Source organism: Dermacentor albipictus, chromosome 8 (genome assembly GCF_038994185.2).
Source record: "Dermacentor albipictus isolate Rhodes 1998 colony chromosome 8, USDA_Dalb.pri_finalv2, whole genome shotgun sequence".
Classification (NCBI taxonomy): Eukaryota; Metazoa; Arthropoda; class Arachnida; order Ixodida; family Ixodidae; genus Dermacentor; species Dermacentor albipictus.
In genome coordinates, this window is record NC_091828.1 from 97,227,020 (window position 1) to 97,362,384 (window position 135,365).

A 135,365-nucleotide genomic window follows, 5' to 3' on the forward strand; every position below is an offset into this window, starting at 1 on the left:
TACCCTACACTGGGGATAGGGAAAATGGGAGTGAAAGATTAAAAGAAGAAGAGAACGTCCACCGGGGATATCGTTCGGTCACTGAGTCCGGATCACAGGCGGTGACTCAATCCGGTAGCTTTCAAATATCGCAGCCTGTAGTCCTGAGAAATACAAAGGAAATGCTCATGGCATATAGGCCCTCACGCAGCATAATAGTCACGCGGTAATTTCTGGCTACCGAGCGTGCGGAAATTACGTGTACGGGAGAGTCTTGCGGAGAGCGGGTGGCGAGGGTAAATGGCGACGAAGGCGCTACTAAGAGCTGTGCTTCGAATGACACAATGCCTTGAAAAGTGCCGGCAATGCGAAAACACCCGTTACTTAGATTTAGGTGCACGGTAAAGATCCCCAGGCGATCCAAATTGTTCCGGACTCCACAACTACGGCGTGCCTCATAATCATATCGTGGTTTTGGCACGCAAAACCTCATAATTTAATTTCTTTACGACGAAGCTGTTTGTGGCTAGGCTTCCGTTAAATATTCATGTGTTCGAGCAAGAACTATCATCATCAGCAATGGCTCGTGCCACTGCTCGTACGTTCGTCGTCGTCTTCTGCAACAGTCGGCTCCGTTGCCGCTCATCATGCCAGCGTTCCCATACTGCCCCTTCCTCTTCGTAGGCGCTGACGGCACTAGCCCACTGCGCCAGTCAGTGCGGTGATTCCGGTTTCAAATTCTTTGCCTTAATATATCGCGAAATGAAAACACGAATGTATATAACGAATGTGTATAACGAGAATGTATAACACGAATGAACGCGAATGTATAAAAGAATTAATGTGTGCGCTTACCTTTCGACACGATGACCACCGATCAAGACAATAAATGTGTTCGTACCTTTGTTCAAAATTCTGTGTCACCTCTTCGTCGTGTGCTACACAGCTTCGCTGGTCATCCACCTTCACACAGTGAAATGATTCGTGGTTTTTTTTAAAGTGCCGGCAAACATATGTAGGACCTGCTTCCCAAGAGTCAACGCGCAGGTAGGCTTGCGGTCATTGCGGCGACGAGGAGACTATACAACACGCACTTTGCCACTGTCCTCCATACAGAGCAAGCCGGCCGTCACTAGCGGCCGTGTTGGCACCCCTTGACGACAGGCCACTTTCAAAACAAACAGGCTTGGAATGCCGACATGAACTCTCGTCGCACCGAAAGTCGGTCAAGAGCTTTGTTGACCTTTTTTACGTGGCAGTGGCCTATTAGAAAGACTATAATGATCCCATCACCTTTTTTCACGTTTTTCTTTTTGTCCCCGCTCTTCAGTCCAGTCCTTCAGCCCAGTCCCAGCCCACATGTCCCAGTCCCAGTCTCACTCCATCAGCCCAGTCCCACATGACAGTGATCCATTGACATGGGTCACTGTCGATGTGGGACTGGGCTGTTCGAAGAAATTCTTTGACGCCACCTTGGGAGCACTGGGTTTGTGCCATTCGGTCTGTGCTGGTCTCCAATGAACAGCTTTGGTGCCAGTTTGGGGCACTGTGTGTGTGCCAGTAATTGTGTGCTGCTCTTCGACGGACGCCTTTGACACCAACTTGGGCAGCTAGGCGTGAGCCGCTGGGAACGTGCTGCTCTACAACGACGAAATAAGATCCCTCAAACTTATCCAATGCTGAGCACAATCGAGCCCACGTAACAAGGGTTCCTGAAGGAAAGCAGCCCGACGCATCAGCAGGCTGCGTCCCAAATGTGCTGGGAATAGGCCGTTTTTAAATGAGCGCCTAGCTAGCTTTCACGGCTACGTTTTAGTGAGCTGCGCCAAGGATCCGCTGTTTATTGAACCTCTCTCCCAACTTGGTCACAATAGATCATAGAGTTTCTCACTACATTACCTAGAGGGAAATCTGGCGCTGCTGCGCTGTGGTATGCATGGGAATACCGGTATATTGTGGATTCGGATTGGCATCGTTCTCGTAGAGACAGGACACCCTGAAGACGCGCTTGGCAAGTACCGTTCCGTCTGTCACAATGATTCATTTTCTACTAGAACAGCAGGTGAAAAGCTGTTTTAGCTTTATTATTACGCGAAAACATATTTTGTTTAACTATGAGCACTTGTTATTGTGTGTACGACTAGATGTTACGTAAAACGTATCAGCGGGCCGCTAAATTTGGAGGACAGACGATAAGGTTCGCGCTCTCTTTGAAACAGTTAGTCGTCTGTTCTTGCTTTTCTTCGCTTGGTCATGCATCGTGGGTGAGTAAAGATGTAATATGCGTGAATGGAAACATTTTATGAAGATTTTACTTTGAGAACGCGTTATTTGCGTAGCCATATCCACGTTTTAGACGAAGCCTCTTACAACACCAGCCAGCACGAGCCTCGCAGACACATATCCCGTCATTCCCATGACGGCACGGTGCCCCCTTAAGAAACTCCCATAGACGGTGGCGCCGGATTACCCTCTAGGTGTTATAGTGAGAAACTCTATGCAATAGATGGATGGACGGATGGATGGATGTTATGAGCGTCCCCTTTGGAACGGGGCGGTGGATTGCGCCATCAAGCTCTCTATGTGCCACTGAGTGGGCGCAAGCGAGAGAAGGAACTCTCCGCAGCGTTCGCACATGTTCGCATGCACCGGCGCTCCATGTACGCTTTTCGTCTCGCAGGCCACGTGTGAATCTCTCTGCAGTTAACCAGATGGCGCAGCGTATCAAATAACAAAAAAATAAGAAGAGAAAAGCGCGAGAGAGGAGACCGGCTGTCGCACGACGCATTTCTCAGCGTTCGCGCGCGCCGGCGCCGTGCATCTCTGAGGCCACGCTAGGTCGGCGCCGAGTGTTCTTGGGGAAGTTTAGGGAGAGTGTTATTATGGCGAGGTGCTCACGTCTTCGCATTACGTGTGCCCGCGTAGGATCGTTCCCCACCTGCGGCAACTTGTTTTTTCATCCACTTTTATATAGTTCCATTAATTTATCATTTGTTTAATTCACTTAGTAAGTGCAAGTAATATACCATTTGTTGTCCTTGGGGTCTTTCACTCTTAAAACGGTTACACCCACTGTGTATTTGTCCCACAACGATAATCGTCATCTGCCTTGCTTGCGTTTCCGTTCTTGAAAATTCGGCGCTCGCTACTTTCCTGTCGAGAATGTTGTACGTGTCACACTGATAACGCGCAAGCCGTTCGTGACTGGCCAAGACAGACGACGATTATCGTTGTGAGACGAGATAAGCCCCAAAGGATGTAACTTTTTTTAAGAGTGTTGCTTGTTGGCTTCTTATGATATGATAAATAAAAAAATCGTGCCTCTAGTTTATCCCGCTTTTTTCTCGTTCATGACCTGTAGATCAGTGATTTGAATGCCGCGCGATTTGCGTGCAACGGTATCTACAGAGAGAGAGAGATAGAGAGAGGAAAAAAGAGAGGCAGAACGACGACATTTTCTATAGGATTTGAGTATAGTGTCAAACTTAATTTTTTTGTAATTCATTTGCAATTAATTTTTATTACATTTTGTTGCACTTTAGCATGTACTTACCATAAGTCCGTTAGTGTTGTGAAGTGATCCAAGTCAAGCCAAGTAAGGAGAGCATGGCGCGCGTAAAGAGTACTTCGCGCTCTTAGCTGCAGACGGGTCTGATTGCCGAATTATATCGCTATTGGGCTGTAACAACATCTGTTTTAATCTAAAATGCCCATGGCTGTTGACGGCAAACTGACCGAGGTCAAGTACACGAGGCCAGAGTGCGCTTTCTGTGACCTCAGCGACCGATTTACGCTGCCCGATCGCACGTTCAACCGGCAGTATGCCGCCTTCTACTGCGCCCGTTACCAAGCCGTGCGTTCCTTTCTGGAAGACCGAGCCAAGGAAAAATGGGGTACGCGGCATGTTTGTTGGCCTCCCTTGCTTCTTCTGATGATGCTGGTCTAAACTATGGAGTACCTGGATAGTGCTGGCTGATGCTAGAGCTGTGCGGCTCCCGCAATGAAGACTGTTAATTAGAATAACATACCGCACACCAATGAAAATAAAGGTAGCGTACCTGTCGTTTGACGGTGCAGTTTCGCATCAAAAAGCAGACATCATGAATTTCATTACGAAGATCGTAGCCGTTGCTTTTAACACGGATTCAGTTCGTCGTTGACACAACGGCGTTGTCGCCCCTTGCACAGCGTACATGTGTTACTGCTTAGCCAACGGCTCAAAATGTGGTCTTGTTATGCACGCAGGCAAGCTGGACGTTCCACTCGCAACACTGTGCGACCTCGTCGAGGACAAGAGGTCAGTCGTCGTAGGCACACTGTTCAAGATCATGGAACTCCAGCCGAGCATCTTGAAGGAAATCAGCGAGGAGGTGAGCACGATTGTCCGCATCAACTCGGGCTGCTTGCCATATTCCGCCCCTGATCCCACCTCATGTCGAGACTGCGCATTCTCTGCCCTCCAGAATATGCTAGAAGGTGCTGTATAGATAAGACAATGGAAAGCTGCTTCATTTTCCCCTTGGCTGAAACCGGAATTCGTGCAAGTTTCACTTGCTTTTCTTCTCTGAAGGGCGTTGCAATTGTTACAGCAATATAAGACTTGCTTTATGATTGTTCATGATTGAGAACGTACAAATGTAAGCATGTTGTACAGTATGATCCACTATGAAAGGAAACATAAAGCTGGTAATAAGTGCGTTATAACCACGTTTCTTTTACTACCTCATGAAAAAGGGATTGACGCAATGTATGAGGCAAACATCCACACATAAAAGATTATCTACTGGGCTGCGTCATGTATCCCAGCTATAATTGGTGGCTGGCTGAATATTAATTAGGTGTTCCCTTTAAGAGAGTACCATACTGAACATTGGAGAAAAAAAAATGTACAAGATAATGTTCATTAGGAGCATAAATGGTGTTAACATTGGAGCAGCAACGATGAGGAATGCACTTCTGACACATTCTTTGTGTAGCATCGGTGCAGCTATTTCACGTTGCATCAAAAGCTCTGCTGCTCATGGTTGAAGTTTTCAAAAAGCACAGTTTACGTGCATTTTAATTTATGTGCATTTACTGGTAACCAAATAAAGCTTATTACGATTTTTCAGTTGCGTCAAGTGTAAGGCGAAATTCATTATTAAAAAAAAGGTAAACAGTGTCCCGGACTGATTTCTCAGCCCAATTTTTCATGAGAACCAATATATCGACTGCAGTTACGTAATACTTCCTTCGTAAATAAACATCACCAATATTTTTGTCTGTCTGTGGCCCAGATCATTCTTGTGGTAACTATAGAGCAGAATGCGTGTTAACAGCGTCTCTACAGAATGCACTTTCCAAATTTCTTAAATAAACAGTCCGCATCTTCTAATAAAACAAGTTTTAGTATTTTTCACCAAATGCTAGTATTTTCTGGCTTTGACTGCATTATTTTTCAACTACTAAGATTGGCAGGTCTGGTGGAAGTCCGATTGTCTGTTTTAAGAGACAGTTTCAGGCAGTCCCCCCCCCGTTTTCCTGGTATCCCAGTGTAAGATGGTTTCCACATATATCTTTTTTTTAATTACTTTTTTGAAGTTCAAAAGGAATGCATGCATTCTCACCTGATACCTTTCTGATGACTTCATTCCTAACGCCCTTCGAATTTTTTTCATTTAATTTGTTCTGTGATCTGCGTTCGTGCTAATCTAGGCTATTTAATTGCCTTCTGCAGCACCACATTGCGCCGCAGCCTCAACGCAGCCACTTCACAGACAACGCGGACTCGCTCGTCCTCGAAGACGACAAGCAGCGGCTAGCTCTTTCCGGGGACATTGATGTTCACACTCATGTAACAGGTTGGAACAGTTTTCTTATTCATTGCCGCTCTCTGGGGACATGCTCGTGGACGCATTTGCTTGGATTGGGCGGCGGACTTTAAAGAAACTGACCCAGAACATGCCAAACATGCCGGTTCTCATCGGACCTTTCAGGATAAATCGCATTGGCCTCAGTCGCATGTTGGGATCAAGACCACCTGTGAAAGAGAAAGGTCTGTGGCACTTCCCAACTGTGGCGACCTCGTTCCTAAGACGGTGGAATGCAAGACCATGCATGTACTTTGCTTTGGATGCATGTTGGAGAACATCAAATGGTCGAAATTAGTTTGAATCCCCTCCTCCATCCTTGTAGGGTCTGTGACAGCCCATTTGTTGCCTGGGAATGTTGAAGGGACTCTAAGGAGACACATTCAATAAACATTCTTTAAAACCATATTTTCCCTAATTTCATTGCAATAAAATAATTACCCAAGAGAAAATGAGGGCCAAAGTTCAAATTTTTTTTTGTGCATAAATTCAGTGTGATGTCACGGATTTCAAGTTACTTTTTTTTTCTCTTTCTTTTTTCTTTGTATTTGGGCCGTTTTGACTAAACAAATGTAAAACTTCCTAAGTTCACTCTGGCATTTTTTTAGAATGCAACATAGTCCATCTTTAACCAATAAAAAAAGTTACCTGGGTTCGAGCAGACGCCGTCAAAATCTACGACGCAACGGTGAGATGGTGCGGGACCTTCAAGGCACTGTCACCGCCCATTCTTAGTTCTTGCATCTTTTCTTGCCACCGAGCCTCTTTGTGGCTTTTTTCGGCATTGCACAATGATAATTGCTAATGCTAATGTAATTACTGATGTATGTATGTACTAGTACATTAATTACTAATGGGGATTACAGAGCAAACGGGGGTAGCCGGTATTCTGGTTTGCTTTAAGAGGACGAAAGTCAGCTGAGCAGGTCACATAATGCATAGGGCAGATCACCCGTGGTCCAGTACATTTGAATATTGGGTGCCAAGAGAAGAGACAAAGTTGAGGATGGAAGAGGACTAGGTGGTACGATAAAATTGGGAACTTTGCTGGCACAGGATGGGGTCAGATGGCGCAAGACGGGGTCAGTTGGAGTTTGCTGGTAGAGGCTTTCATCCTGAGTGGACGTAAACAGGCTGGCGATGGTGAATTACTAATGAAGCATAAAATATTTCGCTCTTTTATGCTCCTCTAAACCTATAATTTTGATTTGACGCTGTTGCACTGTTTACCGGCGCGTGGTAAGTTCTTCAGCACAATAGGCTTAGGGATGAGCTCCTCTCTGGTGCACCTTTCTGCAGGTGTTCCCATAGCTCTGCTGGGTCGAGTGAGAACAGATGGTCGCTTCGCCGTGGAGGACTTCTGCTACGCCGACCCGCCGGAGCAAATCAAGAGGCCCCTCCTCGAGGCTGACATGTACGTCTGCGCCTTTTGAAGTGTCGTGCTTTTTCCAAGGAGGCGTGTGTGTTACGCTACACTGCATACTGCATGGTTGCTGCTTTGGAAGAAAGCAAATGCATAACTCCCAAAGAATTAACAACAAATGCACAGACTCATTGCTGCAGTGCCTGCGGAACACATGGCTGCATGCATTTATCTGGTGCCACTTTTGTTCATGTTTTTTAACTGTTTTGCCTTGACAACAAATCACCTCAATGCAAAGAAAATATTCACTGTTTTCTGTTACCATTGGCAGATTGGGCATCGTCGCACATAATGTCCACAGGCTTCTATACTACATAAGTAGCAGCCAGCATAGTCATATTCTTATACCCCAGTCACATGGGGCACATTCGACCAGGATCTAATTTCTCAGTGGCAGTTGTTTGCTTTGCGCAGGCTTTGGAAGAGAGCCTATTGTGAATGAGAAATTCGATCCTGATTGGGTTCAGTTGTGATTGAAAGTGCCCCATTTGACTGGGGTGTTACTGACACTTTTCATTGCAGAGGCCATGTATTGCTTCGTTCCAACCAGCGAATTGTTAACTTGGCAGTGCACCAGAGAAACGCAGTAGAAAAACACTACAGTGCACACTGCGGTGTCTTTCACGTTCTTATGTCTGTGACTGGTGCACCACAGTGTTTCTCAAGTCTCACTACCAACAGTCGAGTCAATTGACTTTCGTAAATTGTGTTCGATGTGCAATGCTGTCAACATTTTTTACCCTCTTCTGTTCTAAAAAGCAGGGCCAGTATTTCAAAAACCAATTTGTGAGAACCATTGTCCAGTGGCCATCGCTAATAAACATGCACAGTCTTTGTCTACATTGTTTGTCTACTACGTTGTCTGCGGTTGCCATGCTTACTACAGTCTGTTTAAAGGAGTTCCTGTGGTGTGCCATCATCCAGAGGTCTGGAGTGTCAGGAATGCCACGGGAATTTAAGCACACTGCCAAACAACACGTATAGAAAAAGCACAGGGTAGCCTGCGTACTTTTTACAAAGGCAGTCCAGCATCAATATTGGCTGACACCTGGTCTTGCGAGAAGTTCTGGCGTCAGAATTTTTTTGTGAATGCGGGCCCACATGCAAGACTGCATTGGAAAGAACAGTGAAATGAGAAGCCCTCCTTATAATAAGCTCACTTGGGCTTGTTCTTTCCTCTAAGTAATTTGTGAAATTTCTCAGTAGGTTGTTGTAAGTTCTTTCCATGAAAAAGGGGGGTTGCTTGCATTCAAGCTTGCAATCTTTTCCCTCCAAATTTGTGTTTTATCACAGATTTTTAGTCAGAGTTCCTCAGACTCCTGTACTGGAGCATCCATTTGAACCTGCTCCTCGAGTCGGAATTCAGGTGCACGGCACAAAAACCACTGCACTTGTTGCTTAGCACAAAGTACATAGTGTAGTATTGAAAAAAATAGTTAACTGACTGATGACTGTGTTTCATCAACGTTTAAAATTAACTCAACCACCTTTCGTAATATTTGTGTGGTTGTAATGAGTGTTCCAGTAAAGTATATTAATTAATATATAATAAAGAGTGGTTATTAGACATCAAGAAACAATTTTTTTTTCTCAGCACACCGTTCGTGGCATTAGGAAAAACGTGTTAATTACCAATCACATATGTATAGTACATACTAGATGTTTAAGCGCATTGCCCCTTTTTTGCTGTTGAAAGTCCAGTAGGAGTTGGTATTGAAGAACGCTCGTGCACTTACATTTAGGTGCGTATTGAAAAACTATGGGTAGTCAGTACGAATCCAAAACCCTGCACTAGAAGGCATCATTCATAGCTTGCAGTGCAGATATGGGTTGTTATAACCCATCAGTCATCATCATCACCATCATAACCCGCCTATCGTATGCCCACTGCAGAAAAAACACCTCTTCCAGCAAACTCCACTTACCTTCTCTTGCGCCACGCGACGCCATCTTATGCCTGAAAATGCTCCAATTCTGTCACATCGCCCAATTGCCTGCTGTCCTCGAAAGAGCTTCTCTTCTCGTCTCACCCATTCTGTAACTGCGATGGACCGCCGGTTATCTGCCCTACATATTACATGGCCTGCCCAGCTCCATTTCTAACTCCTAACATCAACTAGAATATCAGCTACACCCAGTTTGCTCTTTTTTCTAAACTTTCGTCATTGTGTCTCTTAATCAGCCTATATTAAAATCCACTGCAGGACGAAAGCCCCCTTCCAGCAAACTCCAATTAGTGCCTCTTCTCTGAATTGGCCAACTCCACCCCGTGTATCCAGATATCCTTGGAACCTTTCCTGTTAGTAGTACTTGTGTTGGTCTTCTGTGATCTGCTCCACACATTATAAGTGGCTTGCCCACTTACACTTCTTCCTCTTTAAGAGATACAAAAGAGAACATTAATTTGAGCTGTATGAGTAAAACAGCCTTCTGCAATGCCAAAAAAAGGTCACTGTTGCATTGAGAAGAGTATTGGTCGGCAGGCTGAGAATTAGCACCGTGCATTTTACGCCATCTTTCCTCTCCTGATTTAGACTGCTGTTAATGCCACACACTGTGCTGTTAATACCATATCAGTGTGGTTACAACATAACAATCGCAACCTTGAGCGAGACGATCAGTGCTGTTGTGCAGGCACGTCAAGCGAGTGGTCTTCGAAGTCGCGCCGTGAATCATCATCAAATCTGTGAAATGCTTTGCCCTGGTCGATTGTGTTGTTGTTCGTGCCACGGAGGATGCCGCCGTTCTCGCTGACAGTGACAGAGACATAAGCACTCGCCCTTTAACTTTATTGTGGGTGTCCTTAAATTTTTCTGTGAGACTGGAAGTCCCCCACCCCCTCACGTTATACTTGTGGTCACGTTATACTGTATTACTTTTCATTACATGTTTTTCGTTACATTTTTTGTTTTCCTGTGGCTTCTAAGCACAAAGTCGCAGGTTCAAATGCCGGCTGGCACCGCATTCCGATGGAACCAAAATGGACAAGAACACTCCTGTCCTTAGATTTAAGTGCACAATAAAAAACTTCACGTGGTCCAAGATAATCTGGAGGCTTCCATTATGGTGTCTCTCATAGTCCATACGTTGCTGCGGGACAAGTCGTAGTCTGTGTCCGTTTCGTGTTTACCTGTCCCCCCCCCCCTCTGCATGCCACCTTAGCAGCTCGGCTCTATGTTACACATCTATGTCTTACATACTAGCCCTTGTCAAAGCACTTCTGAAGATAATTAGATTTTAATTTGATTTGACATAGTTTGGTACACCAGCTAAATGCACCCGTCATTCAATCACCTTCCTCGTAGGTTCGTGCTCTTGATCTCGGGAGTGGGCCTGACCGAGAAAGCAGACAGCCTGCTGCCCTTTCAGCTGCTCATAGATTACGTGTCCGGCTTCCTCGGCTGCGATGCTGACCAGGAAAAGGCATCGCGTGTCGTCCGCGTCATCCTGGCTGGCAACAGCCTGCGGCAGAAGGGCTCGAGCAAGGACATGGCTCGGGTATGGAGGCGCTGCCTCATAGATCATCACCATAATCATCATTTGCTGAGCCCTTAAAGGTTCCTTTCGAGGTGTTACATAAGAGGCATGGGTGTAAAAAAGAGGTGCATCGAAACGTCGTTCCATGAACTTGTGGAACAATTAGACATCTCATAAGACGCAGAATAACATGGGGGATATAATATAGAATATTAATTTCTGAAATGAACTTTTCGTAGCTGCTTGAACTTCAGGGGGTTACGTTTGTTAGCAGTGTGATCTGGTAGCATGTTCCATTCTTCAGTCGCTAGTGGTAAGATTGTGGGTTGCCTCCTTATTGTTCATTGTCACTTGAATTGTTCATATTGCGGCCTGATGTGTTAGCTTTAACTTTGCTTTGTTATCGCTGCTGTCGCAGTGTCTGACAACTGTATTTTTCAAAGTTTGGGTCCTTGCAATACCTCTGCATGTCAGTGCAACCAGTGTGTTCTGGAAGCTGTGCTGTTATCGCCCTATCTTGGTGGGTCTTCAGCTCGAGGCTTCCAGCTCCTTGTCAAAAATTCAATGGGGAAGGGCTTAGGTGGTTCATCAGGAAGTTTCCGCATCATGTATAAATAGCGGCAGGAGTAAGAACATCTTCAGTTCTGATTCGCCAACAGCTACTGTACTTGTCCCGATCACTACTGCCGTGTTAGTCTCTTCCTTTGTGGTCATAAGTTCACCCAGTGAAGTGCTTGTCTTTATTCACTTAATTAGCTTTCCTGTAGCCCTGTGTGACAACATTAAAGTAAACAAAGATATAACGCCGACCCTTGTGACGGGTGAAAGTTTGATTGATTCTAAATTATTTTATTGAGCCAAAGAACCATAAAAGAGACCGCAATCATTTGCGTTTTGCCCTTTGGCGGTGTTGCTGGGGCTAAATGATATCCTAGAGCAGCGCTTCTCTGATAAAGTACAAGAAGTTGTCCAGTGTTTTCTTTCACATCGGTGGTGGTCTCGTGGAGTAGATCACGGAAGGAATATGGTTGTTGCTTCATAGGGAGATCCTCAGTTAACCCGCGGGCGAATATCACTGAGGCCCATGCACTCTCACGTAAGATGCTGCAGGTTTGCTTGTTCTAATGGGACTGAACACTGAGGGCACGTTTTGTCGGTTGTAGTCAAAAGGGTCAGAAAACATTTCGGCTTTCATGCGGAAGCCTTGTTCTCAACAGTGTTCGAAAATACTTGAAGACACAGCTTCAGACCGGCTTTAGAACTTTGGCTGCACAAAAATAATCCAAATACGAAAAAGAAAAATGGGCCAGAAACAATTGCTCAGCACTGCATTCTGCTGCTGAGTGCAAAGTCCTGGGTTTGATTCCCGACTGCAGTGGCCACATTCTTAAGGGGGTGGAATGCAAGAGCACTTGTGTGCTCAAGTACAGGAGCGCACTTAAGAAGCCAAAATGATCTAAAATGATCTGGAGGCCTCTGCCACAGCATCCCCCATAAGCCATTGGGCAGTTTCAAAATGTTAAACCTCTTAATTTGAATTTTCTTTTCTCTGCTTCGTATAGCACTGGCACAACGCACGCAAAAATGCACTCTTATCTCTTCCTCGAGGCACATGAAAGAAAAAAAAAAAAAGAATCCTCACTCTCATTTCAAGAGCTCAGTTTTGATATTGAGCAGGGAAACAGGTGGTTTACTTATGCATGGGTCAGCATCTGACGGTCATTACCCCAGGGTTGTCATTTCCTCGTGTCATTTCTTGGCTGGCGTTTGCTTTGCATTGGGTTCTAGCATGCAGTTGGCATTGACTGGCTCAGTTTGCCGTACTTGTATGCTGCACGCGGGGTCACCTAAGCCCCATCGCTTGGTATTCTCTTCCTATGTCCAGGCCAAGTTTTCCGTTCGCAAGGAGTCGTCCGCGGATGCCAGCGTGGCAAAGCTCCTGGACACCCTCTTGGAGCAGCTTTCGGTAAGGACTTTGCGGTGCTGTAGACTGATGTTGCTTCTCCTTCTCGTAACACGTTCCTTGCAGCCATGGGTCACGGTCGGGTCTCCGCAGTTATTCCCCCTGTGCAGCTGTGCAGGATCTTTTGCTGTGCGCAAGCGATGACCTTGCTAGAAATCAAGAGAGTGGAGAAAATTCTTGTTGATTCTGATTTGATGTGTCGCGGCACTACCTCTCTTCAACTTGAGGAAGTTGTCAAGGGGCATGGCTCCTTGACGACTCACCGGTGGGTCGCAACGTATCAGAGGAATATGACAAATGACCCATCGGTGGGTCATCATGCGCAGGAATCAGGAATTCGAAATGCAGCCATAGCAAACTGTTAAGGCGCAACATTAATGAAACTTTACTTTGTCTAAATTGGTTATAGATGAGTTGTACTAGTGAAGCTAATCTTCTTATAAGCTGCCTTTAAATAGCAGCAGCTAAGCACGCAATGCAAGCACCTGGTGGTTAGCGGATATGATGTAGCACATTGCTTCGAAATTTTCCAAAGCCCCGCAGTTAGTGCATAGCTTTGCAAGTCACACAGAAAAGAGCTGCTAGACCTGAATCATGTGTCACTTCCGGCAAGTGGTAATGGCAGCATATTTTCTTCTTCTTTCTTTTTTTACTTATCAGAAATGTCTATATTTACTCAATTTTCTGACGCATCCACGCGTTTTTCAAACATAAAATATTGCACGAAGGCTCCTCCATGCGCTTTAGCAATCACGAGCATGTGTCCCAGCGATATCGTCCTGTTGTCTTGCACCGACTGCCTGAGCGCACTTGATTAATTAAAGAGATGACGCTTGTGTAAGCACCCTATGCTTAGCACCAACTGGAAAAGAGATTACATACCTTGACATTGCATGGTAAAGTTGGCTTGCAGAAGGTTGCGCATATTTTTTATATTTTTGTCCCATTGTTAAGCATTTCTCCTGCTTAGTTTTATCATGCTACATGTTCTCGCAACACTTTGCCCTTGCTTTCACATTCTTCATTGTTATATTCCTATTTATCTTCTCTCATCGCAACAAATCATTCGCTTGTTATTCAGTAATTCTGCTGTTTGTTCATTCCTTGTGTCTATCTTCGTTTCTGGCACCTCTTGTTGATTTTGTCAAAGTCCACGTTGAACCGATTTGCCCAGCATCGCACGTGTTTAGTCATGGGAATCAGAATATTAGTCCCAAGGATCTTGCCACAAGCGTGCTGTGCACCGTTCTGACCTCTTGCCGCCTCGTAGCGTTCCGTGGAAGTGGACGTCATGCCCGGCCTGTCGGATCCTGCTGCCAGCCTGCTTCCCCAGCAGCCCATGCACCCCTGCCTCTTTCCTGGTGCTTCACAGCGAGCCTCACTGCGATGTGTCACCAACCCTTACCAATTCGAGTTGGACGGCCTGAGGTGAGTGTGTCTGTCCGCCGCTCACACTGGTCACATGTTGCAAACATTTTGAAAGAGTATTGGCACATATTTTCGAAGTCGTCAAAAATTTTGCAGCAACGATCGACAATGATTGTACTGCATATAAGCAAATAGGCAAACAGTTCTGTAGAGCTGTTTGCTTCATTAAAGCAGTGATTCGCTACAAGGCATGTATTTGTTGCAGTTTGACCTTTCATTGCATAATTCTGTAGGGAACAGAGCCAACAACCGGAGCATCTGTAGACATAGTATAGGTGGCTGTACATATAAGCCGATTCATCATGTGCTTGTTGTCTCTAGCAGCGGGAGCGTAGGCATGGAAAGCGACTGCCATCGTTCTCTCCTGCATCCGCTAGGAGAGGGCGATGAAAGAGGAGGAGGGTGTTCCTTACCGGGTGTTCCATCTTAGCATCTAAACCTTAAGATGACCCAAAGCTGTCATGCAAATACACGTGCGTCTCAAAGATGTGTAATAGTGGGCGTTCAGCAACAAATGAGCCCTGCAACTTGCTTACGCGAGGGCATGCGCCCTTTTCGTCGACAGTGAAAGTCTAGCCACCCCTGACCACTGATCACCGCGGAAATGAACAAGAGCCAAAGAAAGCTGTTTGCTTTAAAATCCTACCAACTGTTTTTTATACGTAGGATCATACTTAACTGGAATGAAGAATAGGGAAACAGTTATAAGTCATATTAATTTGATACTAAATTTGGTCTCGAACCGTGAGACCTGGCGTCATCAATGTTATCATGGCGTCGTGGCACTGAGCTAAGTTCGCTGACATCTCATAGCAGTGAGGCTTGGTGTGAAGACGTTGCTCACTAAATAGATACACAAGAGTGCTGCACATGGTTCCTCCTAGATGCACTCATGTGCAGCGACCCCGGCAATCACACAAATGAAGCATGCCAACGTGTTGTGACACTCAAGCGGTATTGTGACATCATGGTGCATTCACCACTTGGGTAGAGAAACCGAAGCTGATTTGTAAGAAGAAACCTGCTGCAGTGGCTTAAAGGCTATGATGTTGCGCTGCTAACCATGAGGTCGCAGGATCGAATCCCAGTTGTGGCGGCCACACTTCGATGGGGGCAAAATGCAAAAACGGCCGTGTCCCGTGCACAGGGGCACGTTAAAGATCCCCTGGGGGTCAAATTAATTCGGAGTCCCCCCCACTACAGCGTGCCTTATAATCAAATCGTGGTTTGGGCACCTAAAACTGCGGAATTCCATTCGATTTGTAAGAAGTACTATAATGAAATAATTACAGCTACGTGATGGCTTCCCAGTATTCTTTGTAAGCTTTACGAGGCCTGCGCATCCGTTTAACATGAAAAGAATTTTCAAGGCAGAAATTTTATGTCAGTACTACTTTAAATGAATCAATACTTCGAGCTTAGCCAGTAACGTAATGGATGAAGAGAAAAGGGCAAGTCCAGTCGTAGACAGCGTACATGTTGGATTGTTTGCAGGCTAGTTACCTTTGAGTCACGCTGTACGTCCTGAAGTGTGAAAGGATGTTCACCCCCCTCATCAACTTAAACTCTGATATCTCGAAATAGCAGTCAAGACAAAATTTGTAGTGGACACAAATAGGATAATGATAATGATTTGGGGTAACCATGTCGCCTTTGTTAGTGGAGGAAAAGCATGCCAAGTTTACCTTAATCTAACACATTAAGATTTCGTTTTGCAGAATATGCTTCGAAGAAATGCGTTTTAAGGAAAAAATATGGTTTGCAATCAGCAGGAGTGCGGAGCATTGGCTGCATCAGCTTGTTGAGCAACGCATGTAGTGTACACGGAGATGCCAATTTTTTAAAAGTTCGAGTACTAAAAGAGTAATGGCATAACGTTTTTTACTTCTCAATTTCTTTCCCATCAAGTAGTGCTCAGAACCTTCTAAACCTGTGGAAGTATAGTGGCAAGTAACAGAGCACCATAAATAATTAACCACATTACGTCTCTCTATGACCCAGTTTTGCTTTTGGGGCCTATGGGGTGAATGCATCATAAGGTTATGGTAGTGGCTGGGGCTCCGTTTTTGTGGTCGCTGGGGCTACGACACGCGAGTGCACTGACAAGAACCGTTAACAGCACATTCTTTTTTTGCGTGTGTGTGATGAATGTTGTCATATCTAGCCTTACTGCTACGCAATTTCAGCACGTTTTGCCATGTGCTATGACATCATGATAATGTAAGTGACATTAAATCCGGTGTTTAAGTGCCAGGATAAGATACAGTTGACTTCCATTAAATTTGACCCTGACAGGACTGTCAATACTGATCTAATTATCCGGCGAGTCTAATTAAACGAGATGTAAAAAAAAACATAGGAACGCACCCCTAGTTCATTTGGTACATAGTACTTGCCCAATTTTAAACACACCCCCTGAACAGATGTGCACCCCCTTTATATGTTCCCAAAACAAAAAAATAACGTAGGAAAATGACATTAAATCTCCTAAACTAGCAGAAATCTAATGCATGCCCAATTTTTTTTACAGATAAAAGGGGGGGGGGGCAATGGTATGTATTTTACAATAGCGGTTGGTTTCCTAAGTTAGCTTCGCCGCAGTACAGCCACGTTATGCGGCAAAGCATACAACGTGGTGAAGGCTGGTTTAGTTTCATATCCGATTGCACTGCACAGGAGACCCAATTTCAGCCCAATTTTCGTGGGGGAAATAAAGCATGTTAACATCGTTTTAATATTGTAATTGGACATTGGGAGCTACCGTTGAAAATTTTGGCATTAAATGCCTTTCTAGGGCAGGCCGAAAATAGGCGTTTTCGACGACAGATTTTTATGGTGAATCCACTGTCCCCTAAGTTCCGGCAAGACATGCTGCCTACTAAAGGGGTCGCTATCGGGGCCACCTTAAGGTGAGGCACATGCATGCTGACTGGTCAAGTTCAGTCAAGTTATCTGGCGAACATCAATTTAGGGTCGAAATAACGTAAGTTCTGTTCTATTGAACTCCACGGCTGCCAGCCGGGACTCTCGGATGGGATTGAATTAACAAAAAAATTAAATTATGCGGTGTCAAATTAACGTATAACAACTGTATTTTATATGTTTCCGACACTTAGTATGTATAAAGTGTAATCTTTTCATGTACGAGAAGCATGTGGTGGAGTTCCTGTATCTTTGAAAACAGGTGTCAGTGCTCCTCTTAAAGGACACTAAATAGAAGATTACATTGAGCTGTGTTAGCACATTATCCTTTGACAATTCCCGAAAAGTCAATCTTACCATAAGTGGCTTAGTAAGACAGAAAACACAAACAAAATGAACGGCTGGCAACATGACCTTAATGTTACTACACCAGTTCATCGCGTATTTTGACTGCGTCTGCTCCAGCGCGGTTAATTTTTTTCCGGTAAAGGTGCACTACATTGTACTCCAAAAGTGCCAGATATTCTCACCCTAGCAAGTTTCATGAACATTTACGGAGACACAGGGGACCCAAATACAAAATGATACTTTGAAATCCCCAACACCTCGCCGACACATCGGCGTTGGTGATTCGGCACGAAATTTTAGGAAATGAGACTTTGACCTTCATTTTCTGATCTCGTAACCAACTTAATACAGCAAAATTAACAAACGTAAAGTTTTGAAACAGTACTCTATCACTCTAAACCGATTTTGTGCTTCTCTTTAGTATCTTTTTAAGCTAGGAGACGATGAGACCTCTGTTCCTTACAGAATCCTGGGAACGTCGGGACAGAATGTGACAGATATCCAACGCTATAGCAAGCTCACCTGTCCCTTGGAGATCATGGAGAAGACAATGCAATGGCGCCATCTGGCGCCGACATGTCCGGACACGCTGTGTATGAGATTTGTCAAGTGTTCCTCCTTGTATTTTTTTTTTTTCTTAGCTCTTTTTTTGCACTCAAGGGAGTACTTGCCTAATCCACACCTCTTGAACAGTGTTTTCTCAAATTTTTCATCTAGTAATTGAGGAATACAAGTGAGTAGGCCTTACTTAATGGGTAGTTTTACCTCAAGACCAATTACAATTTGCCTACTCAAATACATGTGAAATGTAGGAATCTTCTTATTAGACAACCTCTAGACCGGCTTTAATAAAATTTGTTGCATTTAAGACTGTAAGCAGAATTCTACTGACTTAGGGATCCAGAATTTCTCATTAGGGCCCTTATAGGCCTTACAAAAAAGTTTACAAAAATCCGTAATTTTAGAAATGAACTAAGCAGCGAGCTTACAAATCTGCAATTCTGTACCAGAAATGGATATCGCAGTTCTGTAAACTGTATGCACTTAAGCATCTAAAGCAGACAAGTTCAATCTATGGTTTGTATGTGAAAGTGTTAGTGTTTACGAGAGTCTTTGCAGAATTGGCACTCGCAGTTATGTTGTATATTGCAGAGGAGATTCATTCTGTCCACTTTAGATTTCTTGGCAGATGTACTTTAAATAATTGTGAAATATTTTTTTTTTATTTCAAAATTACGGAGTTGTGAACTTGATGCTTCAGATTTTCTTAATTTTGTTACCTTCAATACTTACAGCCTAAATAAAAAGTCCACTCCCTACTGTCACCGTATTTTTTTTTTATCTTTCAAATGCAACAAAACAAACCTTGCCAAATTCGATGTTGTGAAGGCCAAGTAAGATAGTTTCTCAGTTTTGTCGGAGTAGCAGGCCAATTATGTCTAGTGTTCAGAACTGTCAGCATTTTCACCATCTATCAGTGATGAATAATCAAAGTGACATGTTCCCTTTTGGGTGTGCAATATTAATTCATGAATGCAGACATTTTTGGGGGCGGATTGCTAAGAAGATGGCATTACAAAACAAAAACCAGAAATTCGCATACAATCTACACTTTTCAATACGCTTGGGCGTCTCTGTCGAAGAACAGGCATCATGATCATGTATTCTAAACTTACTAAATGAATCGTTGTTGTGCCTAAGAAATTAGCAGCACAAAGTACCCAATTTATTGCATATTGCAGGCTTCCTAAGCATTGATAAATTCTTGCAGTTTATCTGACCTCCAACACAAACAGAAAAATATTGCTATGTCTGCAATGTCTTGGATACTGTGTAAAGCTTTCACGGCTTGGCTTGGCTTTCTATGTTAATGTTATGCCTAGTGCTCGCATTACAGAAAGTACAGACTCTAGAAAGTATTTACTGATTTCAAACTGTTTGCCTTTAGAATTGCACATGCTTGTATTTTTATCTTTGGACTTCCTTATTTACACAGCGTGCTACCCATTTACGGATCAAGACCCGTTCATTCTCGATTCGTGCCCGCATGTTTACTTCGTGGGCAACCAAAAGAAGTTTGCGACGAAGCTCTACAAAAGTAAGGAACTCTTTGTTGCATACTAGGTCAGAGTTCACTACAGTTACGATTACCCGTTTCTTGACTGGCTAGAGAGAAAACAATATATTTAGGGTCCTTTGCTTTCAGGTAAAACTCAGTGCCCGAATTGTGTAAATCGCATTGAATCTAGTTTCGCCTCGAAGTGTGCCCCTTTTCCAAATAATAGTCATATATACGGGTGTTAAGAAAATTGACAAATGTGGCCCTCCTTTCATGAGCAGCAGGTTAAAGTACATTGTAATTACACTAATTTTAATATTTACATATGGCTATGCCTTGTTTTCGCTTAACACTCAAGGAATAACGGGCACAAATAAAAACATTGTGCGCAGCTCTGCTATCGCAAACACCAGAGACCAGCAGAGCTGGGGGAAGGTCAATAAAGTAGTGCCGAACCATACACAAAACATACGATTGCTGGCAATACATCGCTACGGTATCCGCCAGAGGCGTCTACTACGGTATCCGCGATTCGCATGGTCAACGCCATAGTAGACGCTGCGGTTGTCTCCACTCTGTATGGAGCGGCGGGCGAGGAGGACATCAAGGCACCCTGGCAGCTGCCGGAGAAGAATGCCCTTCCTTCCTCACCTGACCAACCCCCCCCCCCCCCTGCCTCTTGCGCCACAGGAGAGGACATGCACCCAGGCCGCGTTCTTCACTCGTGTATGCACCGCTCCTTCTCCCCTGCTAGGCTCCACCCACCCATGCCGCGTTGCTAGGCTGCGCGATGCTATTCTTATACTGTGCTTTCACTCTCTCTCAGCTCTCTCCCCCAGCTCAGCGAAGCTGCGGACGTCACGAGAAACCCAGCGAGGTTCTAACAGCTCCACTGTAAAAATCACCGCCCAAGCACTCTGTACAGATGGTTAACCAGCTAAGCTGAAATGTGCAGCCATGGTGTTAATCATTGGGTTAATCCTTGCAGTTCATTAAACAGTGGCTTGGTAGGCTGTCGGATCCTCGGTACGCAGTTGCTGCTTGCGCTCGGCTGCATGAGCGTGTTCTTGTACTCAGGCTGCAGCATTGGCACGGTGTAGACAAGCTCGTTCCCACTTCTGCTCACAGTGTTGCTAATGGGAAGCTGCCTGCTCCCCAAGAGTACGTATATCGCGTGGCCTTCCCATTTCAGAGCCGGAGAGAAACTGCTGCATGCACGCTCAGCTGCGACGGAGAGCAACTACTGGCCCAGCCAATCGCACGCCTTTCTTTCTTTTTTCACATGTGGATGGAGTTGCGCCGGAGGAGTTTTCGGCGTACAGGCGGTAGATGGACGAATCGGCTAGCCATGTACAGCTTCGCATTAATATGTTTTATTCACTGCTTACTGAAGTTGAGTGAACAAAAAGGGTGATGCTTCTGTAGTGCCATGGTTAACTCAGTGTGACCATGGCGCATTGCATCATCCTTCCCACACGTCACACATACAAAGGGTGGTGATGTCGTAGGAAGCTAAATAATGGAACGATTACATTGCTGTGCATTGCAAACAGTAGCTGTGACATTGAGAAGGTGCTTACCCAGCTACATTACCGTTCAAAGAAGGGTAATTCCATTAATTGTGTTGCAAGCGCGTATGTTGGGGACCAGCAAAACAGCATCACAACAGGCTAGCGTGAAAAGCCCGACAGGTCTAGGGTGGACACAGAAATGCTTCTAATGCATACAACAATGTACGTCAATAAGGCCCTGTAATAGTATGAGGAAAAGCGACACACCTCCTGTGATGCATGCCCGTATGCACTACTTTTCAAATTTTTTTCCTTTGTTAGAAAAGTGCAAAAAAACTAAGTAAGGAAGGGATCGCCAAGCCCTACCCTATTTGTTGTTCTTGTTAACGTGGTTTCTCTTAAATGTATCAGTGATACCTCACAAAGAAGGTTTGTCGAGGTGAGCTTGTAGCGTGATTTGCGAGCAGCTCTACTTGCCATTGCAGGTTCCTGAGAGTGAGTTCACTCGTTTAAGGAACATTTGTGTTCTAAAAGAGGCCATTGCTCACGGTAATCGTTTGTAAATGTTACGCAAAAATCTTCGACCTTTTTAGCTGCCAGACAATGAAACACCCGATTTCTCCCACATTTTCTGGTGCCAGACGGTGAAACCCCCCATTTCTCCCCAGTTTCCCCTCTTTGAACATAACGCCCAGCTAATACCCCCACCCTCCCTGAATTTCAAAAACTGTACCTGAAGACCAAGGACCCTAAATGTATTTAAATGATGGCTTGAGTCCTATGTCGGGAAGCAAGTAAAGGGGAAAAAAAAGATAGGCTAAAGTTGGACACACTACGTAAAGGCCACATGCAAAGCTCTATATAGTGAGTTAAGAGCTTTCTTAAAAGCACACTAAACAGGAAAAAATAATTTGAGCTGTATTGATAAATTACCTTTCGCTATTGCCAAAAAAAAAAAAAGGCCATTCTTACCGCATGCAAGGACTTTGAATTTCCCAACCAGTTTGTGGATTCAGTGTGTAGAGGCTCCTGCCCACGGAAGCAAAAACAGTGTGCGCTTGCTCTCTGGCCTCCTCATTCCAAGACATAGTTCCCAAGAGACTCCGTCAGTGAAGAAAATTCATCTCCGCCTTGGTGTTGCAGAAATGGGAGAGGGTATTCTATTTGTTCAGTCCTAGCATTCCTTACATTCAGTCCTAGTTCAGTCCGTGCCTGCTGCATAATATATTTACTTATTGTATGAGAGTGCGTAACTTTTAGTTAGCCTACAACTTTGTTGTCTCGGTTTAGGTAAAGCGATTCGCGATTTTCCAGTCCCACCAAGTTTGCGTCTCTTTGAAACTGTGCGCAGTACAGCAGTATTACACTAGTCTCCTTCGACAAACGTGCAGCACTTTACGTGCATCTGCCGAGCTGCTGGTTCCTTGTTCCGTTACTGTAAAGGCCGAGCCACACGTGACACACCTCCACCTCCACAGGTGGTGTGCGACCAATCGTACGCGTCAAAGCGCAGTATGAGCCTGCATATCTGTTTCAAACAGGTACAGGGCTCTGGCTGCCTTGGTTTCCACGCGCCTCACCACTGTAAGATCCAGAGAGATGGCCCACCTAAAATCAAGGGAAAAATCTAGTGAAAATATGACGTGGGCTGACTCTCAGCTTGCAGTAAAAAAAATGTTGAAAATGTATGAGAGCAAAAGAATGAACGTGCGTTTATGTGCACTGGATTCATTTATTGTGAAAAGCCGTCGAATCAACAGTCGCTGTCACTTTCCAACAAAAGGTCGCCGACCTCCTAATGCACGGTGTTCGATGTGGTTAGCAGGGCAGCGGAAGGGGTGATTGCTGAGGCAAGCCGCTCATGAAGCTTTCCGTCTTCTGATCCATCGAGCGCAGCTGATATACCGCACCGCTTCAAGGAACGGGCGCCAACTTCCTCGCCCACTGCTACCCAAGCCTTGGAAACGAAGTTGACAACATCTTGTTGCGATGGCTTCTTGAGATTCTAGATTCTCCTTATACGTCACTGCCCCAGCTCAAACGAAGCTTGCCCAGGTCTCCCAAAGGCTGTCCTTGAATGGTTTCATCTAACTCACATCAGCTGGCTGCAATATCCGTGTGCAGCCACCGGGAATGAGCACAACCTTGGTGTCCTTTGACACGAGGGCCTTGCGGGTGGCGTTGGTCTTGTGGATTGGGGCCTGGTCCAGGACCGGCACGCGCTGCAGATCATCTCCGTTCGGGCCTCAAATTCGTTGCACCCACTCCAGGAGCACATCGTATGTCATCCAACGCTAGCTAACCTCATTTCCGCAGACGTTATCACCAAAAAGGAGGATGCTATTGTGAGGAGTGGGTTAGCTATCAGTGTTCTCGAAAAACTAGAAAATCGTGCCATAAAGCGGGGTGGGTTACCTTTCGCGGGTGGGGCATCTCTCGGGATTTTACAGTAAGCAGCTACGGCATGGCATAGTCAGCACTCAAAGAGGCACATTTCTGTCGTGCAGGAATGTGCTTCTTTGTCTACTTCTTGCGCCGATCTCACGGCCCTAAAAGCAAAACAATGGCGTCTATCAAAATTTTGGAATTTTGAAGCACTGTCATTAACAAAATACGAAGCGCGATGTCTGTCAAAGCATCCATCAGTTAGCTATGACTTGAAGTGGGCACGCACTGCTGCATGTCCTTTATAGATGCAAAGAGCCATTCCTTGTGAAGCACAGCAAATGTAAGGCACATGTTGGTAAATATACGTGGGGCCTGGGCTTAATGCAATGGCACGCCAGATAACTGGAAGCAGACATTTTGTTGTTGAAATGATGTAGATGAGAGATTTCTTTGCAAAACAAACTCCACGAGAACTCAGTATTTCACCTTCTCTGGAAAAGAAAAAAAAAATTATTCTGCGTGTGTAGGTCATACTCGTAAAATATCTGTATTCAGTTCAAAAATTTCATTTTTCCGTTACGTCTACTAAGTATCTTTTTAACACTGACTTTATGGGCGTGTTCTAATCGCAGCACTGAAGTGATTCATACAACAGTAAGCTGTGCAAGTTGGCATGGTTTCATTGTAAACAATGAACACACAAACACTTGATCTGCATGTTTATACACAGGATTTTTTTTACAGTGAAATCATTCAGTACTCAAAGCATAACCTTTTACAATAAGCACTGTCCCTTGCATCAGTTTTTAAAAGTACTGATCATCTGCCATGAAATGCACTGTTCTTTCAATTGATATGTTTGCGCTCTGTGGCAAAATGGCACATGGCACATTTTGAAGCCTGTACATCTTGAAACTTGAGCATGGTTTCTAGCAAACTGTTATGCTTTTGACTACTGGCTGACTTGAAATGTACGATTAAAGCATGCCCACCAATGCGATTAATTAGTAAAATCTTGTTAATAATCGCGTTGGCGATTACCATGCTAGTTCTATGTCCACCACTGCTGTGAAGCTCGTTCAGCAAATGTTGTCAATTTGTCCTCAACTCCTCTTTCCTTAAAGGACCCCTCACCAGGGTCTGGCCATTTTGAGCTGACAAGCGCAGTGCATACAACGCGCACTAACGATCGTGTCTGCTAAGTATTACATCCCTACGCATTGCAGAAAGAGCTTAAATTTCAAACTGAACACCGTTTTCCGTTCTCCTCGCGGTCGCCGCGCCCCCATCCAGAGAGTCGACGTATGTCGCACAAATGCGCCTACATACATGGCACTGCTGTGACCTCGCTCATAGTAACATATGGCTTCAAGAATTATTCAAGGCAACATCACTTATTTGTTTAATCTGTTGCTTCAATTAAGGTTCAGGAGAAATAATAAAACAGAAGCCAAATGCCTACGTGTTTTGTTTTACTTAGTACCATAGCAAGAGAGATATAACTTCCATTTTATCTGCTTGTTCCCACGTCATACGTGTTCCAGTGTCGCGATCACGCTCTTTCATCCTTTCATGCCTGCCTCATTGCTGGTGTTCTCGTGCAGAGCATGCAAAATCGTCCACTGCGCGAAACAAGACAAATGCAACAGCTCACGTGCGAGTCTGTCACCAGATGTGTACCACTCAGCAAAAACGAGAGAGAGAGAGAGGGGTGGGGGGAGTGACGTATTCGTCACGTGATCCTCTGGCTCCGATATGGGAGAATGCAGGGAAGGAATTTTACTTGCGGAGGCAAGTGAAATTTTCACTTGCCTCCAGGCAAGATATTTCTATCTCTGCTATCAATGAACTAATTTGAAAAATTGTTGCAGTGGAACAATCCTCAGAGGATGCATAGGAACTTCCAGCATATAACCAAAATTCGCTGTGTATCCTGGTGAGGGGCACTCTGAGACCGTCACTGAAGAAACGCACAGTATTTCGAGCACAACTCAATATTTGAAGGTTATTTGTTAGTGAGTGTTGTAATTCTTAACTACCTCTGTTATTTAAATGAAACATCGATGGCTCTCTGTAATAAAAACGTAAAAATTGTGAGACGCATTCCACTGGCTAGACGTTATAGAAGGGGCGAAATTTGAAGCAGTAAAGATGGGCTGCATGCAAGCAGCACAATGATTGTTTATGTCCACAACCATTGCATGCAGGTCAATTTGCGATGACAGTTTTCATGCATTTTATGTTTTCTGCCAGCACAGAATAAACCATCCTTTTTTTAGAGTACTCATTAATTTTTTAAAAGCACAATTTTTACGATTTCATCACAAAATGCCAAAATTTGAGAGCTTGTTTACGATTGTTACAATGTAACCAGTCTCCGGTCAGGCAACTTTTTATTTTCATCCATTTTGCAGTATACATTCGAGACCCTTACTTTTAAACCTGCTCAAATATTCAGGCTCACCTGTAGCACCACTACTCGCTCCGTAGAAACCAGTGTATTATTTCGACCAAAAATTTGGTCTTCATTAGATGACTATTTCAAGAAGAAAATTCATGAATGTGTGACACAGGTCATTCTCTAGCTGTGACTAGAGAGCAAAGGGCCTTTTTGGACCGTTCCTTCAAAACAAAGTCTGCGAATTGGTTAATAAGCAGTCAGCATCTTTTTTTTTTCAGTATTTTTCCTCTAGGTCTTAATGTTGTTTTATTTGGTCTGGTATTTTTTTTATAATTTTGAGGTTGGCAAGTGTGAAATTATGTCATTCCATTCGCTTCTTGCATTTATTTATTTTCTTTTTTCTGCTTTCTTTCAGGTGAGCAGGGGCAGACGGTTCGTCTGATAGCCGTGCCGTCTTTCTGCAAGACGTTCACCTGTGTCTGGCTAAATATGAGGACTCTGGAGTGTGAGCCAATGAGCTTTGAAGTTAACACATAATGCGAAATATGTCTGCCACATTTTTATTTACGTAATAAGTTCCAGTGCTTGACGTTATATCTTTACAAAGAAATAAACCATCTACACTTCAGTATTTTTCCCGAGAGCTGTCTTATTTGTGTCTGGTTGTTTGTTTAGTGCATGTAAAACGATGCAGCTGACAAACACTTATGGCATTTCATAACCTGTACTTATATTCTACATTGGCAAGCAGCATAAACTAATTTTCTGCTTAACACATATCGACTTTTGTAGCGGCTTTCTCTTTCGCAGTCCGTTTTAGTAAAGGCAAAAGCAATACCTTAAAATTCCTCTTGTTTTTTTTTAGGGCGCCAAATATTCAAATAAAATGCATCTACTTAAACATTGAATTCTGCGGTTTTACGTGCCAGAACCACAATTTGATTGGGAGGCACGCTGTAGTGGAGGGGACTGTATATTAATTTTGGCCGCCAGGGGGATCTTTAACGTTCTCCCAAGGCCCGGGAAACGGGCGTTTTTGCATTTCGCCTCCCATCGAAATGCGGCCGCCGCGACCGGGATTTGATCCCGCGACCTCGTGCTTAGTAGCGCAACACCCTAACCGCTAAGCCACCGCGGATGGCCCAGAAAAGTTATATTGATACCGTTACCTTCAAAAAGTCCCTTAAACAAGTTCAAAAACTTGTAGTTAGTACGCTTGTCGTAATTTTGTTACCGTGTTAATCAGCCAAAATCCCTCTATCGAGGGTTCGAGTGAAGTTAGGTTGAACTGGTTAGGTTAACTGCTCCTCGCTCTTCGAAGTTAGTTTAGCTAGCCCACAAGGCACTGCACTGTATGGCAGGTTCAAATTTACAATTGCGTTATCTTAATCACTTCTTAAAGCTTCGCTGCGACGCCTTCATAATAGCTTTATCTTTTCTTTTCTTTTAATTTATCGCGTTGCTTCAGTTTCGTCGCTCGTTCCGCTGACTCACTGCCCGGTCCGCGTCTCGAGCCGAGAAACAGCAAAAGCGCGAACGGCACGGACTCGTTTTCGTGTTGCTTCTCGCTCACTCGTGCATTGCTTGCGTAGCGCGTATACGCCTCGATTTAAACGCGCAATTATGGTGCCAACTTGCGCAATTTTTTTGTTCTCGCCGCGGCGGCCGCCTCGGAACGCGCAACTGGTCTGGCAACGTTCATCCGGGAGCTCGCTGTGCGGAGTTTCTGGCGCATGCGCAGAGAGGTCGCTACAAGATTTGTTAGGAAAAGAGTGGTGCGATGTTTCCGAAAAATCCAAAGAATCCTCGTTACGAATTGACTCCAGCAGCATGAAAACTAACAAGAACGGTGCTTCGATAGTGGCCTAGCACCGTGCCGCAGGTCCCGAGCCGGCGAAGGTGCCCGTCGACGAGGTGAACCGCCGCGAAGAGTACGATATTGTCAGAGTCGCCCAGTATCCTTCCAAGATGGCGGCGTATTTTCGTTGAAAAAAATTGACAGGGTATCCCCCCACCGTCACCAGTTCGTTCTCTCCGAGCGGGCTCCTGCCGATTCCTGCCTCTCGAAATGGAGCTTCGAGTCGGCAACAAGTACCGGCTCGGACGGAAAATTGGCAGCGGATCCTTCGGGGATATTTATTTGGGTAAGTGACGTTCCGTTTCCCCTGCACGCCAGTAGTCGCAGTGTTCAGCTGATGATGACCCAGACCCATTTTGGACGGCGCCGTGTTGTCCTTCCGGGCTCAGGTTTTTTGTTTGAGATTGCCAGCAGCTTAATCCGTCGAGCCTCCGTACAAATAGAGCCCCCAGTGTTGAACCGATCCTCGCTCGTTTGTCGAAAGCCTAGCCTGAACCGCGCTTGCGAGCGTCGGCCCCATCAGACCCGAGAGTTCTTTGTACCCTGACTGGGCGTCGCGGGACAAAAACGTTCGCGAGGGGAACTACCCGAATGCTCGGTCACGTAGTACCCCACATATCGTTGCCGCTGTCGAGACCTGCCGGCCGCGCAGCCGAGTATGATTTGAAATAATTTGCGTCGCAGCCCCGTCATTGTGTGTCGCGAGAAAGCCAGCCTTTGTAGTGTTTGTTTAGTTGGTCGACGACGGGGCACCCAAATAAGTCTCAGGGTGTGGACCGTCCGTCGTGAAGGGATCTGCGATGCGTCTTCCGCTGCTCGGTTGTCAGCGAGAAGGGGGTAGTCGCGTTGCGCGTTTTAATTCTCCCAAGTCGATGCGCTGCCGAAGCGAGTCGGGGGAGCGCTCCGTCGTCTCTCGCAAAAACGAAAGGTGCAGCGGCAGGGTGGAGGGGGGGTGGTTGGCAATAACAAAAGAAAAGGAACGGGGGGGTCCACGGTAATCGATAGGACTCGCGAGAAAAATAGACGCTGTTTTTCGTGTGCCCCGCCGCGGATACGACCTCCCGTCGAGTTTTATCACGCGGTGCTGCCGCGGTCAGCTGTGCGACGGCAGTCGCCGAATTTGGATCCGAGGCGACGCGGTGCGGCTTGTCGTCGGCGCGAGCTCGCCGGCCGTCGCCCGCCCGCTCAGCTGTGCGCTGCGCAGGCTTCGCTGGTCCGGTGTCTGTGCGTTCGTGCCGCTGATCGAAGATGGTCGCCCCGAACAATCGCGGCGCCGTAGGCGTGTGTGTGTGTCTGTGTTGCACGGGCTCGCATTGCCTCAGCTTCGTGCCCTTTTGGCCGGCGAAGGCGTTTGGTGGTCAACGTTTCGTTCTTTACACTTCTTGTCTGTTTGTTTGTTTCCGAGCGGCGCTAGTCGGGCACCGCTGTGTGCTTCGTCTTTTTGTGGGCGGTCCGTTAGAAGGCAGCAACCCGCGGTAGAATAAAGAGAAACGGGAGAGCCCTCGCCTTCGACCGGCGCTGTGGTTGAGGAGGGGGTCGTTGGTGCCTGCCCCAAAGTTGCTTCGGAAAGAACGAACGTCGTCCTCGCTTCTTTCTTTCGTTTTTGTTTTTTTACCAACGGCGCGCCCGCGATCCGTGCAAATGAGTCTCGGGATGCGTAGCAACGCGTCTTCCCCTCCCAAGTGCGCAGTACATGGGTGGTGGCCGGGCGCACGAAAGAAGTCCGGGCCTCCGCCACTGTCTTTCAATAAAAAGCCGAGGGCATGTTCACGGCGCAACCCGTAAACACCCCCATCTTCCATTCCTCGAGGTAAAGGTCTTGGCCAGCGAGCAGTAGTTAGCGGAGCAACGAATTGCACCTCCGATAAAAATAAAGGCACGAGGTGCAGGTCTCTACCCCGAGCTGTTTTGGTGTTGACGCGTTAATTTGCGTACGTCGCAACAGCGAGGTTATTTGTTCTTATCTGAGATTGTTAACGCCCCTCCCCCACCCTCCTCCACCTTATCGGCTGGTGCACCAAGCTCGAGTTCTCGCTCTTCGTTTTTTTTGAAAGTTGAACTGGCGCCGCACGATGGATCGGCTTTCTTTTCGTTCACGTCGTCTGCTGCGCCGCCGTCTGCAGTGACTCACCCCAGTGAATTCCCGAACAGGGTTGCTTGGCCTAGATGGAAGCCTGGTTTCTTGCCCATGGCGCAAGTGGGCAGGCTTGATTCTGTCCACGGCGCATTGTCTTCCAGCTCGGTTTCATTACGTGTTTGAACTTGTAGCAGCATGCAGCTGTTTGTTGCCTGCTTGTGTGCTTACTTTCAGAGCTTTCCCTGTTGCTAAGAGATGGTAAAAGTCGCACTGCTTCGATCGTGGCCAACAAAGATTAGCAGAAAGCTCTATATTCTTCCTGACAAAAACGCTCTTCAAATAACTGGAGTGAGAGTCCCATCCCTTGCTGGACCTGTACATCTTGTCCTGATAAGAAGTGCTTGCCCTAAGTATGAAATCGGTTGTAGTTGGGTCTGAGGATAGCAGTAGAGAATTAGCCTTGGCAGGCAGTTTTTGTAAATAAATTGAACAAAGGCTTGCTAGTCTCTTGCTGGAAATGTACAACTTGGTCCAACAAATACAGCCTTGACCAAACTACAAAATAGGCTGTGGCTATGTATGTTGTTAATTCGCAACTTAAGAGGACTGAATGAGAACTTGCTGGCAATAAAGTGCGCATTGCTTATTGAAAGTCCTGCCAGTCAGTGGCTGGATCTGTATGACTCGGCCTGATGAGGAGCAGTCGTCCAATGTACACGGGATGGGTTGCGCACTTGTACTGTCAATTTGAAGTAGTTACTGTCTTACAGGTATTACCTGCCGACAGAAATTTGGGAATCGTAGCAGTACATTTCATCATGTTGCCGGCATCTCTCATGCAATCTGCCTTAGTCATGCACAGCTGTTCACTTTCAGCAGGCACGCACTAGGTCGCAGCTGTTTTGCACTGGACAGTGAACATTTGTGACAGGCTATGTGACGTTTATGCTGATACAAGTGCCAGTCCTATAGTCTAGTGTGTTCTTATTATTTTTTTTTTCCAAAGCATTGCCGGAAAGCAGGAGAAGCAGCTTGCACCAGATTGGGTTAGTCACTACCTGTGCTCTTCATTGAACTGAGAGCACAGAAATACGTGAATCATGCACTGTTGTGTGGTGCAGTTCAATTCGTAGCACTCTTGCCACAGCACCGTGAACCTCAAGTATGGCTTTGAAACGCCATTACCTCAGAGGTACACTAAATTAGGTTCAACTAGCACTAATGTGATTACACTTGATTGCAGAAAAGTTGCTGACTGAGCAATACTTTGTAGTGGAAGACAGTGGGTGTTTCGTGTCCTTGTTAGGCTTTGGCCTAGAATTTACTCTCTTCATTTAGAATTTTGCAACGTGGTCTCTAGTTCAGCGAGTTCTGCAAACTCTTTAGTGGGTGACACTGACTATTAGGTTTTTGTCCCTGGTTAACTGCAAGCTATAGTTTATGCTAACAGATGTATTGAATCTTTTGGAACAATCTCTTGTTCAGCGCAATAATATCTGTCACCAGGGAAAGCACAGACCCTACTGCTCTTCATTTGTGTCCCCAAACATGGTAAAATATTAATAAAATACAAGTCAGTGTTGCTCAGTGTGCTGGTCACTGCAATCTAGCTTGTCACTGTGTTTTCAGGTCTGCTTGTTGCACACTTCTTGGCCCGCTGTGCTTAGTCCTGATAAGGGCTGTTACTGTGTGGAATCAAGACTGTAATCGCAATTTTCTTATTGCTGTTTGAAACAAGCAAGATTCTGTCATTTTTCCTTGTATGTTTATGTAGAGAAAAATCTAGTACTCAGGCTTATTCTGTGCAGCGCTTGTTTTGGTCCTTTTATCAGCTTGACTGAGTCATGCACACGCATGTTTGGCATCCGGTCTGCAGTTGGCCGCATCCCGGAAAGTGCTCGAGGATACCTGGTCAGATTTGGCAGCGCATACAACTTCATTATCCGCACTTCCCAAGTGGTTAAAGTGATAGCAGGAGAAAAGAAGAAAGGTTGCACTGCCAGAGTGTGATTAGATTGTAGCCAGGTTTGTGCAGGAGCTGTAGCAATACAATATGAGGAACACTCATGCATCTGCTGTCAAGGGTTTGTAAATAGCTACTTGTGTGGCTGTCACTAGCTGAGTAGCATCACTGTTCTTGTACCTGCCCACAACACATTTCTCGCTGACTAACAGGTCACCGTGCAGGACACCATGCAAGTGTACTAGGACAAAACGACAGCGGCCAACAGTCTACACAAGGCAATTAAAACCTTACCACTAGACAGTGCACACCGATGAAGCCTGTTCAACTGTTGCCTGTTGTTTGTGCTGTTGCTTACTGTAATCAAGGAAATCCTTAAATCATCAGGTCTTCTGATCATCTTTTCTATCTCTGTACTCCAAGCATGCTTGACAATGGTCAAATCTGACGAGAGCTTTCTGTCCTTGAGAGTTTTATTTTCTCAGACTTGCAGATTGAGCTGTCGGGTGTGTGCTGCATGTAGCATCATCAAAAACCGATTGGCTAAGCATGTGGCCCCATCTGGAGCCAAGTAGAGACTCGCTGCTTAATGAAAACATGGTGACGCTTGGTTGACCCCCCCCCCTTTTTTTTTCTTCCCTTTCGTTTTTTGCACAGGGACAAACATAACCACGGGGGAAGAGGTGGCCATCAAGCTCGAGTGCATCAAGACGAAGCACCCGCAGCTGCACATCGAGTCCAAGTTCTACAAGATGATGCAGGGAGGTGTCGGCATCCCCCTCATCAAGTGGTGCGGCTCGGAGGGCGACTACAACGTCATGGTGATGGAGCTGCTCGGCCCCTCGCTCGAGGACCTGTTCAACTTCTGCAACCGCAAGTTCTCGCTCAAGACGGTGCTGCTGCTGGCAGACCAGCTTGTGTCGCGCGTCGAGTACATTCACTCGAAGAACTTCATCCACCGCGACATCAAGCCCGACAACTTCCTCATGGGGCTGGGCAAGAAGGGCAACCTGGTGTACATCATTGACTTTGGGCTGGCCAAGAAGTACCGGGACTCTCGGACGCACAACCACATCCCCTACCGGGAGAACAAGAACCTGACGGGCACAGCGCGCTATGCCTCGATCAACACGCACCTGGGCATTGAGCAGAGTCGCCGGGACGACCTGGAGAGCCTCGGCTACGTGCTGATGTACTTCAACCGGGGCAGCCTGCCCTGGCAGGGACTGCGGGCGGCCACCAAGCGGCAGAAGTACGAACGCATCAGCGAGAAGAAGATGTCGACGCCCATTGAGGAACTCTGTCGCAGCTTCCCCTCGGAGTTTGCCACCTACCTGAACTACTGCCGGTCGTTGCGCTTTGACGAGAAGCCCGACTACTCGTACCTGCGGCAGCTCCTACGCAACCTCTTCCATAGGCAGGGCTTCACCTACGACTACGTGTTTGACTGGAACATGCTCAAGTTTGTGAGTACGCATCTGGGCTCTCGGCCTCCTCTCTTTCATTTCCTTGCCACCTGCTGTGTTTTTCTATGGGTTTTCCATTTTCGTTGCAGCAAACGGCCCTCTCTGCCACTTTTGGCGCGGATATCATTGTGCACTTCTCTCCCATTCGTGTTGTCGCAAAACTGCACAGACACTGACATGAAATACTTGCATTATGTCTCGCTATGTTTGCTATTGCTGATGCCTGTACAGAAGTGTCGGGAGATCTTTTAAGTGTGTGTTGCTGCAGTTCTTCATTATTTTGGCAATTCGTTTTATTCATGTGATGTGTGTCGTACTCGAAACAGTCGGCATGGTTGCTGTGCTCCTTCCTAACTGTAGTTGTGGCGTGCGTGTGCATCGCGATGCTGTAACTTGTGTTCATATATCACAATGACCTGGGCAGGGCCTTCTCACCCCATGAATTTTAACAGCTCTACACACCAAGCTGTTCAGTGTTGGCTTCCACAAGTCTCTTACTTTACTCGTCTGTAGCTGCAAGAATGGTAGTTTAAGTGCAGTCATGATGGGCACTTTAATTATTCACCTCACTCTGTGTATGGCCTTCACAGCTCGACAAGGTGGGTTACTGTAGTGTTGGCCTATAGTGGTAAACTGATGTGTGCATGGCAGTGCCATCTACGCAACTTCCTGCCACCTACATATTGGCTGTAACACCTTAATTGGGAGGACTTTCACATAGCTTAAAATGTGGTCATGTGGAGCACTGATCTGCACACCTCATTTTTTCTATGCAGCCTTCACAGCTTGGAAAGTTGGGCATAAGATGCTGGCCTGTAGCACACAGATGTGTTCATGCAATGCCATTGGAACAGTTCTACAAATTGGCTGTAACACCATTCGTTAGGCAAGCTCTCCACGTACCTTAAATATGCTCACGTGAATTAACACAGCAATATGCGAACCCTAATTCCTGTGTACGAGGTGCCATTGACAGAAGTGTGGCATCTTGACATGAAACCTGCAACTCAAACAAAACCACTCGGTAGTGACTTCGCGAAGCAGTTTTGAAGGCCACCAGCTCAGCTTTTGGGGTATCGATGTGCGAGACCTCATTTGTCGTGGGAGGTTTAAATTGAATTGTTCAGTCTTTTGGTAGTGGCTTCTGGAACTACGTCATTTGTTGGCATGAACCAAGCATTTCAGGTAGTGCTGCCTGAATATTTGAAATATAGAATGTGAAACATTCTCGATATGAAGGACAACACTTACTGGTGTCTCCAGGGGGAAAGCCGGGTGCGAGTAATGACTGTTCAGAGTGATTCTGCTGTGGGTGGGTGCCACTTTCTGAGGGAGTGCATGGATTAGCTAACTTTTTCTTAGTAATTCGAATTAGTTGAGTAAAGGTGCCTCTCCGATTTATTTTTCGATTTAGGCAAAACTATTTCGCACTTAAGACAGTCCTGCTAAGTTTGCGTCCCTTTAAAAGGTATATGTGGGGTTACGGTATTACACTTTAATCCTTTGATACGTGATGTGACGATCCTTCATTGCGTTAGTGTTGTTTCCATGGTGTGCCAGACAAGATCACCATTCAGTTGCTTATTTACAAACTTCTCAGTTGACAGGATTAAGTCCGATTGGGAACGGTATTACATATTGTCAATAATATATTGTCAATAAGACTTTTCCTCTTTATTCTAAAGGGACTCCATGCAGTATATAGAAATGAGGAAATACTTGATAGTTCCAAGCTTGTTCTTTGTCCAATGCTGGTATTTGATTAGGAAATATTACTGTTCGGACGCCCCCTTAGAAGGGTAGCCCAATTCGAGTGAAACAAAAAAAAAAAGCTAGGGTCTGTGGAATCGGCACTGGAAAGGGGAAAAACGTTAGACGCAAGTGTGTGTGTGTGTGTCATGTATTTGATGCAATATTAAGTCTCTTATTATTATGTCACATAATAGCGTGGTACTTTTTCCATGCGAGGTGTCATGGACCTGAAGCTGTTGAGCAAGCAGACCAAAGCATTTCTGCATAAATGAGTTATTCCCTAGATAGCGTCACCGATCGAAAGCAACTTCACTATAAAGTGTGCAGAGTGAGATTTCTACGATAGCACTGCTTGCGTAGCTTCCACGGTGTTGTCAGCGGAGTATGAAATGGAGTGTAGATGTGGATAAGAGGAAGTGCAGTTGCAGCAGGCCACTGAGGGCTGTGTTCTCGATAGAAAAGGGAAATGAAAACTATGGTGTCAAGAGATTTGGGTGTTGTGGAGCCATTGGGAAACAATGGCTATAGGATGGAGTTGACCGGTACGAGACGAGGGTAAGGGTATTTGCTGAGGCGAAATGTATTCATCTTGCACTTGTAAAAAAATGAGCTCATAAGTACGATGGTGAGCTTGTAATGCTACCACGATTCTTTCTGTGCTTGCAATTATAGCCATCCTTAATTAAGATTCTACAAAATGAGGTGATCGCCTGTGCGGCATGTGCCTTGATCCGTGCCACCCTCGACCGACCGTGTGGGGTCGATCCGTGCAGGGCGGCAATCGGAGCCAGGCTGGCGGTGCAGAGGCGGGGGCCACGGGAGTGGTCGGGGCCGAGGGCGGGCCAGAGGTGGGTCACCGTGCCCAGGGGGGCGCCCAGCAGGCGCACCACGCGTCGACGGCGGCCTCGCGGGGCCTTCCCCCAACGACGGCGTCGGGCTCGCAGCGGCCCCCGTACCGAGGGACCTTCCTGAGCGGCATGAACGGCGAGCAGCACGCCATGCCCGCATCTCCCCCCTACCCCCCCTGGAGGAAGGGCGCCGACCACCACAACGCCGCCTCCGGAGCGCTCACAAAGGTGAGTGTTTTCGCAGTTGGCCACTGCTGGCCCCCTTACCCTGTGCACCAGATGCCTCCTTTGGGCCAAATTGACGCTTGACGTACAAAGAGCTGGAGATCTATCTACATATACAAGTGTGTTTAAGCCTGCAATGCTTTTGGAATCTTCTACCTACAGCTCATTGCCATTAGCGGGGAAATAGTGCATTATTAGTCTGCATAGTGCATTAACGTATTTACTTGATTCGAATGTGCCCTTCAATTGTAATGTGTTTTACGGCCACAAATGAGAGAGAGAGAAAGAGTGAAGAACAAGCCTTCACTTGTAATGCAAACCACAATATTCATATCTAAAAAGAAATGCATCAACCAGTGGCCTTAATTGTTCACTCTGTTGATTTTTGTGGATTGAAAGTAAGGTCAATTTGCCATCACTTGGAAAAAAAAAATTTATTGCATCTGACTGGCACTGGACCAGAAAGCAGTCATCATCACTCTGAAAAGCCTTAGAATTAGCAGACTAGAACATAAAAGAGAAGAAAGGGGGTTAACCGAGGGGCTCGATTTTCATTAGTCATATCATAAGAAGCCAACAAACACCGACACCAAGGGCAACATAAGGGAAATTACTTGTGCTTAATAAATGAAATAAAAAAAAGATAAATTAATGGAAATAAAAGTGAGTGAAAAAACAACTTGCCGCAGGCGGGGAACGAGCCCTCAACCTTCGCATTTTGCGTGCGATGCTCTACCAATCGAGCTACCATGGCGCCGTTTCCCCATCCACTTATTGGGGTACTTATGTTTCCTAGTAGAACCCTGGGAGAGTTAGCCAGCACCACCACCTTGGCGGCGGATGTGGAACATCCTTTCTGCCGCAGGCGTCGCGAGGACGTGATCTTTTTGGGCGAAGGCAACCGGTCAATAAACCCGCACATGCTACATGAAGGCATCCATATTGCCGAGTGTTGCCTAGAACATGTCATCTTCGCTGCCAACCTTGGCATTTAAAATCTCAGATTTGGCCAATATTACTTTTCACCGAAGAGCAAAATACCCTTTTCTCCCTGCTGTTGTGTGAGGGATCACACCTCAGGGACAAATGTTCACATAATAGCGCACCGTGTGGGTTCAGCCGCAGTCGCTTTACGATAGTGCCATTGTTGAAGTTCCTCTTCATTCTAAATTTATATTTCATTTGTTGTTCGTCTGTGTTGGGTATCTCAAAGAAGATTAACGTGACCTGCGATTCATAAGTGATGATTCTAGGTGCAGCTATAGGTTCAAAAATACAATACTGCTTCACCACCTACCAAGGTTTATTAGTTGCTACAATTTGCAGTGGCGTCTAAAATCCAGATGAGATGCATAGCTGCTTGCATTATGTTGAAACTGTATCTGAATCTACAGTCTTAAAGAAAGCTTGCACCCTTTGGGGCTTGTCCCACAACAATAATCGTCATCTGTCCTTGTGGCCAAAGGACTGTCATTGCTTTCCTCATTGTTCCCACATTCACTTATGCCCGGTATGACGTCGGGAATGTAGTCTTTGTTTTCTGGCTCTCCCGTGGTGGCGACACCATCATCGGCACACTCAAACTCGTTGACCATTGATTCATCAGTGGCTTCTGGAAATTCTGACACCTCGCTCCAAACTTCGGCAACAGCTTCGTCTCGCTCATCAGAATTTACAGTCATCACCAGGTCGCGAGTTTCTCCGCTTCACCCCTAATCTCCCCCTTATTCTTCAAGATCATGCTGAGAGTGCTCCTCAGAATATTGCATGCTGCGGGGACATCAGACTTGTCACCGCATTAAACCCTACTTATGATTTCGAGCTTCACGGCGAAAGGCAAATTCTGCCGCTTCATCACGGCGACACTGTAGGAGAAGGTCCACAAGGTGCAAACACGAGTCAGGAAAGCAGCAAGACAGCTCTCACGTGTGCCATCTTGCATGACGAGAGCACAAGAGCCTCTAATTGGCTATCTGAGCAAGCGCTGCGAGCGGGCTAGGTTCATTTTTTTGCCGGAGGGGTGTTGATGGCTCGCTCGACGCAGCGCGGTCACGGTAGGGAGAGTGGTTGTATGGAGCCGCACCGCCGAGGAAACTCGGTGGCGCGAGGGAAAGCCAACTTCTGTGGGAACTTTTGCGCTGCTTGACGTTCAATATATTGGGAGCCGCTGCTATTTTTGTTCAATGTAAGCGTAATTTTTGCTATATGTACTCGTTGTAACTTTGCCGTGTTCAGAACGGGTTCAGTATACAAAATAATTCGATGTAAACAGGTTCGACTGTAGTAGACGGCGCCTGCCAATCGCACCGAGATAAAGTGAATGTGGCACCTTTCTGAAGGTCACGTGCACGTTATTTACAGGAGGAAAGTCAATTCTCGAGGACAAAAGTGGGGGATGGGTCCATTATGCGAGTCAAAACAGTATTCACGAGTTAATGGAAATCCTTACTTCGTAGTTTGTTTTGAATTTGACATTTGCTTGTTGCGAGGCCCAGTCTGCCAGCCGTTGGTCTGCCAGTTGTCGCAAGATTGGCCACTGAGCAAAAACATTGCATTCACTATGCGATTGCCACAGCAACTGCACCTGTATACAGGCAACGGTTGATTTTTCAGGCACGTCCAGTAATTGGAATGCCTTTGGTGCACAGCCAGAGTCTTTTTGGACACAAAAGAACTGCCGTTCGATTTGTTGGACTTTTTGCCTTGACCGCAGGACCGAAACAACGTCATGGAAGACACCGCCGCCGTCATTTTGATTACCTCACCGTCCCGAACCTGCGGTCTCGCACCTAGCTACTTAGCCGTTCACTACCAAGCTTCTTGCTGTTCAGTGCCATGTTTTTCATTGAAACAATTCGCCGCTGTTAACAATGGTGCCGTCTCTGCCTTCGTTATGAACATTGACTGTATATATTTATTTGCGTGCAAAGTAAGACAAAACACACTTACGATGTTAGAAAAATAATGATTGTTAGCTTTTGCAGCAGTCTGCATCGCAGGCAGTAGAACAGACAGCTATGCTAGCTAGTGAGGATTCATTGCGAGTGCAGCAGCGCAGTACACGACTAAAACAAAAAAAGTAAACAGGATGGGCACCTGTCCTGTTTACTCCCCTGTCCTTGTTGTGTTTTGTGCTGAGGTACTCGTAACGTCCACATTGGCTTTGAACCAATATCAGTGTCGTTTTGCGGAGATAAGGCTTAGCACAGCCAGCGAGTTCATGCACCCGCAACCAGCTGGCCTGAATTAAGGCTAAGCAATTGGGATGGAGGAGACTTTTTTACAGTTCAGTTTTGGCCATAGCAATCTGAAACGAAGCCTTCACTTCGTACAGTGTGCACAAAACAAATGGGAAGTGGCGATGCCACGTGACACCTCACAAAAAGCAGGAACCCCCTTGCGCACTCAGCAGTTACAGCCATTTGAGGAGCTCGGCCGCTTATCCCAGTGTGATGCGGTGCTGCTCGTAGGGGCTGAACCTGTATGCTTTGCAGTATTTCGTCGTTGCTTCATGTCAGCACTACACGGTTTGCCATCTTGGAGCAAACAATGGGTGTTGCAGATGTAAACAAGTGTGCCCCTCTGGAAAATCGCTGTTCAAATGCAGAAAGTTGTGCTCTGATATTACTTGCAGTGAATACAGTCTACTTCCGTTAATTCAAACCTGATGGGACTGACAAAATGGATCTACAGTCGCCGACTGATTTTTCGGACTCCAAAAATTCGGACATGCTCGATTAGTCGGTCTGCTTCGCGGCATCGCCATTCCTGCCATAGACCATAATGTATAACAACTGCCGAAAGTTTGGACACCTTGCAACCGCTCGTTTGATTTTTGGACACTCCTAGAGCCAACTCGATCGAGAGCACCATGCACCGACTCTGACCGGTGCATGGTTTGACTTGCTGATTGCCATTTTTGTTTTGAACGGAGCCTCCTTGCTGCCCCACGAAGTGGCACTACTGCAAATCTCCTCTCATCATCATCGTTTCTGCCTGGTTTGTGGCTACAGCCATTGCTACAGCAGTTCCGGTCTCAGCTTAGTGAGCCATGTCAAGACAATCCAGCATCTGTTTTGTTTGTTTTTTCGTGCAAGCCGCTGCGAGCAGGCGACATTTTTCGTTTGTGCGACTGGTGTCGGCGTAACGGCGTGGTGGTGTTTGCTTTGTGTGCTGTGTCGAGGTTGCGGTGATCCAATGTTGCATATGGAAACATTTTGCCGACAGTGCTCGTGCAGAATGCGCTGGGGAATGCCGGCAAGCGGGTGTCGGGAGGCCTACGATTTGTCGCCTTCCGATGTGCTCCCTACTGACGCCGAAAATGTTCTGCCGAGCATTGCGATTCCGGACATCATCTCGTTTAACAGTTTCACAGGTGCTGACACTGCTGTAGTGACATGTGCAGAACTCGACGACAGCGAGATAATTCGTCAGGTTTCTGCTGCACCACCCGACAATGACTCAGAGTCGAAAGGTGACGCACCATGTGCTATGCTGCCGTCTCATGTGGAGCGTGTACAAGCAGTGACTTTGCTTTGAGCCACCTATAGTGGCCGCACGACTCTCTCCGAGATTCACTCTTATCTGATTGCGCGTAAACGGAACAGTGTGCAGCGGCGCATTCACGATTTATTCAAGCCTACTGCCGAGCCCAAATAAGTGAGTGGAAATAAAGGATTTAGTATTTTTTTTTTTCTTTCTTAATCTGCTTTTTCGGACACCTGTTTATTCAGACATTTCCGCAGTCCCCGTGAGGTTTGAATAAACGGTCAGCGACTGTAATTATCTGGTGGGTCGAATTAAACAGGGTGCAGAAAACGAGATTCGAGCACACCCCAGGCTCAAACGCAAGCCCGCTTTCTAATGTGTGCAAAGTAGAAAACTAGCATGGAGGTACCATTAAAGCTCCCAAACAAAGTAAATAATGCCCATCCTATTTTTATCAAGAGAAATGGGCAAAGGTCTAATGTGTGTTGCGCAGTGGCAGCCGGTTTACCGAGGTCAGCTTCGCTGCAATGCGGCGTGTTATGCGGCAAAGCATACTAATGCCATGAATGCCGTGTTTGGCTCAATTTTCTTGGAGAGAAAAAACTCAGTTTCGCTTTAAATGCAAAGCAATGAATGCGATAGCAACATGTTAGCATCTTGCACGAAGTGTAAGACTCGTAGCTGTAGTGGCAGCATGAATTCCAATAAACGAGCTAAGTAAACCACACATGGTGCGGCATGTGTAGAGAACGGAGAAAACTCTATGGCAGTAAGATTTTCTCCTCTCTTCCTCTGCGGGGTTCTTCTTTCTTGGTGTTTTGGTTCGTCCTCAGCTCTTCCTAAGCCGCTGCACTGTTCTCTGCATTAGTATTCCGGGACTAAAGAGGCTGGATGGCAATAATTTGAACTGAATTTATTTGCAGGCAGACGTGAGCGGTTACACTAAGTATATACAGTCGAACCTCGATATATCGAACGGCGCGGTGATCGCAAAATAGTTCGATATAGCCAGAATTCGATATATAAAATCACGTAGAAAACGCGTCAAAAACTAGCACAAATCAATCAATGAACGAATCGTGGCGCAATAGATACTCACATGAAGCTTCAAACAAAGTATTTATTTCGTTCGCTGAAAGTACTGAAGCAGCGTAGCCTGCTTCATATTGGCAACCGCGTGCTTGACCACGGCGTCCTCAACATAGTCCAAACGGTCCACAAGAGACGGTCCAGTGCCTTCTATTGCGCCGCAGTAGCGGCGTACAACGGCCAAAGCAGCTACAGCCTCAGTTGCAGACGGGAGCGGGGCAACATCAGCGCTTGCTGGATCAGCCTCGGCAGCGTCTTAGTTTGGCCGCTCAGCAGTCACTTCTGCCGCGATCTCACGTCTGTTAACTCCGCCACTGTTCCGGTGCTGTCGTCACCGCCAACGAAGTCCTCAATGCACATGCTGTGTGGCTCAGCACCGACAAAGCGCTCGAACTGGCTCCACGGCCGCCTCGATCACGCGCGCACAGAGGGGGCGCGGGCGCGCATGATTGAGGCGGCCGGGCTGGCTCACGGCCGGTCTCTAGGGGAGCGCGCGCTTCTAGCCGCCGCGTGTGTACGCCGCTACGTTCAAATGGCGCCCTCGGCGCAACCGATGTGGGAGCTGTCGTACGCAGCAGTCAGGAACGCCCATCGCGCCGCCGCTATCTTCGAGAGTGTTGCGGGAAAGCTCGCCTCCTGTCAACAGAGCGCACTTGGTCTGGGGCGGCGGAGTTCGATATATCCATTTTACATCCGGCCCCGTTCGAAATAAAAAATTGAAAATGCATGCGATTTTCCACGTGATATAGAAAGTGTTCGATATACGCAATAATTCGATATATCCGTGTTCGATATATCGAGGTTTGACTGTATTAAACAAGGAAAGAAGGTTGACATTAACGAAATGGGGCTGAGCAAAGGCCTCGGAGCAGTCCGTCGCCCCGATCGGGGCAGATGACGAGATCTGTCCGTTCTCTCTCACGTCTCAGACCGCAGTGTACGCCCAGCCGCGCACATTTTCACCCCCCCCCCCCCAACTGCAGGACCATGTCTCCAGGCTGCGTAACTCGCACCGGCGGTGGCCGCCGCCCGCGTCGCCTCGGCTGGACCCAAACATTCCCCTCCAGATGCCCCTACAGTGGCTCGCTGTGCGGTTTATGGCGCTCACTAGAACCAGTGCGCGAGAAGACCTGCCGCTCCCTTTTTCGACGAACAGCGTTCGGCCACCGCCTTCCCAAAGCAGGCGCTCTCTGGAAGCGGCCCGGCTGCGAGCCAGCAGCACAATATTTCAATGCAACAGATACGCAAACACAGAGTAGACCCCAGAGAAGTCGAGCAAGCACGCACTTCAACCAAACAAAAAGAATGCACACGAGTTTAACCAAGGTGACCGTTCACAACGACCTTACAATGGCCCTCGAGCAGCATGAGTTAAAACCACAAGGTCCTGTCGGCTTTGTTGCATAGTGCTAACCTCAGCGTTCTCGTACAACTGCATACTCGGGGTGGGCACAATATGTGTATCCCCTTTGTGCTTTTGAACGACAGGGCTTTGTGGACATTTTCTCTTGGCCTCGGCCTCCTGTTCCCACAGCGCCACGTCGGGGCACCTCCGACGTTGAGTCGGCGTGCACTGTATATGCAGCATCGCATTGTTTCTGCGTCTGAGCTAACGGAGTGGTCTTTGCGTGTATGCTGGCCAGCCTTGCTTCATTGCGATTATAGAGTTCCGTTGGAGCTTCTCTGCCGGTGTTGTGACAATGCACGGGAGCATGTTTGCGCAATGTGAGGGACACGGTGCTTCGCTGCAGAAGCCATGCACCGACTGGTGCTGTTCTAGCCACACCTTGGCTACAGCGTGTGGGAAAACAATTACACGAGCCGATAGGGTCTAGTCTATAGTCTGCAGAGTAGACGGTTTTACAATCCATTCCAGCAAGCAAAGTTGTCTAACCAGTCTCTGCAGGAACAGGCATCTTACGTTACCTTGCTTCAAGTTCTGATGCAAAAGGAAATTGTACAGTTAATATTATGGTCTTAGAAAACATATTAAAAATTTGGAGGACACTTAAGGGGGGACGCGGGGATCAAATCTTGGAAAACGACCCAAAAATCACTTTTTAGAAAGTTGCAGATATTGAATCTTTGACCCCTTTTCTATAAGTTTTCCAAGTATTTCCGCTGAAAACGACTGCTAAGTACCATAAATAAATATATACATAAGGCAATACAGCGAAAATTTCGTGAAAATCGGTGGAAAAGTCGCTGTTTTCAAGCGTCCCTAGCTCCGGAACGGCAGTACGCGGCGCGGCCATGCTGGTACCGTTGAAAAGCGCGCCTCTTCGCCTTTTGACGCCTCTCTTTCATTTCCTGATAGAGAGAAGAGCAAGCATAAAAAAACAAAAAGTCTGAAGGTCGCGGAGCTGCTTGTCGCGGCCGCCGATTGGCTTGCTCCGTCACGTGCGTTGTATGAGCCGCCCCATTGGCCGGTTCCGGAGGCGAGCTGCTGCGGCGTCTGCTTCTCCCGTTTCTTCGCGCGCTGGCTGCTGCCCCTTTGTATACGTGTTGGATATTCGAGGTGCGCCGCCGCTTCATCGCTTTATTCGGATTTGAGTTTTCTATTTTCATTTTGTGATTTCGAGCATCACTAGGCGGACGTGGACGACGAAATACGCGACCAAGCACCGCTTCGGCAGCCGCAAGCGCAAGCCGCCGAACTTCCGAAGGATAAGTAGTCCTAGCAGAGATGCGTCCGCGCGCGAGCTTGGACTATCGACGCATTGCCGGGCAGTTCGCAGACTGTTGCATCCTTGAGTTCCAGTGGTGATTATACCGAACTAATAACGGCCTTTTGCGATGCTTCCGGGCCTGCAACGCCCCGCAAATGCTCCGCGACGTACCCCGATTGTGCCACCGCCGTCACTGAGATGAACGAGGAAAGTGCGGTCCAAGCGCGTGCGTCTGCCGGCCGTGAATACGAACCGTGCATCAGCAACGGTCGCACCATACAGTCGCATCTTTAGTCACAAGTAATCTTGTCGGAGGTGTTGAATATGACCGCCGCCACTGTCCGCGCGTCACTTGGTTCTGTGCCGGCAAACGAACGGAAGATGGGGTTTACAGCTGGAGTGGCATGCTCGGTGGCGACGGACTCGAGCGAGTCGAGCGGCTAAGAAAGATGCCTTGTGCAAGAAGAGGGCACAAAAAGCACATGAAAGCAAGCATAAAAGATCCAAGAAGCCAAGAGATCAACCTGACACCTGCACCCACAAGGCCGGTGGTTTCTAGTCGAATAAATATGGCCCAGAACTTCGAACGCCTTTTTCTCAAAACTTTTTTCTGCCACCAAGGTCAACTTGCAAAGCCAATATCTCAGCCACCGTTATGAATATTTTTACACCGTTTGTTTTGTTACACTCATAGTGCACCACTGCACACAGTGACATGTTTTGTTTTCAAAATACTTGCTTCGATAATTTGTTATCTTTTGTTTTCACAGTCGAGGTTTTCATGCAACTGAAGTAGATGCCAAAGAATGAAAATATAAAAAAATTCTGCTAGGCTAAAAAAATTACAGGAATGTCACTGTGTGGAGAATACATATAGGAGTGTTATCAATGTTTGCTTGAACTCCTAGCATCAATATACAGGTGTGCAGGCATTTTGCAAAAATGAAAGCAGAAAAATTTTGTAAACACTAAAGTACTTCAGATATTGCAGCCATATTTTCACCATATTTTCACAGTTTTGTTTATGTAGTATTATTAACACCTGTGCAAAATTTCATCAAGATCGGCTGGTAAATAAAAAAGTTAGTTTTGATCCCCATATCCCCCCTTAAGCTTTGTCTTTAAGAGTGGAACGCGATAGCATTCGAAGATCCATGACTGCTTCTCGCACTTCCCAGCAACTGCAGCCTATGTAACTGTAATGTTTATTGGGAGACGCTGGCTGTGAACGCTATGCACGAAGGCGAGCTTTCTGGTAGAAACGCGGCCTCTTGCAAAGGCCGCGATGCGGCGGAGGCGAGAGGCCATGTGGAGGTGTTGAAAGGAACCAGGTGCGCCGCTTTATGGCCTTCGAGATTTGTGCGTGCAAATTTCAGAGGCCATGGCCGCTCTATGAATGGTAGAAGCTCTAGAAAAGGGGGTTTAGTTTGATTGTCTGCATAACAGAATTACGTTTTCTCGTATATTCAAATTACAATCCAACGCTGTCATGGCTGATGGTTGTGTGCAAGTCATACTTTACCATTTTTCTGACACGTTTTACTTCTAGAAATCCAGTTCAGTAGCGCCTTTGCACGAGATGAAGGGTCTGTGTGGCTGGATTTGCACGGTTCGGAATGATTTTTGCCAAAACGACGGTCAAAACTGGACACGGGACCCCAACGCCAGATTTTCTGCAACACGAAGCCCTTAACGTTTTCACGTTGAAACTACAGGACTCTTTATTTGAACGTGTAATTACCGACGACAGCGAAAAACCTCAGTGTATACAGAAAACAGGCCAAGCCTTTGAGCATGGTGGCTTGCACGTGGGAAATTCTTGAAGTTGTTTTATTCCATTTACTGAGGCATGCTCCCGTCAGCCTAATGGTTAGAGCATCAAGCTGTTGTGCTAGGGGTCCTCTCTTCGAATCCTGCCATGAGACAATTTCATTTGTTTATTTATTAAAGGCGGTCTTTCTTAGTGACTCGCCACCACTTTTCCATATCGCGTATGCTTCAACCCTCCTACGTGGGCCGATTCGGAGAGAGTGCAGCTTGAAAAGAAATGCAGTAGTGCAATTACAGGTGCATCAGTTCTAGGTTTGATCTCTGGTATTGTTTTGCACTTTTACTCTTTAATAGTTCGAGCAGATTTAATATAAAAGGCATGTGCTGTCGGTGTTAAAATTCAGGACATTTGTTTGTGGGCTGCCATTCCCAGAATTCTGAGAAATGACTTTGTCAAGAATTTAAGACTTAGTACGAGCAACTTTAGCGATAGAATAGTGTTAATATACCCTGCAAATTGACCATGCCATATAGCGTACTTATTCCTAAATATGTGCAGAGCCTTGCGCCGACGGTAATGGTGAAAATTTGCTGATTGCTGTCGCAATAAAGAAAGGCTTGCATTAGAATCGGGTAAATGCCATAATCAGCCGTTACAAGCTGCTGTTACTGTGCCAGGCAGGCGTAGTGTGTTAATGCGTACATGTCCCCTTAGCTCTGTCGAGACAGACGCTGCTAGTAAAGGGTTGCTTTGGGATCAGGCGGGAACTGCTCTAGTTCAAATAACAGGCGAAAGTCAATTTTAGGGTCGAAATAATGAAAGTTTGGGCCCATAGAATGCATCGGCGCCAGCCAGGACCTTCGGTCTGGATAAAATTACCGTGGTTACCAAGTTCTAACATGCCCTCAAATCTAATGCGCACCCAGTTTAAGTAAGAAATTAAGTGTGAGCCTGAATGTAGCACTCACCCTGCTTATAGAATAGAAATATAACGTGCCCACGTTCGCGATCGGAAAAAGAACGATGACCAGAATTCCACAAAAAGCTAAATTTTTTTTTATAAGCTTTCATAGTGAATGCGGCACATCGTCATCCCCATTTGCACTTCGTTTCACACAGGTACCAAGCGTACAGAGACTGTTCTCGAGCAATCACTTTGAGACACTACTGTCTCTTTCTCTGCATCGGAATTGTTGGAAGTATGCATCCAACAGTGTTCCCGGCACTGCGCGCAGGTGGTGAGCTTGGAACAGTGTCAGAAATGCCGGCGGCCAATTACACCGGCGCAATCGGTGCCGAGTCGGCGAAAGTATTGGGACCTCCAAAAGTTATTGGCCTGAAATACCAGTCGAGCTCGTAGTGAAGTCAAGTTAAAACGATAGGTTAATGCTTGAGTATCTCTAAGGCGTCAGTGTTATCGCAAACAAAGCCTTAGTAATCAAGAAATTCAAGTAATTGCAGGACAGGATTAGACATTCAAGTACTAGCTCAATGACGAAGGCATGCCTAATTTAAATTCTGTCACTACGACTCAACCACTCATTATAAGTACATCATTGTATTGCATTATAATATGAAAGAAAATGCTACTTGACCACTTCTATTTCCTATTAAAAAAAAAAAACCTCATTGACATTAGCCTTGACAACGACACGGGTAGCCGAAAGGTTTCAGTTTTGGTTGATTCTGTGCCACCCGCACTCTCGCTTTTCAGTAGTTTCGTTATCACATTTTTCTTTTTTTAATAATGAAACTGGTTTGGTTGGTTGGTGGGTGTCGCTGGTTTTGTTGGCTCGTAAAACTCGCATGATCTGCAAATAGCAGAAAATTCCACTTCCATGTGGTGTCGTGGAATTTCCGAACGGTGCACGCCACTAGAGTAGAAGTAGCTGCAGTGGCGAATACACTGCTCTCTTGGCTCAGTTTCTCCGTGGCCACTCATTCGACGGCAGCAAAGGCTGGTGATAATGTATGCGACATCACCACTATCCGGTTGGGTGGTGGGGGATTTTAATTGCGACAAAAGTATTTGGACCCTTCAGATGCAATTTTCTCGTAAACAAAGTCTTGGCACGAAACTGGTGTTGCAATGTTTCTGGAATGGTATTTAAACCGGCTTTAGTGTCGCTTTTTAACTCTTTACAGACAAGACACAATAATATCCAGGAAAGCGTCTATTTTTCATTGAAGTGTCCAAGATAACTTGAGAATGAAGATATTCAGTTAAATATATGTATATATATATATTTTACGTAATCTTTTTCACCAGTAGCCAAGTAACACCAGGCAGAACCCCGGAAGCGAGCTTCACTCCAAGCCACTTTTGGCTTCATGTGGAATATGTTCAGACAGTTCTCCGCGGAGGTGAAACAGATGTGTTCATTTGCAAGCTCAGCTAGAAAAAAATAATTATAGTGTGTTAACTGTAGACTAGAGGTGTCCGTATGAACTGTGATGCGCAAAGCAGGATCACGATATTGTAGTGATGTTTGTTCCGGCGCTGTTCCTCATTGCCTTTTTCTTTTTTCTTTTGTCAGTGGTTAGAGGGATGCTGCGCCCGCATTACCAGTTGGATCAGCAGGCTGTGATTGGTAGATAAGTGGGGTGTAAAATTGAGTGGAAGGCATCGCTACAAAATTTTGAGTCCTAGCCCGCATAATTTAGCGGGCAATTTCAACGTTAAAGGTCAGAAGTCTCTAGTAAGCTTTGTGAGCATCAAAAGGGTCTGCACACTTGACATGCTGCGACATGTTATTTCCAGAGGATTTGTCTCTGAAACGTGATGTCCTCTTTGCTTCTCTCTTTGCAGAGCGGTGTAGCAAAAGCATCGGACAGGTAGAGCAACGGCATCGCAAGCACTGATGGGTCCCTGCCACTATTGTTTATTTTTTTCTCTCTCTCGCTCCTACCTCTGCCCTCTGCAGTGGGGTTGAAGGTGGGGGGGCCCGAGGGGGTTGCTGCTGCTGCCGAGCTGCTCCCCCGAGCGGGACCGTTAACCATTTGACACCTCAAGTAGGAGCTTGAGGTGGCTTTGTTGTCCAGTCAAGAAGACTCGGAAAGAAGAGAGGAGGGGGTCACACGAGATGGTCTGGCTTGCCATCTCTCTGTCCGATCCATCACGCATCACACTGCAAGGGAACAAGAAGTTGTGGCGGCTTCGGTGACAGGACTGCGTGCTCTTCCCTCCTTTCTGGGTCAAGCTGCTGCATGTCCCGCATCGTGGTGTGCCGGCTACAGCACTGTCTGCTTGCTTGTGGAGTTGCGGCGGCGACTCTGCAGACGACGGGACTGCGACGTTTAGGGGGAGTCTTGTGTTGGGCGAGCTCTCCGCAGCCTTCCCTCTCTACGTTTCTACGTGGCAGATCGTGTTTCCCCTCTGCGCATGTGTGTGTGTGTGTGTTCCCCCTCCCTACTTTCGCTCCTTGGCAGGGACAGCTGAAAGAAAAAGGAGAAAAAAAAAAACCTTGCAAATTGTGGCCCTTTCGCTGTGCTCTTGGGGCACGTAATCGTTCAACATTAAAAGGAAAGAAGCAGCGTACCTCTAAGCAAGCGCAAAATAGCTGGCCAGTTGCTGTTCCTTTTTCTTTGTGTTGCAGTTCTTGTGTGTCCGTGTGCCGATTTTGGCATGAGCGGATCTTGAATGTGGAGAGGTGCGCATTGGCTTCACTTCCCAAGATGTGTTCTTTCCGAACTGTTTTTTTTTTTTTTCCCCACCTGCTTTAGCGACTCCCGTAAGGGAAACCGAGTGACCCTGCTCCGTTGGAGTTGATGAACGCTACCGTATATCTACTTCAACGAGCACGCTTTTTGTGCAGTGTTGTTCGTGCCTCTACCTTGCTCGTCCCATCCCATTCCCTCCGAATCCCTACACCCTCTCCCTCTGCACTTCAGTTTTATTTTCTATGCAGGCTCAACGGACAGTCTGCTGCTTTTTTTTTTGTCTGGGTTGGCATCAGTCACTTACGTAGAGCCATCCCGACGTCATTGCATAGAAACGAAATCTCAAGAAGTCTTCTTGGCTAGTGCTTTAGCAGGCTTTGTCAAGAAAGAATCGTTGTTCTGGGTGGAGGCGTACGGCAACTCAGGGGAATAGGAAGAGACGTTTGCTGCTACCTAGCTCTCATCACCGGTGAGGAGCCGTCTGTAAATTATGTCATGTGCATATATAACGTAGGTGCGAGAGCGCTGTGCACAAAATGAGCACCAAAGTGAAGGAAGTGTTCACAGCTAAATGGGGAGGGTGGAAGGGTTGCAGAGGGCAGGGTGTTGTTTAAGAAGCCGTGCATTGTTTGGTGATGTAGAGCCCCACTTCCTTCGTTTCGTTCGTCTCATGTATGTGTGCAGTTCTTTATTTTAGTTTCTGTAGGTGCATAGGAAGCTGCATTGTGTTCTTGTCTCTGTGATGACAGCGGAGATCCCCCACCTCCCCCTTGCGCCCCCCTCCCCCCTCGTACAAAGTGCAACTTGTTGGAAGCTTAGGAATTGCACAGGCTGCCAAGATCTCCATCTGGCTAGTAACCGTGCCCGATACACTTGTAATACACTTGTACATTTCTTTTCTTCTTGTTTGCCTGTTGAATGTACCTCCAGCGCTTAGGTGCGACACTGGATGACATGCTCTTGCTTTCCTCTTCACAGTGTTAGAGGGCGCAGCTTCGTGTCGCTTGTTTACAAAGTATGGTTAAACTGCTGATGATAACCGCGAGGGGAGGACCGGAGTGGAAGTTTCGTCAGGCATGATGCTTGTAGGCCGCACATCCCTCCTCCCCCCACTATTAGGTGTCCTGTTCATCGTGCTTGATGTTCAGGCACCCGTCGACCCCCGTTTGTCACAGTTGCTGCCGTAACTCGAGTAGTTCGGTGTTTAGGGGTCCGAACTGTTCATCTCGAGTGTAGCACCGTTGGTGCATGCTCCCCTTTCCAACCGACGCCCGCCAACTGGTTGGTCCTCCCACAAATCCTCTCATCCCTCCCCCCCACCCCACCCCCAATACCCCTGTTGTTCATAACATGCGGCATAGGCTCGGTAAAGAGCAGAAGAGATGTCGTGCTGTGCGGCGCAGAACACGGAGATGGCAGAAAAGCTGTTTGTCGTCTCGTGGTATGGCGGTATGGTTGCCAGAATGTCTTATGGAGGTGGAGACCGCCAGGATGTGGACTGAATCTAGGCTTTTTCATTATTTTTTTGTAGGAATGGAAATGACTTTGTAAAGCACTAAGAAGAAACAAGGAAAAAAGTGATTACTCGTGGTGCATGTGTGAGAATGCTTGCGCGAGTGGTGGAATGTGTGTGTTAAAAAAGAAAATTGTGACTGGTTCAGAGTGTCTGGATGTGTGCATGTTTGCGGTGTTAAGCTTGTGGAATTTGAAGTCAGGTTTCTGTTTTAACATTTTTATATACATAGTATGCCGATGAAAAAAAAAAAAGACTGATGCTTGAATGATGATGAAACAAAAGAATGATGAAACAAAGAAAATGATGCTTTGTTTGACTCTGTCTAAACTGAGTAAATAAATATATTGAATGTATTAAAACTTAGACATTTGACTCTGTGTTCCTGCATGTAACAAATCAAAGGGCTGCATATGGCTTTGCGACTTGTTAAAGTGCAAAATGGCAACGTCAGCATTTTGTGCTGCATTATGTTGAGAACATCAAACTTTTCATGAGGGTCTGGTCCTAGTATGCAACATGTATTGACTTTCCTTTACAGGTACATGTAGCCATTCCTTATACTCGGCTATACTACATTGCGTATTTTACCAGTTAAATGTGCAGCAATGCTTAAAAATGCTTCTTTGGTTAGCAGTGCAGTGGCCAATGCAAGAAGCGAGAAACGTGACTGGGAAGAGCGCTGACTTGCGACAATTTGATTGTACACACAGACCAGGCTTATATATGATGCCATAACATATGAGAAGAGAGGAGGTTGACAAGAGTACTAATCTTCAAACATTACAACGGAGAGATCATGTATCTATATATTTCAATTTATCTGACAGAGAAGGGGCACTTTCACGGTGCTCGCTGGGATTGTGTATTGAATGCACATCACTTGTCTTTCATTTGTTTGCTTTAGTGGTGACTGGCGATTTTTGTACCTCCGAAAACCGATCTGCAGTGATGGCCGCAGGAATGAATGCTAAGATCACCACACACAGTTTATGCTTTGTTTATGCTTTAATAGTCCCTTCTGTTGTGCCATAATGCCTGGTCTGTGTGTGCAGTAAAGTTGTTGCAAGTTGCACCCTTTCCTATGACCTCTCTCTTCCTATGTTGGACGTCATACTGCTAACCAAAGCTGAAAAGTTTCCAACAAGTCCCACCTTCCACCCTTGCAAGTTTAAAAATTGGTACCTGGTACCTTTATGTAGTCGCCGCGAACATTAACGAAAGTAGGAACACTCGAAATAATTCTGCCAACTATGGAAGTCTGCCCGGCAACAACATGAGGGCTTGGCGGCATTGATTGGAACAATGCCCAGCTTGGGAGCATGGTTTCTAATGAGAAAATGGCCGCTTTGTTTCTGCAAGTGTTTAGGATTGCCTAGGCACTGTTTGTTACGCTTAAAAGTGCGTTTGCAACAGGGTTGTAGTCTCGGTGGTTTAGGAGGGCGTTCTGACACCGGAAGCATCCCGTCCCTTTCCGCGCGTAGTTGCGTACACATCTTCGCTGCCTGTTGCATTCGTTGCTCTTAAAGGGGCCCTGAACCACCCCGGCTTGGTGAAGTAAGTCTGTATACGTTGCTGTGCATATCGGCCAAGTTTTGCTGTCGTACAGGATGCATGGAGCTCACAAGCGGAGCGCAGTCTCCTTTCTCTCGAACGCTTTTTTTTTTCTGCAGAACTCTGCTCCTCTTTCTCTTCTGGACGCTTTGTTTCGAAATAAATTGGATTCCCATGCGCAGCTGCTATTGGTAGCTGCGGTCGGCTACGTAGCGTAGATGCCGCGGGGTGCCGCCACGAGTCCACTGGCTAAGCGCTCTGCGGCTGGCTGAGGACAACCGCATTTGGCTTACGTTTGGCGCGTCGTAGGCACACACACAAGTAACGTGTACGTTAGCAATCGGAAGCGAAATTTGAACTGCGTGTCACAGTAGCATTTCGAAGGCGGAACGTTGTGGGTACGCGTTACCATGCGTCGTAGCCTTCACAGTGCAAGGCATTGAAGAAGGAACGGGAGCACAGCGGGGGCAGTGTTGGATTGCCAAGACCTCCACTTCTGCTGAACGCGTTGAAGTACATGTTGCGTTAAAGTATCAGGAGAGCAATTGCAATACATGCTCGCTGACCTGGAGAGGCAAATCAGAAGGGTGGGTCTGAAAATTAATCTGCAGAAAACTAAAGTAATGTTTAACAGTCTCGGAAGAGAACAGCAGTTTACGATAGGTAGCGAGGCACTGGAAGTGGTAAGGGAATACATCTACTTAGCGCAGGTAGTGACCACAGATCCGGATCATGAGACTGAAATACCCAGAAGAATAAGAATGGGCTGGGGTACGTTTGGCAGGCATTCTCAAATCATGAACAGCAGGTTGCCACTATCCCTCAAAAGGAAAGTGTATAACAGCTGTGTGTTACCAGTACTCGCATATGGGGCAGAAACCTGGAGGCTTACGAAAAGGGTTCTGCTGAAATTGAGGACGACGCAACTAGCTATGGAAAGAAGAATGATCGGTGTAACGTTAAGGGATAAGAAAAGAGCAGATTGGGTGAGGCAACAAACGCGGGCAAATGACGTCTTAGTTGAAATCAAGAAAAAGAAATGAGCATGGGCCGGACATGTAATGAGGAGGGAAGATAACCCATGGTCATTAAGGGTTACGGACTGGATTCCAAGGGAAGGGAAGCGTAGCAGGGGGCGGCAGAAAGTTAGGTGGGCGGATGACATTAAGACGTTTGCAGGGACAACATGGCCACAATTAGTACATGACCGGGGTAGTTGGAGAAGTATGGGAGAGGCCTTTGCCCTGCAGTGGGCGTAACTAGGCTGATGATGATGATAATTTCTGAAATAGCCAGTTTTCACTTGAAATACATTTATCCACTTCAATCAAAAGTGGCCCAGGGCCCCCGTAAAAGGGCGTTTGCAAAAACGGGATTGGTTAGTTGTAGTCTCGATGGTCTAGGATCGAATTCTGACACTGGAAGCACCCAGCCCCTTTCCCCGCATAGTTGCGTATTGGGAGGTGTTGAGTGGGGGCGAGGGCTTACGGAGTCGCCATCTGTCGGAACCGCACCCCTTGCGTAGTATGAAGGACAACGCAGCTCGCCCATCATAGGTTTGTCTTACGGCGCTCAATACAAACGCGGCAGCCCTCCTGGAGATTTCTGTAAGTACTACAAAACTCTTATGTGAATTTGTTACGTTGTGTACAAGGGTGCTGCAAAAGCTGTATTTACATACTACTGAATATTTTTTTAGATTCATGTGTAACGTCAATTTTGTCCGCATTAGATATACTGTCAGATCCGGTTCACAGAATTCCGATATCAATTTTCCTTTCCGAGTTGGTTGCAAACTTCATAGTTTCGTTTTCTGAAAATTTTCGATTTTGTAAATTTTGTATTTGTCAATTTTTAATGAAATATTGACAATCTAAATCAAAAATTTTAAAGCAACAGTCGTGAGAATTTACGTTTTTCTCTTAAGTGCAACAAACCTTGTCAAATTTGGTGTGTTGGTTGCAGAGGAAAACGAATTCTTTTACATGTAATTAGATACGAGCACCCGAGCTAGAGCTTACTCTTTAAGCTATCACGTTAAAACAACATACGTCGTGTCGTATGCGTGCAGATGAACAAATGGCGCAGTGCTTACGCATACTTGGGCAACTACAGTAGAACTTCTGCATATATTTTTTTTCTTCGAAGCCCTTTGAAAATATGTACAGGTTCAGAAAAGCGGTTCAGAAAGTTTCGAACCGGTTTTCGCTTGGGAGCTGAATCTCAGCCGAACCAAAAAGCCTGGGCTTGAACTGAAGCGGAAAAGGTTTCGGTTCGACACCCTCAATGCGCATCAGCAGCCGGGCTAGAAGAGGAGACGCGCGTTGCCTTCTCCGTTCCCCTTGCTTTACCAATTTAACTACAATGGGGATCATATTTCGGCCACTCTCTTGGGTATTTGTGCTTGTGTATGAAGGATAGCCCTACGAGTGTTAAACAGCGCCGTTCGCCATAAAAACCGCCCGTGTACGGAACATCAGGTTTTTTTTTTTTTCTTAAGAGAAAGCTTTAGCTCGGGCCCAATTAACTCCTATGCCGCTTATTCAAATACATGCGAAACGCAGAGATGCTTTTTAGAGCTCACCCCCGGGCGGATTTAAATGAAATTTAATGTTTAAAAGGACGTCTTGTTGGGCGAGCTGGTCACAGTTCATCTTGGCTACTAGGCGCGAAAACGCACGACACAAGGAAGGAGACGGGGGCGCTCTGTCCCGTCTAAGACGTCCGCCAAAAGGACGTCTTGTTGGGCGAGTTGGTCACAATTCATCTTGGCTACTAGGCGCGAAAACACACGACACAAGGAAGGAGACGGGGGCGCTCTGTCCCGTCTCCTTCCTTGTGTCGTGTGTTTTCGCGCCTAGTAGCCAAGAGAAATTTAATGCATTTTAGAAACAAAGTTACTTTCAGTCACCGTTGCAACCAAAATTCTGATGTGATGCCTGAAAATATTTACAAGTGTATTTTTGAAAAATTGTACAAATTTGTCCCTCTGCATGAAAAACACATATCGCGGTTCTGTAAATTGCATCCGTTAAAGCATCAAAGTTATATATATATATATTTATATATATATATATATATATATATATATATATATATATATATATATATATATATATATATATATATCATGAAAACTCCGCCATTATCATCATCATCGGAACTCTGGCATCGGCGCCAGCCATAGAGTTTCCTACAAAATTTATGGCGCCAGCCATGGAGCGCCAGCAGTCGAAGAAGGAGAGGACGAAGTGACTCGTGAGCGCGAGCGGTGGTTCGATGCTCGGCTGGAAAGCTCTTGAGGCGCGGCTGGCCAGGACTGGGCCCTGCTGGCGTGGACCGGGGGACCGCGCCGTTCCCACATTGGCGCCCGTAACTTGGGGGGGCCCCGGCTGCGTTCCGGGACGGTGCATGACCGCGGGGAAGGCGGGCGGCACCACCCCGCCTTCCACGGCCAGTAGCGACGTCTGCCTGGCCTGGTGCGTGACCATGGCCGCGGTGGTGCGAGCTGCAGCTCTGGCGTTCGCCGAGGAGCATTTCCGCCGGCTCCTCCTCTGTCATGATCATCGGGTCTGGTATGGGACGCGGGGGCGGAGCGGTCTCCTAGCGGCTGCTGTAGCTCCCGGCGCCACCGTTGAAGGAGGGCCCTGAATGCGCGGTTACTGCATCAACGCGATGCAGTGCTACATCAACGCGACAAGTTGTCGAAGCCCGGAGACCACCAGGCGTGGCTCTCAATCCGGCGGCGCGACCGCGTCGAGCGACTCAGAGACGTCGGAGAGCGACGACGACTGGACCGTTGACGGTAGGGGAGGCGCCAAGGCGCGCGAAAGCCAGCCGTCGAAGAAAACGGCTCGGAAGAACCGCTCGTCGGGTAGCGAGGCCGAGAACAAGAACGGCGCGCGTCGTCCTCGTCCGAGCAAGGTGAAGTCTCGGTCCCTGGTGGCGGTTCCTCGGCTACCGGCCGGCGGCAGTGGTAGCGAAGACGACGATTCCGAAGAAGAGGAGTTCAATGACGGCTACGACGAGAACCTCGTGGGCGCTTGAGGTCGGTTGCCAGCGGCAGCGGAAGCGGCACCGTTCGAGCGACGACCATCGTCATCTGCGACCTTCCCCTCCTGTTAACTGCTTGGTGCGGTGCCGTCTGGTCTGCGTGCGGTGGAATGGCAGCGAGCGGGTGGCTGCCGGCGACCCTGCTGACCTGCACTCGTCAGAACGAGGTCGAGGAGGAAGACCGGACCAGGTGTGCCTCCGGGAATGGTTCAGGACCTTCTGGTTCCTGCAAGACCTCGACAGCTAGGTGGCCTCACCACCTGGTCTAACGTATCTTCGCGAAGCGTATACGTCCGGGGAGCCGGCCAGGTTTAGGGCTTTCGGGTTCCTGGAAGACCTTGGTGACTCGGACGTTGCCTGCTCCACAGATGCTCGTTCGGTGCAGCAGTTTGCGAGGTTTGCCCACCGCCGAGGATGCGGCGCCGTCGCTGCAAGCCTCCGTGGGCCAGTGCTGTCATCGCCTTCGCAGAGAGAGGGGCAGTGTGGGAACTCCGCCATCATCATCGTCGGAGCCACCGGCATCGGGGCCAGCAGTCGAAGAAGTAGGGGACAAAGTGACTAGCGAGCGCAAGCGGTGGTTCGAGGCTCGGCTGGGCGCTCTTGGGGCGCGGCTGGCCAGGACTGGGGCCTGTTGTCGAGGACTGAGGGACCGCGCCGTTCCCAGAATATATATACATACAGCTTACGTGAATTTGTCACGTACAATATTTACAATGGCTTTGCAAAAGCCACGCTCACGTAAGAACGGTATACTGGAGCGCGATGTATAAATAATAGGTCAATTTCTTTACCGTTTAGATGTATTATTAGCTGAAATTTACAGAATTTCGATATTATATTTTATTGCCGGGCTATAGAGTTGTGAACTTGGTAGTTTCCTTCTGGAAATTTGAGATTTTTGACAGTAGTTATAAAAATAAATTAACGAACTAAATAAGAAACCTGCTTCCAGCTGTCACTGGATTTCTTTTTTTAAGTATAACAAACCTCACCAAATTTGGTGCAGTGGTTGCTTAGAAAAACGATTTCTCCTATGGTGCCTATTCGAATGCATGCAAAACGCAGATATGCTTTTATGAGACAATCGATTGACCAATACGAATGGAATTTGATGCATTTGAGAAATAAATCAAATTTTAGTGACTAGCGAGCAAAATTTTGGTTTAGGGCTTGAAACTTTTTTGTAAGGGTTCCCAAAAAATTGAAGCACGAAATATTCAAATGCGTAACTCTGCACCAAAGAAAGATATCGCATGCAGTTCGATAAGCAGCAGCTTTTGGAGAATATAAAGCGCACGAATCCGATATATGAATGTGCAGCCTACATGCAATTGTTAGAAAGTTTGCGAGGGTTTAGAAAAAGTACTGACAAATTCGTGTTATATTTTAGAGTGCTGCGTAACAATCAATCATGTCCGCTTTAAATGCGTTATTAGGTGAAGTTTGCAGAATCTTGATGGCGTTCTTTTCCTGGGTTACAATGTTGTAAACTAGATATCGCATAGACTCGTGTAAGGGGCGTACCCCCAACTTCATCATCATCAGCAGCAGCCTGGCTACGCCCACTGCAAGGCTAAGGACTCTCCCACACTTCTCCAACTACCCCAGTCATGTGCTAATTGTGGCCATGTTGTCCCTGCAAACTTCTTGATCTCATCCGCCCACCTAACTTCCTGCCGCCCCCTGCTACGCTTCCATTCCCTTGGAATCCAGTGCGTAACCCTTAATGACCATCGGTTTTCTTCCCTCCTCATTACATGCACTGCCCATGCCCATTTCTTTTTCTTGATTTCAACTAAAATGTCATTAACTCGCGTTTGTTCCCTCGCCCAATCTGCTCTTTTCTTATCCCTTAACGTTACACCCATCATTCTTCGTTCCATAGCTCGTTGCGTCGTCCTCTGTTTAAGTAGAACTCTTCTCGTAAGCCTCCAGGCTTCTGCCCCGTAGGTGAGTACTGGTAAGACACAGCTGTTATACACTTTTCTCTTGATTGATAATGGCAATCTGGTGGTCATGATCAGAGACTGCCTGCCAAACGCACCCCAGCCCATTCTTATTCTTCTGATTATTTCAGTCTCATGATCCGGATCCGCGGTCACTACCTGCCCTAAGTAGATGTATTCCCTTACGACTTCCAGTGCCTCGCTACCTATCGTAAACTGCTGCTCTCTTTCAAGACCTTTAAACATTACTTTAGTTTTCTGCAGATTATAATTTTTAGACCCACCCTTCTGCTTTGCTTGCCCAGGTCAGTGATCATGCATTCACTGGCCTGGACATTCACTGACCTGGAAAGGCCAAACCCCAACTTAGCTGCCCAAAATTTGGTGGAAAATTTTTCCAGCGGAGACTCAGAGGAGTTTATCTCTCCGCCGCCATCTAAGGGAGGGGAGATAAATTCCTCTGACACTTGCTGTTTTCAATAAAAATGTTTCATCATCATCAGCGGAGAAGCAATTACCTTCGGTGTCGCCATAGAGTTTCTCAGAGAAACTCTATGGGTGTCCCGATGCCGCGCGCGCACATCGGTGAATTTTCGCGCGCTGCACAGTTCCGCGGGCCACCACTAGATGGCGATAGCCATCTAGTAGCGGCATAATCTCATAGGTGGCAGCAATGGAAAAGAAACCTGCCATGAGTAACTACTTAAGAGGAAAAAACGAAATCAGGAAAGAAACCATTTATGATAACTCAAAGCGAAGCTCATTACTTTTCGAAGCGACATCAGGATGCCTTAGAACACGCACCTATAAAGCGAGATATAAGAAGGAAGAAGAACCATGTGCTTGCTGTGGTAAAGCTAGGGAAACTACGGAGCATGTTTTATTAGAATGTGAACACGTCTACCCAGCGGTCGATTTAGGCACCACTGGCCTCCTTGAAGCCCTTGGGTTCAGAGGGAGCAGTGGTAAAGCAAACATGTCCGCAATAGACATTAGTAAGAGGCGACTGGAGGATTGGTGGAAGAAAAGTAGGGAAACGACAAAAGACGGAGACGTACAAAAGCACAATTCGCAATAGGGGATCAGAAAATTTGGGCGTGGTAGTTCATAGTTTTTTTTCTTTTTTCATTGTTTAACCTAGGTAGAATATTAGGCAGTATAGTAGCAAGAGCTTGGTGGCGCAACCCACCGCCCCGTTCCAAAGGGGACACTCATAACATCCATCCATCCATCCATCCATCCGGCCTTTACACGAATATGTACTTCAGTTTACTTGGAGTTTTTTCTTTTTCGGGAAATTTAACAATTTTTGTCGGAAAACGACGGCCTAAATAAAGATTCCCTTCCTAAAGTCATTATAGCTTTGAACTTCTTTTCTTTTGAATGCACCAACCTAATCAAATTAAGTGCACTGGGTGTCGAAAAGAAGCACGATTTTTGCGTTTCCATATATTTATAGATATAGTAGGACCCGAGCTAGATCCTCTCAAACGCATGAGCCGCTAGAGTGGGCTAGAATTCTAGTGCCCTCTAGCGTAACCTAGCACGTGAGCTTATAAGCAGGCTACTGTTTAACAAATATTTACATGTCAGCTCATGGGACCAAGACTACCAAATACGATGCCCTTAATTGTTAGGCAGTGAGCGACAGGAATAAGGGCATCCGAGGGGGTCGCATTTTTTTTTTGTTAGTCACAACTGGTCACAAACGCAGCGGGCATAACTACAGCGGTCACAACCACAGTGGTCATAAGCGTCCGAAGAAACAGACAACTAACCCATAGTATCCATAGGGGAAAAATTTTAATGTTTAACTGAAATGTAGAAATAGTAAGGTAAAGAGAAATGTCAAAATTGGGCGAAATTATTTTTTTTTCGTGGAACATCTAAAGCAGATAAAATTGATGATGTATTGCACGCCACGCTCTGAAATATACCGCTAAGTGGCGAGTTGGACTTTTTGCAAGACCTTCGTTATCATTGTAAAAGACTTGAGGTGAGCGGTAAGCTCGTACATCATAGAATTGTCCTCTTGAGATGCTCTAACGGGTACTGTTTACGAAACTGCGCGATATATGTTTTTGGTGCAGTTACGGATATATATACTTAATCAGTGTGTCAGTTTTCCTTCTCACTTACCGATTTGCACCAATTCGGGTGAAAGAAATTGAGGCCCGAAATTAAAATTGTACCTCGTACTGGCGGTAGAATCCGGCTTTCCTGTTCTTGTTCTTGTACCCTAGCGAAATGGTGCAACCTAACTCTGGGGGATTGGCCATGAATCTGGCGGTGAAGGAACTGTTAGCATTAAAAAAAAATAAGGTGAAACGAAATAAGTATCTTGCAATTGGGATTTAAAGTGTCTCCTTTTACAGGCATGAATACTCAATACTCTAGATATTTTTGTGAGTTTTGTGAACAGAAGTTTCTTTCACGCAGTTCTTTTTTTTTTGCTTAGAACACTCGAATCTCGTCACTTCAGATACATAATTTGATAGAAAATCCAAAACCGTTCCTTCCGTAACCAAACTATAATGCATTCGTTACCTTTTTACTTCACGTCTTCACGGCACATTTTTTTTTATATTGGGAAGAATCGTCGCAAAATTCTGCTTTTGTGTTAGTGCACTTCAAAATAGCGACCTAAACCTAAATAAATGTCATTATTTGTTCAATATACCTGATTACGCAAGGAGCGCTACGAAGCGTGGCTCTCAGTGAAACGCCTCCATGACGTCGAAGTGCGCAGCATAATAATTTGCACCCCTAAAACAGAATACTAGTGTGAATCAAATAAAACTCCCAATGTTAGTTATGCATTGGTGTGAGTTATAAATAGATATAGGCGTGAATTACAGATCGGTTTACCCTCTTGATCACTGTTAAAGGTGTAAATTATTTTGCTGTGCGTTACACCCAAAAAGAGTATACAAGGGTGTGAGTTTTAGATTGGTTTACGTCATTACTCACTTTTAAGGGTGCACATTATTTTGCTGCGAGATACACCCTAAAAGGGTGTAAAGGTGGGAGTTATAAATAGATTTACACCTTTATTCACTTATAAGGGTGTACATTGCTTTCCTGTGAGCTACACCCAAAAAGGGGGCTTGTAAGGGCTTGAGTTATAGACCTATTTAAGCCCGTATTCACTCACTTCAAAGGGTGTAAATTATTTTACATTTGTGGTTTAAAATGAAGCTAGGTGATACGTTGCGATGAAGCAGTTCGCCTCGCCTCAGCTGCTTATAACGTGACTGCAATATATGCATCGAATCGGGAGTTGAGCACAGCGCCAACCGGAATAACATCGCGGAGTGCGACGGCAGCTTTTTTTTTTTTAATTTTTTTTAGGGGGGCGTGGTTGCGAGAGGCAATGCAGTTCCCTTGTTTTTTTTTATTTATTTTATTTACAAATACTGCTGTCCCATGTCACTGGGACATTGCAGGAGGCTGCATTTTACGGCCAATCCTTTACTTCACACAGGTGTTGGACACAAGAGAGCTGCGTTTCATTGGGCCGCCTGCGTAGTGAGGTAAATTGAGCGAATAGTTTGACGCCAGTTATTGCGGTCGACGTGACCAATTTCGAATGTAAAGGAAGCAGGGAACTATATACTTTTACGACGACTCCGTTCGACTTCCCGATATAAACACGTGCCGTAATGTTTGCTACTAAAATTCGGTTGATGCAGTTAGTTTAATTAGGGAATGGATTGCGTTGTCATTGTTTTTGAAACGACGTCCACGTATGCAGATAATTCATGTGTAGTGTCGTAGTTAGCGCAACCTTTGTAGGTTTAAAAAACAAGTCCGACGTGCAAAAAAAAAAAAAAAACTTCTCCATGCAACAGTCGATCATTTAAATAGGGAAAGTGGTTGTGTAATGAGATCATTGTGTTTACTGCGTGTATTGAAACAGACAAATTGTTGACACTGTAGCAAGGCTTCGTCTTAGCCAAATTCTGCATAACTAAAATCCAATATTACAGGTGCGCCCAAGTAGCAAGAGTATATATATATATATATATATATATGTATATATATATATATATACCAAAAAAGGAAAACGGCATTCAACCCAGAAGTGAGGCGCGAAAAAGCAACCACAAATTATTGGATGTGCGTGGTCAAATGTACTGCTTGAATTCATGCACTCCCGCACAACCCACTGGGTAATTGTTGCTGCAGCGGCGGTGGGCAAATTTGTTCTGTCACAAAAGCTTCCATTGCAACAAGGTTTGTAAAAGAAAATTGCTCAGTGCCCTCACGTTCTTGGTCGAAAAAAAAAAAGACGCACTACGGTGTATTCAGGGAACTATACAGTTGCATCATGTGTGTTGCATCATGTCCTTACTTAATTACCGCAAGGGCACGTTGATTATTTCCTCATCATCTTCCTATTCTCTCTCTCCCGTCCCCCAGTGAAGGATAGCCAACCATACGCATTTCTGGCTGAGAGAAAGCTTTAGCTCGGGCCCAACTTCGATGCGGCCTATTCAAATACATGTAAAACGCAAGAAAGCTTTTCTGAGATAACCACTGGACCTATTTTAATGAAACTTGCTGCATTTGAGAGAGGAAGTTAAATTCTAGTGACTCTTGGAAGCGGAATTTCGATTTAAGCCCTGAATATTATTGCAAGAATTTTGAAAAAATTAGGAAGTTCGAAAAAAAAATAGAAGCAAGAAGTTTAGAAATTAATAGCTCTCCGTCAAGAACAGATATCGCGGTTCTATAAATGCATCCGTTAGATCATTGAAAGCGGACAAATTCGGTATGTCAATTTATATCTTACATGAATTTGCTGCGTTGTTTACAAGGGTTCTGCAAAAGCTGTATTTCCGTATTACCGTTTTTTTTTTAGATTCATGTGCAACACAATTATATTGTCCTCTTTACATGTACTATCAGATGCAATTCACATAATTGTGATATCATTTTTCTATGCTAAGTTACGGAGTTGTAATCTTGATAGCTTCGTTCTTTGAAAATTTTCGATTTTTGACTTTTTATTTAAGAAATTGACGATAAATAAAAAACTAGAAATCGGCAGTCACTAGATTTTAAGTTTTTATCTTAAATGCCACAAACCTCCTCAAATTTGGCGCAGTGGTTGCCGAGAAAATGGAATTCTCCTTTTACACGTATTTAGATAGGAGCGCCCGAGCTAAAGCTTCCTCCTAACATCCCTGCCTTCTCTCTTTATTTCCTCCTCCTCCTCAGTTATATTTTATACGGCGTCAGCCTTGCAGGTTTCCGCGTCGACGTCGACATTAGCCTATACATAGCCGCATATGTTCATACACCCTTTGCTTCACGTGCAAGTATAGCAGAGTCACCTGCCGAAAGCCTGCAGATGTACGAGCACCTGGAACCCGCCGTGGTTGCTCAGTGGCTATGGTGTTGGGCTGCTGAGCACGAGGTCGCGGGATCGAATCCCGGCCACGGCGGCCGCATTTCGATGGGGGCGAAATGCGAAAACACCCGTGCGCTTAGATTTAGGTGCACGTTAAAGAACCCCAGGTGGTCGAAATTTCCGGAGTCCTCCACTACGGCGTGCCTCATAATCAGAAAGTGGTTTTGGCACGCAAAACCCCATAATTTAATTTTTAATTACGAGTGCCTGGCCGAGCCACGGTGTAGCGGGGTTCAGCGGTGGCTGCCTGTGTTCCGCTCAGCCGAATTATGGGTTCGTGTCGAGATGACTTAATCGTTGTCATTATTTTTCACCAAGTCTACATGGGAATCCCAACCGTACGCGTTAACAAATTGTTCTTTATATCCGAAAATTCGTCTTAACCGGATTTATTCTAAAGTTTGTTCTTCCGTTCAACTGTCTCCATTACCTATACCTCCGTGACCTATAGCAGCGCACGACGATGAATGGCGCACTTCGATCTTCGAAGGTCACGAATAACCGTGACGAAGAACGGGTGTCTGAGCTTGCCGCAACAGACGTCGGTTGCGTGCGTGAATATTAAAAACAATAACAAGCAAAAATGCGTCATTCGGACATAGGAGTTTAATTCTGTGTTATTTGTTAGACATGTTAACATACGCCGTCAGCATTTATTTATTTATTTTTGCCAATTGCTGGACACTTTCAGACAGTCGAAGATCGGTTCGCTTGGCTTGGCTTGGGGCTTGGCAGAGGCCTTGGGCGGATGATTCAGGATTGGAAGGTCAAGTTCAGTCGCAGAAGTGCAATCTGAGTAGTATAAGCAGTTCTCAAAAAAATACAAGCAGCACACTGTTCAATAACACTATTTACAGACGTATGAAGGTGCGCACCGTTACAAATTTGTCCGGTGCGCAGAGTCGTCCTTCTCCCATGCTGCTTGAACGTAGCAGACGTCTGCTTGCTTGTATGATTAAAAAGCAGACGATGGCATTGCAATACACATCACGATAAACTGTGACAGTGTCTTCGCAACAATGCGAACGATCGTTTAGAATATAAGCGTTAGTATATGTCATGACGGGTGTAATGGTATCGATGACACTGGATCACTACTCTGGGAACTGTCAAACTACACCACATTTGCGTTTTGAGCCAATCAGAGAAGACACGCGTTGCTAGTCTGAGCCAGCCAGAGCTGGGAAGATGGCGAATTCGACAATATGGCGGAATCGGACAGTTTCCAGAAATAGCCGACCTCAGGCTTTATTGTCATAACACAAAACAATGACGACAAATACCCGTTTACAAGGTAAGACTGTGGGAGCTTTCAGCTCACATACACATGCACTCTCGCATCCGGGCTACGACCCGGATTCGTTTGGCTACCTCTTGGATAGATGCTGTCAACGCCGGTGCACGTTTCACTGCAAAGCGCAGGCGCTCGTTCATCGCTACGCCCTCCCGTATAAGATGTGGATGATTATGAAAAGTAGCCTGGAATATTATGCAACACATGCACAGTGGTTTGTCACCTGTACGAACGTGTAGGTGTCGCTTATTGGCAGCTATAGCCTCATCAAAGCCAAGGCGGGAGCTAAATGGGGTAGGCTCGAAACCGAAGCAGGCAGGAATTTTCCACTAACTTCGATCAGCTCCCGACTTCATTGCGGACTGCGATTCGTATGGGGCCGGGGCGAATAATCGAAATACTTCCTTCCAGAACTTAAACATCTCATTTCTCCGAATTACAGAATATGATCGCACATACAGGAGTACACTTATTGGGCCGTGGCATACCATGAAAGAAGCATAGCATAAAAAAAAGGCCAGCCGTAATCCAAACAGGAAATTCGGATGACCTTGCTCATTTAAAAGCTGCTAACTTGACTGAGGATTCGTATTCTATTCTCATCAGCCCAGAAAGCCACTTGAGTGCCCGACTTTAGACCTGCTGCATGTGGCTTAGTGCATGTGAAAGTGCGATCAAGTCTCGTGTCTTTCTCTCTCTCTCTTTCACTCCCTCATCCCTCTCTCCACGTATAGGGTAGAAAATTGGACAAAGTCTGGTTAACCTCCCTGCCTTTATTTCCTCCTTTATCTCTCGCTCTCTAACTCTATGCCAAAGTTTCGCTATTCAAGGACCCCTAATTATGAAGCGTCGCGACTATGTCCTCCCTCGCTAACTATAGGAATTCTTGTCTAAAAAACCACGTGACACGCTCAGCGTGACTGCAAAAGAGGATGCGCACCACTGTTATCGAAGCAGCGCGGTAGGTTGAGGTGACGTCACGAAAACTGGTAAGAACCGCAGCCGAACAAGAGCTCCGCTCCAGGGTCAACCATGCTAATGGCTGACCGTTTGAACGTTGCGCATATTCTTCCCCATCGTGGTAACATTGCGAGCGAACTGAAACTTTCTGAACCGGGGAGGGCCAACTTACGAAACTTTACGAAACTGTGTCGCGAATGCTAAAAGGAGGGACCTATAGCTGCGACACCCTCGATCTGAGTTTTACTGGACTGGCCATTCCAGTGCAAAGTTCCTCGAGGACCCTGTATGCGAAGTTCATATCGCCACCTCTAGGGTTTCACTGAGCAAAGCGAGTGCGTAATTGTCCCTCTGACTATACTTAAAGAATAGGCTAAAAAAAAACAGATTTATCTTGCGCGTACACGTATTACCATTTACGGAAGACAGGAGATGTAAACGTAAGGAGCAGCGCTGGTGGCGCCATCTTGAGACGCCGCGTAACACCAGAGTTCGCAAAACTGTTACTACAATGACAAGGCCACGTGTCGCTTATCTGCTAGCACATAGGCATCGACAAGCAATACAATCACCAGTGTACGTGGCTATTTTCGTGGAACGAGAGAAACGAGAAACACAGAAGAAAAAAAAAATGTTTCTTACATATTGTGGATTATCAAAACACCACAAGATGCCGCTATCAGCGCCACTTTATGGATGTACGTGCAGTCTGAAACTCCCGATTACCGCCGCACGTGAGTCTCGAACGCTTCTTCCGTAAACATGTGTTCTGGATTAAGGACCCCTAATTTGGTTAGCGCAACGCGAGGTGCTTACTGCCAACGTAGACGGCAACAGGTTCGCGAGAGTCGCACTCCTAAAAGAAAATGGCCCCACGGGTTTGGCACACATCAACAGGCAGCTGACGCGCTGCATCCATCTGGAAACGTCTGGTACGTCTGGAATCATCTGGTACGTCTGGCTCTTGCCAGAAACACCGACAAAGTCTTACACCACGACGTCTGCGCCAGCGGCAGAAACGTGCGTCTATATCTGGAATTCACTTACGTGAGACGTCATGTCGACAGCAGGCAAAGATTCTCATTGGCGAGGTACATAGTAAGTACTCGTTATACCAGGGGCATACTACAGCAGCTGCTTTTTTAGCACACTCGCCAAAGTGGATGCCTTTAGTGAAACAATGTAGTAATATGCAGTCCAATAATTCCATACGCCCCTCGCTCAATTCTCATACAAATAATAACGGGAAATTTTAGGAAGTACATTATCCGTTCCGTTTTCCTATGGAAGCACGTGTACGATATAAAGCCTTTCCATCGTGGCTTGATAACACCTTCTTTTTCGGACTGTTGAGCATGCTTATAAAGTGCACGTGTTGCCATTGTCCCTAGTGCTTTTGAGCGGTTGATCATGTGGACTCGCAAAGGTCCAGAGGACATTATGGCAACTCCAAGAGAACCCTCGTTGGGGAGGTCTGTATAGAATTATTGGACGCATTAACGGAAGTGTTTCGACGAGAGTACACGTCCACTTAGTGGTGAGACGGGTCAACCGGCTTCCGGAAGTACAGAGGCGAGAAACAAACGGTGGCGCCCCCTCAGACGAGCGAGAATATGGGCACAGTGATGTTGGCCAGCATCTCCCTGCCGAACGTTATGGCCTGCGCTTCGGCCACGGGTATCACGTTCCACGGGTCGTGGTTCAGTATGCTGGTGAGTAACATGGATATGGCCGACGTGAGATTGCCGAGTCCCTTGAGCAACACCTGGGCCTTGCCCATCCTCCATATCCGCACCACGTCCAGCCGGTTGTTGCCGTTCGCAAGCTGCGAGATCTGGATCCAGACGACGGTGCCCGAGAGCTTGATGTCCGCGTCGCCGTTGTACAGCAGGTGCCGGTGGTCGGTGAGCACGCGGTACTTGGCCGTCGCCATGATGTTGTCCAGGAGGATGACCAGGCCCACGGTGACGTCACCGTTGCGGCAGATGACGTAGGCCGGCTTGCGGCGGGACAGCGTGTACACGTTGCGCGCCTGGACGTCGTAGAGGAAGACCTGCGCAGACGACAAACCAGACGGACGAGTTTGATCGAAGCGAAGAAAAATCTACGCGGGTGACAGAACACACTCATCGCCTGCTGGACGCCCGTTTATCTTGGACCGCATCGCAGCCTTGTGTTACGTGCTTAGAACTCGTTACGAAGCGCGTACGTGTCGGTGGTCAGTATGTGTAATGCGTAAGTTACCATGGCGTAAGTTACGTAAGTTAATGCGTAAGTTACCATGGCGCCATCCTTCCGCCTACGTTCTCGCGTATTTGTGTGTGTGCGAGCAAATTTACCCTAGAGAGTGCCGTCAGTGGGAGTCAGTGCCGCTAAGGACCAAGGCTCGGGATGTGGGAGATATTTGTTTAACCGCAGGCGTCACGTTGTACGTGAGCTTAGAATCAGGCAACCGGGGTAAAGTCTGTGAGGGCGCCTATGGAAATGTCTGGTCGTGACCAATGTGACTCAGTTGGAAATTAGTGTTCAAGCTTATGAAGTGAGCTGCGAAAGAAGGCGAGGACCAGTAGACGACAACGGACAACTATAGAAGTTGATTATAAGATTGTCGTCTGCTAGTAATCTCCATGCTCGTCGTATGCTAGCCGTCTGCTCTCGCTGCCCGCAGTGCATCACTTAACCATGACCGTTTGTTTACAACCTTGCACTAAGGTTGACAGCTTTTCTTTCGGGTGAGGGGAGCTAGTTGGTGTTGCATTGTCGATGTTTTCCCAGCGCATCCGACACAGACGACCGAATGGACACACACAGCGCTGAACTAAGCAAGTTGCTCGTTAGTTCAGCGTCCATTCTGTTGCCACTGTCTAATGCACTAGGGGTGAAACGGATAATACAACCATGCAGGTTATCTCATACCTGGAGATGCTCCTCGATGTAGATGGTGAAGTTGGGTCCTTGGATGGGCTCCATGGCGCGGATGAGACGCGTGGCGAATCGGAACAGGTAGTCGACGTAGTCGTCCAGATCGGTGCCGTTGTTGCAGGGAACCTGGCGCTTGCTGATGCGGTGCCCGTGGGGGGAGAAGGTGCGTGGCACCTCCGAGTGCGGTGTCGGCACGACCAACGACTCGAGCAGGTCCTGCACCTCGGCGGGCCTCGTGGACACCGCCTGGGAACGGATTCGGCCCGAGGTTATATATAACCATGTATATATGCGCTTCATAAATGGCGGTAAATCGTACTTAACCCCCTATAATAGAGAGTGCAGTCAACTTCTGCAAGGTGGCGCTGTAGGAGCAGGTTTGTTCAGCGAGAGCAGTAAACTGTACTTAACCCCCTATAATAGAGAGTGCAGTCAACTTCTGCAAGGTGGCGCTGTAGGAGTAGGTTTGTTCAGCGAGAGCAGGGCGAAAGTAAACATGTCCGCAATAGAGATTAGTAAGAGGCGAATTGGAAGATCGGTGGAAGGAAAGTAGGGAAACGACAGAAAATGGAGACGTACAAAAACAAAGTTCACAATAGGAGGTCAGAAAATTTGGTTATGGGAATTCATCGTGGTTTTTTTCTTCTTTAACCTAGAAAGGACATTAAGCATCATAATACCAAGAGTTTGGTGGCGCAACCCACCGCCCCGTTCCAAAGGGGACGCTCATAACATCCATCCATCCATCTATCCATGTTCAGCGCGGTATGCATACGCCGGAGTCTTTGCCTTAAATATATTAAAATACGATTTTGCGCCTATATCGCCCTGCTTTCTTTTTGCACAAGTTTCGCAGCAATATCGCATTTCATGGCCCGGGATCACTTAATGTGACACTTGGCACTGTTGCTTGGCATGGTTTGTCACGGAAAAAAATCGATTTTGCTTTCGTCTGCGCTTCTCGCAGTAACTGGTGGCCAAAATATGGCGGCTATGACGTCACAGGCCTTGTCGCTTCTGGTGTCTGTATAGCATACGGAAAAGCGTGACCTTGTAGGTGTTAGTTTCTATTAATCACTGCAAGAACAATTGTATACGCGCGATGATATGACCCCGCCGTGGTGGCGTAGTGGCTAAGGCGTTGCGTGCTACCAAGCCCGAGGTCGCGGGCTCGAACACTGGCCGTGGCGGCTGCGTTTCGATGGGGTTGAAATGCAAAAAAGAAGAAGGCAAAAAAAACGCCCGTGTATCGTGAATTGGGTGCACGTTAAAGAACCCCAGGCTGTTGAAAATTATTCCGGAGTCCCTCACCGTACGGAGTTCCTCACCATACGGAATCCTTCATGATACGGAATCCCGCATCATACGGTGTTTCTCATCATACGGAGTCCCTAGAGTTCCTCATCATACGGAATCCCTCCTAATACGGTGCCCTCATCATACGAAGTCCCTCATCATACTTAGTCCCTCAAGTCGTGGTTTTAGCACTCAGAACCCCGTGCCTTTCTTTAATGACATGAATCTCGCGTCCCGGCGTCACCTTGGTGATGACCCTGTTGAGCTTGTCCTCGACCATCTGGCGCACGTGGTCCACGATGCTGAAGCCGACCACGTCCATGACGTCGTCCTGGTTCTCGGACGGTGGTCGGGTCCCGACCTTGGCCGTCTGCAGGAACCGCCTGGTCACCTCGTCGACGTGGGTCCTCAGGCCCGTCTGGGCCACCAGCAGGTCGTCCTTGTCGACGTGCAGCACCCGGGCGAACCAGGACATGGCGGCGCGACCTAGCACCGCCTCGAACTGGCCGCTTTCGTCGACCACGCGGGACCCCTTCTCGCCTTCGCCGCTGATGTAGCCCTGGGGAGAGAGAGTGACGATAGACGTGAGAACGCGCCGTCGCACTCAGTTATTAGCTCTTCGCAATTAGTGGGCTTTACGAGCAATAATAACAGCGCTAAACGACAGGACGAGTCTGTGTCTGTGTCCCTTCACTCGTCCTGTAGTTTAGCGCTGTTTTTATTGCTCGTAATCGTGAACCAACCAGCCCAAATGCGTACTCTTCTGCAGTGGGCTTTAGCTCCTGCGTGTAACAATAATCACTTTCGTTGGCATGCCCAGGAAAAAAGCTGGTGGCATATTGGTACTGGCACACGTGATCGATCGATCGATCGATCGATCGATCGATCGATCAATCAATCAATCAATCAATCAATCAATTTCTTTAATGTGCCCAGGAACAACACTGAGGTCTGAGTAGTGGTGCACAGAAAAAAACAACGAAAAATAATATTACAGTTAAAACTCGATCTAACGAAACCGGATTGTACGAAGTTTCCAATATAACGAAGGAATTTCCATTTCCCGGCAAGTAGCCATAAGGTTAAATGTTGTCATCAATCCGAATTAACGGAACTAGCTTGCATTAAGCCCGATTTAACGAAGCTTTTCCCGAAATAAATGAGTAAAGAAATTGACGCTGATGGGCTTTTCTTCGAGCGTGCGCTCTAACGCTATCGCACTAAAACATCTAGGCACCCTAGTCGTGGCCCTAGCTTCATTTTGACGAGGCTGCACGCCGCGCCCATGCACGAAATAACAGACTCGGCAATCGCTATATATAGCGTTCTTGCGTACCAGATATGACGCTGTGGGTGGCGGCATTTGGCCCGCCCTCGAGGACTTCTTACACGCGCAGGTGTGGGTTAGTGGCAAACACAATGCCGCGGTACCTTTTGGGTGTCGCTACGTTACAATATTAGATTTCGAAGAACCGAAAAATCCCTTACTCGATTTAGTAGTGTGGTTTGCTGGGCCAGTTGGTGCATGGTGAACGTAAGAGGGGTTCCAGCAAGTACGGACGCAAGCCCAAGTAAGAAGAAACGGACAGGACAACGCTGCCTTACTCGATGTTCCGAACTTCCCGATTTAACGAAATAACTCTAGCGTGGTCATCACTTCGTTAAATCAAGTTTCAACTGTAATGTGTTTTTTTTTTCCTGCAAAAGGTGTTTCTGCAAGTAAATTTTATTGCGCGCCTAAGCGCCCATATATATGCATGCTTGTGAGTGCTCAGACAGTCTACGCGCACTGCATAAACAAAAGTTTAATCGACAAGCTAAAAGAGCGACACGGTATACAAAGCACTGAAACAGCGGAAGCGCAGGGTGACAACGTGCGCGTCTCAATCGAAAAATAGCAGGTAACGCATAAAAAACATTCTGCGAATTTTTTCACACTGTAAACCTAATGACACCTACACACAAATAAAAAAAGAAGGGCTTTTATGTTAGTGTTATGCACCATTTTCCAAGCAATCGCTTCACCTGTTTGGAACTCTCGATATAGAGGAAGTCTTCCGCGATGGAGTCGAACATGCATTGAAGTCAAGCTCCATACAATCATCATCCTATTTTATTTTCCTCCCGGCCGTAGAGGATGAAGGCATCTCCCAGAAGTCTCCAATAACCCTACTTTCATCCAGAGCAGTGTTGTGGAAAGTACTGCTGTGCAGTTTCAATTCAGTAACGCCGAAGCTCTCATATCGCACCACACTTACCGGCCAATCGGCTGCTTTTACGCTAGATACACCATTACCAAGCCAACAACCACAGAAAATGGCTGAAGTGGCAAAGCAGCTGTCGCTTTAAAATAAAAGTGTTGTCACCGGTACTTCTTTATATCACAAGAACGGTCCTCGGGGGTCACAGTAAAGGGGCATGAGATGTGAAATGCCTTCTTTCATGAGGTAAACCTCTAGATTAAAAAAATTGGAGGACGCTTAAGCTTCGCCTTTAAGAGTTAAAGGGACACTAAAGGGAAACAATAAATCGGTTTAGACTAATGAAGCATCGTTTGAGAACCCTGCAGGCAGTCATTTCAAAAAATGTTTTGATTATTAGATGAGAAAATGAAGGTCCAAATATCTGTGTTTGAATTTCGCGCCGAAACCCCAGCGCCGGTACGTCAGCATGACGTCAGGGATTCCAAAGTATGTTTTCGCATTTGGGCCGCGTTGGCTTAATAAAGGTTCCCGAAACTTGCCATGTTTAATATTTGGTTTCTTTAGAACACAGTGTAGTCAATCTGCACCGCTATATATAATTAGTAAGCCTTAGAAGAGGCCATCAAAATCCAAGACGTCACAGCCCCCAGGTGCGGGAACTTAAGTAGGGGTCGCCACCCGTATTTCGTTCTTGCGCCTTTTCTGGCTTACGAAACGTCTTATCGCTGTAAGAGTGGTGTTTTTGGTGTTGTAGAACGGTAATTTAGTGATGCAGAAGAAATCATTTTTCACTTTAGTGTCCCTTTAAACACGATAGCATGAACATATCCCTCACTGCTCTTCACGCTTTCCGGCAAACTTCAGCGTATGTAACCGTAATGTTTGTTGGAAAACGCTCGTGGCGAACGCTATGCACGAAGGCGGGCTTTCTGGTAGAAACGCGGCCTCTTGCGTGGGCCGCAATGCGGCGGAGGCGAGCGCCATCTGGAAGTGTATCAAGGAAGCAGGCGCGCCGCTACGTGGACTCCCGAGATATTCACGCGCCGGAATGGCGGACACCGTCGGCTGTCTATGAATTGTAGACACGCTGGAAAAGGGTTTGTTTGAGTTTTCGCGTAACAGAATTATGTTTTCTCGTATATTCAAATTACAATCCGAGAGCTATCATGCCTGTATGTTTTGTGTAAGTCGTACTTTGTGATTTTTCTACGTATTTTAGCTTGATAAGTACAATTAGTTTAGTAACTTCCTTGCGCCACATGGAGGGCCTGGGTATGGGTGGTTCAAGATCTTTTGATCAGGTATTCGCGAGATGTAGAGAAAATCTGTAGATGTAGAGTATCTGCGAGATGTAGAAAATCTGTAGAGAGAAAAGTTTTTTGTCCAACTCTTTCTTTCCTTTGTTCCTTCTTTCTTTCTTTCTAACAGAATGCCCCTAACTGAAACGCCAAAGCACTCCGCCGCGCAATCTTGAAATGCGCATCTCGAGATTGAAGGCAGCCCAATGAATGCGCCTAACGAACTCACCAGCTCCATATTGCATGTGCACACTAACGCGATTATTAATGGTAAAACTGGTGAAATTTTGTGGGATATAGTGAGTTACTTTTCAATTGATCGAGCGAAGAATGTCTGCCTTCGAGTAAACCAGATGAAGGAGCAGACGCGCTGTCTGCCACAGGTAGTTTTAAAAAGCCTGCGAAGATATATAAAAAAAACACCTTACTTTACTATGTGTGAACTTGTTTCTCGCTAAAGGCATTCACAGCAATACTGTTAATAGTTTGGGAGAAACGAAAAAGCTTTTGCAGACTCTGCATCCACTTCTGGATGTCTTTTAGCGGAATTCTAGTGGGAAGAATCGGCAACACTGTCCAAGCTCACCTTGACGCGATAGGCGCACCGTATCTCCAATCGGGGCATGATCATGAGCACACTGGCGCGCATGGCGGCGTTGTTGGTAGCCACGTCACGGATGGTGAAGTTCGACAGCCCCGTCACGGCGACCTGCAAAGACGGAACGAACGCCAGCGTCACGCATACGAGAATGCGGCAACCACACCGGCTTGTGACGTCATCCCGGGCGTACGTCATCCTAGACGAACGCCAGCGTCACGCATACGAGAATGCGGCAACCACACCGGCTTGTGACGTCATCCTGGGCGTACGTCATCCTAGACGAACGCCAGCGTCACGCATACGAGAATGCGGCAACCACACCGGCTTGTGACGTCATCCTGGGCGTCTACAGGCCCAAGTCACGTGGCGCGAAGCCACTCGGCTTAGAGCGAGCTCGGAAAGGACATCTGAATCGCGTTCAGCGATTTCTCGTTTGCATGCACCTCTTGGCTTGCGTTAACCACACCGGCTTGTGACGTCATCCTGGGCGTCTAACAGGCCCAAGTCACGTGACGCGAAGCCGCTCGGCTCAGAGCGAGCTCGGAAATGACATCTGAATTGCTTTCAGAGATTCCTCGTTTTCAGGCACCTCTTGGCTTGGATTATGTCATTTGCACCATTTCGAGCCCACGACCACAGTTCAGGTAATAATTAAGGCAACCAAGCCGCAGTGTTATTGTCAGTTTAGCATAATCGCACGTGGTGCGTATAGTATGCGTGTATACGCACCCTATACTACGCACCTTAGTACGATTTCATTTTTTTAAAATTTCACAGAGGCGCACGATAGAGTTGAAGCCAGAGACAGCAGAATAAGAAAGAGTTGCGCATTAAGAACTCTTACCTAAATACGTGGGAATATAGAAATAATTTTGTCCGACATATACGCAAGCAAGTTTGCTCGCGCTTGGCTGACATTTCTAAGAATATGCTTAAATCAACCAAATGTAAGGATCTGGTTATCTTTGTTTAGGCCGCCAGAGAAAAAGAACTTAACTAAACAGATTGAAGCAAGTTTACAACTTTGTAAGGCAAAAAAAGCAATAACAATAATAAAATAATGTCAAAATTTTGTTGGGACATACAAAAAGCGGACAATAATTTTGCATTAGATTGCGTTCTAAATTATGCCAATAAATCGTATGTTCTCGTGTTTATTCTGCTAAATCCACCTGTTTTCTTATTGTCATATCCCCGACGTGCTTATATACTATGCACTTGCTAAAATAAAGTACAGTTGAAGGTTCAGTGCCCGCACTTTTTTCTCGTCTATTTGCGTCGCAAGACGTTACTCGCCACGAAATAGCCCACCAACACGCCAATATACGAAAGTAAAATGCAGGTATACTTTAGAAGAGTTAACTGCTGGGCTAATTGGTGATCTTGCATACTGAAAAGATTTTGCGCCGGAAACACACACAAGAAAGACGACGACACCACGGGCGCAGGTATACCGTTTTAAGACAAAGAAAAAATATTAAAATACTCATTTACCAAACTTGGCCTGTCGCTAACCTCGACAAGCATTCTTTCTTTTGGGGCGACTTCGCTGGGATCCAGTGACAGGGATGCTTTTCTTGCAGTTTAACATTTTATTAGAGAGACAAAAGGAGTATTTTGCTGATTTTCTACAATTATCCATAGTTTCTATTATTTAATTTCTTTACGTTAAGTTATTTTATCAAAATTCTTAACGATATCTTCATTGCAAGTCTAAATTACAGTTCTATCGTCCCACGCTCCTCTATTCAAACCTAGTTTCTCTATACTTCTAACCTTACGGAAAACCGCCTGCTTCTTGGCCAATCCCCCATGTTGGGTGCGCGCCACTGTCTGGGACACAAGACAAGACAAGACAATACAAGACCTTCGTGAGCGAGACGTTGATGTAGGCTCCCGGCTCCTGTATTAGGAATCCCATGGACCCCGCCTGGAACGGGTCCATGCCCAGGCTGACCAGGCCGCGGGTGCGTTCCAACTTCCTCTTGAGCAGCTCGTGCAGCGACATCACCTGGTCCTCGTCCATCGAGCGCATGTTGCCTGCGCGAACGAAGCAAAGAGAGGGCACGCCCTTTTATCGCTTACGGTCACGCTTAAATTCCCCGAGAAATGCAACCAGGAGTAGATGAGCTCGGCCAGGTTAACAGTAAGCTAAAGTTTCCTTTTTAGCTCGTCATGCGCTAACGTACTGGGCGTTACTGGCAAGTGCCGCTACAGAGAGAGCACGCCCTTCTATCGCTTATGGTCACGCTTAAATTCCACGCGAAATACAATCCGGAGTAGATGAGCTCGGACAGGTTAACAGGAAGCTAAAGTTTCCTTTTTAGCTCGTCATGCGCTAACGTACTGGGCGTTACTGGCAAGTGCCGCTACAGAGAGAGCACGCCCTTCTATCGCTTACGGTCACGCTTAAATTCCACGCGATATACAATCCGGAGTAGATCAGCTCGGCCACGTTAACAGGAAGCTAAAGTTTCCTTTTGAGCTCGTCATGCGCTAACGTACTGGGCGCTACTGGCAAGTGCCGCTACAGAGAGAGCACGCCCTTCTATCGCTTACGGTTACGCTTAAATTCCCCGAGAAATGCAACCAGGAGTAGATGAGCTCGGCCATGTTAAGAGGAAGCTAAAGCATCCTTTTCGCCTCGTGATAACGTGCTGGGCGTTACTGGCAAGTACCGCTACAGAGAGAGCACGCCCTATTCACGCTTAAAATCACGCTTGAATGTCACGTGAACCCCAAACCGGAATAGACAAGCTCGGGAGCGTTAAGAGAAAGATAAAGCGGCCTTTTGATCTCGCCATGCGCGAATGTGCTGGGTCACTACGGTGAGAGTGCCACTACAGAGAGAGCACGTCCTTTTCACGCTTAAGGTTACGCTTAAAGGCCACGTGCTAAATCAAAATGATTTAGCCACAAACAAACAGAAAATTTGCCCGCTCCTTCGCACCGGTGCTTCCTTCGTCATGAACTGCGATGCTGAACTGCGTCAGCCACTCGCTGCTGGGTTTTAGAAGCGTACGAGATGGGCGATTCCTGGGAGCAGTGCAGCACGAGTGTAACACTCGCTGACATCGGCGCGCTCGTCGAGTGTTTCGCCGGCGCTGCCGTTGAAGCTAGCGCAGAGGGCAGCTGTAATCGAGAGTTCGACGGAAGCCCGTCTGGTCGGGACGAGACATGACAAAGAAAGACGCACACCGACCAAGTAAAACTTATTAAAAGACGTTTCGGCTTCCATACGGAAGCCTTGTTCACAATGGGACGAAAAAAGGTTGAAGTGCCTGTTTAAACAGGTTTTAGCATGTGGCGCAAGCACTGCGTGTAAGACGGGGAGGAGGGAGGCTTCCTCCGTTTCGATTGAGCATGAGTCCTGTTCATTGTATCCCAAGAGTCTCCAGGTACAGACGTGAGTTCCAGTTTCTTTCCTGACCAATTAGACAAGACTTCATCCAGTCAATATTGCGCGTAGCTCGAAGTGGCGAGGTCCAAGTTCAACCAGCATGGAAACGATAGACAGTGCAGTGCGTAGATTTAGATAATTTTTCTTCTACTGCGAAGCTCCTTTTCTGGAAAGCCCGTATGGTTTTCCTTTGTAGTTTCGTGCGGCAGTCATGCGGACGAGAAATTTTCTCTTTCAGGAACCTTCCTCCACCTTCCGGGCATCCGCGGAACTGATTTGCCGTATTGCAATCTTTGCCAAAGAATCGAAGGCCTAAATTAAATATATGCACCTATAGTGACGCTGGTGGGTTGTAACCTTCGCTTCTCAAAAATACCGGCAAATCTCGCCGACATTGATCCAGTGTAAACGCTCGGCGACTCGATTCCATCCGTTCCTGTACGATATATCAACCTAGGAGGTACCCCAGGCAAAGCTTCCGTTAAACTTCCGGTCTACGCATCCAGCAACCGTAGATGTTCCCTGCACTGCGCGAAGTTTGTAGATGGATACTCTACACGAGGCAGATGTCCGTGGATAACAGTGTGCAAATATACCGCACTGAGCGGGTCAGTTGTGTGTGCGTGTGCGATATCGACGCCCGATGAGCGAAGGAGTCCGCGTGCTGTAGAAGAGATAAAAAAGAAGAGATATAGAAAAGGAGTCGTCCGTGACTTACTGTAAGGGAGGAAGACTATGGAGGACGCGGGAGAAATGTAATGACACAAAGCGCATGACTACCGTATAGCTGCTGTCGCGCTGCAGTCTTTCCTCCTGTCGTCTTCGCGTACTTTGTTTCGTCGAAGTTTCCTTTTACCGCTTCCGGAATCACGCCCGCGCTGCCGCGTTCTTGGAGCGTTTGAATGTATACGTGCTCGGAACGCAACTTTCGTTTCCGGTCTACGCGCTCTTCGCGGTAAGAGAAGTTCGTTATATGCGTGCGGCACTCGATCACTGCGGCCTGGGGTTCCTCGGGTACTGAGACACTGTGGCTCTACATACCGCGCGTGTCCGTGGGGTACGCTCCGGCGTACATCGAAGCACGCGGCCGTAGAGTTCTTTACACGGTAAATACTTTTTTTTTGCACCCTCAAGAGCCCTGGTTTGTTCCATGGATAACACCCTCACTCCTAAAGACCAACCGCAACAAAGTTTTGGGCCGGATAAGGAGCACAATTTCAGATTGTACAGATACAGAACAGCCTCCGTGAGAAACTGTTGAAGTATACGAGTGGATGGATGAACGGTGATCAAAGAAATCTATGCACTAGCCATCATTCTCATGGAAACCTAACGATTGCAGCGCCCTCTGGCAATCTTATTAGGAAACGCTGTACGCTATCCCCCACTCTCTGCGCGCCCTCGCCGGATAGAAATTACCACTTGCCCATGACGTGGTGAGGACCTATTTCACCGAGACCACTTCCTTGATACTTTTGTTACGTCTAGGATCGAAAATTGTCACGTGACGCTCCCCTCTTAGACTTATATCCCTTCCTCCACCATTCCCCCTGCTGGCTCCACCGCCGTACTATATAGGCGCCAGCTCAGGCGTTCTGTCTAGTTAATTTCTGCAGGAAACTACGCGCACGGCGGCCCAGCGGAGGGATTTTAAGCAGACGACGCGTGTGCAGCAGCCGACGAAGCTGCATCGGGGTGCCGCCATTTTGAATTCTGGAACGCGGAAGCTTGTTTCGAATCGGCTGCCTTCGAAAGAGTCGCTTCGACTGCGGCTCCGCTTTGCCAGCAGCGAAGTGTCATTACACGCATCCCTGATTGTCGTTAGTGGGCAAGTATATACAACGGCATGCGGGCGACGGAAGGAAAAAAATGTTCGGCATTATGTTAAGATATACGAAGACAGCGGTGTGTGGATTGGAGAGCAGACGAGGGTAGCCGGCATTCTATAGTCGACATTAGAAGGAAGAAATGGACATGTTGAACCGACCATGCAATAATACAAAGGGCAGAAAATCGGAGGCCCATTAGGGTTAGGCCCATTAGAGTTACGGAATGGGTGCCCGAGAAAAGAAAAGTGCAGTCGAGGACGGCAGAGAGCTGGGTGGTTGCATGAAATGAGGCAATTCACGAGCATAAGATGGGGTCATCTGGCGCATGACAGGATCGATTAGGGATCGCTAGGAGAGGCCTTCGTTTTGGGCAGTGGACATAAATAGGATGACGATGATGAGGATGCTGATGATGCTGATTTAATTGCGCAACTATCACAGCTAGGCAATCACAGACTGTAGCTGCACCGAGAGCCCGCCGTACAAAATGGCGGCGACGATCGAGCGCGCCATAATATAATGATGTAGTCTCCACGAAGGCAGTTTAGCCGGCCAAGTTACATGGCACTTAGTGGACGTGTACTTCATTCGTACGGTGCCAAAACGCTGGGGGTGCTATATTTGTCGGCGACATGCCTCGGCATCCGGTCCAGGAAAGATTGAGCGTGAAATGGAAGACAGTGTTAGAAACGTTTAGTCCCGGCAAATGCTAGAAACACGTATGCGGAAGGCAGACATGGCGTTTGGCTCGTCTACGTTTTCATGGAAATGAATCAACTAGCCCAGCGAGGAGCAATCTCAGGTTATATGCCCCAGGAAATAATGCAACCGAATGCAACCGATCGAGTGTGTACAGACGATTTCGACGGGGACTGCTTGCTGGGTGCCGCCATCTTGAACGCTGGAATGACAACGCGGAAACCTATATGCATTCTCGTAGACCGTGATAACCGCGACCCTTGCGACTGTATACTGTTGCGAGTGGAACGAAATGCTATCCTTCAGACTTCCAAGCTGTTGGGAGAAGCAAGTTCTTTCGGCTGGCACAATTTTGCGTCGTCACGCATACAACACAGTCGCCGCACAATTGAGGAAGGAAGCTGAGGAAGGCGCGTGACGTCACGCCGTTGCAGACTTCGCTAAACAACTCCCCGCGAAGCCGTGGCTCCGAAAAAATCGGTCGACCACGTGACCCCTGTGTAGCGGATTCGGCTGAGGGCGCATGGTTCACACACCCAGGAATTTTGGACGTTGCCCTTTCGGCAGTCTGTTGAACTTCGCCGCAACACAACAGCGTAACTCGATGTACTGAGTTTCAACATGTTTTCGTGTAGCAACGTCGACAGGGTATAGTTTCTTCTAATACCACACGCATTTATGACGTTTAGTCAGCTCTTAGTGCTGTGTTATAGCAGTGTTTTTTTAATCGCGACCAGAACACTGCTGTAAAGCAAAAGCGAAGTTGGGACAAGTGCCGTAAACGCCTAAGTTATTAGAGGGACGTTCGCTCTCGACATTGCTAAGTGAAATTCGTCGAAACTCGGTCAATCTTTCGAAATTAATATATTTTTTTGAAAAAAAGGTTGCCCGTCAGTTACGCTGGTGTACTACGGTGTACAAATTTTCGAAGGGGACAACGTCCAAAATTCCCGGACATGCGAGGTTGCCACGGTTGCGTGTCGGGTGTGTCTACGCGGACGGCAAGCGCGCAGCACACAACGACTCTGTCTCGCCGCTGTACATCGACAAACTGCAGCAAACAATTGGCAGTGAAGTGGAGACCCTCGAAACGCTTGCTCCTTCTTCGACACACCGCGGGAGGAAAAAAACTCTGGGGCTCCTACCGCGGCCCAGGGGCTGCAGATGACGACGATGATTTATCAGCATCCCATTTGAAAAGGGCCGGTGACAAATAGTCCCCTAGCCTGATTCAATTAATAGAGAGGTATTAATATGGTTCAATTAATAGAGAGCAATTGCTCACCGTTTCTGTACTTATTGAGCAAGTTTCCCTACATCTGTGATTGATCTTTTACTTTGTACGTTCCGTGGTTTTATGTTCTACCGCTTGTCCCCTAAATTTACTTGAACACTTATGTTGCACATCGTATACTGAACCTGTCGTCGTGTTCACACACTCGATTCAAGCGCACTGGCGCCGGGTGTTCCGCGTTGTGGATGTGTGTTCTTACTCGATCGCTCATCCCTTCGCGTCATTTCTGTCTGTTCGTTAGACAATCGAGCATTCTGCCGGTGAACGTTGCCCAACATTTCCAGCGTCATCGAAAGCGAATCGACATTAGGGACGTTTAGCGCGTCCGGTATCCGGGAAAGCGCGGGCGGTGTTCCGGTTTAGCGGGGGCGTAAAGGCGAGCGGCCCGATCGGTGGCGCCAGCTGGTGGCGCAAAGCTCAACCACACAACCACAGAGCTAATTACTGTATTCTGCTTAGCTGCTGGGGTAAATATTCGACAGTGGCGTAATCGTGTTCACAATTACGCCGCTGCCAAAAATTTGCACGAGTGGCGAAGCAGGATATGGTGAGTTACTGCAGTTTTAGCTATGCGTTTGTCTGGTTGAGCTCTACAACACCAGGCGGCTTCACCGCTCACGTTTACGCCCCGACCATCCGGTAACCCGCCCAAACCGCTCCCGTTTACCGGATTAGCGTACAAGCTAAACGTCTCTATTTATGCTTGTCTTTTTCATTGCTACGTGCGTTAGGCTGCCGTTCCGTGTCCCCCCCCCCCCCCTAAAATCGCTCGCCGCGCGTGACCGGTATACGAGACACTAAAACCTACCGTGACAGGATCACGCAGAGGGTCGACATTACAGTGGCCTCCGAATTTTTACAACGCTACGCGCCACTCTCCCGTGCTGCGGCATTTCCTTCCTACGTGCAACGCACTGTACAGTATACACGGCGAACAAGATGGCGCCGCGCACTGGGCTCCGTAAAAGGCTTAAAGCACGGGAATAGGGTTCCAACCTATCTAAGGCATATTTGGAATTGGCCTAATTATATACTGAATAAAGGGAAAATCAGACATCCACCCGTTCGTAGAAATTGCTACACAGGAAACCCATACGGGTTCCTCGAAAGAAAGGCCTCATAGTTGAAGAAAAAATTCGTCCTGTTCCGGGACTCGAACCTGGGACCACCGCCTTTCAGGGGCAGCCGCTCTACCATCTGAGCTAACCAGGCGGCTAGCAGATGGGAGGGCGAAGTCGAATTTGTCGACAACACGAAGCAAAGGCCGTAAAAGCTGTATATACGTACAGCTAATTTTCTGACCATTCGTTTCCTTCGGAATCGGCGCAACAAAGTGTAAAAATTTAGGGCAGGGCCTTGACGTTCCCCCAGTGGAGACCTGAGCCCGGGTCACTTTAAGCCTTGCCGGACGTATAATAATCTTGTATCCATCCATCCATACAAAGCGCCAACACGTACATTGGTTGCCCTGCAAGCATTCCGCGCATCCCGTGCCGAAAAAAGTAACTAAAATAAAGATAAATAAAGAAACGATGGAATTAGAGCCCATGTTTCTATTTTTATTTGTTTACGGGATCGGTGCTCACGAATCACTTCCTTACCTTCGAAGGGGGCACGCGTCCGCTTCGTGATTTCGTCGTCCTAATTGTATCGGCCGTCGGTGAACGGTGGAAACGTACACGCGCTGAACAGAGTCGGTCATGACAGCTTCGGAAAACACACCAGGAAGACGTAGTGTAAAAGAGTGGCGGAGTGTACACCGACGTCCGTACGTATCTGTCTCGGAAGATTTCGCGGGCATTCGATCAAGGCGGGAAATAGAGCAAGAGAAAAAAAAAAATAACGCGTTCCCCCCCCCCCCCCCCCCCGGGACATTTCAGGGTGGGTGGGTGTCCGGGATGCCGGTCGCACTTTCCATGGATAGTTGAGTCCTTCTTAAGAGTGTTTCATATCGGTCCTGCAGTCGCAAGCACTTCGTACCCCACTTCCCTCCCCCCACCGCTGCCGTCCCCCCCCCCCCGCCCTCATACCTCCAAATAGCTCTCTTCCACTTGGACAAGCTCATGGCCTCTGAAGAGCGGCGCATGCCGTGTTCGATCGGCGTGTTGTCGTTTTCGAAGCACTTTGTGCGGGAAGTAGAACGGCGGAATTTTCTAATCGAATTGAATGTGAGAGAGAGAGAGAGAAATTGATTTACAGAAAGGCAGAGAGGTCGGCCTGAGCTCAATTGAATGTGAATATTAAAGAAACACGATCTCCCAACATCCGATTGCATATCGAACATTTTTTTTTTTGTCGTTTCTAAACAAAGTGAAATATGAAGATTATGCGGAGTCCGTTAGGTGAGAAGGGGAAACAAGGACGGCTTATTTGCGTCAATTTATTACACGTACGGCGTCGAGAACTGGACGCGTACAGTCCAAGGTCGACTCAAACAGGTCACGAAGCTTCGGGCGAAAAGTGGTTCAGAATAAATTGTCGTTCAGCAAGGGTCGTTATGGGAGCAGCGATTGAAGCACGAATATGTTTGGAGGGAACAAACATTGGGGAAAAAAAAGGCGTTGTTCAATTAAAGCGAGACACAGATTCATTCACCAAAAATAAAATTCATAATCAAATTTATATATGCGTGGCGAGTAAAGACAACTCTATTTTATTTGATCATTATCCATATATACCCTTTTTTTTCAGCGCCCATTGTGAGAGGGCGCGTTGATGCAGCTATAGCTTGCAAAGCAATGTAGCTCTTGAAGTGTGCAGAAAGGCGTGCTCGTTAAATTCCCCTGTTGCATGTACGCGCCCCTCACAAGTTGTGCTGTTTTGCGTGTCGACGTTTGTCTGAATTTGGAGACGCGGGTAGCTCCATCGTTTCTCGACCTGCTCAGTCAAAAGTAGTCAGTTACGACGGCCAGATAGTTGCTTACTTTAGCTGTTTTCGTGCGACTGCGCAGGCCAATGGGCTTGGCGTCCGACGATAGAACCAGCACTCTACGCCTATAGCTTTTGTCGGCCTCCAAAGGAAGCATGTTCTTTTCAGGGGTGCGATTTCGAAACCTGCACGGCTGACGTTTTCTTGCATCGCTTTTCGCGCTGAAAGCTCGAAACGCCCATCAAGTCGAGTGGCGGGGCATTTGAATATACACTTCTAAAGGCAGGCCACCAAAGCAAATTTCGCGCCTTTGAGAACAAAATGACGTCACTTGCGTTTTTAACGGATATGGCGTCACATGGGGTGTCTTTCGTCGGAAGTGTTTCCTCCTCATAAAGATGGCGCTAAGTCCCATGAACTCGATAAGAAGGAAGAAGAAGCATGTGCTTGCTGCGGTAAAGCTACGGAAACTATGGAGCATGTTTTATTAGAATGTGAAGACGCCTGCCCAGTGGTCGATTTAGGCACCACTGGCCTCCTTGAAGCCCTTGGGTTCAGCGAGAGCAGTGGAAAAGTAAACATGTCCTCAATAGGCATTAGTAAGAGGCGATTGGAGGATTCGGGAAAAAAAAGTAGGGAAACGACAAAGAAAAAAAAGAACGGAGACGTACAAAAGCACAGTTAGCAATAGGGGATCAGAATATTTGGTTGTGAGAGTTCATAGCGCGTTTTTTCTTCTTTTTTTCTTGCTTAACTTAAGTAGGACATTAGGCAGTATAATAGCAAGAGCTTGCTGGCGCAACCCACCGCCCCGTTCTAAAGGGGGCGCTCATAACATCCATCCATCAATCCATCCATCCGATGGATGGATGGAGCTCGGCCTCCTCCATGTAGAATTTGTCGACGGATCACATACACGAATAATAACCGCATTGCAATTGGCAAAGATGCTGCAAACGAATTTTTAGGCACTGTCAAAGACAAGAAAAATATGTATTTTTTTCATAAAAGAATGTACTCGTATGTCCCAAATATTGTGCACGACATAACTGATATCAGTGCATGCTTCCATGTTTTTTGTCTATTCAATAAGTAAAGAAAATATCACACTAACATTAGAACTATGCCAGTTCGAAACCAACAAAGCAGTTCATGCCACTGATATGAATAATCTAAAGGCCGTGAAATGAAGAAGTTTAGGACAAATATTTTAATGAAACCTTGTCATTCAAGAACCTTGTTTACATTTTTGAACATATGCAACAGCCAGGGAAAAATCTCAACGATGCTGTCCTTCGTTCCAATGTATCGCGCAGGAGGAGCTGTTATCGGTCGTGTATCGCGAGTAATTGCACCCAAATTATAGTCGCAACAGAGGGCACATATAAAAAGCAGGAGTTCCAAACAATATACGAGGGCGAGTCAAATGAACGTGAGCCAGTGCGAATATGTGACAAACGGGGCACTTCATTGGAATGTAGTCTCCATTTGTCCATCTGACTAACGAGTCGCGCGATTCCCGTCTCGTAAAGCTCATTCGGTTGCTGCTTCAAAAAATTTGTAACTCTCTAAAAAGTCTGTCTGTAAAAAAGTCAGCTGCACTGCTTTGCGCCATTTCGGCGCTGCTTCGCAGTGAAAACACCTTTTGCACCGTTCTCGTCGCGTGGCTAACACGTTTACCCGCAGAAAAAAATTATTATTCTTTTAAATATGGTAGATGACATCAAGCTCAAACTACGCCTAGTCCCTTGCGTGTGCCGCTGCGCAGCTGAGCAGAGACGAAATGCAAGAAACGCTCGGTGTACTTATTTGGGCTCACGTTAAGAAACCCGTGCAGGTGTTCAGAATTAGTGCGGAGTTGGCCACTGCCTCAAAATCTGATCGTGGTTTTGGTACGCGAAACCCTAGAATTTATTTATTCTTAAACTACATGCCGTGATGAGAAAAGCACTGCTTGAAAACTGTGTTTTAATGGTTTGACGTAATAGTTTTGCGGAAACCCGCAAGGTGGTGAGAAATAATTAACGAGGGGAAATGAGGCATCCACCCAAACGTAGCTAAGTGCTACGTTTGAGTGAACGTCTCGTTTCCCGTTATTAATGTGTTTTAATGGCGGACCATCTTGTAGGCATCGACATCTCTGACACAAGAGCGTGACCGCGAGGGCCGTTAAATTTTAATGATGCGTCAGCATTAGAACGGTAATGCGAACGAAAACCCGTATGTGGGCTTGTGTACGGCAAAGGAGGGCAAGGGGAGTGCAGAGGAGGCCGACGCAGCTGGAAGGAGAAAGGGCACCTGGAGGGATGAGGAGAAGGAGGAGTAGGAAAGGGAGGTAGGTACGTAGGTAGGTCAACCAGACGCACGTCCGGTTTGCTACCCTCCACGCGGGAAGGGTAATGAAGGGAAAGAAAGGAGAGGGAAAGAAGAAGGCGCTCTCATACGAACACAAGCGGTCGTCCATCACTTAATCACGCCTACAATCGGTCAGTGAGGGAGAGGCGATGCGCTGGAATGCCGCTGCCCCACACAGTTGGCGTTGACCGTCAGCAGATAACGTCTTCATTTCCTGGCAAGTCGAGACATGTGTCGTGCGTGGCTGCGTTTGTTATCTGTATACTTAAGGTAACGATGGACGCCGTGCCTTCTGCGGGTGAATACTAATGCTAACGCGTTGCTGTCGCACGAATCCCTTTAATCGCGCTCATTTATTTCGTGCAATTTTTCGTGAACTTCATGCGATGATCATGTGCACATGATATAGTCCAAGCAACAGGAGACATTCCAGCAAAACTTTTTGTTGGGATAGTTGGTGCATTACTGAAGTACTAAAGCGCCAAACAGACGACACAGACGACGACGTCCGTGTCTCTCCTTCTTGTGTCGTCTGTTTGGCGCTATAGTACTTCAGTCAACAGGAGACACACCTGCGTGCTGCAGTCCAAAAAAAAAAAAGTAAGAACATAGGAAGGGGGAGGGGGGGGGGGTAAAGGATCGAAAACCCCCACCCGTCTATTCGTTTCTTTTCTCGTTCTCCACGGGATATAAATCGCCCGTCGAGAGTCCGGCGGCTACGACGACACATCGGCAGGTCTCCGCGGCGATGGCAATCATCCTTGCGAGGGAGATCGTGCGGATCGGGCCAGCGAGGGAGGGAGCGATTCGGGTGTCCGAGCAATACGGAACGCCCTCAGGAAGCGGCGAGGCATGCAACGGCCGCGGAAGGAGAGTAGAAGCGCTGCCGAGCGATCTTCGAATCCGCGCACGCGCGGTGGGCGGAGGAGAGAGCCCGAAAGTGATCACGACGCCGGGGGGAAAAAAAACGACGTCGGTTGTTGTGCCCGTCTCGTTCAGCGCGGGCCGCCGTTCGTTTCTGGCGTCGGAGATAAACGGTCGAGCTGCAGGGAGAAAGCACGTAGCGTGGTATTTGTACGGCGTCAATCCGAAGCCCAGGTGGCGCTTTTGTGTCACGTGTTTATGTGTGTGTGTGTGACTGCTCACGCTAACAGACAGTCTCCGCTTCCCCCGCTGCGTAATTCCGAAACTATACTTTTCTAAATGCGCCCAACGTTTCTCTGAAATGTCTTGTGTGTTTTGCGTGCGAGTGTGGTCCGAAGCCCAGGTGGCGCTTTTGTGTCACGCGTTTGTGTGTGTGTGTGTGTGTGTGTGTGTGTGTGTGTGTGTGTGTGTGTGTGTGAGTGCGCACGCTAACAGACAGTCTCCGCTTCCCCCGCTGCGTAATTCCGAAACTATACTTTTCTAAATGCGTCCAACGTTTCTCTGAAATGTCTTGTGTGTTTTGCGTGCGAGTGTGGTGCGTATGCACCTGCGTATGCTTGTGGTGTGTCCGTCTGCAGTGGCGTGGCCAGGAATTCTCTTCTTTTCAGGGGGGGAGGGGGGGGGCACTCATTTGACTGGGGTAGAGGGGTAGCGGAGTGGAAGGCTGGGCAGGCGGCATTCTTGTATACATAAATTTTGGGGGATTGGGGTGAGGGGGGGGGGGAGGAGGGTGTCCAGTGCACGTTCTGGTTGTGCCCTCCACCCCAGCCCTGGCTACGTTCCTGGTGCAGCGTATAATCGTTGATTCCTGCAAATGTTGGCGTCGCCGGCAGCACCCTGGAACGTGGTGTACAATGCGAGAAACACTCAGACACAAGTTCCCATGGTGTCCAGATGTGGGGCATGTGCGCGTTCCCCTGCCTGTCTGTCTGTCAGCGTCTCGCGCGGTATTCCGTACGTACACGTGATAATTTCGGTAAATGAAAACTTAGAAGAGTCTAGGTGCGAGCTAGTTGGTACAGGACGTGTGTTTTTTTTTTGGCGCTGTTTAAAATGAAGTTCGTAAAGTTCGCGCTAGCATACGTTCCGCTGCATGCTAAAATCTTTCTATATATCTAAGCTAGTAGAGAGCCAGACGAGGTATACTAAGCTTTGCAGATCCGAATTTCAGAGAGCGAAGACGAGAGTCGGTTCGATGCACAGCAGTTCCCCTTCCGATCCTATAATGAACATGGGCACCTTGTCACGTACACGGCGCTGGATGTTGATATGCAATGTATTTCGTCCCCATTCACAGTCGAATATGTAGCCCCGAGCACACTGCTAAAATATGCGCGACGTTGTGTGGGAATGCCACGGTGGTGTCACTACCAGTTTTATTTTTTATGTTTTCATTGGTCTTTTCCGCGCGTTTCGGAAGCTCTCACTGACAGTTAGACTTACGTATGGTTAGTATTCGAGATGTAGCGCGATCTGCTAATATATCTTAATATTTCTCACCATTTATTTCAGCATCATCGTCAGCCTGGCTACGCCCACTGCAGGGCAAAGGCCTCTCCCATACTTCTACTACTGCCCCGGTCATGTGCTAATTGTGGCCACGTTGTCCCTGCAAACTTCTTAATCTCATCAGCCCACCTAACTAGCTGCCGCCCTCTGCTACGCTTCCCTTCTCTTGGAATCCTTTTCGGATTCCAATGGCGAGCTGTCCGGACCCAGGTATTCTTAGCACCCTCTGCTGCGTCACAGGTCTGACCGCCGCCGTGGCCAGTTGCTTCGCAGCTGCTGGAGGCCCCTTATTTAATAGCCCCCAGAGCGGGGTCTTTGATAAAATACATTAAAAGTAACGTTGCTATAATAGTGCAAGGATATAATCTCCATTTGTGGGCCGTTGATGCGCTTTAGAGCTCCGCCTAAACCAGCCTTTCCCAAAACGATCCCAAGAAAGCACCACTCTTCGCCGATGGTCCACGGCTGGCACGCTTTGTTCGAGACGCCCTTAACGACTAAAAAGGTTCGACAGCTCGCCTCCCGCCCAGGGGTACAGGAAATGCGAGGCACTAAAGAAGGGTCTTATACGGGCAGTGCGAATGACCGATCGAAATTGTCTGTGCCGTGAAAGCACCGTGACTCTGGTGACCCGAGAAGAGTACTCGTCCCATAGGTCGACCTCTTTCAGGTCGCGTCTCGTTCCGATCTCTCATTCTTTCGTTCCGCCCGTCTGTCTTCGCCTGCCCGTCTATGGCTGGCTTTCCGTCTCTTTCCGTCTCGCCGCTTTTCGCATATTCGTCCCAAAGACCCGATCTTTATGATTCGCGCTTGCTTCTTGATTGTCTTTCTTGCTTCGTCACCATTTACTTTTTATTGTTTTCTTCAGCCACCCAGATTCGACGAATAAAATAAAGGAGTGCTTTTCCTTTGTTTTTTATTCTTCGTTCTTCTTTTTTTCTTTTTTTCCTTTCTAACTTCCTCTCCAACTTTCGTTCTTTCTTTCGTCGGCTACCCAGTTATGGCTACAGGCAGTAAGGAGTAGTGCTCTCTTTCTTCACCGTCGTATAAACTTCTTCATTCTTCTCGCCTCCTTTCTCTAACTTACCCAGTTGTGGCCAAGCGATAAAGAGCTGCGCGCCAGTCAGACCTCACGCTTCGAGCGAGGAGGACTCGAGTGAGAGAGAGAGGTCCTCCTCGGCGGTCGGGTTGATCGGTCGGTGGCCTGCGGGTCCGAAGCGCGCGATTCCATCGCGGAAGAAATTTCTCTCTTTCTTTATCTCTTTCTTTCTTTCTCTCTTTCTTACTTTCTTTCTTTTCCCGCAGCTGCCCCCGTCGACTGTGAGCGCCGCTTCCTCGTTGCATGCAGGTCCTACGGCACACCGAGCGTCGATGTCTTTTTCCGAGGTCGCGGACCTTTCTTTTCTTATTATTTTGTTTTCTTCGCGAGAGCGGGGTGCCCTCTGGCTCGGCTGCTTGGGGCGGAGGCGGCGCGTGACGTGAACTGTCGGTCGCGTGCGTATATAATACGCGATTGACGCGCCGGCCGACGCCGACGCTCGATCGGGGGTTGCGGAAGGTGAATTTCGCGGTGATGAAGCTGTTATATACGAGGGGGGGGGGGAGGCCATGGTACCACGCACGTACCCGGAATGGTCTATACTCTATCGAAAAAGAAAAAAGAAAGGCCCATATGCCACAAGTTCAATGATATGAACGTATGGGGGAGAGGTCAATATAAGAGAACTCGCGTGTTCCAATATGTGGCACATGTTCCGCATGGAAGTACGAACGTGTCGGATTTTTCGCATAAAAGTGAAGTCCCTATCCCTGGACTGAGGGCCCCACCCAGACCTGCCATAACTCTGATTAACTGAACAATAAAGTTCTCTCTTTCTCTCTCTCTCTCAAAGCACTACAATTTGCTCAAAACTCTGTGCATTGCACAAGTTTCGGGAAATTTATCCTACCTTCTATATCTGCAGCTCAACGCATTGCTGAGCCAGTTAACACGTTCGCGCACTGAGAAATAATGCAACGCGGAAAACTGTTAACTGGGACAGCAATGCGCTTCGCAAGAACCCATTCTAAACCTAAAAGGAAGATTGACCTCCGGAACTCCTATCTAAATGCACGAGATGGGAAAATTGAATAGATTTGCTCTGTATTCAGTGTATTGAACTTGATGAAGCTTGTCGCACTTAAACGTGAACGGCCTGCACGGTGCAGCCATCCTTTTGTGGCGCCGATCTAAAGCTGACAAACACCAAGTGTGTATTTTTAGAACATCAGCGGGCAGGATACAATCGGTTTTGATGTATATTAGCTCTGTGTTTCTCTGGTTGAGATCTGCGCCAACTGTATGGCTGCACCGTGCAGACCGTTCATGTTGGCGCGTCCGCTCATCCGGTAAAACGCCAAGTCCGCTTGCGTTCACCGGAACACCGGGCACGCTAAAAAATGTATGTTCGAGGAGGCACACATGCGTGGTGCCCAGTTGTTGGTTGCACGTCTTTATTCACATTTTTTCCCTTAAAGCGCTGCGGTGAATTGGTTTGGGAAGTGGCGGGAGTGCGAAGGTAAGGGAAACAGTGATGAGGGGTACTTAGTTATCTACATCATGGGATCTGGTGCTTTCGTTGGCACGCTCGAGATGAAGACGCCTGGTCTCAGAAGGCAGTGCGTCTCACGGTATACGGCAAAGGCAGGTGGGACAAGACGCGGTCACAAGCCGAACGGCAGGGACAAAACGCAAAGGACTGAAAAAGTACGTCTCACCGACCGAGGCGCAGCGCATAATTAACTGCGACGTGTAGCACGTGTTTGCGACAGCCCGCGATTTTCTTGCATAAAGAGGAATTTTCACACCCAGACCGCCCTTTCGGGAACACAAGAACGGTAAGCTGAGCGAGGTGTTATGGGTGCATCGTGAAGAACCTGCCCCACGAACACACAGACCAAGTGAAGGAACACAATACTAAATCGCAATCGCAATCAAAGCTTTTTAGAAAAACACGATGCTTGAATACGTGCATGGAATATCGCGTGATACATGCTGAGGCGTTTGCAAATTGAGACTATAACTCCCGGGCAGCCAACCGAAACACCGCAGTCACTGCACAGTTAGAACAGTACAACTGCGCAGGTCAACAACAGCTTCTTTCAGTCTATACCAAAGCTTCATTTCATGTGAAAGAGAGCTTGTAGTAGTGCATTTGTCTCCTAGTCTCGATAACTTTGCGAGTATCTTTACATTTTTATTTCGGCAGGATCACAACATTTTAGAAAACTGCTTCGAAACCACATTCTGTACAATTCTGGGTCAAAGTGCGCTGTTTTGAGAATGTCCACGCATGCCCATGATTAACAAAGCCTGGCCCTGATTTGCCATGAGAATGCTCGTGTAGTGTGTCTGTGTGCGTGCGCGTACGTGCGTGCGTGCGTGCGTGTGCGTGTGTGTGTATGTGTTGGTGCGTGCGTGTGTGTGTGCATGTCCAACTTTTTTTTTACCACTGGGCGACTTTCCAGCGTTAATTTAAACATTTTTTCTGCACGTAATAGCCTATACGAAAAATGCCGCTAGCAGGCTATCACACACATCTAACTTGATTTAACCAACATGGCCGCTTTCCTGCTAGTAGCATTTTTGAAGCCGAGACGCATTTTGAAAGCTTGTACCATTTGGGGAACGAAGAGCGGCAGGAATGACGCACACCACCAGCCCGGATGTTGACACCTTACTAGCGTTAGTAGGGTGGCTAGAACCGCCACCCTACCTAGACACCCTAGAACCCCTAGCCACCGTAACCTTACTTTTAGCCCGAGGTTCGCCATTATGGTTAGGGCGAAGTGGGCGTGTGGAAAAGCGCACTTGCAGGTTTCGCATATAGTTTATTGTGAAGCCCTGTCTCCAGGTCGAAGTTTCAAAAAAGTAGCGGACATTTGTACATTTCAACAGGAAAAAAACCACTCATGGGCCTTTTGGTTGAAAATCGGAATTTGTATTCTACTCGTATGGGGTAGCAAACCGGACGCGCGTATGGCTGACGTCCCTAACTTCCCTTCCTTCTTTTACTTTTTCTCGCTCCTCCTTCTCCCCTGCTCGTTCTTCCTGGTCCGTGTCTTGCGCGCACGTCTTTCCGTACCCTACCCATTAAACCCTGCCGATTTGCCGAGCTGTTTATCGTTCAAAGATGCGACGCTGTTCTGTGAGCGGAGCTTGTATGGAATCTCGTACGTGTACCCCGCGAGTACGGGTTCTAAAAGCGATAGCCTTCCCTACCAACTTCCCCGCCGTTTGCGCTGTTGGCAGACTGCGATGTAACTCGGTAGAGTTCGACAAGGGGAGGAGGAAAGCAAAGAGGGCTGAAGGAAGTGCAGAGGAGCAGCAGGAGGTGCCCTACGGTCCAAAGGCAAAATACGAGAGACCCAGCAGGGTAAGCGGAACGCTATCTCTGACAGTGACAATCATCTTCGATGGCTTCCTGCCGGAGTTATTTTTTTTTCTATCCCCGTTGAGTTCGTTCCGCCACCCGCTGATTGCTGTGATCCGATCCCGACGTTTCTGGCGGCAGTTTTCGCCACGGTGTTCTTTCTGTATGTGCACGTGTGTCTGCACGTGCGTCTGCACGTGTGTACCCGCGTGTGTCGCGCACATACGCGAGCGTCCGGCACATTGAAGTAGCCTGCGATAATCGATCGCTCAGCCAAGCGGTGTGGGCCGCCTCGCGCAATATCCGTTACTTTTTCCACGCCGAAATGTAACGGCGTAGCTAAGCGGGACGAGCGCGACAAGCGGTCAACGCGTGCTTTACAAGCAGAAAAATGAAGAGAAAGAAGCTCTGCAGTCCCGCGTCGTGCGACGGCAAATACATAGTTGGCAGACGTGCCAAACAAACCCCGCGAGGCGGGAGCCTCTTTTTATTTTTTTTTTTCCGTGGTCCACTGATTGCGGAACGAAGGGTTCCTTCCTGGGTGCACCGTACCGTCGCCAGCTCCCCGTTTCCTCGTTCGGTGTTCGAATATCCGCGTGGAGACGGAAGATGTCAGTCTCGTCGCGTCGTAACACCAATGGCAGGCGACGAACGTTTACACGCCCGTGTGCCGAGCCATAACTCCTTACGGAAGCGCGTGTGTTGATAGTTGGTAAATTAATAAAGGGACAGTGAACAGCGAATCAAGTGACTTACACTTCAAAAATATTTTTTTTTAAAAGCCACTGTTTCCGTGAGACGAGGCCAGATAAGCCAGAAGAGACGGCGAAGTGGAAGACGGGTGGCGACACCGCCGTCGAGTTCCCGCACCACTCGCCGTGACGTCACTAGACTTCAACGACGTCTGCTATAAGACGCGAGCCAACCACCGAGTATATCGCGTTCTACATGAACCGAACACTGAACCTGGTAAGTTTCGAAAAAACTTTTTTACAGCACTCCGACGGCCCAAACGCGAATAAAAAAGGTACCTCAATAATCACTGGCGTCACACTGACGTGGGCTCTCGGGTTTCGGCACGAAATAAACAAAAATGAAGTTCTGCCATCGGTACTTTTTTTCTACGGTAATTAACCTCTTGTCGTGAAATTAATAAACATAAGAGTTTTGAAAGAGTATAATTTATGCCCAAACTTTATTTAGCGTTTCTCTTTAGTGTCCGGTTAAAGGGCCACTCGCGAGAACTATAACAAGCTAGATTGGTACATCAGTTGCACTACTGGAATATACAAACAGGTCTATCTTTATAACGTTTAGCAAGAGCAACGTAAGCCGGGAGGGACGCAAAAAAAAAGGCCGAAAGAACTGCTGGCGACGTTGTCTTCATAATCCCGCAGCAAGTGCCCGGGCCGTGACGTCACGGATTTAAAGAACGTCAGCTCCGGGCTGTTTAATCCCTCGTCGCAAAACACACGTTTGAAAGTATAGACAGAGACAAAATCAGTAAACTTTTGGCAGCTGAAAAGATGTGTGCACGCGAAAGATGTCGTCGAATCTATGACGCCGCACTGGCGTTGTCGGACCTGCAGTTCCAGCGCGAAATTTAAAAAAAAAATCGGAAGGTTGACTTGAAGGCCAACCCGAAAGCCGAGGTTGTCGGGATCCTTGGTTGTACCGACCTACCGTCTGCTTCCGCAAAAAGCAGCGCCAGATTTACAGTCGGGTATATTTCTGTGAGCAGAAGCACGTCATCGGAATCGAGAAATTCTGGAATCGAATCGAACGTTGAATGTATTTCTTTTTCTCTTCAGTGAATGCGCAATAAAAATGTCCCAGGGAGCTCTCTAACGTTAACAAGAGGTTTCGTTAAACAGAGCGGCAGGTCGCTGCCGGATTCCAGATAACTCGGACGACTGCGCAGGTGACAAACAAGAAAGAAGGTAATCCTACCTCGTACGACGCCGTGACAATGACTGCAAACCGTACTGCAGGCTTGCACGGGCGAAGTTGATTCGTAACGTAAGCACTGTTACATTAATTATTTGATAAAATTGCGCTGGCTTCCTCAGTAACTGGTGACAAGGAAAGCAACACTACCTACTGCCTAGCATGATCTGAGCCCGAGCCTGCAGGAACGAAGTATTATCGGCTGACTTGGCCTAACGGATCAGTGACACGACATTTCCAAATTTTCATTTGTGAGCACAGCTCGTAGGCGGCGCCTGTTTCTGCGGCGAGAGTCGGTGTCATCCTAAGCGCTCATTCACACCGGCGACTTGAGGAGGTCGCGCGACCATTTGCGACTCGCAATCAAAAAGCGACCGAAGGCGACTGATGTTCACACCGGCAAGCCCGGCTGAGCGCGACCCGCAATTCGCAATCCCGGAGATTATCGTTCTCAGCGAGAACTCTCGGAATCTACGCGGAATTTGAACGCGACGCGGGAGGAGGCCGGATGTAGACACACGAAGTATCACTTCCGGTGCGCCGCTGATTGGTTTATCAGTTTTGCGACCACGGTCGCGCGACTTAAAAATCGCGCAGAGAGCGACTGGCCCGAAATGGTCGCTTTTCAAGAAAGGCGACCATTTGCGACCATTTGCGACTGGTCGCTTTGCGACCAACTTGGTCGCGCGACCACTGTCAGTCGCCGGTGTGAATGAGCCCTAAACGAGCGAAAGAGCACAGCAGAAGGATGATGAAAGAGCGAACGCGGAGCGCGGATGAAAGACGCCGATGGCGAAGAAAGGGCGAGGAGGAAAGCGGAGAAGGAAGGTGCGGCGGAACCACGAGGCGGAAAGCGGAGGAGGAGGAGGGTATCGCGAAAGCGGGAGAACAACAGCGTAGATGCCGCGCACGAAGGGCATTGCGGCGGCGACGGCTACGAGATGGCGCCAGGGTAGCGCGCGGCGTCTGTAGGGAAACAAAGCGCTGCGTGAGCGGAGGCCTGTCTGTCTGCGACGGCTGCTGCGAATCGCGCCCGCGCGGCGCGATTAGCGAGGCAGTCGCGCCACATTTGGCTTTGTTTGCAAGGGGCCGCACGAGACAGATTGTCCTTGCCAGTTAATATATTGCGAAATGAAAAGAAAGTGTACGGCTGCACTCAAATTTCGCATTAGGGAGAATCGTATAATCGGCGGTGAATTTTTTTACTCTCAACGGTACGCCCTAACTTTTTACAGCGAAAGCTAACTGACTAACCTTCCGTAGGTTTTTCCGCATTCGTAAACAGAAAGAAATCATAATGGGGGCCGATCCTGGCGATAGTGCAGAAAGGGTCCAGGCTCAATGGCACATATCCTTGTGGGCTCTTGCAACCTGTAAGTTCGAGGTACCGGTAAAGTTAGAGGTACCGAACACAGGTCGTTTGGCACACATTAAATCGATGCATCTGATGCAAGTCGCCAAACGAAGGCGCATGAAGATCATATCTGACTGGGTTCCAATCGAGTCGCGGTCCGTGACCGCCACCTTGGGTAGCAAAACCGGACTTAGCTGCAAACGCAAGCAGTTTCCCATCGTTCAAGCCAGAGCGGTCACTGTGCACAAGTCTCGAGGCGCAACCTACTCGGAAGATACGTATACAAGAAGCACACACAGAAACTAGTGTACATGACTCTGAGCCGATGCACGGACGTGAATCGTCTCTCCCTCACGAAGCTCACGAAGGCGAAGGGAGACCACACGTTTCACCATGCAAACGAAAACAGAGCTCCGCAAGACGAGTTCAGGCATTTGGAAAATCACCACCTGCCTACGATAACCTAGACTTGCCAAGCAGTACTGCAAGAACCGCATACAACTGCACTTGCGGCATTGACATTCGTTCACAGAATCTGCATGTGAAAGATCTCAGCCACGATGCAATCCTGAACGAGATGCCCGTCATGCGTCTTTCGGAAAAGTGGTCAGCTCTCGTTCGCCCAACTCAACGGCTACACCGGAGTCGTGTGGGATCGCCGGGCCAAGTCGCACGCTGCAGGTGTTGCTATGCGTAGAGAACGACGTTCAAGTGCAACTGTTCGATCTTGGGATGAACAGAATCGCGAGCGACATGTGCGTATGTTTGTGCTATGCAAATGGAATAAGGAATCGCGATCTCGACGGTGTACATCTCACCCCCGACTTCCCAGTCCGAAATCAAGGAGTTGACGGCGACGTAGTTCCAGTGGGTTAGAAAGGATGATACCACACCTGTGATCATCAACGGAGACTTCAACGTGGGCATTCCTAAGCCAGAGAAGAAATGGTTCATGCAATACATGTTGAAGAGTTTGGCCTGTAATGTTACTCTAACCCCATGATACCTACCACGCATCACCGGACGCGCATTGGTTTGATTCTAGCCAAGAACCTCTCAAGGGTGGCAGTCGAACCACTGAGTGTACGAGTATATCACAGTGATCGTAAAGCAGTCTTGACTACCCTGGCAAAATGAAGAGTTTCAATCGAACATCAGCCACTGTTCTAACTCGCTTCATCAGACACTTCAAACAAATGACAACCATTCCACTGTGTGAAGGTGGAAATGCAGCGAAAGTTGACGACAGTCGAAGTCCTCAAACGAAAAGCAATGTGCTTTCGCTGTCATTTCATCTTTACAGAGTGGAATGGTTTTCATCTTTTAGAAAAAGGCATATATCACAATTCCACCAGGACGATAACATAGACACAAAGCAACGCACGAAGACGACTGCTGTGCGAACGGAGCCGAGCTAACTAGCATATCTTCATTTACGACACAATTAACAACCTTCCAAATTACTCTGGCGATAGAGGCAGTTCTTTAGAAAATATTTTAAGAACGGAACAATGTTTCGGAACCAGTATAAACAGTCATGAAAAGCTTCGTACTCGACAAAGTTCTTTTAATTAAATGCAGTTTACAACGACAGAAAAAAAGAAAGTGTCGACGCTAAGGAGGGAAAAGTCGACGTACATGGTTACTCAAATGATTCGATGAACTCATGATCATTGCACGTCTCTATTCGGTCTCTTTTTTTTTTGGAGCGAAAATATTAGGCACCCGTTGCTTCGTTTTGCGTCGGCGTCCCTCGGCGTCGTCCCTCGAAGTAGCCGAGCGAACGAGCACAGCAAAGGATGAAAGAGCGAACGTGTATACCGCAGCGGGGGATGAAAGACGGCGATAGCGAAGAGAGCGCTAGGAGGAAAGCGGAGGAGGAAGGTACGGACGAAAGCGTGAGAAGAAAAGCATGGTGCCGCGCAAGACGGGCTCTGCGGCGACGACCGCTACGAGATGGCGCCAGAGTAGCGCGCCGTCGTCTGTTCACCGATGGCATGCGGCGAGCGCGTCCACTCATACCGCATATGAAAACAAAGCGCTGCATGAGCGGAGGTCTGTCTGCGGCGGTTGCTGTGAATCGCGCCCATGCGTCACCCACGCGCTGCCTCTCGCGATTTCCCGATTAGCGAGGCAGACGAGCCACACTTCACTCCTTATGCAAAATAGAACTGAGGCGTGCATACATAATAATAACATTTGGGGTTTTACGTGCCAAAACCACTTTCTGATTATGAGGCACGCCGTAGTGGAGGACTCCGGAAATTTTGACCACCTGGGGTTCTTTAACGTGCACCTAAATCTAAGCACACGGGTGTTTTCGCATTTCGCCCCCATCGAAATGCGGCCGCCGTGGCCGGGATTCGATCCCGCGACCTCGTGCTCAGCAGCCCAACACCATAGCCACTGAGCAACCACGGCGGGTGCGTGCATACAGGACACAAGAGTAGAGAAGTGGACAACACGAACGCCGACACAAGAGTAGAGAAGTGGACAACACGAACGCCGTTCTCTCAACTTCTCTACCCTTGTGTCCTGTCTGCACGCCTCACTTCTATTTTGCGTAATGAATCCTTACCAACTATAGCTCAGCTTTCTGTCGTTCTACACTTCACTCCGTTTGCAATGTGCCGCACGAGACAGATCGTCCGCGCCAGCCAATATATCGCGAAATGAAAACACGTACAAGCTGCGCTCAAATTTCGCATTAGGGAGTATCGTAATCGTCGGTGATCTTTCTTATTTTGCATTTTCTGAAGATTTTCTTTCTCGCACCTAAGTAATGTGCCATAATTTCACTTCTACGAACCACGTTCAGTTTAGTTTCCCAGGCGGTGTGCGAGTGTATGGACGTCGCGATTCAGGAGGTTGTCACGTGCAAGCAGAACATTGTGACGTTTTGACACTCGCTCTCGCTCCGCGGTCGTCTGCTCCGGTCGTCAGCCGTGTTAATTCAAGGCGCGGCCCGATGTATAGCGGCACAGCAGACGACCGAGCCAGTGCCAGAAACGTCACAGTGTTCTGCTGCCACGTGACCGTCTCCTGCGTCATTCAACGCACGGTTAAACACAACGCCATTATGGAATGGCACATTACACATAACAACACTACGTGCGACAGCACAAAAAAAAGACAATTGCGAAATTTGTGACAGCCACATGTGCAACGCAAATGAAACCGAGCTATAACCAGGCCAGAAGCAACAATCGGGAAAATAAATTTAGAAAGTGAGAAAAATTGCTCAGAAGCGATCGAGGATAATTTTCAGTGTGAGCGAATAGCACGTACGTACGTACGTACGTACGAACGAACGAACGAACGAACGAACGAACGAACGAACGAACGAACGAACGAACGAACGAACGAACGCTTTCCTTCCCGAGTCCCACCGACCAACACCGAAAACAGGCGAAAGAGTCCAGAAAGCTAGTCGCTTTAACATCAGCATTATATATATATATATATATATATATATATATATATATATATATATATATATATATGTCTCATCACAATAGAGAAAGTATGCAGCAAACGCTGTTTTATGCGGTTCGTGTTCAGGAGAAATGCCACTTCGTTGCAGATCATGGCAACTGCAGTAACTACACGAGATTCGCGCAGAGCCGAATGGAAACCCGACTTCCGCACAATGCTCGCAATGAGACAACGAATCGGCAGAAGGAAACAAAAAAAACAAAAAACAAAAACAAGTGAGATCTCCCTTCCGATCCTCCCCCGTCTCTTCCGTCTCTATTTTCGCTAACGATGAAAGCGGCCATTTCTCCTGTGTGTGTATGTGTACTTCCTGGTTTCGGTGACGTAATCGCGACATTGCGCGCACGTGCGTCTATAGTCAGTGCGACCGGTGAACGTGCGCCGCCTCCGTTCTCCAACAACAACAAAAAATAAAAAATAAAATAAAACAAATAAAGCTCTTTCCGGGGCCTTCCCGCTATAGGCTGGTTCTCTTCTTCTTTTTCTTCCGTTCTCGCTTCCTCTGCCTCTCCCCCTCCTCCCCAACCCCCTTCCCTGGTTATACGGTCCGGTTTGGGTCAGATCGGAAGCGGGATACTATACGGTGACTTCCGAAAAACCGGATTCAGCGACCTACAAAAGTAAAAGTGCAGTCGTGAGCGCGTAATACAAGTTCCGACGTTTTGCGCACGACAAATTGTTGCAAATAGTAATAAGTAGAAGAGGTAGAAGAAGAAGAAGAAGGAGGAGGAGAATGAGGAGGAGAGGGAAGGGGAGAAGGATTAGGAGGAGACGAAGAAGTAGTAGAAGAAGAAGAAGAAGGGGAGGACGAAAAGAAGAAGAGGAAACCTGTGCGGCGTTCAGCGAGCTTATCACAGCACAGGTTGACAGTGGACGAGACGCTGAGTTGAAGAAAGTGTTGCAGAATGTAGGGAGGTCCACTTCGAACGTGCAGCACAGCGTGGACGATCTCGGAGAAGAAAAAAAATAAGAAAGCAAAAAACGACGTCGCGGCGCCGTCGGCATGTGGAGAAGTCAGCCGGAAAAAGCGTGTCGTTGGCTACCCTACAAAGGGAATGGGAAGGAGGGAATAGAAAGACGAGAGAGAGAGAGAGAGAGAGAACGGTTCACTGAGCGACTCGCTGCGGCATAGCCTGCAGTTGCCACGCCGCTGTTTGCAGAGCTGAGCTATAGAGGTCGCGAGCTCGATACCTGCGAAAGCCACTCGCGATTGCTATGCATACATCTCACGTATCGCTCCCTCCTCCCACCCCCCATTCTTATTCAATGTCCCATTTTGGCCCTGTAAGGTACTTTAAAACAAATTAAATTAAATAAAGAGAACATCGATGGGGCGAAATGCGAAAACGTTCGTGCACTTAGATTAAGGTGCACGTAGGAGAGGTCCGGGTGGTTGAAATTTATCCGGAGTCCTCCACTGTGCGGCGCATCTCATGATCACACCCTACGTAGCTTTGGAACGCGAAGCCCCGGAAATTTCGCTCTCGAGAAAGGTCCGGAAAGCGAACGGTGGTCGCACAGACCCGTCGATCTTCAGAAGGTGCGTCAGAGCCTTGCGCAAAACCGCGTGAAGCTGACGCGCCAGACGCACAGCCGACGCGACCCTCGAGGGTTTTGCAAAAGCCGCACGATAAACAAGTATTATCGTTAGCACGTGTTCTTAAAGTGTGACATCACTGAGTCAGATTAAACTTGTTACGTGTTCTTTTAAACTCAACTCTTTCATTCGTTTGGTGGCAAAAGGCTCAATATAAAAAAAAACGGAAGGCCAAACTTCACTTTCTTGACGTTCACCGGAACCTCTGCGCTACTACGTGACGTCATGAGTTTCGAAGCACATTTTTTGTGATTTTTTTGGTCGTTCTGGGCGCACGAAATGTCTTCGAAGCTTTGAAGTCTTCGAAGGTTGAGTGCTGCTGCAGAATGCGGTCTAGTACTCCTTTGCCGATTCCGAGGGAAAGAACAACTAAACCACAGTAGAGACGCTGCTGAAATGCGTGACGTCACAGTAAGTTGACGCGCAAATTTGAGGGCATAGGCGCCACCTCGTTTATAGTTTTTGCCTCCTCCCTGGCTTACCAAGGTTTCACTGACGGCAAGAGTGGCTGCTTTGTTACTGCCGAAGGGTAATTTACCGATACATCGCAACCTAAAAACTTATTTTTCTAGAGTTCCTTGATATATCGTTTTTTATGCCCATTTAATGCATTGGTGCAAATTTCCAACGAATCTTCGCGTTGACATTTCTTCCACGTGGCAGCAGCGTAGCGCTCACCATTTGAGAGGAGGAGGAGACAAAGGGGAGAAAAGACAGGGAGGTTAGCCAGTGTAAGTACCCTGGCTACCCTGTGCCGGGGAAAGGGGTAATGGGAATAAAAGGAGAAAGAAGAAGAAGAGGGGAAAGAAAGCGAAACCAGAAATATATAACTAAACCATGAGCTCTGGAAAGACAGTCACAATTGAAGATGCGGTGTGTGTGTGTGTGTGTGTGTGTGTGTGTGTGTGTGTGTGTGTGTGTGTGTGTGTGTGTGTGTGTGTGTGTGCGTGTGTGTTTGTGTTCCGTGGGGTTGAGCACGTGCATCTTGCTGTTTAAAAGTTGGTCGAAAGAGAACCCGTAGTGCGTGCTATAGTTTCGGAATACTTTTACGGGCATCCAGAATTCGCGTAGACCAGAAATCTTTCGCAGCGCTTCTAGGGGGCAGCCACATCTGTTGCCGGAGACGGCTGGCGCCGCCTGAAGGAACTAAAGAACAACACGCGATGACGCTGAGCCTCTTCATATCCGCGTGCTTGCCGCCATTGATCGCTTCGCCGTGGCTCCGTCGACAGCTCGCTCTACACCGAACCCGCAGCCCTGCTCTGGCGGCGCTGGCAGCTGTCGACGGGCGCTTGCTCTAGCAAGGGTGCGAGAGTATAATCTGGAAGTACATGTTGCTGGGCTAGTCGGTTCGTATTGCTGAGTAGACACTAAATACGGTCGGGTATACGGAGGGTACAATGATTTTGGTCTATAGCGACACGCTATGCGTGTTGCGTTCCGCACCAGCTTTATACAGGGTGCCCTTACACCTGATGTATCCGACGGTTTGAGAAGCCGTTGTTTCAAAAGTTGGCTAAATAATGTTGGTTAATTGAGTCATCGATTAGAGTACTAAAATGCAAATTGTGCGAGAAGACCTTTGAGAAATAGTGAAATATTTGCATCTTTCTACAGAGTATAACTTGTCTTTAAAAAAGCAAAGAAAGAAATTAGAGGAGGGCTTGGCCCGTGATGGCCAAGATACCCCGCATAAGCGACCTCTATAGAAGAGTGCCAAACAAACTGTGAGGTCTGGTGATACGGAATCCGAGGTTTATCGAGTCAGTTAAATGGAAGCGCTAGGTGGCTTCCCGCAATGCCTGCTGTAAAACGGAAGGCTTGCTCTCTTCACGATGCCGCTTGTGAAAGGGCCTTCACGTTCCTATATAAGCACATGGCTTAATAATAATTATACATGGGGTCTTACGTGCCAAAACCACTTTCTGATTATGAGGCACGCCGTAGTGGGGGACTCCGGAAATTTTGACCACCTGAGGTTCTTGAACGTGCACCTAAATCTAAGTACACGGGTGTTTTCGCATTTCGCCCCCACCGAAATGCGGCCGCCGTGGCCAGGATTCGATCCCGCGACCTCGTGCTCAGCAGCCTAACACCATAGCCACTGAGCAACCACGGCGGGTAAGCACATGGCTTGGTAGAATAGGCGAACGCACCAAAGCGTCGTACATACAAGAGAGAGAGAGAGAAGAATCATCAGCCCTTCCACTCTGTGGACGAGCAGCGAAGCTGTGGTGTGTTTTACCTCAGTCACTGAGATGTTCACTGAACATCTCTTATGCCTCGGGGATGTTCACAGAACATCTCGTTTGAGATGTTTTTCACTGAACATATCTTATGCCTCGGTGATGTTCACAGAACATCTCGTTCGGGATGTTCACCGAACATCCCAGGCACCCTTTATATCTCGCACTTTCCGGTGTTGCGGTGACCCCCGCGGAAACGCGACAAACCGTCCTCCAAGACCGCTGAAGCTTTACGCGAGGTCGAGGCAGCCAGCCGAATAAACATTTCACGCGTGTTCACTTATTACTTCCATTTTTTTTTTCACTCGGCTAAGATGACCTGCCGTTTTGCTTCGCTTCCGGTGGAAGCACAGGAACAGCCCCCCCACAAACACGCTCTCGGCCGCGAACGTCAAAGGCGTGCGGGCTGTAGCGTGCGCGAATATTTTTGTCACGGTCCCGTTAGCCCTTGTATAGACTCGGTTGGAGTCTCGGTCTGCGCTCTGTATAGCAGTGGCGCGATCGCCTTTCACACGCAGGCTCTCTGCGTGCAGGCTCGGCCCGGCTTGCGAATGAAGTAATCGTCAACAGATGGCGTTGCGAAACGCGTCCGCGGTCGGCCGGGCAGAGCTCGGGGAGTCACGCTAACGTGCCGCGTTGTCGATGGCACACAGCAATGGAGAGTTTTAGATTAGGGGACGCAAGCGGCTTGAGTGCGCAAGAAATAGGGGCCGCGGTATATATACTGCGCATGCGCGGAGCCCTACGTCAGAGTCTGCGCACGCGCAGTACCGTCGCCCCTAGTTCTTGCGTACGTAAGCGTCCCCTAACCCTAAACTCCCTAACCCTAACTTCTTGCGTCCCCTATAACCTAAACTCACCAATGTTGGAGTGAGAGCGTAAACCGGCCAGCGTTCGAAATAAGCGATATGTTTAGAGTCCTGGCGGAATAAAAAGAAAAGCGAGGAAGAGATCGATGGTCCAGTGGTTGTTAGTGGCGTAGGTGACGTTACAATGTAGAGATAGATGTTTTTACTGGAGAGTACCCGCCGTGGTTGCTCAGTGGCTATGGTGTTAGGCTGCTGAGCACAAGGTCGCGGGATCGAATCCCGGCCATGGCGGCCGCATTTCGATGGGGGCGAAATGCGAAAACACCCGTGTACATAGATTTAGGTGCACGTTAAAGAACCCCAGGTGGTCGAAATTTCCGGAGCCCTCCACTACGGCGTGCCTCATAAACAGAAAGTGATTTTGGCACGTAAAATCCCATAATTTAATTTCTTTTACTGGAAGAGAAAAGAAAGGAGAGATGGGGAAAAGTGATAGAGTCTGCGATTGATTTAGTAAAACCTGATCAGCTCAAGCAGGTTAGGTGACGACTTTTCACCACCCCGTTTCAAAGGGGATGCAAATAGAGATTATCATCATCATACTTGCTGAAGAAAAGCATTTAAAGAGAGGCCAAGGAGCAGCTTAGACTTATAAATATTTCGAAACTTTTTTTCGTAATTACTGCTGCAAGAAATTGATTACCGAAGAAAATGAAAGCCAGACTTCCTCATTTTTGCCACCCGCCGAGGTTGCCTAGTGGCTATGGTGTTGGGCTGCTAAGCACAAGGTCGCGGAATCGAATCCCGGCCACGGCGGCCGCATTTAGATGGGGGCGAAAAGCGCACACACCCGTGTACATAGATTTAGGTGCACGTTAAAGAACCCCAGTTGGTCCGAATTTCCCGAGTCCCCCACTAGGGCGTCTCTCGTAACCGGATCGTGGTTCTGGCTAGTAAAAACCCCACAATATAATTTTTCTTTAATGTTGCGCCGATGCACCAGCGCCGTGACGTCATGAATTTCAAAGGATCTTTTTTTAAATATTCGGGCTCTCTCGTGGCGCTCCAGCAAAGGCTCTCGAAACACTCTAATTTCAAATCTGTGGCGCCTCTGGAATGCAGTGTAGTGCATATTTACCCATAAAACAAGAACTAACTAGGCACGAGCAGACGGCGTCGAAATCAATGACGTCACAACGAGTTGTGACGTCATTGACGAATGACGTCACAAACTCCAATGCGACGTCGGCTACCCGTCTTTCCTTTTGTGCGTCTTGTCCGTCACACCATGCCTCCTGTCACGGTAAGAATGGCATTTTCTTTTTGTTTGTTTTTTGCGCAGACTGGCCATCTAACAGCACACGTCAACTTGTTTGTTCTCTGCAATGTCCCTGTAAACATTTAGATGCGCCAGAAACGTTAGAGAGACACTAAAGGGGGGAGGGGAAATTGGCTGAGCTGTATTAGTAAGTTACCTTTCCACAACACCACAAAAATAACACTATTATCGTGAGAAGAGTAGGGGTGTGAGAACAGTTATATTTTGAGAACGGGATCGAATACGAATCGAACGGTGCCAGAAGCAAATCGAATCGAATGTCGAATTCTTTTCGAACAGTTTTCGAAGAACGAACAGGAGTTGTCACAATTAATAGAAAAGAATGTTAAAAAATTATGGGGTTTTACGTGCCAAAACCACTTTCTGATTGTGAGGCACGCCGTAGAGGAGGACTCCGGAAATTTCGACCACCTGGGGTTCTTTAACACGCACCTAAATCTAAGTACACAGGTGTTTCCGCAGTTCGCCCCCCATCGAAATGCGGCCGCCGTGGCCGGGATTCGATCCCGCGACCTCGTGCTCAGCAGCCCAACACCATAGCCACTGAGCAACCACGGCGAGTGAAAGAATGTCCACATCTTAGCATTCTTAAGTTGGCAGGTTTCTGTCATTACGTAGTACCTTAAGAAGCGTTGTTTAATAAAAGCGCAAACGTAACATTAGGAGGCAACAAGTAGTTTCTTCGCATGTACGGGAGTCTTCGGAGAGCGCTCATGATCGCTGCGTAGCCTGTAAAGATCGGCTACCCACCACTACGCAAGTTCTCTTGTTTTGCGCGAATGATCGCTGCATAGCCTTCAAGATCGGCTACCCACCAGTACGCAAGCTCTCTTGTTTTGCGCGAATGATCGCTGCATAGCCTTCAAGATCGGCTACCCACCACTACGCAAGTTCTCTTGTTTTGCGCGAATGATCGCTGCATAGCCTTCAAGATCGGCTACCCACCAGTACGCAAGCTCTCTTGTTTTGCGCGAATGATCGCTGCATAGCCTTCAAGATCGGCTACCCACCAGTACGCAAGCTCTCTTGTTTTGCGCGAATGATCGCTGCATAGCCTTCAAGATCGGCTACCCACCACTAAGCAAGCTCTCTTGTTTTGCGCGAATGATCGCTACATAGCCTTCAAGATCGGCTACCCACCACTACGCGAGTTCTCTTGTTTTATGGCTATGCTATGGCTGCGGGGTGAAAATTCACCGTACTTTTGCTCCATAATAAATCGGATCCAGTTGGCGCTTTGAAATATTCGAAAATTATTCAAAAATGTATTCGCATCTATGAATAGCGACTGTTCGATTCGAAGACCGAGTCGATTAGGGACACTACACGAATCGTTATCGGAAGGTTTCGAACATTTGCACAACACTTAGGGAATAGTGTCACGTGGTGTCACGTGACAATAGGCTTGCTAAGCCAGAAGAGGCGCAAGAACGAAAGACGGCTGAGGTCGCCGCCTTGGAAGTTGCCGAACCAGGCTGCTGTGACGTCACAGATTTTGACGGCGCCAGTCGATTGTTGTGACGGAGTGACGGCGCCTAGTCGATTTGTTGCCGGTTGTAAAAGTGTACAAAATTTGATTCTAAGTGAGCCAGATGCTGAACTTCGCAAGTTTCAAAGACTTTTGCTGAGCCACAAAGCAAAAATACGAAGAAGAAAGAAAGATACTTTGAAATACGTGACGTCACACTGACTACCGGAACTCGGGTTCCGGCGCAAAATTTTAAGAAAACGAAACTTTGACCTTCATTGTCTGTTTTTAATAATCAGCCTATCACCACAAAATTGACTAAATGTACTTTTTTCCAATTAACATACTGTCAATCACTTGTTCAGTGTTTCGATTTGTGTCCCCTTAAAGGAACGCGTGTTTTGGTGCCGTATGCTACCACCCAGTTTCAAGGGATGCTCAAATGATTGTCATCATCATCATCATCATGCTGGAGGACCCCTGCCGGCATTTGAACCTTGCATCCTCTGGGGTACTGTACTGAGATTATCAAACTCCGCCATTTTGTTCATCCAATCATAGAGCGCGTAGCCATGATGCGGGCCAAACATAGCAGATGAGGTGGTGAATTTGTTAATAAGGCGCAATTATACAGTGTGCTGAACAAAACAGTGCTGCTCAGACAATCGAAGTATACCAGCGCTTATGGTGAACTGTGTGTTGTGTTTCTATGTTGTGAACTTGTTGTGAACTATCTGATATATTAGTAATACCGGACTCAAATATTTTGGTTGATCGAGCTTTGTGGCCGGGGTGGACATCAAAATTGATGCGACAATCTCCAATATCATTGTTAATGAAAAAAATTGAAAATTAACTATTAATCAATGATACGGGGCATGTTTGTTGTTTATCATAATATACGTCAGGCCCTTGGGTCCGAGCAGGTGGGCAGTTTATAAATTACAGACATTATACGCAAAGAATGCAACAATATATAGAACCTATTTTAAGCTTAGTTTAAATAACAGACATAAGAAGCCAACGAATTAGAAAGAAAATTAGTCATTGAAGAATCGGTGTCATTCATTGCTCAAAGCGCTACAGTTTGTTCAAAACTCTGTGCATTGCACAAGTTTTGGAAAATATATGCCACATTCTAAATCTGCAGCTCAATCATTGATGAACCAGTTAACACTTTAGCGCACTGAGAAATCATGCAACGCGGAAAACTGTTAACTGAGACAGCGATGCCTTTTACAAGAACCCATTCTAAATACTTATTTCACGATATGGTGCAAGACACAACGTTTCCGTCAAAAGGTTATGTTCCGGTATAGCCTCGCTCTCTGCAATAAATACGCCCGTGCACAGTCTAAATATAGTTGTTTGCAACAAATGGCATAAACTGCACTCCACTGAACAGTATGACTGAATCAACTAAAACGAAGATTGACCTCTGTAACTCCTATCTAAATACACGAGATGGGAGAATTCAATAGCTTTGCTCTGTATTCAGTGTACTGAATTTGACGGAGCTTGTCGCATTTAAAAGAATATGTTAAAGTCAACGGGCTGTGACAAGTCAGTCTTTAAATTAGGCAGTCAAGCTTTTTGAAGAAAGATTCTTGGAAATAAAAAAAAAAATTCAGAAAGCTCAAATATCATGTTTACAGCACCGTGACTCAGTTTTTTTTTTTTTAAGAAATAGGTCATCAGAATTCCGTAAGCTGAACCTAATAAGACATCTAAAACGGACAAAATTGATGCATTATACACCAATCTGTTATATTATGCTGTGCAGATTCGTGAGACTTGCAAATTCCTCGTGGACGTTGTAAGTTTCGCCCAAGGTGTAAACTCACATCTCAAGTTTCTCCGCTTCAGATCATGTAACAGATGCAATTAGCAGAACTGCGATGTCTACATTTGGTGCAGAGCTAACGATTCGTAAACTTTGTGCCTCGGATTTGTTTTTGTTTGTTTTTTGTTACCGACGCTGGTAATTTTTTTCTGTGAAACTCGGATCCCTATATAAAAACGTTGGGTTTACGTTCAGTTAGAATTCCGTTTTCTCTCTGAAATGCAACAACTTTCATTCAAGTTGGTTGAACGGTTAGCGGGGCACAATAGAAGGGAAAGGAAAACAAACAAACAGAAGCGTTTTGTAGTGTTTCACCCCGATGTCGTCGTGTTAAGCTATCCGGGTGCAAGTTAGATGCACGATCTGAGTACGTCAGAGAGAAGCTCTAAATACCGACGCCCGCCACGATCGAGCAGTGTACGCCTCAAGATCACGTGGTCTCACGAGCGCGTAATAAATTTTCATTTGAATTAATATACGGGATTTTTCGCGGGTAACTATAACGGTGTCCTGAGTGTCTCCCAATATACGCGAGTGTTCCTTATTATTTTTTTTTTTCGTTTTCGCCGCCTACAGATCTCCACGTGATGGAACGGGGCCAGTGACATTTCGGAGATAGTCCAGCAGGTATATCGGATAGGCGATAACATAAGCTGTAGGCCCATACTGGCTGCATGACCAGTAAAGAAAGAAAGGATGGTGAAAATTGGAAAGCAACCATCGGAGGACATTCGGCGTCAAAGTCGAACGATAGGTTCCACCGGTATATCTGCCGAGATACGTGCTGCTGTATAGGGGCACTTACATTCTTTGTAGCTCTGTCGGTGAATTACTGCTATGAGGTTGCTGTGGAGTCGCACTTCCTCCGTGGTTGGCACGCGTTGTACAAACCACGTTAATTAAGATCATTGCGAGGACATACATATCGTGCACCGTTATCAGGATCGGCTAATCGCATTTGTTTATACACAGCCTCCGGGATCGGCCCGGTTCACTCGGCCACACAGCCGTCCGCACAAAGTGAATGGAAAGCCAAAGAAAGCTTCACTTTAAAATGCTCCACCTGCTTCATTGGCGGCTGTTTGCTGAAGCAATCGATATAAGTAAGTCGGTGAGATTTTAAACATCGTGAGCCATGTTCCACTCTGTGAAGGCGGTTGACCGGCGAAGCTGTTGGCATACGACAAGGAGGTGACACATAACGTTGAACAAAGGTACGAACTCATTTATTGTCTTGATCGGTGGTCATTGTTTCCCTCGCAACTGCAATCACATTCTTTGGTAATATCAAATCAATGCACGTACGCCGCTGGATGGTCGGTTGGGCAGGATCGATGTGGCATCGCAAGCGATATGTCTGCAACACGGAACGCGTAAACCGCTCTCTTTTCGGCAGTGACACATCCACATTGAAATCAACGACAACACAATAGTAGTGTCATCGCAGCTCATTCACGCAAGGTAAGTAGCCAGGAACGTTACGGGACTATGAGTCATTGCATTTTTTTTGCTTGCTTACGGGGGTATGAGCCATTGCTCACGGGGTTATGAGCCATTGATGATGACAGCGTTCGACATGCTGTTCTGTAGGTTGTACGCGTGATTAGAAAGAATTTAAGCACTGTTCGCTTCACTTTGCCTAGTGCTTGAAGCCTCTGCCTTACGAGGCTATGAGCCATTGCATTTTTTTGCTTGCTTACGGGAGTATGAATGCTTACGGGGGTATGAGCCATTGATGACGATAGTTTTTGTTCGTGGAGAACAAGAATGTACGGATCCCTAGCCACATACAGCTTCGCTATAAAAAAAAACTTTTGAAGCCGCGGCGTACGGTAAAAAATGCTGGAATTCCTTTTCGAGCCAAATCGTGGGGATGTTCTTCGTGGTACGCAAGTGGCAGCTATGTTGCATTCTAAAGCAAGCAGACACTAAACGCAGAAAGTTTCAAGATTTTTTTTTTATGCTCAAGAAGATCCCAAATGCCAGAAAGCCCTTGGAAACTCATGACGTCACACTGACGTAAGAGGTCTGAAGTTTCACCGCAAAATTCAATACAGAGGCAGTTAGGCGTTCATTGTCGCCAATAATAAACAACCTTCCCCGGCCAAATGAGTGGAAATACACTTGTGAAAGGATACCTTTATCGTCATATACTGATCTGTGTCGCTTTCTAGTGTTTATGACGATTGATGATTTCTAGCGACATCCTATTTGAAACATGGCGCCGAGAAATGGATCCCTTAGTCTGAGTGAGCTAATCAGATTATACGACACCTATTTTGCAGTCTTGCTTATTGTCCAGCTTTATTTACATTCTTTCTCTTCATTAAAATGTTTATATTTAAATTTTAAAGTCACATAAGTCTGTCTGTTTAAGAACTTGCGCCACCTATACTGTTTGCTTATCACCGTTTGCTAATCGCCTATCTTTTTTCTAATTATTGAGCGTTGCCTTGAATGTCGTCGGTTGCGCACAAGTTCTTAGATGTGGATTATCTACTCACGTTTTCACATTAAAATCATGCCGATAACGTGGCTCACCTAAGACTTTTCTTTCTTTTTCTTTTCCTGTGGCTTCTTTTTATCAGCTCTTTGTAGTATCTAGAGCAGTTCGGAAAAAGTAGCCTCACACTACACCAAGAAGACGGAACGAAAAGCTTATCAATCATTCGCCGATTCTCCAAGCTAAAATAAACAAGTCCTCAATTTTGCTGTGTGCAAGCCGGGCTGCAGAATGTCGCCCATTGTAGGTGTTCGTAGTAAAGACACCGTTGGACTCTTTGGAGGCGCGCAAAAGGTACTAAGATTGAGATTTGGTCGCTCTTTGAACTCAGCTGCGCGTTACACAGTAAATTTTCTAAAGCTGAGATACTTCAGCTTATGCAGCTGTGACACAGTTCAAAGTTTATAAACGCTATCCATTGATTAGGACATACTTGAGCGCAGTAAACTCGGAAAACCGTTTCATACGGATAACTCACCAGTTATGTTCACACCAGACGAAGACGACGGTAGGACCACCTCGTCACCAGACGTCACCAGTTTCACGGCGCACAGCGCCATGACGGCTATGCAGACTTCTTTCGAAAACATTTCGGCAGCAATCCGCTGGGCTACCTCCTCATCACTGTACAAACAAACCGATCTCTCTTCTTTTAGCCGAAACGTCCCCTTCCGTCCGTCCACGCACCCGCCGAACTGCGCGCGATGTCAATCACGTGACTCACGTCCCGCAGTCCGAGAGACCGACAGAGATCGAAGTTCGAAAGCAGACGAAATCACAACTTCCAGACGACGCTAGGCACACCCACAGACGATCACAACACCGGTAGACGTTCAGTCCACCATCTGTTCCCGCGATGTCCCGTGGCAGGAAGAGGACGTGGTTTGCCGTGGCTCGCCGATGGATGCCCGACGTCGTCTGGCAGGGAAGTAAGAGTGGTCAGAGGGGGTGGGGAGGCCCAACTGCTTCCGTCCTCCGGCTTCCGGTTTCGGTTTCCAAATTTTCCAAGCGGCCCGCAGTCGGCGTCGGGTGTGCTCAGAGTGAAGACGAAGCAGACGACACTCCGACGCAAGGCGGAGGACGTCGTCTGCTCACGGCGATCAAGCAGACGACGGTCGAGCGACGATGGGGCCAACGGCAACAACAGCGTGACGTCGCCGCTAGTTTTGCGCACGAGTTGTAACGGGGGGGTTGACCCGCACGAATTTCTGTGAGTGTGGTGTGTATGTGTGCATGCACTCCCCTCGCTCTCTCTGCTTCTCGGTCGGCTAAGATCGCGGTTGACGACGGCTTGCAGAGCGCCCAGTCTACTTCGGGAAAAAGAAAGTCGGCAAGGAAGCGGCGGCGGTGCGGGCGAGAGGGAGTGGGCCCGGTGAGGTCCGGAAGACCCACCGTCGTTGCCGCCATATGTAGGTCACATCGTTTCGGCTGCTCTCCGTAACGGCCGCGTTACTTTCACTCGCCTATTCCCCTCCCTTCTCCGGTCTTTGGCATGGAGAAGGAACCACTTTCTCCCACCGCTTATAGATTGGGGCACCCCCGGTGTTTCGAGTTTTTCGGTAGGCACCCCCTCCCCATGAATTGCCGGCGGCAAAGAAGGCTCCAAGGAAGGGCACCGATAGGGCCTCTTCTCCATAGGAATCGGTTTGCTCGGTCGCTTCGGTGACCTTTTGCAGATCGGTCGGGCGTGTACTCGTACCATCTATATACCTCTCTTTCAACCTCGTTAAACACACCAGCCTGTCGTGTTTTTCCTTAAAGAAAGGACTGTCGTGCAGACGTACGCGTGGTATGGCTATTCAGGAGAATCTAACTTTCACATTTTAGATGTATTTAACTCTATCACTGTATTTCGCATAGCATGCACTATGGAACGTTGAGTGGCTATAGTCTATACGCGAAGAGCAATCTGCCAAGCGTTGTCATCTCATCCAAGCAAGTGCTGTATTGGCTGAAAAGAGATACTTGGTACCGAGTAGTTGTGCTCCCTGGGTTGCAGTACTGTTTACGATGTGATTCAAGGACTGAGGACGTCAGTCTGCACACAGACGACACAGAGACATCCTGTGGATGTCTAATGGATATTCCTGTCTGGATGTTGCAGACCATCCTAAGGACATGCCAAAATGATCCCAAAAAATCTGCCAAATGAAATACCGAAAGAGGTCCTATGGATGTCTCAGCCAGCACTTTTTTCAGATGTCGTTGGAAACATTATTCGAACACCGAATCCCGGTGTAGGATTTAGTCTGGATGTTTTACTAATCACTTGTTCGTTGATGCGACCCAGTGGCTTTCCACGCTTGTAATGTGCCGTGTAAATTCGCTGTGGGAGTTCTCATGCTTTATTGCAACTGTCATCTGTAACGTAAGCTGCCATGTAATACCGCAATAAGTAACGAAGGTAGCCATATTTTCTTTACAGATACAACTGAACGCAAGTAGGATTCAGCAAAGAAGCAGCTGCACAGTGTTCACCGCGATTGTTCGCAGCTCAACGCCACGTGATACACACTAATTAAGCAACTAGACGCTACACATGCAATGCCTGCAGAAGATCAGCTACATCGCAGGAGTGCATGAAAGAGTAGTGATCGAGCAGTTCTATTTCTTTAAGGCCTTCCACCTGGCACAGGTGTGGTATTCAACCAACTTAAGTTTTCAAAGTTAACGCTATAGAAAAATACGCGAACTATGGTGTATACATGAGCTTCGGGTGTTTTAGCTTTATGTTATAATTCGAGCGCATCAGAAAACATGTTTCTCTCTCTTTTTTTTAGACTGAAAGACCAAACCTCTATAGGGAGCCGGCTATTATGTGTGAGCCGGAAATAGGCCCGGGTGTGACGTTCTCGGGACGTCGTCCCCGGTAGGTATAACGTAAAATATTAAGTGAGCTTGAAAAGAGCGCCCAGCTAGTAAAGCAGACGCACAGCTTTCTGGCCCGCGCCGTTCTCCTGATCCACGCTTGCAGAAGACATTTCGCATGCTGATTCCACATCTCAATCAAGTCCGTGAGGTCGTGCTTTTCGGGCCTTGCCGACTAGGACGTCGCCTGGTAGTCTACCAGACGTCTCAATTTGGATGTGGAAGGTGCGGATCTTTCTTGGGGCGTCCATGGCACTTTCTGTGTAATCTGGGATAGCCAGCCGACAAAAAAAAAAGCATTTCGATTAATAAAGAACACTTCGGCAGCACAATTTGCCAGTGCGACTATACGCCACCAATCTGCGGTACTTTAATCATATAAATTTTAAAGTTATATATACATATATATGCCTTGAAAAAGGTCGGTCCACCGACCGAATCAGTTGGGCAAATAAACCAAAGATAACAGCGAAGTTGTGTTTCTCACACACACACACACACACACACACACACACACACACACACACACACACACACACACACACACACATATATATATATATATATATATATATATATATATATATATAAAGAGAGAGAGAGAAATGTACATATTCGCATTGCTGTATGGTAAATTCTAAATATGCAACGCACTTAGAAGTTATCTTCTAAACAGAAGTTACAGCGCAGTATTTCTATGTTAGTCATGACACTTTGTGCTGACTTTAAATATCACTCTGACCGCAGTAAGTGTTGCACGTTACTTGCAATTCGTAAACCACAATGCAATGTGGGAATGTACACGCTTGGTAAAGTTTGGGCAGCATGATTTCTCTAACACGAGTTTAAGTATAAGCTAACAGCAGGGTTTTGCTTTTTTTTTACCATTCCACCTCCATCGTAATGCAATGGCGCTTTCGTCGGGACTCGACGCTGTGCCCAGCAGCCCAACTTCGATAGGCACTACTAAGCCAACGAAGCTCATCAAAAACAGTCTCTACTACATCGTTCCCGATTACGCGGCCGCGACGACTATAGTCCGACATCACGTGCTCATCTGTTGACTCGCGACTTTTTGCAAAGACACGCGGTGATCCTTCGTACAGTTCGCCTTACTTGTTCTGGCCAATGATCGAGTCCGTGGCCATAGACTCGTCGTCCCGCATTGCCTCTTGATATACAAAGTGTCTATTTTCCGTCAGAGGCGCGACTTCTTCCTTTGCGAACTCCTTGTCTCAGATCTTTATGCACTACTAATCGCCCTACTTCGACTTACTTTTCCCGTTTTTTTTTTCTCGTTTTCTTATTATAGCTGCCTCGAGCTAGCGCCGAGGGGGTTCGGAAGCCAGAAGAAGCTCAGAGTCAAGTTACATCCGGGTAATAAAAAAAAAAAGGAACTCCCGTTGTTCCACGTCGATACCGTAACGTCGAGCCTAATAATATGCGTGTAATGGCCGCGCAGGTACTTAATTTTTATGAGCGAATCGTGTAGCTATAGCAAAGCGAAGAAAGGACTGAGCAGTGCACTTCCGTATACGGGCCTCAAACTCCGGTTGGTTGGATGGTTGGTTGGTTGGGTAGGTATACTTTGTTGTTCCGGAATCCCAAATCTCGTGTGAGAGCAGTATCCTGCCTAGCAGAGCTAAAGACGTGAAGGAGCGAATTTCTCGGTGACGACGACATTCTTGGGTTTCCGAGCGAGCGAGCGCTGGAAAGTGGGGCTTGTCAAGAAGGAAAAGAAAGGAAAATTAAAAAGAGGAGTTGTCACGACAACGTTATTTACTGTTTTTGCTTGAAAGTGCCTTCGCCGACACCGTGGAGGCTGCGTTTTCCTCTAAGGATTAACGTGAAGTAGACTTCTGCTTCAAGAAAAAGGCGCGTCGGCCTTTTGACTGCCATTAGAGTTGAGTTGAAATCTCGCCGTGGTTTTTTATCAATCACAGTTCCATTATTGCATGGGCCCCTCGTTTTCAAATAAAACTGCTATATTTTTATATTTTTTTTGCATCCCGGCTCACATTTAGAGACATCGGCAGCGTTAAACTCGATTTACGGTTGTCCTCGGAAAGCCTTCTGCTGCTGCTAAATGCGGAGAGGAAATTTCAGATTGGTTTCTCTTCGACACCGACATCGAACGATTGCCTTGACGCTGAGCTCAAACAGCTATTCTAGTAAGTTTTCAACGATGATGTTTACAAGACAGCTAGCCCATGACCAATTCTGTTTCGTCACTGCAACCGCTGAGTGCTGTGACATCGTCAAGAATTGCTTCAAAAAACCTAGGTGAGAAATGCATCAGAAATGGCCGTCACAGTTCCACTTACAATGAATGAATGAATGAATGAATGAATGAATGAATGAATGAATGAATGAATGAATGAATTCGGAGAGGATGGCTGCTGCCGGTGAGGAAAGAATAAAATAACGGTAAGGCTGTTCGGAGCCGCTTTTTTGTGACGCATCGAAAGACAAATGTTGGATAATTGTTTACCTCATTTAGCCCGTGACTCCAACCGTGACTTCCGCTGACGATTCGTTCGAGCAGTGCTTTCCTCACAGCAAAAGGAAGCCCCTTTCCCCCACCCCCCTCCCATTTCATGCCGTGTTTGTGCAGCTGTGACGTGCACTATATCTCAGGCTGACAAACGCTGGTCTAAAGCTGGTGCGCATTGCAATTAATGAGTTGCAGCTCCTGCATGTAGGAAGTAACAACGCGCCCCGTATATCACCTGCGCATACAGTAGACTTCTTTCGAGTACACAGAAACTGCACGCCAACTCCACGATAGAGTTGCCAGTAATTATGCTCGTGAGATAATATTATTTAAAATGGTAATACAGAAACAAAAACACAAATGTGAATCGAAAAACGCTGCCCCGAAGCTGCCTTCCACGACTTTGTTAATAGATTAAGTTTAGATTGTTAAAACATTCTTTCAGAACTATATCTTCATCCACCTGGTGAGAAAATTTTGGCTATTGAAAAATAAATAAAGAGCAAGCTTTCTCTCTCTCTCTTTTTTCGAATTTCGCGCCCCAACCACCTCTTTGGGCGACGCTAAGGTGCTGGAATAAACGCGCCTCACGATTGGCGGTGTTTCACGTCTTCACCGCTACACGGCAGCACACGTTGGGAGGCTGAAAAGCGCGGAATTTGAACGAGGAAGTGTGCCTGTGCGTAAAGAGCGCTGAAAAAAAATTAAAAGTGAACTCAAGGCCTTCATAATTCCTAGCCGAAAGTGTGCTGTCTTGTGGTGCTATTCAGGGCACTGTCAAAGTCCGCTATGTTGAATTCGTCCATGGTTTCGTTTGGAGCCAGAATACTGGGGTGTCATTCTGACTATATAGAATAAAGACGCTTGGGGTGCTATTCGGGACACTAATTCTGCCAAGTTGAACTTCTCCATGTTTTCGTTTTGAGCCAGGATATGCCGCACCCACTCGGGTGTCATACTGACGATCTAGAATCAACACGCTTGGGATCGATACTATTCCGGATGCTGTCAAATTCCGCCATATTGTCAAATCTTATTGGCTGACAGAGCGGCTAGGCGCTCTCTCATTTGCTCAAAACGCTAACGAAGTTGAGACGGTCCAGAATAGCACCCTTACTCGCGTCTACTTGTACCGCGATGAGAACCTGCGTGGTTCTTTGTCCTGTGGAGCAGTTCCGAGACCGAAATTCAAATCCGTAATGGTTGACTCCAACAGTGTTGACGTTAACGCTCCATCTGTTCCGTGGCGATTGTGGAGCTGGCCTATGAAGTCGTAAAGCCAACACGGAAGTCAAGAAACGTGGTGAAGCGAAAGGGACCGCGATCGAAGCATGCCATGGCTTCACCGGACGCTACTAGTCCGTCGCCGTCGTCGCCCGCAGAGCGTCGCGACGCAGATTTTAAGGTCGCAAATCCTGGAGTGTTCCAAGGACTATGTCATGGAACTGTCGCATCTTCAAAAGTACGCTTGGGTGGTCTCTGGTAGCGGGCTGGTGCGGCGAAAGCGCGTTCATATACCACGCCGTATCGAGATGTGCGAGAGTTCACCTGGAAGTCAGGCGACTCTATATTATGGCGCACGCTGACAGAAATGTTGCGGCAGTCTCTTCGTATACCGTGGGCAGAACTCGTGGAGCGGTCGGCTGTCCAATTACGATGCAGCGCACTGGTTTGCTCCGCATTGCAGTGTTCCGCTCAAACACAGCAAAGCTTCCGGCAACAGTCTGTTCGTAATTTGCGACCTAACCAGATGGTAAGAGAAGGAAAGGTGGTCGTAGCGATGAGACTGCGTGATGGTCGTGCCCCGCCCTTGGGTAGTTCCTTCATCTCTATGCAGTGTAACCAAGAATTTCAGTGGGAAATCGGTTTGTGCGGAACATCTTGTTATGCCATTCATGGAGGACGTCGCGTAAATAACGCAATTGTATTGCGATCAAACCTTAATTTACCGAAACTCGATTTTACGAACTGTTCGATTTAGCGAAGTGTTTTCGATTCCCCGACACGTTTTCGTAGAGCGTGATGCGTTCAAAAACTCGAAGCAATGAAATGAACACGTCTCGCACGACCGATTTAGCGATGTTTTCGAGGAAAATATCGTTAAAGAAGCACATTGCAGAAAACCTGTTGCGTTCGACATACTTCCAGATTGATTCACATGCTGCTAAAGTAAGTGCATTACCATGCAGGTGTGAAGCGGGTATTTTACCTGCTACGAAAGTGCTCGTTGCAGTGTCCCAGAATTGCAGGCTCAACATTGGCTAGGTTTCCCTAGCTGCTCTCTCGAAGACGAACAGAGCCCTAACCGCAATTCCTTAGCCCTACAAAGACCTCGCCAGTAAAAAAATTACATTTTATTGCATTTTTTTCGATGTGCCCCTTCCTCCACCCTGGTAGTATGTACCACAGTGTATGTATCGCAGAGTATGTGCCACTGAGTGTGCGGCTAAGCGAGGAGACAATTCTCAACGTTCGCAGGCACCGGTTTGCCGCGCTTCTTGTCTCGGAGGCCACGCCCGGGCTTGTCGGATAGGCCAATAGATGGCGCAGCGAGCGCGGGTCTAGAAAGAGGCACGCGTGAGGAGTCCGGTTGCCACATGACGCGTTTCTCAGCGTTCGCACGTTCCGGCCATAGAGTTTCTCACTACATTACCTAGAGGGAAATCTGGCGCTGCTACTCTGTGGTATGCATGGGAATGCCGGTATATTGTGGATTCGGATTGGCATCGTTCTCGTAGAGACAGGACACCTTGAAGACGCGCTTGGCAAGTACCGTTCCGTCTGTCACAATGATTCATTTTCTACTAGAACAGCACGTGAAAAGTTGTTTTAGCTTTATTATTACGCGAAAACATGTTTCGTTTAACTATGAGAACTTGTTATTGTGTGTACGACTACATGTTACGTAAAAAGTATCAGCGGGCCGCTAAAGTTGGAAGACAGACGACAAGGTTCGCGCTCGCTTTGAAACAGTTGGTCGTCTGTTCTTGCTTTTCTTCCCTTGGTCATGCATCGTGGGTGAGTAAAGATGTAATATGCGTGAATGGAAACATTTTATGAAGATTTTACTTTGAGAACGCGTCATTTGCGTAGCCATATCCACGTTTTAGACGAAGCCTCTTACAACACCAGCCAACTCGAGCCTCGCAGACACATATACCGTCATTCCCATGACGGCACGGTGCCCCCTTAAGAAACTTCCATAGACGGTGGCGCCAGATTACCCTCTAGGTGTTATAGTGAGAAACTCTATGGTTCCGGCACGCCGCGGATTTCGGAGGTCACGCGAAGGCTTCGTGGCGGCGGCGCCAGATGGCGCCGAGTGTTCTTAGGGAAGCGCGAAAGAGGAATCCCGCTGCATTACACGCCTCATCATAACTTGTTTCGACGATGACAATACATTGTGTCGCAATACCTATTCAATGCTAACGCATCACCGTCAACAGTCATCGGGGAACGGGTTCTGCCGTATATTTTTTTTCTAGTTTGCAGTTTAGAGGGGGAATTTCGGCTAGTCAATTATGTATTGTTCCCTTCTGTCTATGCCGGATAAGTTGTTGAATCTTCATAGTGCATACATTGTGTCGTTTTTGCTTACATGCATCAACACTGAACTCCACTTTGTACAAGCGGCAGTCTATACTTATGTTCTTTTCCCCTCTCTTAGCAAATAGAGGCCATGCCCTGAGCTAGCCTGACGGCGAAATTTCCATTATTGATCCCCACTATGGAGACGTCACGGTGGGGGCAAAAGTTACCAAAGCCTACAAGCAAGTTCGTTATTCATGTTTATTCAGTGCTGATATGATGGTCAGAAAATAGCACGTTTAATTTTCGCAACACCATTATGTCTAACCGGACTTAGTAACGCAACTTGTGTAGAATTTTCTTTCCCGCAGACTGCTTGAGCGGTAGGGCACTGCGTACGCTATTCAGTGACCACGACTTGAATGCCTACAGTTGAGGTCAGCTTTGATAATGGTATTCAGTATTGCGGTGCAGCTAGCCATAACTATAGTGACATAGGTTATGTGATTCGTTCTTTCATGATGTGCATATTGGTTACCGAATGCATACTGTGTGTTCCTGCCTTCTGTCTTCGTCTTATTGCGCTGCCCCTTCAAGATGCTCAACCAGTACCAACTCGCCCAAATGTCGATCCTTCTGCATACTAAAGTTTTGACAATAGAGTGTTAAACTCGATAGAGTGAAATCGGTATGTTCATGCTCTTCATTACAACACTGTTATAAATACTGCACCATATACCTGACATAAGAATGTAAGAACAGCCTTGTCATCGCTCCTTCCGGGACGTTGTCCTTTCTTGTCTGTGTGGCATGGAAAGTTATTGCAAGCTCAAGATACCTAGTTGCTGTTAAACAGGGTTCATGTCGAAGATAGTATCTTGTTGTTCATGATTTAGCAATGTTCAGTTTATGTCCTACTGGAATAGCTATGCATAAATACGACTCTCCTTTATCACTCGTTCAAAAGTATCAGACTGTCTGTCTACGCTGGGCTACCATCCACTGCACGCCAAAATTTATTTAACGCTCTCTTCTCGGAAGTGCCAAGATGTGTCAATTTGACGCAGTATTTCAACTAATGTGAACTTCATCAATCTTTAAAAATCAACATATGAAATACAAATTTAAGTGTAAAACATTCTGAGCGAACCTTCGCCATTTCTGCGTTTCAGTTACAGACACAGAGGGGGAGAGAGAGAGAGATGCAAATGAGAGAAAGGCAGGGAGTTACAGGCAGATTGCGTGCTAAACCACATTGGTTCACTAGTTCACTAAAGTAAAGCCAGGTTAACTAATTCTATTGTGATTCCTCGACAGTTACTCAATCCTAATTTTGTCCATTACGTTTAATTACTACGGATCTACGCGTGGTATTTCGCAAGATGTCCTCACTTTTTACACGCGTTGGCCCACAACCTAAGAGGCTGTTCTAAAATTACGCAGCTACATTCCCGTTTTCTCACTACCTATGTTCGAAAAGCGCGCCCTTTGCGACTTCGATTATTGCAGTCATCTCTAGTGACATTGAGATCATCTTTTGCAGTTTACTGACTCATAACTAAAAAAAACATCAAGTGAATTCAATTTTACTAAAGTGCTTAAACGCAGTGTTTTTAACGTAATATAACTTAAGATGAAACTGATAATTACAACGGTTGTTATGACAATTCCGACGCTCGGTGATTGTTTGGCTGCAAAGATGGCCGCTGCCAGTGCGCGGTGACGTAAAAACCGCAGCCACGGAAAAACCCCTGTGGCTTCTTCCAGCCGTAGCTCTCCCGGTTTTCCTCAATTGCGAGAAACCGCTAAGCTTTCCTGCTTTCACCGGAGCCGTAAAACAGTCCGCAGGTCAATCGCGAGCGCCTTATGGACGCTCGCCCGTATCAATCGAAACGCTCTCCATATGACTCGAGCGGCGTCACTCACTCACGACAGCTGTGCGCCTGATCCTCATGACCGTGAGCCGCGATGACATCAGCGAAGGCAGCGCAGGCGGCGTTGACGTTATCGCTCCGTGACGACTGCGGAGTTCGTTTTTGAAGTCATGGCGGTCAGGAAACGTGGCGAAGCCAAGAGGCCCGCGGCCGAAGCCGCCGCTGTACCGGCGGCCGGCCCGCAGTCGCCCGCTGCGGCGGTGCCCGTGTTTTCGGCCAGGAGAATCGTCGTGCGCGTCGGCGTGTCCGTCGCGTTGCTGACTGCCCTCTACATTCCGGCGTGGTGGAAGTCCGGGAGCGTCAGGACGTTCGCGTCCCGCGACGAGGTCTTGGCGATCAAGTCGGAGACGGTGGAGTGTTCCAAGGACTACGTGAACGACCGTCGGCTCTTCAAGGGTGCGCTTTTCGTGGTTATGCGTGGCCACCGGATGCGGTGAAAGCATGTTCATGCATAACACTTTAGTGAGGCACGTGCGGTTTGCGTAAAATCCGGCGACTCGTTTGTTCCACCGGCGCGCAGTACTGTGGGCAAAGCTCTTGGCGCATTTGCCTTCCCCTTATGACGCACCAATCCACTCCGCGTGGAAGGACAGTGGAGATTTGCATCACATTCAAAGTCGAAGATAGGCTCTCGATTCTGCATCAATCTGCGCGTGATAAGTGAAATAGCCAAGTTGTGGGAAAGGAGAAGGCTGCGGGAATGAGGGATGGGGAGCGGGAAAAAGCTCGATTTCACTTTTCCCTCTTCACGTTCTAGTATCTCTGTACGTTGTATTCATATTACCTGCAAGTTGGGTAGTGCAGCAGAGTTATGCGATATTCACAGAGGGTGTTAGCAGTTGTATGCAATGTTGTACAGAAACATCGAGGTGCTTGTTGTGTGGCCATCACAGCAGATCTACAACAGCAACACCGGTTTTCATACCACCATTGTGCAGATTGTGCCCCCCAAAAGTGCGGAAGAGTGGTTTCGGACAGCGTGGTCACCGCCGAAGAGAGTGATGCACTGTTGAAGTAAGACGTCCTCCAACTACGTTTCGCAGCTTAAGAGAAAAATTTTCAGGCACACATTGTGTGTGTCATGGATCAGTGTAGCGCTCCGCAATTGTTAATATTGTTACGTGTGGAAAGACACAGACAAAAGAGACTACCTACACTGTATTTACACTGGAGCCAGATCGCCAGGCAGGCACTCACTCGTGCCAAGAGCCCAGACACTTCGTCTTTTTCATGGCAGCTTGTGTCTTGAGCACCTGTTGATGGTATTGTAAGAATATGTTGCACATACAATAGCACTTTTAAGGAGCTTTGGTATTTGTGTACGGCAGTAGCAGACCGATTTAACGATGTTCAGAGCACATGCACTGTCGACAGCAGTCCTTGCCACTTTCGCTCTGTGCTTGGGTTCAAGGCAGCCGAGGGAAATGACAAGGGTGACGGCATTGCAGATTTGTGTAGTAAACTTTAGGGGTACGTTCAGGGAGAAATGTCTGCTCAGCACCGCTCCTGTTGTAGAACGTTTTTTATGCTCACCTCCCTACCTTTTTATTTCAAGGGTTAAGCGGATTTGTTATGGTAGAAACATAATGTGCCTTTTACCATAATTGTCCTTCAGCCTGCTAAGGACTGCTACTGCCGTCATACTTTGCGGCACCAACAGCATAGTAAAACAAGCTGTGAAATCTGTCAGTTGCCATGCTGGCTAACATATGAGTATTGCTACGCAGTTAGCGCTTAGCTGTAAGCTTTGGTGAAAAAATTATCTAATCGGTTAGTATTTGCTGCCATCTCTGGCGAGACAACCCGATAAAGCTTCAGAGCATAGTTTGTATGCTACGTTGTATTTCCGTGCATGCACCAGGACATCTGTAATTGAAGGTCTACTTTGCACAAGTGGCAAGCCAAGCTTCTGCCTTTTTTTTTTTCTCTCTTTCAGCCTGGCAAAGCGGGGCTTGGCACTGAGTCATTCCGACGGTGGAGCTTCGATTCTTGATCTGCATTCCGGATCCATTTCCTTGGGGAAAAAATTCGTCAATGTCTACAAGTGAGTTCAACTTTTGCATTTCTACAGTGTCTTACTAATGCGAAGCATTCTTCTGCAAGTCCAACCACTCTTTGCTGGGCGAGCGTATCTTATTTTCCTGGGCTGATCCTGGTCATAACACAGCCTAAAATTATGTGCCACAGAAGCTGACTGGGTATTTGCCACTGTGCTTTAGTTTGCTTTCAATCTTATGTCTTGCCATTCCAAATATTCTTACTTGTTATAAATATAAACAGTAGAGCCTGTAATCTCTACATAACCGTTCACTACACAGCAGTTACATTACTCATACAACCATTCGCATTACGTAGGCCTTACAGGCCTACGTAATGCCGTAAAGGCCTGTAAGCATTACAGGCCTTTTGAATACAGTGAATAAAATATGATAATGCAGCTCTTTGTCATAAACAGCTGAGCGATAAAGCAAACTAAATGAGCACAGCAAGAAAGAATCAATGCAGTGGCACTGCAGTGTGTTGCAAGATGATAATTTTGCAGATCCAGAAGTTCAGATTTAAGAAACATTTCAGCCAATTTACAAATGCTGCATATGACCAGTAATACATGCGATGTCAGCTAGTAGCAGACTTCATTAATGGTGTGCAAGGAGCTGTGAAAGAAAGAGCAGATCAGTATGGGCGAAGATAGGTTCTACATTGAGTTGGTGATTGAGTCACAAGGACACACGATGGTCCGGTTTGATGTGTAGCGTAGCGTATGACGAGTGATCGCGGTAAAGTTTGTAAAAAAAAATTTAAAAATGGACAGAAGTGTGAGCACCCTGCACTTTTCGAGAAGAGATAGAGTATCTAATGGTTTTACTTCAAGTTGACTGTCACAGAACACATTGTGGCTTTCACAATTCTATTGTTTCCAACTGTGCTTGCTAATCCGGTTTGTGTACTTTTATTTCCCACAGACTGCTTGAACAGAAAGGCACTACACTATTCAGCGACCATGACTTGAAAGTCTACAAGTGAGTTGAACTTCGATCATGGTATTCAGTAATGTTGCGTTGCTAGTCATTACTAAAAAGGCACTTGTTATCTTTCATTCTACTATAGTATGCCTGCATGACTATGGATAATAAAAATGAAACTGGACAGTCCAGTGTCCAAACTTTTAAAATCTTTTACCATCCACCCAGCTATAATGTGAATGCAAGAACTGAATTATCATCACTCCTTCCTGGACATGGAAGGAGTGATGTTCCTCAAGGGGCCTTTAAGGGTTCAATAAATGATGATTGTGATAATAACCTTGTTCGGGAGACAGGGGGTCTTCTATTATATTAAGCTTTATTTTCTATGTCATGCTGCATGGAGAAGCATCGCAATTTTCGAAAAATCCATTTGGTATTAAACGAGACTTCTGTTGAAGTAAGCGAGGCTTCTGTTGAAGGTAGCATGCTGCTGGTCATAACTTATTGATTGGCATTTTACAGGAAAGGTTATGCAAAAATGCAAGTTTCCTTTGTCGCTTGTTCAAAAGTCTGATTGTTCTTTCTGTTTCAGACACAACTAGTCACTGCAATATTTGCATAATATGTGCATGCATGAGTACACTGCACATAATCTGCAGTGTTTGACTATTGTTAAAAGCCGGAAGAGTTGGTTACTGGCATTGTAAAACAATGTTTACAACACTAAGGAAGACTAAGCATCTACACAGAGTGCTTGCTCATCCTGTGCACTTTGTGTTCGTGCGTTTTCTTCCTCGGCAATGCTAACTTGTTTCGTAACGCAATACACAAGTGCATAGACGGGCAGCTTGACTTTTTGCGAGTTGACAGTACTTGTTTTAAGACAAGTCTATTTCACATCATCCAAATATTGTACCAATCCTGTGTCTGCTTGCTCCCATCGCAAAATTTTTTATTTGAAATCGTCTGCTTTGCCTTTTCTGAACCCTCAGAAGAGCGCACTCTTGGTTATATGACAATCTCATTTAAAGGGGCCATGACATGGTCATCCAGCCAACTATTCTCAATTTATGATTGTAAATTAGAGTAGAGTGGGCAGTATGGTTAAGTACACAAAAGGACTGGGCGCTCAGCACGGATTCTAACCCAAAATTTTGATTTAAAATCGTGGCCTCTGAACCTCCTCCTCGCCAACGACGACTGATATTTTGGAATGTTCTGCGTGGCATCAAGAAATGCAGGGCCGCTACTCTGTCGTCTGCTGCAGAACACCAGACTTTTCGTGCTCTGCACACTGGGTCGCCCAACAGCGCAGCATGTGTGTCATTGTTGCAGTGCACCCAGAATTCTCTCACTCGCGCAGAAAAAAAAAAAGAAGCTGAAACCAGTGAGTGCCTGCAGAAAGTATCTCACACTACTGCTGAGATGATGCACATGTGAAAATGAAACCACGCATGTGCCATGTACAGTGACCATACTTCATTTCATCACTGTCAGTGTTCTTTGGTTCAACTATGGTCCAATAACTTTCATTAAAAATTTTCTGCAGCATTGAATGTGCTCAAATTTTGCCAGCTTGCTGTGGGACTTGTAGAGTCCAACATGCAATCCGTGTCTGAAATTTGAAAATTTGTATCATGGCCGCTGTAATGTTTGTGATTGTGCCTTCTGTAAGTGGCCTTGTGTTTACTACCAGTCAGTTTTCCTTTATTTCCGGTACACTGCAGGCAGGTCAAGGACAAGATTCGGCGCCTGATCGGTTTTCAGTTTGGCATCAGGCCTGACTCCTTACACTTGACACACCCGACATTCTTCTCGGAAATGACGGTGCGGCCGGCCGTCACCGTCCACGACGAGTACTGGCATGTGCACGTCGACAAGGTCAGTTCTTCAAGTGAAATTTCGCACAGCTGGAGTTCATAATACGTACTGCTTTCTGATATGCATTTTCTTTTTCATTACTGTCAGACGATAAATTGTACCCCAGTCGCACGGTGCATTTTCGATCGAGATCGAACCCAATCAGGATCGAATTTCTAAATCCAGATTGGCTGCTTTCCACAGCTTGCGCAAAAGAGCCAATCATGATTGAGAAATTCGATCCAGATTGAGATCGACCACAATTGAAAGTTCCCGTGTTAGTGACATCATGCGTGAGAGAAGAAACATTAGCACCAGTTCTACTGGTTTCTCTACACATTATCTGTCATCTGGTTGCCACCTAGCTTTGCCCACGATGCTGCTGTTTCGACATTGCAAGCGTCACCACTGATGCATTCACCTCGCTTTCTGGTTTCTTATCCTTCTCAGGATTTTGAGTGAAGTAACTGCGATTGCGTTCGATTACTTTTTTTTTTCTGTAACAAGTACCAGTCTTATGCTATGGCAATAACAGTAATGAGACAGGGTGAAATATTACAAACAATAAATTACTTTACCTAAGTCAAGAAAACAAATTTGTTGGCTGCCTAAAGACGAGGCACCTTTATTCAATGGCTGGAAATTAGTGAGCAGAAGTTAGCTAGTCTATGCGTTCACTCAACAAGTAGTTCCTCCGAGCAGCAATCACAGCTCCGCCACAGCAGTGATTCAAAACAGCTGCTACTTGTGTCCAAGTTTCTTCCTGTACATCCAATAAGTGCCGTTATCTCTTGTACTTGAACAGAAATAAACATTCAACAACTTTGAACAGCGAGTGACAGAATTAAATTGACTAGTGAAGGCATTTGTCACCCCATCACAATACACGATTTCCTGCGATTATCTGTGTGCAACAACTTGCATGATGTTTAGTACGTCTACCTGCACACATTTTGCGACCACAAGAGCAGTCCTCAAATCTGGGCCGCTCCTTCGAGCTTCAGCATTATTCTTGGACTTTGGAGTAGTGCTGCTAGTACTTTTCGCGCGACGAAGGCAATATTACCTATTAGTCTAACTCCTGGACACTGGCCTTAACAAAACTCCCTAGGTGCCTGCTATCGTTTGGATGTGTTTGCACGTGTGTGTGTGAGCGAGAGAGAGAGAGAGTGTGGTCAGGTAAACATATCACCTGTTAAAGAATGCCTCTCTTCTGGAATTGTTTAACAGCTAGCTTCGTCAATTCAATATGTTACCCTTACAAAATGAAGCTAGCCTTTCTTTGGCTGCTCCGACATTTCTTTGTTCCCAGCACTTCGCGTACTGACTCCTCGCATGTGTACCCGTCGGTCTGTCTTGCAGGAGCAGTACGGATCATTCCACTACACTTCGCTGCTCTATCTGGCCGACTACAATGCCGATTTTGGCGGAGGTCGCCTGTTTTTTGTGGACGCCATTAGGGGCAATTCCACGGTGGAACCCAAGAAAGGTGAGCGGCCGCGACCTTAGGGGGTTTTCGGCAAGTGTCCACCTAGTGGACACGGCATTGCATCTCCATAGTAATGCGGCTGCGGCGGCCCAGAATTTAGCCCTTGTACTTCCAAGTTTCCAACTTGTGTTGCAACATGTGTTCACATGCTTTTATTTCTGTTTCTTCATGCAAGTATAAAAATCCCATCTACTTGGGCCACTGCAAGTGCAGTGTATCCTAAAAAATATATAATGCATGTTATAATGTATATAATATATATACATATATAATGTATATAATGCATGTTAATGCATTAATGACATGCAAGATAATGCATGTTAAGTTAATGCGACAGCATTTTCGCAAATTACGACATGTTTGCACAGCGCAAAAGACGAGGACTGAAGGAAGAACACAACACAGGCGCTTCCTTCAGTCCTAGTCTTTTGCACTGTGCAAACATTTCGATATTGAATCACTAACACGCCCAAGCTTCCACCTCGTCAAGGTAGCAATTTCATTGTTCTGCAAATATTCAGCAACGCTTTTCATGCTACTCCATTACGCAGTATAAGAACACCCTCCTTCAGGATTAATAGAAGGCTTTCACTTGCCCGTTAACACATTTTTCAGAGTACCCAAGCAAGGGAGAGGTGGACAGCAGTTGAAACACCGGTAGCGACATCTTGTGCCGCGGAATATAACCAGAGGGCACACAAAGCTAGTACTGCAGTGACTTGTCATATTGTATGTACTTGATGCGAAGCGTTGAGACGGACGTAATCATTAACAGGCCCCCTATTACTATTCTCCATCGACAAGAAAATTTATGCCAGACAAGAATGATTCAAATGCATTGTAGTTACACAAAGCATTGCAAGTTGTCACTAACAGCTTTGCCACTATTGTTCACAGCTCCGGTAACCTGCCAATTTTTATAAACAGTAAGAAGTTTATGGACAGGCAAATAATCATAAAATGACAAGTCTCTCTAATTCACTCTTTGTTATGGATGAAACAGTCCCATGTTCCATGCATACGATGTGTATCCACAGGTCGTGTCTTGGCTTTTACATCTGGCTCGGAGAACCTGCACTTCGTGGAGAAAGTGGACAAGGGCGTGCGATATGCGCTGACCGTGTCGTTCTCCTGTGACCCTTCAAAGGCCATCCGTGACCCCGGCAGGCCTCGACCGAGCGTCTGAGGTGCAACTTATCGTGAATGCGACATGGTCTACGAAGATGAAGGTTGCTCATGAATGCGATGTGGCGTTGTTCTGCGTATTCATGCTTTTCTACATATTGGGGAAAGTGGAAGTGAAACGAGAGATTTAAATGCCGATTTCCACAACCAAAAGGATTTTGACGCATACAGCGGCAGTAACATTGCCCGTAGTGATCGCGGAGGCCACTTTATATAAATGCCTGATACACAATTTTCTATGCATACATGCTTTAGTCATACATACTACCGTATATACTCGTGTAAGGGCCGCACTTTTTCTTCGAAAATTTTGCTAGGTGCGGCCCTTACACGAATCAGGCCGATTTAGTACAGGCAGTACAGGCCAAAGGTCTGTACTGTTTATGCAACAGTAGCAGAGTGCAAGAGTCACAAATGACATGCCAGAAATGTTTTTATTCGGATTCCATTTCGCTGTCCTCGTTCTCGGAGGAGCTCGCCTCGGCGTCCGCGTCTTCCCAGAGACGGTCATCTTCGGTGCCGTTCATGGAGTTCGAAATTCCCGTTACCTTGAAGCTTTTAGCAACTACTTCTACTGACATGGCACGCCACGCATTCAAAATCCATTCACACACCTGTTGGAGCGACGCCCGCTTCAGCCGTCCTGTAGGGGTCTTCTCGTGGACGCCTCCAGCCATCCATTCAGAGTAACATCGGCGAAATTCCACTTTGAATGGTCTGTTGACGCATACGTCGAGCGGCTGCAGCACACTCGTCAGGCCACCGGGAATGACGGCCAAGTCCGTACGAGTTGCGGCAACTCGGTTCTTGACGCGGTCGGTCAAGTGGCCCCTAAAGCTGTCCAAAACAAGGAGGGCTTTCCGTTGTAACAGCCCTCCAGGTCTGTTTGCCCAGACGGTCTTAATCCAGTCAACGACCAGTTCCTCGGACATCCAGCCCTTCTCTTGCGCACGTACGACGATTCCCTGAGGGAACTTCTCTTTTGGGAGAGTCTTCCTTTTAAATACGACGTACGGCGGAAGCCTCCTGCCGTCTGCCGTGATGCACAACATCACAGTGCACCTTTGGCGTTCTGCACCAGTCGTGCGCACAGACACACTTTTCGCACCTTTTAAATCCACTGTGGTGCTTTCCGGTGCATCGAACCACACAGGTGTCTGGTCCGCATTCCCAATTTGGGACAGGTCGTATTCATGCTCCCTCCTGAGAGCATTCACGAAGCGATGAAACTTAATGACGTGGTCTTCGTACTCGCGCGGCAGTTTTTGGCAAATCGTCGTTCGGCGCCGAATAGAAAGCTGGTTACGGTTCATAAACCGCGTAGCCCAGCCCCGACTTGCCTTGAATTGTGCCGGGGGTATTTCCATGTGGCGAGCGATGCTGAGGGCTTTGACGCGTATCATGTCAGTCGATACGGCGTAGCCGTCCCTTCGTGTGTCGACGACGTAGTTGACGAGCTCGCTTTCGAGTTGCGGGTACTTGCACTTTTTCCCGCGAAACGCCTTTCGGCTCCTGTTAGTAGCGGCGAGGGCATCTTTCTGATTCATCCAGTAACGCACGCGCTTCTCATCGACGTCGTACTTTCGTCCAGCTTCCCGCTTCCCGTGCTCCTCGGCATAGTCAATCACTTGCAGCTTAAATGCTGCAGTGAATGATCTCAGATGCCGGCCCATCGTCCGTCACGTGCGCTGGCTTCTGCAGGGTTCACTACAACCAACAAAGTGACACCGACGACACCGATCTGAAGTCGCGCTGCCAACGTATCGACACGATGCTAGGAACGATGCCAACAAAGAGGCCGCACAAGGCAAATATGGCGGCGCGCTGTCAACAGCGTGGTCGGCGCGTCGGCGGAAGTAGAATAAAAGCGGAAAAGCGTGCAGCGCCATCTGGCTGTAAATGAACTAACTACACTTTTCTGGCGGGACATTTTGAACTTTTGTTTTTTTTTTTTCGAAATATCCGCTTTCAAAGTTGGGGTGCGGCCCTTACACGAGGGCGGCCCTTACACGAGTATATACGGTAATTAGGAAAGAGGAAATGGAACATTTCTGTAACTTCAAAAAAAGGTAACAAGACTTAAGCTCATTTCATGCATATGATTGGACGACATTCTCTACAGTGATTTGAGGCCTCATTACAAGTGCGACACAGGCTTTTCAATGCATCATGACAGCATGCCAGTGAGTGGAAACGAAAGGAAAGCTTCTAACAAAAATAAAGCATACTTTCGTGACTCAACTTTTTACGCATAAGAAAGACGTTGCGAGTGATTGTTTTCATACATTTGGCAGAAAGCTATACGACTAGACAAAGAAATGAAGGTTCAAACTTACCTTTATTTAATTTCATGCCGAAATGCCAGCGTTGATACATCAGTGCAATGTAATGGATTTCGAAGTATCTTGTGATATTTAAGTTGTTTTCAGTGCAGGAAAAGTACTCAAAACTGACTACGTAGTTTCTATTTTTTCTCTTCTTCTTTAGCATGCGATGTACTGTATTTACTAGAAAATTTGTTGAACACAAACTCGTCAAAAGGTTAAAAATTGAATATAGGTCAACCCACATCTCTTCAGAAAATCTTAACATGACATACCTTTGCTTACCACAAGCTCGGCTACCAAATATCGCTAGTTGATGCCACCAGCTGCAGCCTCATTGGGAGTGCCGGAGAAGTCGTTCTCATCGGATGTTTCGCAGGTGTCCTTGGCACTCCAGACGATGTCGTCATCTGTGCCGTCAAGTGCACTGAGTACGAAGCATTTCTTAAAGCCAGTCTGGACAATCTCCAGACTGGCCTTAGGAGGTACGCAACGGAGGGATTCCGGAGGCACTTTTTAATGCGAAAGCATTACTTGGCTCATTGCGCGAGCCCGCCGTCATTAGAAAGCCATGGCAGAAGAACGGCGCACAAATTACGTCATCTTCATCTAACTAAAGAATAGAAAGTGGCCATGGTGAGGATTCGTTCCTCTGCCCAACTGCCACTGTGACCGCTTCATAGCCGAGCGCGCTAACCAGTGCGCCACCATTACATATTTTCGAGGCCGTGCATATGGTTTGGCTCTGCCTGGCAGGCAATTCACTAGATGGCACTATGGAGTCTTCATCGTCCGAAGTTGAATCGCTCGCATCTACATCATCAGGCGAGACAGCAAAACGTGGCCGGATATGCCAGTCCACCGACGACGAAGTTCGAGACCATCGTAACGCCGCAAAACGTGCGCAGCGAGCGGCTGCAGCGAAAGAACATTCATCACCCAAGCTCCCGACGACGCGAAAGCGGCTTGGCAGCAAGCATGGTGTGCTGCAGCGAGGCACACTTTAATGAGAACTCCAGAAATAAAGCTTGGCTGAGAGTTTGCAATATGGCCGGTTCGTCATCTTGCGTTGTTGCAACCTCATAACCAGCAACATTACACCCGGAAACATAACGCAGTAGCACTAAACTCGGCAGCGTCTGGCAGCAACACTAAACTCGGCGACATTGCAGCGACTCACTTCGCAACAAGTAAACCCATTTACATGTTGTGAGAATTGCTTAGGTGCTCCGGTATTCTAGCTTTGTTCACGAATATAAACCAAGATTATTTGGTCACGCATAAAGGTCAATATCTGACTTTGGGTAACATCTAAAAAAAAAAAGTTGACCTATTTTCAAATAACTACAATGTTCCTCCTTTACTGACCGACTTTTAAGTGAACTTGAATAGATGCTCTAGAAGTCCACGACTGCACGACCAGTGTGGCAGCTTCAGCTCAGCGAGGTGGCGCCACCAGTCTATTGTTTGTTGCACGCGTTCTTGCTTACCAAGCACTAGAAGGTTGTGTCACTACTGTCACTAAAGGTTGTGCTATTGTGGTGGCATAATTTATCAACACAGCTTAACATTGCTTTGCACTGTCCCCGTAAAGCTTTTGTGTCCCTGGTTTGTGTTAAATGTTCCACCACCTTCTATGCCCATTCAGTATTCGCTGTGCCTTCGTGCATCAGTCAAAACGGGTTCGGCACACAGCTGTAACTCTCCTACCTATGCACTTACGTTTTGGCAGTTGACCTGTTGAGCTGTTGTAATAGTAAAGAACAAATTGTGCTTTCAGAGTTTTTTTTCCTATGAGACCAATGTGTTAACGCATACCTTTGTTCGTTTGGATGTACATATTTCATTACATTGTTAATAAAAGCTTTTTTACTTGGATCAGTGTTTCCTTGTGACAGCCTTGCCATAATCGTTGGGTAAGTTATACAGGGTCTTTCTTTAGACCATACAAATATTTAATCAAAGAGGTTATGAGCACGGTGAGCATGGCATGTCTCTATAAGAGTTGTTAGGTAAGGTAGATGTGCTTTGGCGTGCGCAAGTTAAGTTGTCTTGCCTGGCAAGCAGCTGGCCGCAACATGCCTTACCGGTATTTTCCATGACAAGCCATCATTCAAACTTAGTTGCGCACCTCCAACTGAGATGGGGCAGGGA

The 135,365-nt window shown here is 47.1% G+C and overlaps 5 protein-coding genes across 7 annotated transcripts; 4 read left to right on the forward strand and 1 right to left on the reverse strand.

Moving 5' to 3' along the window:
* Positions 1-3,556: 3,556 nt before the first annotated feature.
* PolD2 (DNA polymerase delta subunit 2) lies at positions 3,557-26,379 on the forward strand. The gene is made up of 10 exons (XM_065445524.1): positions 3,557-3,872; positions 4,225-4,349; positions 5,696-5,819; positions 7,128-7,242; positions 10,557-10,749; positions 12,614-12,694; positions 13,962-14,119; positions 17,855-17,982; positions 19,386-19,487; positions 26,164-26,379. Exons 1-10 carry the CDS (start codon positions 3,686-3,688, stop codon positions 26,283-26,285), a joined length of 1,335 nt encoding a protein of 444 aa, XP_065301596.1. The 5' UTR covers positions 3,557-3,685; the 3' UTR covers positions 26,286-26,379.
* Positions 26,380-27,327: 948 nt separating this feature from the next.
* On the forward strand, positions 27,328-50,360 carry LOC135912918 (casein kinase I-like). Of its 2 annotated transcripts, none has more exons than XM_065445526.1 (4): positions 27,328-27,892; positions 32,304-33,116; positions 35,638-35,940; positions 48,764-50,360. In XM_065445526.1, exons 1-4 carry the CDS (start codon positions 27,817-27,819, stop codon positions 48,814-48,816), a joined length of 1,245 nt encoding a protein of 414 aa, XP_065301598.1. In that variant the 5' UTR covers positions 27,328-27,816; the 3' UTR covers positions 48,817-50,360. The 2 variants fall into 2 exon arrangements, with proteins under 2 accessions (XP_065301598.1, XP_065301599.1); XM_065445527.1 differs by having other exon boundaries at positions 27,333-27,892; positions 32,304-33,112.
* Positions 50,361-56,356: 5,996 nt separating this feature from the next.
* Positions 56,357-56,728, forward strand: LOC139049290 (RNA polymerase-associated protein RTF1 homolog). The gene has a single exon (XM_070524668.1). It carries the CDS (start codon positions 56,357-56,359, stop codon positions 56,726-56,728), a length of 372 nt encoding a protein of 123 aa, XP_070380769.1.
* An 8,590-nt stretch (positions 56,729-65,318) lies between these two features.
* Positions 65,319-115,688, reverse strand: LOC135912916 (uncharacterized). Of its 2 annotated transcripts, none has more exons than XM_065445523.2 (6): positions 115,497-115,688; positions 76,539-76,711; positions 74,657-74,779; positions 70,813-71,127; positions 69,267-69,518; positions 65,319-68,403 (listed from the first exon to the last, which is right to left on the reverse strand). In XM_065445523.2, exons 1-6 carry the CDS (start codon positions 115,549-115,551, stop codon positions 67,948-67,950), a joined length of 1,374 nt encoding a protein of 457 aa, XP_065301595.1. In that variant the 5' UTR covers positions 115,552-115,688; the 3' UTR covers positions 65,319-67,947. The 2 variants fall into 2 exon arrangements, with proteins under 2 accessions (XP_065301595.1, XP_065301594.1); XM_065445522.2 differs by lacking the exon at positions 115,497-115,688 and adding an exon at positions 113,042-115,435.
* Positions 115,689-123,136: 7,448 nt separating this feature from the next.
* LOC135912921 (2-oxoglutarate and iron-dependent oxygenase domain-containing protein 3-like) lies at positions 123,137-135,089 on the forward strand. Its single transcript, XM_065445531.1, has 7 exons — positions 123,137-123,783; positions 124,326-124,401; positions 125,324-125,431; positions 126,351-126,407; positions 128,081-128,234; positions 129,576-129,702; positions 130,740-135,089. Exons 1-7 carry the CDS (start codon positions 123,498-123,500, stop codon positions 130,886-130,888), a joined length of 957 nt encoding a protein of 318 aa, XP_065301603.1. The 5' UTR covers positions 123,137-123,497; the 3' UTR covers positions 130,889-135,089.
* The last annotated feature ends 276 nt before the right edge of the window (positions 135,090-135,365 follow it).

Bases quoted from the DNA above. Each gene is read 5' to 3' on its own strand.
- LOC135912918 (XM_065445526.1), top strand. From the start codon at position 27,817: ATGGAGCTTCGAGTCGGCAACAAGTACCGGCTCGGACGGAAAATTGGC. The intron at 33,117-35,637 runs GTACGCATCTGG...CGATCCGTGCAG, and splicing joins GAACATGCTCAAGTTTGTGA to GGCGGCAATCGGAGCCAGGC. The intron at 35,941-48,763 runs GTGAGTGTTTTC...CTCTCTTTGCAG, and splicing joins CCTCCGGAGCGCTCACAAAG to AGCGGTGTAGCAAAAGCATC.
- LOC135912921 (XM_065445531.1), top strand. From the start codon at position 123,498: ATGGCGGTCAGGAAACGTGGCGAAGCCAAGAGGCCCGCGGCCGAAGCC. The intron at 128,235-129,575 runs GTCAGTTCTTCA...TCTGTCTTGCAG, and splicing joins GGCATGTGCACGTCGACAAG to GAGCAGTACGGATCATTCCA. The intron at 129,703-130,739 runs GTGAGCGGCCGC...GTGTATCCACAG, and splicing joins CACGGTGGAACCCAAGAAAG to GTCGTGTCTTGGCTTTTACA.
- LOC139049290 (XM_070524668.1), top strand. From the start codon at position 56,357: ATGCAGTGCTACATCAACGCGACAAGTTGTCGAAGCCCGGAGACCACC.
- PolD2 (XM_065445524.1), top strand. From the start codon at position 3,686: ATGCCCATGGCTGTTGACGGCAAACTGACCGAGGTCAAGTACACGAGG. The intron at 3,873-4,224 runs GTACGCGGCATG...TTATGCACGCAG, and splicing joins CCGAGCCAAGGAAAAATGGG to GCAAGCTGGACGTTCCACTC. The intron at 7,243-10,556 runs GTACGTCTGCGC...CCTTCCTCGTAG, and splicing joins CCCCTCCTCGAGGCTGACAT to GTTCGTGCTCTTGATCTCGG.
- LOC135912916 (XM_065445522.2), bottom strand. From the start codon at position 113,153: ATGTTTTCGAAAGAAGTCTGCATAGCCGTCATGGCGCTGTGCGCCGTG. The intron at 74,780-76,538 runs GTCTTGTATTGT...CCGTCTTTGCAG, and splicing joins TCAACGTCTCGCTCACGAAG to GTCGCCGTGACGGGGCTGTC. The intron at 68,404-69,266 runs GTATGAGATAAC...TCGTCTGCGCAG, and splicing joins ACATCGAGGAGCATCTCCAG to GTCTTCCTCTACGACGTCCA.